Below are 144,179 nucleotides of genomic sequence, written 5' to 3' on the forward strand. Positions count from 1 at the left end.
CTCCCTTCTTGAGCAGTTAGTGCACTGCATTCATAAGAATGTGGACATTTTTCCCACACTTTCTTACTCTCTTGACCCCAAAGTGGTTTAAGGACGTCCCTAGTTATCCTATTCACCAACTTAACTTCTAAGCCTGACTGCAGACGCCTCATCCACAGATGTCTCCTGTTTGCCATAACTCACAACCGTTCACTGATTCATTTCAACAATTACTTATTGAGACACATCAAAATCCTAAATTCATGTTTGAACGGGGACTTAGCAGTTACACTGTCAAAAATTTATTCCAAAGGAATAATCATAGTCGTGCACAAATATCCAACTATAAGAATGTGTATGACAAAGGCCAAAAGCTAGACACAATCTAGATGTCCAGCAATAAGGGATTAGTTACATAAATCCCTGTAAATTCGTGAAGGTAATTCTATATAGTCATTAAAGATAACATATAGAGGGATATAACATATATATAAAAATACTGTTGTAATTTCACACCAATATATTACCAATGATTGTCTCTGGGGTGGCCTCAGAAGTGGTTTATTTTTTCTATTCTGTAAGAAACACGTACTCCTCTTTTACTGAAAAATACTGAAATGTGAAAAATACACATTTTTTGGCCTGTGGAGCTTGGTCTGTGAAACATTATATTAAAAGGAAAAGGCAGAAAATTATAGAAAGAGGCCAATGAAGTGCCATCCCGGTTTTTCTGTAATGTTCTTTAAGATACGAAAGTGATAAGTTCTACCTTTTCTCACCTTTCTCATTTTTATCTTAATAAATGCTCAATAAATAGTAGTAGTATTTCAGTAGAGAAAATACGATGTTGCACAAATATTATGATAGTGGCAGAATGATCACAGTTTTTATCTGAATCGGAAACTTTCTAACATTGAAGAAATGTCAAAGGCCTTATATGACTTTGAAAGCCATGTTCCTTCAGACTAGGCAAAGGTAGACTTGAATGGAAAGCAATTTTCTTCCTTTCTCACTCTTTTTATCTTTCTTTCTGTTGAAAGATCTCACAGCACTTATTATTTTAACAATTAATAAAAATGTTTAAGTAAAATCATGTAAGAACTTAGAATCAAAGGTCATAAAGTAAAAGTTAAAAGATTTCTCTGTTTCCCCTTGCTAGGTCATCCAGAGTTGCTTACCAAAAGTAACTTTATAAAAAGTAAAAAAATAAAAAAAGTAACTTTATCTTTCTTTTTTTAAAAAAAAAAAAAAAAGAGGGTTTTTTTTCAAACACAAATGAGATCACACTATCTATACTGCTCTGCAATTTATGATCTTGGACTATTTCTACATGACCTCCAGAGTTTGCTCACATTTTTTAGTTTCACTTCTAAATAATTTTAATGGGCTTTTTCATATTCAAGAAAGCAATGTTTTATCCAACTAATGAAACTAACATCAACCATGTCTTTACAACTGAAAAATGACCATTTTCAATATCTTAGAATATCATTTCTCAGAATATGATCTTTTAATATAATTTCTGGTTTCTTTCTATGTCTGTACTTACTACTTAGAAACACAACTAACATGTATTAAATACTACATGTGTACTAAGTGCTTCACTGATGCTATTTAACACATCAACCCCAAGATACAAATATTATCATCCCATCTTAGCAACGGGGAAATCAAAGTTCAGAGAGGGGAGAGACTTGTCCAAAGTCATTCAGGTGTTATATGGGAGAGCCTGGTTGCAAGCTCAGATCAGTGTCACTCTGAAGACCATGTTCTCAACCAGGTACACTGACTCACCCCTGAACAAAAACTTATATAAATACTTGCATATATATTTATGTACAAGGGGATTGTATTATGCACGTATTTAGTAACCTATTTTTTTCAGTTGAAAATATATCCTAGACTTGTTTTCATCTCAATAAATGATAATTTCATCATCATGTCTAATGACTCCTATCTTGCCCTTCATTATAGGGAGGGTCATAAAATATTGGAGTCAATTCCCCACTGCTAAATACAGGATTAATTCCACTATATCACTATAATGATAAACCCTGACAGAGATATTTTATTTGCTGCACTTCTAAAGCATTCTTTCACAAAGTAAATACCTGTAGTAGAAGTGCCCTTTTACCTACTGGATGCAATAACATCTGGTAGAGCTTCAAAGAAGTCTGCATTAGAAGGAATGCAAACTTCCCAAGAATTAATACCTGTAACAAGGCAAAAATAATTCCTTTTTGGTCTCATGTTTTATTTAGTTACAACACTTAATTTGCTTATATGGGTGAGAGGGATTGGAAACAATCTAACAATAGATTTTAACATAAAGTATAAATCTGCACTGTCCACTATGGTAACAACCAGCCACATTAAGTCTACTTAATTTTAAATTAAATAACATTTAAAACTCAGCTCTTCGGTTTCACTAGCCATATTTCAAGTGCTCAGTTGCCACATGGGACTAGTGATGACCATATTGGACAGTACAAATGTAGACTACTTCCAAAGATACCAGTTTTTTGTTTGCTTTTCACTTTTTATTTAAGTGCTTATTGACTCAGAAGGCTAAGAGGTTTTTATAATAATTTTATAAGAATATAGTCATGTACTATGAGAATTTGAAAAAATAACTAGATTTAAAAAAAACTTCCTATGAAAATTGAATTTATAGAGTAGTGAAGGGACACAGTAAAGAGTTCACTTCAACTTTATTTGGGGAAACGATTCATGGAGGAGAAACTGTGAACATCTCAAAACATAAGTAAAGGGATGTCAGGCAGAGAGAAGAGGAAACTTATCCACAGGGCCAGATGGAAGGGTAAGGCCACAGATGAGGATTTATTTGTTTACTTGTTTGTTTGTTTGTTTGTTTGTTTGTTTGTTTAAAGTAAGCTCTATGCCCAACACGGGGCTTAAAATCACCACCCTGAGATCAGGAGTCAAATGCTCCATCTACTAAGCTGGCCAGGCCTCCCCCAGATGAGGATTTCAAGCCCAGGTATTTTGACATTTGGGGAGCAGTATGAGAATTAAGTAACATCATATATAATGAAATCGTTTTTGCAAACTATCAAATACTAAGGTGACTGTTGTAGGAAGCAAGGAGAATAAGGTGTATGCTTTAAAAACCTGTGTTCTTTGAAAACAAAATGCATAGAGAAGATAGCATTCTTCTTTATATGAAAATAGTTCTCGGTAAATGCGATTATATAAATAATAAATGCATATAACATTACATATGCATTAAGACTGAATTAATAGGATATTTGCTTGTCTCCTACATCTAAATAATCACTCTTATCAATTATATTCTTATAATTATGTTAAAAAAGAAAACAAAAGCAAAAACATGTAGCTAGAAATATCATTCTACATCATGATGATTTCGTTTTTCTTTTGCATAAGCCTGTGTCTTTCAAATAATCCACAAGCAAATAGCTCCATTCTGTAGATGAGAAATTATAAAAGACCATGTAATCAGCTGACAAAGGAACTGAAAACAAGCCCAGAGGAAATGCATGGCTGTTCTTACAAAGTCACAATGTACTGTTCTGTTTGCCTCCCACTCTCAAAGTGTATATTCCTGACATTTCTTGTCTTATAATTGGACTTTATGAATGAGAGCTGTAGGATGCTGTCTGGTGAATGATCTGAAAAGGATATGCTGAAACCCAGTGGAGGTGCTACAAAAAGTGAACGCTAGGTTTTGTGTGGGCACTTAAATAAGAGGCATGAATTAGAAATTCAGAACCCCAAATTTTATTCTATGTAAAATAAGGGCTATTTTCACAGTCTTTAATGGAAACTTTGAGTAGGTTTAGGTGACACATAATGTGGAAACCAGAGGCACAAGCTTGGATTTCAGAATAGTTTAGGAACTTATGGCTTCCCAGAGTTTACCCTTTACAAGTGTTCTGGCAAGAAAAGAGAAGTTCAGTAGTGCCCATCCTCTTTAATTTAGCTTCTTCATCCTACCTGCTGAGCAGCTATTAAAAACCATCCTTACATTTCTATACCATGTTGTTCTCTCCGACTTGCATTCAATTTCCTATCTCTGGTTTAGCTGATGAATAGCGCCCCATTTGTCAAGACCTAGATCACTGGCTCTCTGGAAATATTCAGTCATGTTTAGTAAACAAACTTTTCCTGTGTGCCTACTATGTGCCACACCAGAACCAGTCACTGGACGGTTTTGTGCACGTTCAGATGGGGCCACCACAAGGCTTCCCTTTTGTTGGTACAAATGCTTCGCAAAGAGAAAAGGAAAACAGCATTTCTGAAGCAGGGCAGGCAGGAATCAAAAAGTAAGCTTGAAAACATTCTCCAAGGAAACAGGCCATTATGTTAATAGTGTCTGTATGTCTCTGGGTGGTAACATTGTGGGCTTTTTCCCTTCGTTATGCTTTTTTTTTTTATACTTTCTAATTTTTTTTCTACAATAGGCATATATAATGCATAAAAGAAAATAATAAAGTAAAAATCTTAAAAGAGAAAAAGTCTCCAAAATTCTATACAAAAGAAAGAAGAGATTCAAATGTAAATAAGCCCATTGATTGGTATAGCTGACTGACAATCATATTGATGGACAGCATGACTCCAGCTACTTAATTGATTGTTTTTTTTAAATCAAGCATTGGGCCTCGGCCTTGGTAAGAAAGAAATATACCATTCACCTTATAAAGGCATTAACTCTTCCTGGACCCTAGGATTTTGCCCCTGCTGAAAGAAGAATTCACGCAACGTCTCTCTCCCAAAGCCCTAAAATAACTTGAACTTTTAATCTGTCTTTGTCAAAGGTAAGCAAGAGATCCTGAGAAGAATAATATTGTATCACGGCTGGATATGTGGCAATTATGAGTGAAAAAAATAACCACCATATCGACAACACCAGCCAAAAGAACGTAGAAAATTTATCCATTGCCTTTTGTTTTTACATTTGTGCGAACCTTTCTGCTGGTACGCCCAACTTAGTTCTAGAGAGCTCGAAAATCAGAGGGAGCCCCCAGTGTATGAAAGGGTCATTCATTGAGGGCTGAGCACGAAGGTCCTCGGTCCACAGTGAGTTCTCCTGTGCACATACCCTCCAAGTACAGATGGCTCCTCAGGGCAGGAATTAAAGATGAAGAGAGAAATGACTCTCAAACAGAATACAGTACGTTAATTCACTTAGAAGGCACCAGGGTGTGACTGCTTTCCTGACTTTTCCAAAGGCACGGAATTTGGCTCCATTTCCAGTCATAGTAAATGTGTTTACTCCTTAAAATGTGCCTCTAAATTTCCCCAAATGCAGACCATGGCTTATCACCAAATTTTAAATGAGCTGCTTGCTGGTTTGAAAACACTTGAGGTTATTTGGGTCTGAGAGACACTGGAGGCCCAGACATCACCTTTGTCTTCACCCTCCCCCAGAAGCTCCCAAGAGCAGGCAAGGCCTTTCACTCATGAGTTCTGGCAGTTGGCTGAGGCCTCCCTGAGGAGAAAAGAAAGGGGGGAAACTGTGCTGGGTGAGGTTGGCCTCTCCTAACTCTTATTAATAGAGAACATGTGGGCCGCGGCGAAGGCGGGGGCTGGGGTTGCTGAGTAAACAGGATGGGATGAGAAAGAGAATGATGCTTTTATATTCTTGTCTATTATAGATCCAGGGAGGCTCTTTAATGCAGATGAAAGGGAGAGACAGATTTAAAGGAAGTAGCTTCCAAAGCTAAATTTACAGACCACTGACGTCTACACACTTATTTGCCATGGAAGGAAGCTGTGTGGTCAACTGGCATTGCTAACCAACTGCCAAACAGATTCCTCTAAGATTTTCCTAGGCTATGGTTCTGTTACACCTCTATCTGAGCATTCTCCCTTAGCACCATCATTTATTTATTCAGTCTACTACTATTGGTTGAGGGCTATTATTTGCCAGGCACCATTTTGGGTGCTGTGAATACAGCAGTGAACAGGACAGCCTTCATGGACAGTCTAAAGAAAGGGGAGTAGTAAAAAATGACAACAGGTGGTCACAGACTGTGATGCCAACTGGATGCAGGGGACATGGGAGCCTGGAGAGGGAGCAGTGAGCCAGATGCCACCCAGAGAGGGGCAGTTAGGGAGGGCTCCCCTGAGGAGTCCACGACACCTCAAATGAGCCTGGGGTTAGCCCACTGGGGAAGGAGCTGGACATGACATGACATAACAAAATGGGGGTAACAGGATCATGGCTTAGAAAATGCATGTTCCTCTCAGGGATGAGAGAGAAGACAGACATATCCCCAAAGACCTTAAGGAAGGATGCTGTGGAAACTACACAGAAAGTATGCTGTTGAACATCGAGGTGTGATGCCGCATCTAGAGGAGAAACGAGAAAGAAGCTCTTTGCATATGGAACGTTCTTCTGCTGACCTACTTTTCATGCAAGCCTATCACGGCCATTTTATGGAAAGGAAATTGAAGACTATAAGGCAGGCAGATGTATGAGGGAGTTTCCCCTTTCCTCATCAAAGAATGCTGTTGTTTTTACCAATATAAGTGTTTACAATGTTTTCTTGTTTGCCCCCCATAGTCTTAGAAATAGCAGTGCTAAGATAAACACTCACATTTTAAGTTTTGTGTTAAAACCTGAATATCAGAAAATTTTCTTATCTTTAAAATTGAATTTTAATACTATATGTACCTGTAAATGCTCAGGATTTGGAAGACTGAATATTCCCAAAAATATAAAAAAAAATACATATGAATATAACTGATAAAGTTTTAACCACACACACACACACACACACACACACACAAATAGCGTAATGGAGAACTGAACTGTTACAGATTTTTTTTCATTTATCGATTTTTTTTCAGACAATATAAAAGAAATGAGAACTTTGTCAGTATAAAAAAAATACCACTTTATTTCATGCCATTATTTCTTTTCAATCTGCTAGCTAAAAACATGTCCATATCAAGCTTTTGTTTCTTGATCCTTATTATAGTCTCCATAAAAATCATTAGAAATATACTGTCTCAAAAAGAGAAGTTGATTCCTCTCCTGTCCAAATTATTAGTTTTCTGATTGACTTTGAAAACCAAAACTTTACTCTCTTTGAGGGAAAATAATCTATTTTTCTAGAGAATCTCACTCTGTCAGTCACTCTGATAGACGCATAGCTTCTACTGTATTATTTTTTTGCTTCAGCTAGCATATGTTAAAACAAAATCATTTTTAAAGCTGAAGACAACTCAAGCAATTCTGCTTAGCTCCAAAAGTTCTTCCGTCGGTGACTGCCAGCGTCCTCAATGTAAGACATTATCTTGACTCATTTTCCTCAAGTATGGAACAAGTATGCGATCTGCCCAAGAAATAAGAGTTTCATCCAAATATTGTCTTAGCAGAGAAGTTAGAGCTGCTAAATTTGTAACTCATGTATTTTCAGTTTTAAATCTCCCAGAAAGGGGGTATCTGGGTGGCTCAGTGGTTGAGCATCTGCCTTCAGCTGAGGTCATGATCCTAGGGTCTTGGGATCGAGTCCCACATCCGGATCCTGCAGGGAGCCTGCTTCTCCCTCTGCCTTTGTCTCTGCCTCTGTGTGTCTCTAATTGATAAATAAAATATTTTTAAAAAACTAAAAAAATAAATCTCCCAGAAAGATATTTCAGCTCCAATACACAAAATGATTAAGAGGGAAAGAAAAGCTTAGGAAGTCTTCACTTTTCATCATTTTTAGTCAATGATCCATTTGTATGTTGGCCAAAAAGTATTGTTCCAATGGTTTACTCTATGAAGGCAGAGGCTACAATTGCCTCTAATATTTCCTCTTGAGGACTACACAAATCAGTGCTTTGGTCAAAACTATAGGCTGAGTGTTGATAATAGGGGATATTTTTCAGCAATTCTTTTTTACAGAAACACTTCTCTGAGACATTGTTTTAGTTTATGCTGGAATAATCTTCTGTGCACATTAACCGAGTTTTATACAACTCCAAAAGGACCAAACATCTGGAAATGTGGCCATATTTGCTAAGTTGCTATCCCGAAGGAAGAAATCTGATTAAAATGTTTTAAACAAGTCCGTGGAATAAAATGAGAGAGCTAGCTTCCTTACTTATTTTGTCTGCCTGTCTTCCTTCCTCCTCTCTCTCTCTCTCTCACTCGCTCTCTTTCCAGATAGCTTTAGCCTGAAGCCTATTTCTTACATGTTTTTACAGCTCATCAGCAAAACCACACTTCTGTCAGCCATAAAAGTCATAGCGTACCAATTATTTAAATTCTCAGAACCCTCAGGTAAAAATGCTCTGGGTGCCAAAAAGCAACAATCCTCTTCAACATGCAGAGAAGTTGTCTTTCCCTAGGATTTAGAACTGGGCTTTCCTCTGAATCAGAGCTACAAACAGGTGTGGACTTTCAGCTGAGCTTCTTCCCAGCAGCCTAGAAAATCGACATCCTGAGAGACAGTGTTGCAGTTGACTCGCAAGTCACTGGAGATGAGCCAGGGCTCCAGGACACCGAGAGGAAGAGGCAGGCACTGGACCTCTGGTTTGCACAACCCCTGCTCAACAGGGTCCCCTGGAGAGTTTAAAAAAAAAAAAAAAACTATTTGAATGCTTGAGTTTGATATCACTGGCCTGGGATATGGCCTGGGCCTTGCTACTTTTCAAAGCAACAAAGCTCAAGCATCGTGATTTTAAAGTACACAAAGTTCACGTTTACGCCTTTCGATAAATTAAGGTACCCCTCACCTGAGCTGAAAAATCAACCTAAAAGAAAGGAAATAGTTCTTACTATTGCCATTCCTCCTGTTGTCATTTAATATAATCAACTGGCCATTTATAAATCCATTAAAATTTTTAATCACTTTGCTTGGCCCCTCTTCAGAAGCTCTGTGTCAGAAACTTTAATATCCGAGCAACTACAAACAGCTGCCAGGACAAATCCCATGTTGTTTCCTTTCTTTTCAGGCCCTGTGTTAGAGAGGGATAGGAAAGTTGGTTGCTAGGCACAATGCTACAGAGCTGTCCCTTCAGAGCGTCCCCTCCCCCTGGCCCAGCAATGTAGTCGGGCAGGAAGGTGGGCCCTGGACCTCTAGAGCTTCCAGTTTTTCAAGAGAAGCCAGATATCACCTTATTCATGTGAAAGCTCCCAATTTCTAAATGTTGGCAAGTAGTTGTGAATAATCAAAACACATCTGCTGAGCGACAGGGAGCTGCCAGTTTGCAACCTCTGGCCTGGAAGGCTCTTCATCTCCTGGTCATGTGACTAACTCCTCATCAACTTCTGTACTGACTTGGGGAGACAACTGTGTGGAGACAGCTCCCCGCCACCCCTCTGCACTCCCTTCCCTCCAGCCCAGTGCTCCAACCCTGGGCACGGAAGCAGCCTCCAAAGCTTGTCTCCACACAGTGCAATTGTGTGTTTGTCCCCCTAACAACTGCCTGCTCCCCAAGGGTGGGGATGGCGCCTTAGTCCCCTATTCTAGGAATGTATGCGCATCCCAAACTCCATACTGACTGAGCAAACAAATGCTATTAGATGCTTACTATGCGCATATATAAAAATTGAACAAATTATGGCCCAGAAATTACAAATTAAGAAAATACACCTTCGGAAAAAAAGGCTTTCCTTTCCACATAGGTGTTGTTACCTTTGTGATCTGCATCTCCTCCCAAATTTAATTCACTTGTAAGCATCTTCATGCCATCTCCACATGGCACCTTTATCCCTTAGAGTGTTGCTTAGTAGTTAAGGGAGTCATAGCCTTTATTTTATTTATTTTTTTATTTTAAAGATTTTAATTATTTGAAAGAGAAGGGGGAGAGAGAGAGATCGCATGAGAAAAGGAGAGGGGGTAGGGGGAGTGGGGGCAGGAGGACAGGGAGAAGCAGACTCCTCACTGAGCAAGGAGTCTGATGCGGGATTTGATCCCAGGACCCTGAGATCATGACCTGAGCCTAAGGGAGATGCTTAACCAACTGAGCCACTGAGGCACCAAGTGAGCCACTCAGGCACCTGGAAGTAGGCTTTAAAAAAAATTATTTATATATTCATGAGAGACACAGAGAGAGAGGTAGAGATATAGGTAGAGGGAGAAGCAGGCTCCATGCGGGGAGCCCAATGTGGGACTTGATCTCAGGACCCCGAGATCACGACCTGAGCCAAAGGCAGATGCTCAACTGCTGAGCCACCCAAGTGCCCCATGAGGGTAGCCTTTAAAGACAGCCTGGGTTCAGGGCTAGGCAGGCAGCAGCTGGAATGGAGGTGACCTTGGAACAGCCCTTGGAGGACACAGTGAAGAGTCCATCCATTGTTGGAGTCCTGTGCACAGATTCACAAGGACTTGATCTGGGCTGCTGGCGGACCCTGTCTGCTGAGCACGCTGGGGTGATATCTGTTTTAGCCCAGCAAGCAGCTAAGCTGACCTCAGCCCCCACTGATATTCCTGTGGTGTGTCTAGAATCTGATAATGGGAACATTATGATCCAGAAACATGACGCATCACGGTGGCAGTGCACCAAATGGCCTCTTGACATCTCATATCAGTTCTCCAGCAGCCTGTCAGAGGGGCTCAATCCTACCAACGTTAATTATGTTGTAGAACTATTAAAGTTCCAGTAGTGAGGCCATTTATTTAGTGTGATTTGGGCACTTTTCTATTAATTTTAGAGTAAGCTGCTTTTGACACTCAGTGGCCTGACTTATCAAAATATTAGTTAAAAAAAGATCATGTTTTGAAGCAGCAGGTCCAGGTCACTTTGTATGTAGAATTTTGTTATGTTCAAGAAATCTGGTCAGAGGAAAATAATAAAATAATAAAATAAAATAAGACAGTCTGGATTCATATTTGGCCTCTGCTACTGTATTACCTTGAGCAAGGTATTTGTCCTTATTCTCAGTTTTCTCATACTTATCTATTTTTAAAATTGAAGTATATCTGACACTTTGTTGCATTAGTTTCAAGTATATGACTTAGTAATTGGACAACTATATCATGCTATGGTTACACCAAGTGTAGCTACCTCTAGACATCATACAACATTATTATCTCAGTTTTCTTGTATTTAAACTGTGAGTAGTCATGAAACCTGCCTTAAAGGGTTGTGTGAAAATTAATTATGCAAACACCTATTTACTATCCTGGACCATTACTATTACCCATTATTGAATACAGTGCCCCCCAAGAATGCTACATAGTTAGCATTATTACCACATCTTATAGATGAGGAGACAATGAGGCTCCAGTGTCAACTACGCAAGGTCACTCTGCTGGCACATCACAAAACTGGGCTGCAAACACAGATCTGCCACCAAGTCCATTGCCTTTCCAATTATACTAGAGAAAAATCAGGGGTGCCTGGGTGGCTCAGTTGGCTGAGCATCTGCCTTTGGTTCAGATCATGATCTCAGGGCCCTGGGACTGAGTCCTATGTCAGGCTCCCTGCCTAGTGGGGAGTCTGTTTCTCCCTCTCCCTCTGACCCTCCTCCTCACTTTTGCTCTCTCTCTCAAATAAATAAATAAAATCTCAAAAAAAAAAAAAAAAAGAAAGAAAAATCAATCTGGTCCTCCCAAATTGTTGCCAGTCTACCAATACTTAAAACCCACTCCCATACATGAAGCTAGTACCTAAATACAAGTAAATTCCTTTTATCATTATATTAATAATAATAAAACCTAACAGTGAGCTTTATGTTCTCCACATGGTGCTAAGCATGTGTCTTTCATTGTCATCTTTAACCTCTGCAAGGCACTTACTGTTTTCAGATGAGGAAACTGAAACCCAGAAGGTTAAGTCACTTGCCCAAGGACACAAAGCATTTAAGCCTAAACTCTGACTCCAAAGCCATTAAGAGTTCTCAACCTCTCTACCAGGCATTCCCAGACCAATACAATTTCATTTAAAAAATAATAATAAAATTATGAACCAACTTACCAACTCTTTATTTCATTACCATTTGTTCATAAAAGAAAGAACGTGCCTACACAATAATTGTTGAGAGGTCATCATCTCAAAGTAAAATAATTAAGGACATTTAACTTTATAAAAAGGTCCAGACATTGTTTTTGTTTTTTAACTTTTCTGTGTGAACTGGTAGAAGCATTGTCGCCACCACTGCCTCCTTGCCATCATTATCTCCTCATCCTTCCCAGCCTCATCACCTCTAACTCTTCCACTTGATGATTTCTTTGAATATTCCTCCTACTTATTCCTTCCTTCGAAGCCAGGATAATTGGCTCACAAGTAGCACTGCAATCATTTAAACTAGGGGACAAAGCCTGAATGCCAATGTGAGCAAGGGGCTTAGTCCAACCGAGGCAATGGGGGAACAAGTCAGGGATGTGGGAGGCTGTCCATGCTGATCAAGTGGTTGAAAAGGGAGATCATGGGGCATGATGGAATGCGTCCGAGAGTCCAGGAAAATGGAGGATGAAAGGGCAGGGAAAGGGGCAAAGGGCTTCTCTACTTCTACCTTCTTGACACCCAGACAGAGGGAGAAATGGGCCAATGGTAAGAAGGAGGCAGGGGACAAAGCAAAGAATGTTTGCATTGTGCTGACAACCACCCACAGGTGCCTTCTTCCAAATGAGTCCCTCCCACAGATTTCTTTTGCGTTAACATGGAATTCTGTTCTCCTAAATTCAATCTGAAGAATGGAAGTCACATTCACTTGCACTCATTTACTCCATGTTTATTAGGACCCTACCAAGGCTGGGCCTTCTAATGTGCAGAGGGTAAAGTTTACCTTAATAAGATTGCTTTTAGCCAGCTTTGAAGAACTCACAGATGGGTAGGAGAGACAGAATATGTTTGCTTTATTTTTCATTTCTTTCTTGTGCATGCACATTAAGGAACTCATACACAATTGGAGAAATCCTGTATTTTCTATCTGTGGTAATATTAATAATAGCATGAAGCAGTTTCTCTGTGAGAGTAATGTTAGCTGATGTGCAGTTTTCTATCTGTGGTAATATTAATAATAGCATGAAGCAGTTTCTCTGTGAGAGTAATGTTAGCTGATGTGCAGTGAGCATTCCTAACATGCCAGGCACCGTATTAGCACTTTGTATGAATCATCTCCACGAAGAAAATCAACGCCTGGAACATAGTAGGGGATTAATAACGGATGGGTGGTTAGATGGATGGATGAATCTTCACTACAGCTCTGAGGTAGTTTCTATTATTATCACCATAGTATAGATGAGGAAACTGAGGCACAAAGCAATTAACTAACCTGCTTAAGACCACTTGGGTTCTGACTTCATGACTTAGTGGCATAAAAGTGACAAAGAATAAAACACAATTTCTGGGGCACCTGGCTGACTCAGTCAGTAGAGCATCAACTCTTAATGTCAAGGCCAAGTTTAAGTCCTACGGTGGGCATGGAGCTTACTTAAAACACACAAACAAACAAACACTTCCCAATTAATGAAGGCATCTCAAGGGATTGTGGCACCAAAAGTAATAAAAATCACAAAACAAACAAATCCAAAGCGCACAAGAGACCTGCCCAAAGTAAAAAGGATAAGAAAAGATGAGTCAGAATTAGAACCCAAGCATTCTGTCTCCTAAGTACTCTATGCATCATGCCAGGTTTAATTCTCATAGCTGAGCCAGGTCACACCTCAAAAAGATGCTCAGTTTGGTATCGGCAATTGCTTGAGCTCCTAGAATCCTCCATTGGCTGGTCCAGAGCACCACTGATCAGGAAAGAAAAGGAGAGAGGAAGAAAAATGTGGGAAAGAAGAAAGGTTAGGGTCTTAGCAAATTATCTAAGGTGACTGACAAATCCCAACTGACTGTCCAGACACGACACGGTGCAAAACCACCATCACCGTAGTTTTGGACAATTTGCATGATGAACAGTATGCTTTTGAGACCCTTAGTAAGTATAATTATCCGCTTATTCCTGGTTATTAAAAAAACTATTCGAGATAAACCTTATCCTCAGTGGAGACATACCTGGCAAATCCAATTATCTATAAGCACAAAGTTGCCTACAATTGCTTAGAGAATAAACAACCTGCAAGGCATGAGGGGGAGCAGGTCCCTACAGCCCTGGTTAGAATATATAATTTGCCTGAATCCCCTACGTAGGTCGTTATACTTCACATGACTAATACCCAGAAGGACATTTAATCTGCAATGTCTTAAAGTGAGTTCTTCCACAGGCACATTAGCAAGACAAGGTTTTGTTCTTTGAAGGGGGCACAAAGTTGGTTAGGGGGGAAGGAGCCAACTGTAAGGGGCCAAATTCCCCAAATGAAGAAAGAAGTCAAAACCTGCCTCCTGCAACCCCTGGATCAAGAAACATGTATTTCCTTTATGCCCAATCTATGCTGTCCCCTGTTTGGTTTTCAGGTCAATGGGAGTTGCCCGTGACCTGCCAAAGTGAATTCCACAAAACAATGGAATTGAGCAGCAAGGTCTCATCCTATTGCTTTTGATAACAAATTAATTCCTTTTTTCTCTCTCTCACAGTCAGCTCCTGACATTTTCAACTTTTGGTGTTGCTAGTGAAAAGGAATAAATTAAAAATGCAACCAAATGCACTTCCTAAAACCTTTGGTGGGTCCTACCACCCATTTTACTTCTTTTCACTGAATGTTTCCGTTTCCCTACTAACTAACTTAAAAGGATACAAGGTGCACATGGGGACAGCGGTCGGATTTGACCTCTAAATTCAGGGACTGGCTTACTAATTCAGTCATGTTTTTTATTAGATTCCAAAAGGCATTTACCAACAAAAAGCTGGTAAGAGTCTTTTAAAGCCATTCCTGAAAAATCTCTTATGATTTATGGTAAACAGAAAACAATTAAGAAATAATATTCATTGCATTCCCACAATTCTGCTTGAAGAAATAAAACAAACATATGTAAATGCACACACGGGTCAAAAGATGAAAAGGAAATATACCAAAGGGTTAGCTGTGGTTACCTTTGGACACTGAGATTTGGAATGGTTTTTATTTTCTATTTTTTTGTCTTGGCCTACTTATAATTTTTCTACTTTTAACAACTATTTGCCTTTTATTGAAAAGATACACTTGAGGCTGTTTTTCCACCCTTAGGAGACTCCAGATCCTACCCCCTCCCCCCGCCCCCGACCTTATATAGTTGGGTGAGAACAGTTCCCTCCTCTCTCTCCCTGCAAGACTGAAGATTTATTCTCTGAGAGTAAAACAGAGGGTCTCTGGAGTGGGGAGAGACCAGGAACAGCTGAAGACAGAGTACTGTACAGAGTCAAAGGATGTCTGAGTGCAGATGCTGAAGTCTCCCCACACACACCACACCAGTGTGCACCCTGCCAGTGCTCTCTCTACACTACGCTGCCATGCCTTCACCCTCTAATCAAAAAACAGAAGCACTTCTCTGACAACTCAAAAGGAAAAAAAAAATAAATCTAAAGGTACTGGAGCCCCTGGGTGGTTCAGTGGTTGAGTGTCTGCCTTCAGCTCAGGTCATGATCCTGGGATCAAGTCCTGCATCAGGCTCCCCATAGGGAGCCTGCTTCTCCCTCTGCCTATGTCTCTGCTTCTCTCTCTGTGTGTCTCATGAATAGGAAATTAAATCATTTTTTAAAAAAAAAATCTAAAGATATTAACCTATCCTAGAGTTTCCCCAACTAAAAGTCTAGCCACATGGCCCCCCAGTGCACCTCAACTGATAAACCTCCAATCACTTAGATGTGAGCAGACAGATGAGACTGGTTGCTAGGAAAAACCTCAAACATTAAAACAGTGACCAAAACAAATGGACAGAAAACAGCAATTTGAATGAAACAAAGATAATACAATGAGAAAAAGAAACTACAAAAAACACTATCACGCAAAATATCACAATTATGAAACAAAGATGGAATATTGTGTTTTAATCAACATTTAAAAAACAAAAAAAGAATGATTGGAAATCAAAAATATGAAAAACACCACAGAAGTGTTGGAAGATAAAACTGTGCCAGAAAATTAAGCAAAAAGACCTAAAGATAAGAAAAATTAAATAGAACATAGGAAAGAAAAGATAGAAGATAATCTTGGGGGTGTAATATTCAAAGAATAGGAGTTCCAAAAAGAACAGATAAAATTGAAGATGGAAACTTATCATATAGTGAAATCATATTTAAATTTTCCTAGTATAGAGGCATGAGTTTTTTAATTCAGAAGACTTCCTGAGTATCTAGGAAAAAGAATAAAAACAAACTCACAGTGAAGCATATTCTAGAAAAATGTAATACCATTGGGATGAGACCTTACAAGCTTCGAGAGGGAAAAAAACAGCTTACAACAAGAGATCTTCAGATTGTTTTTATAGAAAAACTGGAAACTAGAAATCAATAAAGACCTCAAAAGTCTAAAGGAAAATAATTATTAATGTTGAATTTTTAAAGATTTTATTTATTTATTCATGAGAGACACAGATAAAGAGGCAGAGACATAGGCAGAGAGAGAAGCAGGCTCCCTGCAGGGAGCCAGATGAGGGACTCGATCCCAGGACACGGGATCACGCCCTGAGCTGAAGGCAGATGCTCAACCACTGAGCCACCCAGATGTGCCTTAATATGGAACTTTATACATAACTAAAACTTCATCATTATGATGATGGGGGGGGGAGACATTTCCAGAATTACACATTTTCAACAGTTATCTCTCCTATACTTTTTCAAGAAGCTATGGAATTTGATCAGTAAACCAGCAAAAGAAAATCACAGATACAGGAAGCAGTATTCCACAGAGGGGAATGAAGGGAATTTGCCGGGTGATGGTGAAAGGAATCTCTGACAGCAACTAGCCCAAACTGGTGCAAACCATAATGTCCCTGGAGAGAACCTCCAGGGGATAAAATTGGTAGGTATGTGATTTATCTGCACATCTCGAGGGAAGATAAATCCCAAAAGGTAGAGGCTGAAACGATTAAAAGAAAATAAAACAAACACACAGAAAACAAGCCAAATGGAAAGGTAAGCAATATCATGGCTTGCAAAATGACTCAGCTGTGAATGGTCATTGTAGTGTCAACCCTAAGGCGAATCAAACAAAAATTATGACATACTTAAACCGGGAAGAAAGAGGGGATGCGGAAGGTGGTTTGTGTAGTAGAGTGTCCTGGGGGCAGGAGGGAAGAAAGCTAACCCTCATCTACAGTGAAAAGTTATTACTTAGCACCTACAACTGAAAAATTAAGAAGTCAGCAATATTAGCATATTAGATAGAAAAGTGGAGGTCAGTATAAAAAGCAACACTGATACATGAAAGTGATTGCCTTGGGGGTAGGGAAAGTGGTGGACAGAGAGGGAGAGAACTATTGCATTTCTTTATAAAATTTGGGGAACCATTTTATTCTTTAAACCATGGGCATATATAATATTGATAGAGGAATAGAAAAAAATGAAAAATTTAAAAACAAAGGCTGGAACTGGCTTTTAGAGCTATACGTACTTGGGTTGGAATCCCACTGTAGCACTTACCTAAATCTGTCCATGCTTAACTTCCTTATCCTCTCCAAGCCTATTCGTTTCCAGTCTGCAAAATCAGGACAATGGCAGTTGTGAAAATTAAATGAAGTTTAATGTGTGAAGTCCTTTGTCTGAATCGGACAATTCATGTCAGCTCCTACATCAAATGTCCAAGGCTCTCACGCTCTCACATGACCATGTAGGACACTAGCAGCCAGAGTTTTTCTGCCCTTAGAGCAGGAATCTACTTATATCAATGTCCAATTGTTTGAGGAAGGAGATTTCAAATCAGTGTTTCTCAATCTTAAACGAGGTACAGATCCCTCTCAAAGGAGAAATAAAACACCGGAGATCCCTGGGTGGCTCAGGGGATCCCTGGGTGGCTCAGCAGTTAAGCATCTGCTTTCGGCCCAGGGCGTGATCCTGGAGTCTCGGGATCGAGTCCCATGTCGGGCTCCTTGCATGGAGCCTGCTTCTCCCTCTGCTTGTGTCTCTGCCTCTCTCTGTGTCTCTTCTGAATAAATAAATAAAATCTTTAAAAAATAAAAATAAAACACCAAACTCTTAGGGATCCGGTGTTGACTCACACGATTTTAATTATAATATTATTCAAATATTATACTATTTATATAGGCATTAACTCCTTGTGTACATAGAACTTAGGCAACAATACAGTAAAAATAATTTTTTTGTTAATTTCAGTTTATTTTTTTAATTTTTATTTAAATGCAATTTGCCAATATATAGTATAACACCCAGTACTCATCTCATTATGTGTCCTCCTTAATACCCATCACGCAGTTACCCTAAGTAAAAATAAATCTAAATGGGGGCACCTGGTGGCTCAGTGGTTGAGCATCTGCGTTAGGCTCAGGTCATGATCCTGGGCTCCTGGGATCGAGTCCTACATCAGGCTCCCTGGGAGGAACCTGCTTCTCCCTCTGCCTATGTCTCTGCCTCTCTCTCTCTGTTTCTCATGAGTAAATACATTAAAAAAAATTTTTTAAATAAATAAATAAATTTAAATGAAAATCAAATCCCAGATTGATGGAATTCAAGTGAACATTATTTTTTTTAGTTTGTTTATTTATTCATTTATTTATTTAAGTAATCTCTACACCCTACATGAGGCTCGAAATCCCAACCCCAAGATCAAGAGTTGCACACTCTTCCAACCGAGTCAGCAAAGGGCCCCCAAGTGAACACTAATTTAATGTGACAATTGGTGACATTTTGCTGAAACCAAATCATTGCTCTTTAAGGCACACGTGTTAGTGGATCTCATTGGTCCCCAAGCCCAGGCCACTCTGGGTGCTAGGTGATGACCCAATTTCTCACTGCTTTTCTATGAATCCTCCTTCCACAGCTGGCTGTGGGACTCCTACACCTTTGCACAGTGCCAGCATGTCTCTTAGGCATCAGGTCTACTAATGCTTTTTTCCTGTTAGCCAGGTGCAATGAAAGTAACACAATTTGTGACCAACTTAATCCTAACAGAAACTCAGACTCCAAAATCAAGAAAAACCCTAAATGTAAAAATCATTATTAAAACTGTAAAAATCCCTGCATGGAACTCCTTGATGGTTAATTAAGGCCTCCTGGGAAGCCTTCACCCAAAGTCGGGGGTAAGGCTTTTCCAGGCAGCAGGACCACCCTCCCTTTTCCCTTGCGTCCCCATCCCCTCCACGGGGTCCAGGCAAAACTGCTGCTTTATTATGCTCTTACCATACCCATGGGACTGCTAATAAGCACTAATGAAGAGTTCCTTCTTTCTATACCCAGCTGTTCCTCATTCCGTTGTACGCCTTGTGATGGGTCCTCGATTTACTTGCTTGCTTTTTTAAATCTGCTTTCTGTTTCAAAATACATATTATGACATTTATCTCACACACGGGACAAAAACCAAAGACATGTTATCTCACTGCTCAGTAGACACAACTTCACCTTATGAGGGAAAATATCTGCCAACTTCTTTGATGCTAAAGAAAAAAAATCCTGTCTATTTTAATGGAATTTAGTATATCTGTCTGTGATGTATTCAAAACAAACGGAGCAAACTGTCCCTTTGTGGAATGACTTCATTTCCAAGGTTTTTGAGCCTTCCGTAGGAAGAGGTGGTACTGTCAGAAGAAAAAATATGTAGTATATCCAAACCTCCCCAGCCCAGCAAGCCAGGCTCTTGGGCAGAACGAGAACCTGAGACCTGGCCGGCTGTGTCCTCTGGCCACAGAGGTCCAGACATATACATTCTGTCCCAAAGGCAGGGGGCAAATGTCCTTCATAGTTCAAGACTTCTTGGGATGGCTGGGTTGAGGGTCTGCCTTGGGTTCAGGTCATGATCCCCGAGTTTGGGAATCCAGTCCCGCATCGGGCTCGCTGGGAGGAGACTGCTTCTCCCTCTGCCTATGTCTCTGCCTCTCTCTGTGTGTCTCTCATGAATAAGTAAATAAAGTCTAAAAAAAAAAATTTCTCTTTCTTGCAATCACAGCTGTCCATAACAGTTACATCCATTTGGGCGATCATGGCCATGTCAGGGGCACCAGGTTCCTGCACTGGATGGAAGGAAGATTAAAAGGAGTTGTCTCTTTTCATATCAAAAAGCCCAGGGCTACCCATTCATTTATTCCATGAATACTTATTAAACAACTATGGTGTGAAGTTCCATACTTCTCTTAGGCAGTATGAGGGATATAAAGATGAAGAAGACATATACCCTGACTTAGAGAAACACACATTCTAGAGGACGGGATTGACATAAAAGCAAGTAACTGCAAAGCCACGTGAGAAGCACTGATTGATAGATCATGTGTTATGGGAGCACAGAGGAAGGAGCAACTCAGCTTACCTGGAGTGACTTTGAGTTGGTCTTTTGGCTAAATTAGAGTCCTCAGCTTGACAAGAAGGGAGGCGGGGGAAGGAGTCCAAGCAGAGGATATAGCACAGAGGCATAACAAAGGTTGGATCATGCAGGGAAGAGTAAGTAGGTCTGGGGTTACGTAATGGATAGTAGGTAAAAATAACCAGAAGAGACGTCCTAGGGTGGATGATTGAGTTTGGATTTTTCCTATTGGTTTCAATTTAATGTGTGTGTGTGTATAATATATATACATATATGTTTATGTAAATAAAACATTGTTCTAGATTTTGAGAATATAGAGAGTTTTTTGCCCTGCTTCTTAAAAGGAAAATACACAAAGCAAATAGTAACTCATAGGAAGCTATCTCCAAGGAATTATAACAGTATCGACTAGGGATTGCTTATGGTTTTTGATGAATAAAATCTAGAATAGCTAGAAAAATAGACAGGCTACCTGTCCTTCAAACAACTCTTCATAAGTAACATTTCTATCAAGCAGGATATTGATAAAAATTGGACAAAAAGTGGTTGCTTAATTTTGTATTCTTTGAAAATTCTTAAGTCTAAAGTTGATTTTGGTGGTAATTGGTAGGCATTAAAGAGTTGTAATCAGGGGGCTCCTGGGTGGCTCAGTCGGTTAAGCATCTGCCTTCGGCTCAGGTTATGATCTCAGGGTCCTGGGGTCGAGCCCTGTGTTGGGCTCTCTGCTCAGGAAAGAGTCTTCTTCTTCTCTCTCTCTCTCTCTGTAAACCACCCCCTCCGCCAACTCATGTGCTCTCTCTCTCTCTCTCTCTCAAATAAATAAATAAAATCTTTTTAAAAAAAAGTTGTAATCAGTGTGCTGATATAATTAATATGTATGAATATTAGGGGGTTATGGAAGGAGGAGCAGAGAGACTCATGAGGAGTTTATTACATTGCCTAAAGTAAAAAAAAAAAAAAAGAGCCAGAATTAAATAATGTAGTGATGGTAGACATGGCAGAGTCTTTAGATATTAAAGTGATAAAATAGGCTACATCTTTGTGATCAATTAGTGCTGAGGGGTGAGAAGTAATATGAATCTAAGAAGCCTTCCAGATTTCTGGCTTAAGTATCTGGGTAAGCTTGCTCGCTCTTTTCTTTCTTTCTTTCTTTCTTTCTTTCTATTTATTTTTTAGTAATCTCTATACCCAACATGAGGCTTAAACTCACGTCCCCAAGATCAAGAGTTGCACACTCCGCCAACTGGAGCCAGCCAGGAACCTCCAAGTGTCTGAGTGAGCGTTAGTTATCTTTACCGGAATAGGAAAGAACAGATGAGGAGAGGTATAATAATGAGTTCTGGTACAGCTTGATGTTAGGACATGATGAAAGATCGGACATAATTCATCTTTTTGATATACTGAGAAGAATAATGTTGAGTCAGTGATGGAACCAAAGGTTACTGCGGCTGCATTAGGAGGCAATTTGGCAGTACCTAGTATAACGTTAAAATGCACATACCACGTGATCCATCAGTTCCATTTCTCATTATCAACCTCAGAAAGATACACATGCATGAGAAAGAAGGCACAAGGATATGCACTGCACCATTATTTGTCACACACAAAAAATCAAACTACCGAAATGCCCTGTGATAGGGAAATAATTAAATCAACCATGAGAGTGTTTCCAAACTTACTGCAAATTAAAATCACCTGGGATATCGGTTGAAAATAATTTCTTCAACCCCCTTCCCAGTCCTACAGAAACAGATTCTCCTGGGGAAGGCTATGAATAGGCCTGGGTGATTTTTGTCATCAGGAATGTTTCTGAAAAACTTATGAAAGGTGTTTCCAAAACTATCTCTAGAAACAAACAAATGCTGGGCAGGATTAAAAAGAATGAGGGTAGATCTCTGTGAAGCAACTGGGAATGAGCTTCGAGGTATAGAGAGTGATAAATGCAGACTGCAGAACGAACACACCGTATGACGCCATTATGTAACCACAGACCCACACACGGAACAATGTATTTCTAGAAGTAAATATGGGCTCGGGGGTGGCAATTTCAAAGGGAACCTCTGTTATGACTAAAATGGTTCAATTCTTTTGAGATCAAAAAGTATTTGTGTATTAGTTCTGTAATTAGAAGCACATATTAATTTACTGCTGGTGTGGCTGAGGTGATGATGAAGGTAGCAGATGCAAAATACAATTTGTGCTAACCACATCTATCTCGAAGCGTCTCCTGGATAAATTTTATTTGCACAATGCTTATTCGTCAAATATTTGAAATTGTCCTCTACACGAAATGAAGCAGATTCCTTGCTTTGGGGGAAAGGGCAAGGGAGGTGGCAAGGATGAAGAAGAACCCAGAAACCCCCTGATACTTCCATGTCTGCCCACCTTTCAAGATCCAATTCAAATATTGTCTCTCTGGTCCAGTTTCCACAACCCAATCTCATCTCTTTGTCTTCTAAACCCCATCCCAGCTCCTTCATCTCCTCACATATGTGTGTGTGGGTCTCATCCTCACCCCACATTATCCTCCCTCCATTCCGCTTTGCATTTCCCCAAAGCCCAGCAGTGCCCTGCATACACAGCTCTCAATCGGAAATGATTATTGAATGAAATGCTTCCAGCTATGCCTCAGAGGTCTGAGAACGGTCTTCTACTCTCCACTGCAATTACTGCTCAGCAGAAGTCACTTAGTCCTATCTACCCTCACATCCTCACCCCATCTCCCCCTCCTCCTCTTCCTCACCACTGTCTAAATTTCTTAGATAGAAATAGAAATAGAAAATGCATGTTTTTATTTCATAATTAAAGCTGAGGCCCAGCATTCAAACCCCTGGGGGGGGGGCACAAAAAGCAAATGGTTCCATCCCATCCTTCCCATGGCACAAGATGGACAGGAGTGGAGGAGAGGGAGCAGGTTGTTCCTTCATACCTGGGGTAAGGTAAAGAGTGGAGGTGGAGAACAGAAGCTCTGTTGGCTCCTTGCAGAGGAAAAGCAGACCTAGAAGAGGGAAGGTTTTCTTCATAATCTGCCACCTTAGTCACCACAACCACTATACCTTTTGTCTGTCTTGGTAGTTATCCTAATAAAAACAATCTTGACATGAGACAGCTTATCTCAAGGTCTTTCTCCTGAAGCCTATCCACCCGTGGAGATGGGGAACAGCATTTCACGGTGTCACCCTTCAATCAGGTCATGAGTCAGTCATGTCCTCGTTCCTGCTTAGAGATAAGGGGACATTTTCCAAAAAGCCATACCATGTCTCCATGTTGTTCTAGACTAGCAGCCACAAAAGAACGGACAAGCCGTTAATCCTTGTGTAAATTATATGCCTGGAATTTCATAGTCTTTTGGTATTAGTGCCACGGTCTCTCTGCCTTAGTCCTCTCCCACTAACACAATGATTTTTTTTATTAAGATTTTATTTATTTATTCCTGAGAGACACAGAGACAGAGGCAGAGACATAGGCAGAGGGAGAAGCAAGTTCCCCGTGGGGAGCCCCATGTGAGACCCAATCCCAGGACCTCAGGATCATGACCTGAGGCAAAAGCAGATGCTCAACCACTGAGCCACCCAGGCGCCCAACACACTGATTTTTATTACTTATTTAAATTATGTATCAGTCAAGGTCCTGGCACAAAACAGTTCATATCTCAGACTTGGTAATTTAGGGAGGGGTAATAAAAGGAGTATTTGTAGACAGCTGTGTGGGAAAGCCAACTGACAGGTGCCATGACTTCCATCAAGGGAATAAATACCCTAATCTCAGTTTTCTTCCTTCTGATTTCTTCCCTGTGTCCCATTGGCCTGTCCTACTGGAAGCCAGGGATCAAGGGAGGTCTACAACATGTCAGCCCCATAGCTCTTGAGCAGATGAAAGTAAGTGAAGGATAAATCTGGAGAAGCAAATGGAGGCTATCTAGCATAGCTGCATTGTCTGTCTCTTGCTCAAGAAGCCAAGACCAGTGGCATTGCACATACAAAGCCATCTCCAGTATGGAAGAGCAGTGCCCTTCCACCTCATCTCCCACCATTCTTAACCAGGGGACCATATTCCACTCAAGACACAGGGCAACGTTCCTGCCCAAGCATCATCCTTTGCACCCTTATGCCCTCTTTGTGCTTCCTCCTCCACCTGGGCCACCCTCTCCCCCTTTTCTCCTGGAGAATTTCTAACCATCTTTCAAGGTGAGGTGCAAATATCTCTTTGAAACCTCCCGATGGTGGGGCACCTGGGTTGCCGAGCCAGTTAAGCATCTGCCTTCAACTCAGGTCATGGTCCCAGGGTCTTGGGCTTCCTACTTAGAAGGAAGCCTACTTCTCCCTCTCCCTCTGCCCCTGCTTGTGTTCTCTCTCTCTCACTATAAATGAAATCTTCATTTATAGATTTTTCGTTTTGAAATCTTCAAAAAAGGAAAGGAAAGAAAAGAAAAGAAACCTCCCCTGATCGTATCCTCTTCACACAGGCTTCATCGTTTCTGCCTTCATGCGTAATACCAAAGCACAGCGAGCACATATGTGTATTCAGGACTTTATCCGTCCTGCCACTATATGAGCATTCCTCACAGATGAAGATGCCATCTCATCATACTAATAACAACCAGTATTATCATTTTCCATGGACCTATCATGTGGCCAACCCAGGCGCTTTAACTCATTTTCTCAATTCATTTTTTTGTCTAGGAAGCACTTTGTTTTCATCCAGTGTGCCAGTATAAAAGATGATTTTCAGAGAGATTGATCAGCTTGCATAATGTTACTCTGCTAGTACGCAGTGGAGCACTGGTCACTTAAGCTGCTAAACTGGGATTCAAACTCACTTCCTTCTACTGCCCAACCTGAAAATTGAAACTGAAAGTAATCACAGTGAGTTTAAGAAACAAAACAAATGATCATGGGAGAAAAAAGAGAAAGGCAAACCAAGAAAGAGACTCTTAACTATAGAGAACAAACTGATGCTTAATAAAGGGTAGGTGGTAGGGGGTGGGGGAGGGGAGGGGTGTTAACAGGTGATGGGGATGACGGAGCACACTTGCTGGGATGAGCACCAGGTGTTGTATGGAGTGTTGAATCACTATATTGTACACCTGAAACTAATATCACACAGTATGTTAATAACCAAAATTTAAATTAAAAAAAGAAAGGAAAGAAAAGAAGTAACCAGAGTGGACACTACCTCTCAACTTTGCATTCCCAGAGCCAAGGCATCTCTGGACATAATGAGTGTCTAAGACATGTTTTTGAATAAACAACCAGAAGCAGAGCATACTGACACATCTCTTGACCATGTGCCTATTTCTCTTGGTACAGGTTGGCAGAGGGCCATGACCTTCTTTAGTCTTATTTCCAGGTTGACAGTTCATAGCAAAGTCCTAATTTGCTGGTAAAACTAAATTTTTTCTGGACTCTGTTTATTGGTTGCCTTTTCTGAATAGAATCATCAGAAAACAGAATCCCTTAGAAGACTAAGGGCCTTGCTCCTCGAGTACTGGTCAGAAAATTTTCCTAAGATTACACACATACACACACACACACAAAAAAAAAAAATTCCCCAAGACTGGAAGGGCAGTGTATCCGGAGCTTCTGAGCAACCATCCTGAATTTTTACATATGAACTGAGAGTAGGGAGCTGAGGGAGAATATTCTAACAATTGATCCCGTTATAACAATAACAGCCACCATAGATAGGTCACTTACTTTGTGACCAATTGGTGTTTTACATACATTTTTCCTAAGTGTTTTTAGCAACTCTGAAAGGTAGGTCTTATTAATCCCATTTTACAGGACAGGAAACTGAGTTTCAGTGAGCTTAACTTGTCCAACGCCTCTCACAATTCATGCCTGAATTTCCATGGCTTTACTCTGACTCCCTGAAAGACAGAAATTAAACACCACTGGTTGTAGCAGAAGCAACATTATCGTGAGGGAAATCCCCTAGAAACGTGAAAATTCTATGGCAAATCAAAGTAATTCTAACCATCAAATATAATTGTAAAACCCAAGGTCTCAGAATCCTAAAATAACATTATTCTTCACATAATTACCTCATTCGAACTTCCGTTTTACATTTTTTGTAAAGTCAATTAGGTAAAAACAGTATTTTGATCTTACTTATAGATGAGATTGAAGCTCAGAGAAACTGAACAGCAGGCAGCAGTGGGATTGGAACCCAGGTCTTTTGCATTGTTATTGTGAGTTTTTTGAACCTAGAAAGCTGAAACTTCTAGCTTTATACAGAAATGCTTGTTTCTAAAGAATTTCATGCCCACTCCCTCACCCTCATCTGCCCCTCTTCCTGTCACCTTTTTTTCTTATGATTTTCATTTGTTACACAAATATTGTCACAAGAATATAGGAAATAATTAGAAGAAACTTCATTCATAATTCCTGTACCCCGACACATCAATTATTTTTAGGTTTCCATTATTGCTACCCCGTCCTTGTCCAAATTAATACCGAAAAAGCAGGCACACACACACACACACACACACAGAGAAATAAAGATTTAAAGTCCCCTACAAAGTTATTTGAAACTTGGTGGTGGCCAAAAGTTGGTAGCCACAAGCACGTGATTCATGGGATCCAGACTGACCCTTGCCTGGTTTGGTCTGTGGAAATAGAGATCTTCAGAGCGGCCCCGCCCACTGGAAAGAAGAGAGCAATGAGGAAAAGGCTGACTCAAAGTTCCTGATCCCTTATCTACAGATGTGCACAAGAGCCTCCACGACCACATCCAAATTCTGCATATGACAATCACTCCTCAACGAGAAGCAGTGCCTAGTTCTCCGAAGTGAAACCTTCCCGGTCCTTTGAATATTATCTTAATCAGAGCGATATTGACCAAAATGTTAACAGTGGTTATCTCTGGATGGTAAGATTACAAGTGATGTTTATTTTCTTCTTGATTCTTGATTCTTTCTTGCATCGTCTGAGTTTTCTGCAATGAACATGCAATACGTTTGCCCTAAGATTAAGATCAATAATAATAATTATGCTCAATAGGATGTGAGGTTGATAAAAAAAAATCTATAAAAATTAGAGTCATGGGGACAAATCATGTAATCCCTACCGCTGGAGGGACAAACAGCCCCTTCCTCAGGTCAGAGAGCCTAGAACTCAGGCAGGAAGTACAATTTCTAGCTCAGTTCCTTTCTAATATAATATCTGCTAACAAGTTTCTGTTTCCTCCCTTTTTTTCCTCTTAGCTTGGAAAGATTGTTCCTAAACATTTGTCAACAGAGAAGATTTGATTCTGAGAATATGTTATGGATTTTTTTGTAGCAAATGGTCCAATATAATTTAGTAGACAATAACACCCATAGAAACGTGTGGGAGCTTTGCTGTCAAGTCCTGTAGTGTTTTAATAAAGGAGCATGTCATTTTTCTTCAGCTAAATTTCAGCTAGAAAAAATATTAGGTGAGTTCTCATTGCCCTTCATTCCATAGCCTTTCTGCAATTTGGACACCTTAATGATTTCATGCAAAATTCACTGTCTAAAGAGTCTTGGTGGCTTCCGTCTGATCTTGGTTTTTGCTTTTGATGCGGATTACTTATGTGCATCCATCATGGTAAAAACAGCAGAGTTTGGGCAAACACTGCTCTCTCAGACCCCCGCTCCCTTTCAGGCCTGGAGATCCTTCATCTAACCCAGTTCCATTCTTGTGCCTCTTCCCGCTGGCTTCCCCAGTGCCATTTTTATTAAAGCCCCAGCTCATCCCACATTCAGCCGCATGACTTCTTACAGGCTTCAGAATAAATCACCACATTGCTCCGATCTTGGCTTCTCTGCCCTCAGCTTTCAATTAAATTTAGAATTGACTTTAAAGGTACAACCTCAATGTACATGGTTGAAAATGACCTTGTTTCCCCTTTCCCACCACCTGCGACTTCCTGCGCAGGGCTCTTATACTCCAGCTCCTGGTTCAAAAAGTAGAAACAGGAATTTGCTACATGCTCCTGTGGCAAACTATAAGTCTCAAGCTGTTTAAAGTCTTTAAAGTCCCATCCAAAAGGTAAAGTACACTCTGCAGAGAGAAATCTGGGGGCCTGAATCTCTGGCTGCCTGTGTTCAGGAAGAGACACAGAAGGAGAGGGAGAAGAAGAAGAAGAGAAGGAAGGAAAAAAAAAAAAAAAACCTTTGAGCTAAACACTTAATTTGTTTAATTTCTACAGTTTGCATTCAAGATGATTCGTCTATTTATAATACGCATCACTATTAAAGTAATTATGTTAAGTTAGTATAAATGATCTATGGCAATATTACAAGGACACCAAAGCAGACTTTAACATCAAAACTGACTTTCATCTTTTGTCTTGTCATTTGGCTTTCCACTCTTAGCAAGGAATAGAGCCTATAAGCAGCAGGTTTGGGCTATTTAGAATCGGGCATGCTCCTGCCAATTTCTCCCTCCCCCCTCTGGAAGACTTTACCAATCAGAAGGACTGAGCCGAAAACCTGTCTTACTCTGCTCAAAACCATTAATATTTTAAGGCACTTACTTGTATCTAAGAGCAATGAGGTCCCTTCCAATCTGCGAAAGAAGAAGGAAAGAATGATTTGATTGCCTTAGAAAAGGATAAAAAAAGATCTGGTTGGGGAAAGGATGTATAAATTGAAAGTGCTCTATAAGCATAACGGGGCAATTTATTAATTCAACCATTAATTAATTATTGAGTGTCTACTATGCATCAGGTTCCAAGGAAGCCGTACGGTGCTTCTGAGCTTGAGCCTTAGTTTTCATGCCTCTAAAACGGGAACAGAGACTCTTTATTTTAGGATATGGGATAACTAAGTGAAAGAATAAATGTAAATCACTTAAAACCAGTTCTTGGCACATAATAAATACTGAGTGAATAGCTTTATATAAAAATATGAAAGGAGTATTCCCCAATGCTAAGGGATTTACAGCCTAATGAATTATTATTCTAAAACCTCTGCCTTTTGCCTCTGACCCTAAAATTTGAAAAGCTTCGAAGACTTAGCTATGCAAATCTCAGATCAAAATACTTTCCTACTGGTTGCCCTTTAGGAAGATTTACTAAGGATATGTGAGTGCTTTACCAAATAAGGAAGCAAAAGAAAAGGAGTTAATACATGTTAACTCACTGAATGTATCTTGGTGATTTTGCATCTTTTTTCCCCATTGTCTTATTAAATCCTAATTAGTAGAAAAACATGTCATGTCCCATGTCATAGATGGGGATACCGAGGCTCAAGGAGAATCAATAATCTTCCCGTGGTCACAGCGCTAGAAGTGGATAGGATGGGATTCAAACCATGGCACGTGGTTCCAGAGCCCAAGCTCTTGTCCAGCATTACCAGCTGCCTCCTCCATCCAGGTCCATCCCATGAAGAGATCTCAAATCCTCATCTGAAAACACAAGAGTTACATGGGATCTTCTTCAAGTAGAGGGGACATTTTCAAGAAAAATGTTGCAATACTTAATTTCTTGCTCAGTCTTCTGAATAGTAGTATAATAGTGGGATTCCTTCCTTTTCACTTAGACTCTTCTAGGTAGAACTTTCTTTTTTCAGTTCTAAAAGATTACTGTGGACAGGGACATTTTTGAGGACTTGGATTCCCCTTTCCTTTCGTTTAATAGCACTTATGCTCTTCTGCAGAAGGAAACACAAACATTTAAAACAGTGAATCATAAGTTAGGAAAGAAGGTTCCACCACACAGATCTTTTTTTGGTGTATGTTTATGGCTGTCCCCTGTATTAACTGATCTTTCTGCACCAGCTCTACATTTTACAGCCTTCCCAAAACTCCACCCTTCCTACACGAACCTTTCCTGCTCCTAGTTCAGCCTCCCTTCCTGGGTTGCAGGAACAATGGTGATAGCCTGTGAAAGTCTAAACCAGGAGTCCTAGTGCCAGCAGAGGCTAAAGACTTCTTTGCTGGGCAACTGTAAATGGAAAGCTCCCTAAGATATTAATGGCTCTAAGGAATTGGGTTCTCATCTACACCTACCCCTGACTATAAGTTAGGTAGGCCATAATTGGTCAAAATCAGCTAATCAAAATTAAGTCATTCTACAGAAGGCCAAGTGGCCCTAGATAGATAGAAATTTTCATTCTCACCTGCCCTCCATTCTATTTTCCATCCCTCTGACTTTTTTTTAGTTTCTAGAAATAATTGTTCTTTTTCTACTGCCTAAAATGAAAGCACCCCACAGTTCATCTCTCTTGACAGTACCCTCAACAGCTCCTTATCCTTTCTGTAGAGCCTATTTTTTTTTTAAGTAGGCTCCATGCCAACGTGGAGGCCAACATGAGACTTGAACCCACAACCTTGAGATCAAGACCTGAGCTGAGATCAAGAGTTGGACACTTAACCAACTAAGCCACTCAGGCACCCCTAGACTTGATTTAAAACAAACAAACAAACTACAAAACATTTAATACTTGCTCTTTGGGGGGGTATTTGACGTATCCCCAGTATATTATAGCTGAGCCATTACTCTGATTGCTTCATCAACATTAACATGACACTGTTGAGGAATCAGCTGTTTCTGCAGAGGTTCAAGGGAAAGGCCTTTTGAGAAATGGGGAAGTTCCCTTTGTATATCTACAAAAGCTTTATTCACTCTGTTAACTTTTTCATCACTCACAATGTTTATCTTCTTAAGATTAGTGGTAACTGGTTTTGCTTTATTTTTAGTCGTAAAGTTTTTTTGGCTGGCTATATGAAACAGATTCCTGGACTTCTGCCCTTTTAGTTTGCTCTTGGCCATTGGCTTCGATAACCCTGGTGGAGAACTCAAGCTCCAGGTGACGTCATCTCCCTTTCCATATAGACTTTATTTTTTTTTTCCATATAGACTTTAGAGTTCAAAGATGAAAAAGAAAAGGGTGAAAATAGCCTGTTTAGCTAAAAGAGAGACACTTAAAAAATAATAATAAATAAAATAAAAAATAAAAGAGAGACACTTGGCAGTGATTTATCACTCCAATGGTTGTTTGTGTTTATGTGTGTTTTAATATCCCAAACCTCAGAAATCGAACCCATCATTCACTAGGGAAAGTTATTTTACTGGCCAAATATATTTACAATGAAACTGTAATTCCTTTTATGTGTAGATCATTTCCTATTTCAAAGTACTTTCACATGTACTTTGAACATGAGCTAGACTTAAATTATAGCACCCATTTTGCAGATCAGGAAAACTCAGATGGACAAAAGGGCACGCCAAGGTTATGGGGCTAATTAGTTACAACACCAGAGTTCAAATTTGGATTTCTCATTTATTACTGGCTTCTTTTGTGGGGGAAACAGGGTATTACTTTCTTTTTTTTTTTTTTTTTTTTTTTAAATTTATTTATTTATGATAGTCACAGAGAGAGAGAGAGAGGCAGAGACACAGGCAGAGAGGGAGAAGCAAGCTCCGTGCACCAAGAGCCGACGTGGGATTCGATCCCGGGTCTCCAGGATTGCGCCCTGGGCCAAAGGCAGGCGCCAAACCACTGCGCCACCCAGGGATCCCAGGGTATTACTTTCTATACAAGGTTTATATACTAGTCTTTGAGATTTCCTCATGGGGGGAAAAAAGTACCATTTTAACTGTGCTTTGGAGCTGCTGTCAGGAGCTGACTTTTAGGTAGAGCATACTAGTGGTATTCCCTATTTCCTACGACTTATGGCTTCACAGAATTGAAAGACATTTTGTGGCAAAAAGATCTGAAATCACCTTTTAATAGAATATAACCATGCAAAAGTTATTTAACCTCGTTGAGTTTGCTTCCTCACCTACAAAATGGTGACAATATTGCTGATCCCCCTGGGCTGGTACAAGGCTTAAATAAATGACATTCATAAAGCACCTTGCCAGTAATCATAGATGCTCAGTGTCAGAATTCTTTTCTTTCTCTTGAAAGAAACAAATGCTGTCAGAATAATAGAGTTCGGAGACTCAGGGTTAGGAAAGCTGAGTTACCGGGGTTCCCTCACACTTCTCAGGCCACCTGCAGGCCACAGCTCCCTCCCAAACTGTAAGAACCAGGGATATGTGGGTAAAGGCCAGAGCATGTGAAGCCTTGTAGGCCAAGGATGGCATGGAGTTTGGAGTGGCCTGATCAGAAAGCAATTTAAGTTTCTGCCCCTCCAACTCACACTTCCTTTCATTCTCAAAAGTGTCCTGATTTGGGGCAGCCCAGGTGGCTCAGTGGTTTAGTGCCGCCTCCAGCCCAGGGTGTAATCCTGTAGACCTGGGATCGAGTCCCATATCGGGCTCCCTGCATGGGGCCTGCTTCTCCCTCTGCCTGTGTCTCTGCCTCTTTCTCTCTCTGTCTCTCGTGAATAAATAAATAAAATCTTTAAAAAAAAAAAAGTGTCCTGATTTGAGTGATAATATATATGGTGCTCCTACCTGTCTTATACTTTTCCACAAGACCTGCCCTCCAACCAGACCCATCTACCAGCAGGTCTCTAAATGAGAGAGGCTCTTTAGTACCTTCCTTTAAGAAATTTCCCCTCAGCCTGGGATACCTTTCCGTTCTTCCCAATTCCAACTCTAGTATCAACTCCTCTAGAAAGGCTCTTCTAGAAATTTTTTCTTCAAGCCTAATTTAGATTAGGTAAACACTTCAGGCTACTTTGGAATTGCCTGAGGAGCTTTTGGAAATACAGGTTTCTGGGCCCTACCACCTAATGTCGGGATTTAGCAAGTCTAGGGTGGGCCCAGGAAATCTGTTTACCCCTCCTAACTATTCCCACAACATCTTCTGTCTACTGGTCCAGGTAACTCTCTGTTAAAACCTCGTTATCTGCTTCCTTCAGGTGACTATACACTCCCTGAGGGCAGGACCCATGATCCCCACCTTTATGGAGTCTCCAGTGACTAGAATCAGCACTCTGTATATGACACATGAACAAATGAATAATAATGGCAAACATTTACAGAACACTTACTGAGGACCAGACATAGTGTTTGGGTTTTTTGTGTGTGAATGTATTAACTCAGTCTATGTATTTCTTTGTGTATTAAGTCAGTATTTCAGAAAATGATTTTAACCCCTTAAGTGCTTAATAGTTAAGTTGAATGACAAAGGATATTAGGAACCTGAAGGTACTAAGAATTAACTCTGGAAAGTGCAAAGTGGGACATCTGAATGTGTTTCTTTACGTAAAGACTTATTTTAAGACAGAATATTTCTCGAAAGTCTTCCATAGTCCCACGCACATTGAATTGTGTTGATCTTTTCCTAGACAAGTACCCAGTGTGCCTTGCGGGAGGGAGAACTTTGTAAGTCTGACTGAGAAAACCTATTCTTTCATTCCTATTTCTGACCCTTTCTGACCGTTTTGTGCTTAGTCATCATACTTTTATTTTCTATCTCAGACCTCCTTAATAAAAAGCCTGGGGAAAAGAACAAGACTGGAACTTCTTCACTATACCCTTTAACTCTAAAATTTAGCACTCTCTGTGGACATCCTATAAAATTAAGGGGATCTTATAAAGGTTTGTGACTCACAAAGAGCCTAATGCATTTAGATATACAATTCTGGTAACGGTGTCAGATTATGGATTTCCAAATGGCAGCCGCAATCATGATTTAGAACAGATGGCCAAACCGCAGGCAACAGAATCAACAGAATTTTCTGCCATCCCAAGAGGCTAACAGAATCCAAGAGAAGTATCTGACATCACCTAAATTGGTAAACAGCTCAAAACAATCTTAATTAACAGTTTGCTGGAGCACTTAATGACAGAGAGCATGCCTCAGTAGAAATTGGTATTCTTAGACAGCTCTCATATATTATTAACCGCATAGGAAGATGGTCGAATGCCCTAGAAAAAACAGTCAAAATTAGAAATTAGGGAATCTTGATTTTGGTCCAAGCTGTGACACTAGGTGACCTTGCAGTAATCTGAACTTTCTGAACCTATTTCCTAGATTATAAAATGACATCTAAGTTACCTTCTTTCAGCTTTAAGTGTGTGCCCAAGGCAATTGGGAGGTGGGGGGAGAACCTAAATGTAAATGAACAAAAACAAGAATCATGCAAACATTTTAGATTATGATGACAATAAAATTCATCCTTTCAATACACAAGAGGCTCAGTAGGTGAAAGGTAACTACTATTATTCATTTCGTTACCAGAGCTACTGTGGCATTTTTTACTATTTTACAAGAAGTATTAATGCCTGCACCATGGCAAACCATAGTGCCCACGGGTAAAAGGAGCCTTTCTTAAACCACCAAAATCATGGAACATTGTCAATTAAAGAAATGTTGAACGATTTTTAATGTGGTCATCTCCAGGTCTCAGTGTTGTCAATCTTCTAGAATAGCCTTGGAAAAGAATAGGTTATTTTTTCAGCATTGCTTGCCATCTGTACAAGAGACCAATAAGGAAAAATTCTGCGATGTCCCTCAGCAAGGAAGCTAAAATACAGTGTCAAAAGTTTCAGCCAGAACTAGTCAGGTCTAGATGCCAACAGGCACTTTTACTCTGTATGTTTTATACCCTCCCCACGTTTCTTTGCCAGAATTTTTTTTTAAGGACTATGTTCAACTTTTCAAGAAAAGTTATGGTATGTGTGCCTTTTGTGGAAGCAATGGAAGAGGAGAGGTCGAAGAGAAGGGCCAGGGTAGTAGAAGAAGGGGACAGAATTAAGCTCCCAGGAAGGAAGCCTACTGCTTCTCAAGTTACCATTTGTAAACCCTTTACCCGGTTCTGTTTGGCCTATTGTCCTGGGTAAATCATCCATTGAAAATCAAGCTCTTCAGCTCATTATATATTCTTCATTTGAGGTGACCAGAACTATTTCCTGAAACCTGGTTTGGGTGCTAATTACCTGCTCAAACACCTTGTGAATACCTCCGTGGATTTGTCATAGGAAAATTTCACTTTTTTTATTTTTCTTAAATTGAGCACACTTATTGCAAGTTCCCCTTTTAACTTCCCAGGCGTGACAATAAAGGCCGTCTAAGTAGAGGAGCCTTCTGCTGCTCTGGTTACCGGGATGTGACGCTCACTCCTCCTCAGCTACCCCAAGGCATAGCTTGCAGCTCTGGCTCATTTGTAGAGAAATATTTACCAAAGTCAGCCACATATTTCTATACAGAGAAGTAAGCTGCCTTTTCTTCCGGGGCCTCTCTCCCTCTGCAGTGAGGCAAGAGCCCCCCCCCCTTTTTTTTTTTACAAATACCCAAAGCAACTTGTACAAAAGAGAATTGCACTCACAGTTTTTTCCCTGCAGATTTTAAAATAACTGTCTCTGTCAGCCTTCCTCCTTTCGTAACTCTCCAATGGAAACAAAACAAAACAAAACCAAAAACCTAAACTTGCAGCATATGCCTGGCCATAGTGACAGGAGGGTATTTCTAGCAATTTTGAAACTGGAAAAAAAAAATTTTTTTTGAACTGGGGAAAAATGTTTATTCACTTATGTATCTGTAATTGACTCCATACAAAATTCGTGTTGCCTTGTCTTTCCTCCCCACATCTACATAAACCTAAGTCCCAGAGCCTAAATGCAGGTGTCATCTTTAAGAAAAATAATCAAATAAAGCCAGAAAAACACGGAACAAAACCGCTCCAATAGAACCAACAGAAGTCAATATTTTAAATACACAGTATTTTCAATCTGTGATCCCTGGAAAAGAACGAGAAGGCTAGAAATGCATCGATTTCAATCTATGTCTGTTGCGTCCTGACTGGGCCAGATTTTTCCCCCCCTTTCCTTAAGAAAACCGAAGGTGAAGACTGTCTCTATGTGGCACTGTGGTATAAGTGACCGCTGTTGTGGAGGAGAAAAGCCCATGAAGCTTAAAAATTTTGCAAAGAGAAAACAATCCTCCTGCAGACCACAATAAATAAAATAACAGCAGTGGGGTGATTTGCAACCATGTAACGGGGCTTTTGTCTGGGTCTATTTCTCTGTGCCTTGAGGGTTTCTGTGTTCCTTCTCGGCAGGATCTCAGTGTTTCGCCCCTCCATTACAAAGGCCCAGGGCTTGAGCCCCTCCTCCAGCTGTTCACCCCCAATCTTGCCCATGCTGAGGCTTACTTACAGCAGACTGAAGAGTTTCAGTGGGGTGCAGGGCACTGCAATTTAGGATTTCTGCAGTACAGGGTGAATTTTCAAGAGTGCATCAGAGAGGGGAGCCAGACTTAAAAATAGCCTTTACTCATCCTATTAACCATTTCGCTGCTGAACGGGTTTCTAAGGCAGGGCCAGCAGGCTCCCCAGCCCGCCCCCCACCCCGCAAACACACGAATTGCTACAGCTGCTTCTGACAGTTTGTATGAAGGCAAAACCTCACTGTGTCTTGGAAAACAGGTGCATGCATCTTGTGACCCATCACAGAAAGGACTGTGAAAATTTTCTGTATTCTCCTATATGCCGAGTTTGAGGGTAGGAAAGAAGGGAAGGGTCTGAAGTCAAGGGAGAGGGGAGTGAAAGTAGGAAAAGAGAAATCCTGGTGAACAGAGGAGTGAGGGAGCCCCCTTGTTCTGGTTTGTATCGATCTTCTTTAAGCATGGGGAGAGCTGATGAGTCTGTGATTATTTTAATGACCATGAAACCTATGCATTCAAAGAAATAAATGAAGCTATGTAATCACCTTCTAAGTAATATCAAAGAACCAGAAAAGGGTTAGGGGGAGGGGCGTCATTGTAGAACAGTATTTACATCATACAAGGCACCACAGGGGAAGGTAAACGACGGGTGAAGTTTCTGGAGAGGGAGAGGAGCCTAAAATGCAATACTTTATGGCCCTGGCCCATCCAAGGCAAGGAAAGATAAGGCGTGGAAGCAATAATTGTGTCTATTTTGGTATTTTTTTGGCAAGGGAAATGCTGATGTTCGAGCTTTGTGAGTAGTTTATAAAGCAAGAAGAACTTTGGAAGTGCAACAATACAGAAGATACAGACGATGGACAAATAGAATCAGAGGTTGTTGACCAAGTGAGGGTTATTGCGACAATATGCTTTAAATTGAGAATAATAATGAAGACACACTAGGTTCAGTCCAAAGACAAACAACTGGAAATAAAATGACATTGGAACATGACATTACAGAATTAGGTGGCTGCCTATGTCTAAGGGCAGGTACTGAGAAAAGCAGGAGACACGGACGCTGTCTTGGAAACCAGCAAGAGAGGACACATACTGACAACGACGCCCAGCAACCTGATGTTGTCGAATATGAGTATGAGTCGTAGGTATCCGATTCCACCGTTATTTGTGATTTTAACAAAGTTCTGCATTTAACAAGTCAGTGCAGACAAAGGCAGAGTCCTAACTCTGGTAGCTGACAGACCTGGTTTCCAATCCTACTTCTTCCACTTGTTAGTTCTCTAACTCTGGAAAGATTATGTCAAGGCTGTGGGCCTCAGTCTTGTTATCCGCAAAATGGGGTTATCATCACCTGCCTCCCCTGGCCGCTGTGAGGATTAATTAAGATAATAAATGGAAAGCACCTGGTTGTACTTGAGCAGGTGCCCAATCATTACAGCTGTTATAATTCATCCCATTACTCTAAACAGGTAACAGAAATTCTCAAGAAAATTATAAACCCCAGGAAAAAGATAACTTTATTAAGAAAAAATGCCCTATGCCCTTCAACCCGGGAGTTTTCTGGTCATGAATTCATCATTAATCAAATGGCTACAAACGAGGTTGCCGGATAAAACAGGACTCACAGTTAAATCTGATTATCAGAGGAACAACAAATATTTTTTAGTATAAGTATGTCCCATGCAATATCATACTGAAAAAATGGGTGTCGTTTATCTAAAATTTAAACAGAAATTTTAAAAATGAAATAACTGATGGGTCCTCAGTTTGGTTTGGCTTTTTTTTGTTGTTGTTGTTGCCAAATTTGGCAACCTATCTGCAAACAGCAAAAAAAACCTGAGTATGTTTAATTCCTGCTTCCTTCAGCCCCGGTTCCTCCAGAGGTAAGAGGAAAGGAATCCTGATTTCAGCGAATGTTGTAAAAAACTTAATAAATGAAATGAATGTTAGTAAAAGGTTTCAAATACCCAGAACATCACTTGGCACTATCTGAGGGAAAGCAACCACCAGTCTGGCACCTCCGGGTTAGGCCTCTGACTTGGGTTTCCCATCATCTGGCACCCAGGCCACCCCCCTGTTACCAGGTCCCCCCCCCCCCCCAGTTCCGACCCAGCCCTTCGCAGGCCTGGAACAGTTTTGTTTTGTTTTGCCTTTCCTCCTTCCCCAGTGCAGGGTTCCATGGAAACTGCAGCACGCTCATGACCTAGGGCGCTGACACTATAGACACCCAAAGGGACCTTCCTTGCCAGAAGGGGTGGCTCTTGGAGGCAAGGGGAGACGCATGTCTGGGACGCGTTTAGGTCCATGGAGTAGATGTAAAGTGGCACTGAGGACGCGGATGTGATATTTTGCACGTGCTTAATGAACACTTGGTACTCCTTTGTTATTGTGGGTCCTCTGTGGTGACACGGGGCAAAGGCCTATCGCAGCGTAATAAAATTCAGAAACTGACATCAGCAGTAAAGTGCATTCTCGAAGTGTGAGCTTTGAACTCTCAATTCGGTGAGCTACTACCTCTGAACGGAGACGGTTAACAAGGATTTCTGATTTAGCATCGTCAACAAAAGACACCATACTAAAGTTTGCTTTCACGCATCTTTACTTGGCTTGGTGGTAACATGATTGATAAGACACATGCTTAAATATAAATTCAGGTAGGTCATTCGCTGATACAAAAAAGGAAAAAAAAAGGTTTCAAAAATAACTTAAAATGGGAATTTTATTTCAGCGTTTAAAAATATTAAAAAGTCGAAAAGTTGCGGTTCTTGCCTCTCTGAAGTTCCCTCATTCCTGACACAGAGGTGTTCTCTCACCTTTTAGACATCGAGATATATATTTAAATGCCACAGATCTCTTTAATAATTTCTGAGTAAATTTCAAGGACTGGTTGATTTTGAAAACTTTTTGTAGATATATACTCTCGACCTATCAAAGTCCCTATTCCATCTAAACTTAGAATTTAAAACAATGTAACCAGAAAAAAATTGTGAAAGCAAACAAAAAGCCAAAAGAACATGAGAACAACACATTTTCCTTTGAAGGGCAGAGAAAAATCACGGGTAATTCAGGGCAGTTGATTTCTAGAGAACTCCAGCTATCAGAATGACTTTGTTGGGAGCAGCCGCCCTGATGGTCCTGGCCATTACATGTCAATCTGTCAAACCAACAAACAAAAACACCACAGGCTTTAGCACAAATGGCATATGACAAATGCAGATGTGCCTCTGAAAAGAATCCTTTGCTTTTTAAACACCTGCAAGAATTCCAAAACAACTGGCAGGCCTTCCACTGGGCTTTAGCCACTCTTCTGACCCTGAATCCCGAGTGGGAAAGAAAAAATGCGTAGAATGTACAGTATTCCGTTCCCATTTGGAAGAGCGGTGGGGGGCTGATGAGGAACAAGTACAGTGTTGATATCACAATGCCATGCACCTGCTTTGGGTGTAAAAAGCAAGAGTTTATTACCGAAACTGCAGCATTTTTTCATCTTCTCATTAAGCAGTGGTGAGCAAATTCAAGTGTGTTTCCCTTTTATTATGTTAACCCATCCTGAATGGAAGGGGTCTATTGAGGTGTTTTCTTTTTTTCCCCCAACAGGTATATTGTCTTCCTTTCACAATTAAATTGCTCCCTACATTTTGGTTCAGGCTGATAAGTAATTTCCTAGAGTGTGGCAAAGTTAGTGTCTCTCAGATACTTAATTAGCCAAAAAATAAAATTCAGTTTACACGTTTACAGACCATTTTTAAATTTTAACGAAACGAGCATCCCCCAAATACCCTCCTACTTCAATGAACATTTTCACATCAAAAAAAGTATTACCAGGGACGCCTGGGTGGCTCAGCGGTTGAGCATCTGCCTTCAGCTCAGGGTGTGATCCCGGAATCCCAGGATCGAGTCCCACATCAGGCTCCCTGCATGGAGCCTGCTTCTCCCTCTGCCTGTGTCTCTGCCTCTCTCTGTGTTTCTCATGAATAAATAAATAAAATCTTAAAAAAAAAAAAAAAGTATTACCAAAGTAACATAATTCATTCTGAGGGACAGTTCCCACCAGATGCATTTTGGCTGGTGATCTTTTGAAGTACCATCTTTATGAAGCCAGTATGATAAAACAACGGCTAACATAAATGTTTGTAAGGTTATCAGTTGGTAGAAGACAATGTCCCTTTAACCCGGCAATTTTGTTTGCCAGAGTCACTTTGATATTATTTTCATGTCTCCCTTGCTAACAATCTGTTATAATATATATACATGGTTACCAAATAGAATCCCCGGGGTTAGTAGTCGCACTATAAATACAGATAGGGCACTGCCGTGTTATCAGAAAGAATGTCAGCGAGAGCAGGCTGCCCAGTAGCAAATTACAAAGTTTTGGCTCCCAAGAATGAGATGCGTTGTTTGCTCTTGCACACTGCAGCTGCCGCCCCCCCCCCCCCTTTTTGGTGGTTTATTACACACAAGCTACTAATGAATGGGAGCCGCTGTTTTACAGTACACCACACTTACAGGACTTATCTCTAGGCCTACCACAGATTTGACTGATCAACAGCAGGGCACCGCCATCATAATTCTTCCTAGAAACAGGAGTATAAAAAGGGGTTTGTTGGAGGTTGGCTGGGGCTGCAGAGAATCCTGCCCGCAGGGCTTGCCGATGCCATCACTAGCTGTTATGGTCTTTGGCCTAATAAGGTACAGAAACAAAGATTGTTCACTTATTCAAGAAGACTAAAGCACCAGAATGATGGAAAGTAGAGGCAGTAGGGCACACATCCAAGTGGGATTAAGGCCACAAGTGCAACTTTATAGGCCTGTCTGGGTGGCAGGAGACAGATCTGCAGCTGAAAATCCCGTTCAAACATAATTTATTATATGTCATTCATAGTTAGAGGTGGTTGTCATTAGGAGTTTAACTGCTGCACTGTGTCCAACTGATTTTGATAAGTATTTTTGTAAGCTTCTCGTATGTTATCATAACTCAGAAACAGAGGCAGAGAAGGTAAACAGACTGATAAACTGACAGCGCTATCTGAGAAATACATCTGGAGAAAGCCACGGTGCCTCCTTTTTTTCCCCATTCTCTGCTTTAATGTTACAGTATGTCCTCATGTTTCTAAATGTTAGCATTTCTCTCCTTGCAGTAAAATATTACAATTTGCATCTCTTAGGCTTCTTCAAACTTTCAGATCAACCTCGACAAAATGAATCTACCTATTTCCTAACAAAACAAACACGTTAACCCTGTTTTATAAAGAGGAAATGTCAAGTTGGGAGAGTCCTTTGCCCCAGGCCTAATGTCATTGAATGACCTAGCAGAGAATAAAAGTCAGAAGTTAAATCTTCTAGTCTTTTCATCATACTTTCCCAGTGTAGAGAGCACAGCAAGACCAGCAACACATATATACACTATACATGAGATTAGAAAAATCTGTCCTCTATTCTTATATGCCAAATCTTACTGGAATTAGAAACATGGGTTTGTTTTTTTCCTTTTAAAGATTTTATTCATTTATTCATGAGAGAGTGAGGCAGAGACACAGGCAGAGGGAGAAGCAGGCTCCACGCAGGAAGCCTGATGTGGGGCTCGATCCCGGGACCCTGGGATCAAGACCTGGGCCGAAGCAGGCACTAAACCACTGAGCCACCCAGGCATCCCAGAAACATGGATTTGTTTGTTTGTTTAAGATCTTATTTTTAAGTAATCTCTACACCCAACATTGGGCTTGAATTTACAATCTTGAGATCAAGAGTCGCAGGCTCCACCTACTGAGCCAGCCAGGTGTTCCAGAAACATGGGTTATTAAGAGTATTCCCACAATGAGCCCTGAACATTTTCAAGTCACTGTACCATAGTATCTTGTTTGAATGAGAGAGGACTATACTTGGCTGAGGCTCCATTATATTATAAATGGACTGCATGTTCTAAGATCACAATATCTTAAAATCAATTTAATTAGGGGCACCTGAGTGGCTTAGTCAGTTCAGCATCGGACTCCTGACTTCAGCTCGGGTCATGATCTCAGGTTTGTGGGATCTTCTCTTTCTCCCTTACCCTTTGCCCTTGTTCCCACCTCCCCCCCCCCCCAAAAAAAAAAGAAAGAAAGAAAAAAAGTGAATTTAATTGGCTTTCATATATATTTGTGTTAATGTTAATGAAGTTGGATTATCTTAATATCATTCACAGAGTGTGATAGGTTATGGAGTTTGGGTATAGGGCGGCACGGGTATCAGTCTGAATAGAATCAGCGTGAATGGAGATGTACCATCTGGGAAGACTAGAAGTCAAATATGGCAGTTTTTCAAATAATATTCTCCCAAATAGTCAGATAGCAAGTCATCCTCTCTACTCTACTCCCACCATAACCTTTTTATTTATCCTGATTTCAAACCATTTAAACATTTAAGATTGGTGTCATAATTTTAATATTCTCTTTAGTACCGAGAAACAAACTAAATGGCCATCAACAGGAGAATGGTTAAAGATATTCTGACTCGGGAATCCCAGGTGGTCTAGTGGTTTAGCACCTGCCTTTGGCCCAGGGCATGATCCTGGAGTCGGGGATGGAGTCCCACATCAGGCTCCCTGAGGGGAATCTGCTTCTCCCTCTGCCTGTGTCTCTGCCTCTCTCTCTGTGTGTGTGTTTCTCATGAATAAATAAATAAAATCTTTAAAAAAAATATTCTGACCCAACCCTACTGTGGGATATTATGCAGCAGTTATGGAGTGAAACAGATATCCATGTTATAAGTCTATTCTCCTTGACATATTATGAAGTGAGAAAATACACATAATAACATTTCATTTCTCAAAAAACTTAGTTTATGTGTATTGATAATAGAAGAGTAGCTAACCCTTATAAAATCTTGCTATGTACCAAGCACTGCTGGAAACCACCCACATAGAACTTCACTTAATCCTTACAGTAACCCAATGAGGTAGGACTGCTGTCATCCCCACTTTTACAATGAGAAAACTGAGATCAGATACGTAGTAAGTTGTAGAGCTGGGATTCAAACCTTGACTGTCTAGATCCAGAATCTATGTTCTTAACCGCTATCATCAATCACTCAGTTGATCAATCCTCTACTTCCCTATCATGTAGCTAACTACCATCTGTCTGCCTATCTCTCCATACATACATTCACATATACATCTTTCTGTCTGAGATCTAGAAGGATACATGCTTCCAGAGAAGTGACAATGGGCACTTTTACTTACTCTACACACCACTTTTACTTCTGCTTCTATAAACTTTTATATTGTTTGCAGTTCCATAGTCAAGTTTAGAATTATGGTGCTGGGGATATCTGATATACAGCTATGGTAAATATAAAGGAAAAGTTTTGCAACAAGTGGTCCTTAAGTGGGTCCTGAAATGTCAATAATTTGCTTTAGGCTTTAGGCGGAGCCTTAAATATGAATATTATTTGTATCTTTGAGGGCAGGAGATATAACACCTTATCCTTTTAATTTTAACACCTTTTTCTTTCAACAGCACCTACGTAGAGCCTTGTTCTTTATGAGCACTCAAAAGCTTTATGTACCGACTGAATGGAGACTGTAAGTGAAAGACTTCTGTTAGGATGGGACTAGAGTTTGAGGCTACATAGTAGAGCAAAGTCAAATTGAAATTAAATATACGGTTCTGGACAATTAACCACTGCTTTATCCAGCTTGATTAATCAGCCACAGATAAGAACAAGTGTTTCTTTTGCCCTTGAAAACCCTTGCATCCATCCATATTATTTGCCTCGTATTTCATTCTAATTTGATATTCTACACTTTTCAACCCATTTCCCCTGTAAAAATATTCCTTGGGCCTGATTTCAAAGCTTTCCGTCCAGGTTTAGTCTCCACTTCACTTGAGATTTCTTATCAGGAAGATTAACCCTTAACAACATTCTACTCCTAGACTCTTGCAGGTTGCATCACCAAAAACATTTGTATTAGTTTGCTATTTTGATTCCTATAGGATTCTGATGTTTCTAGAATGTGTGCAGTGTGCCTTTATTCTCTGCCTCTTTGCCTTTTAGTATTTTTTTATTGAAGATTCTAAGGTTGTTCATACAATTGCTGATACTTCCTGATTGCAAGATATCTCTGCAGGCTTTTAAACATATTTAAATATATTTCTAAACTTTCATTCACTTGCATAAGCATGAATGTACGGCTTCTGAATGCAGAATTTTAAAAATGATTTTTTTTTCTTCTCTTAAACTGAAGAGTCATTCATTTAAAAATACATTTTAAGATACAGTGTTTATTTGTAACTCTATAATGGAACTCTGGGAGTGAGTGGCATGTAAGAAGTGACCCACAAAATATCTTTGAAAAACGATAATTGATTTTTCCACCAGAGTCTTCATTTTAATATTTGATGTTATTTTGCAAATATAAGAAATAGATATCCAGATGAAGATACACCCAGATCCAAGAATAATTCAGTGTGAGAAGCACTAGAATTCTCATACTTATTCTTCTTCACTGAATTTTAACTCTCTTTAAAAGAAGTAGTGTTATAACTGGTACACATTGTCATGGCACTTATGAGAACATTATTTCCTGGGTGAATAAAGCTATACATCAGCCTATTAAAATGGATAATATTCAGCTTCATTGTATTTTTTTAATTTTTATTTTTAAAATTTTTATTTTTAATTTTATTTTTATTTTCCTTAGCAGGGAGCCTGATGTGGGGCTCAATCTCAGGACCCTGGGATCATGTCCTGAGCTGAAGGCAGATGTTTAACTGCCTGAGCCACCCAGGTGCCCTCAGCCTCATTTTATGTTATTCTAGAAACTTTATTTTAAATTCATTAAATAATTTTCTATAGCACCCTGTTACGATCTCACTTCTCTACCTTTCCCCTCTACCTGGAACAAGGCCCCATATCTTTCTACCACAGTCCTACCCATTCTTCAATCCTCATTTTCTTCAAAAAATTTCTCCAGGGTATTCCATATTTTCATAGCTGTTTGTTCATACTTTTACTGTAGCTTATTCTGAAGAGAAATTTGTGCACATGCCACATTCTCTTTCCTAGATAGCTGAGCCCAAGTCTTGAGCTTCCTTTGTACTTTCTGGTTCCAATCCCTACTTCTTTTTTTATTTCCCTAAGAGTTTACTTTTGGGACATCTGGGTGGCTCAGCCAGTTGGGTAGCCAACTCTTAATTTTGGCTCGGGTCATGATCTCAGTGTTCTGGAAATCCGTGCTCAGCAGGGAGTCTGCTTGAGGATTCTCTTTCTGTCTCTTCCCCTGCTGGTGTGCTCTCTCTCTATCTCTTTCTAATCAATAGGTAAATCTTAAAAAAAAAAAAAAAAAAAAAGTTTCTTTTTAAGTACTCCCTACACCCAACATGGAGCTCAAACTTACAACTCAAAGATCAAGAGTCAAATGCTCCACCCACTAAGTCAGTCAGGCAGCCTACCAATCCCTACTTCTTCCCAAGACCAAGCAGAAAATTCTATGATGGCAAGGATTTAGTCTTTTCATCTTTGAATACCTTGGAGGGATACCTCATACCTATCATAGAGGTAGGCAGTTATGCTTATTCAGTGGGTAGTAGGCACCTAACAATACTCAATGCAAGGAGGAAAAGTCTTGGTTCTCTAGTAAATGAAGGCTCATACTTGTGAATTGTAGCACTCAAATAAATAAGATCTATTTATAATACTGAGAGATAGAGACAAATCTGATATTATAGAAACTAATATTCGAACAGTTGACTGAATTATTCACTATACATTTGATTTTTCTACTACACGGATATTTACTTTTGCTTTCCTAAGAATATAGAACTTTTTTATGCCTGGTTGCCTTACTTAAAAATGTCACTAGAAAAAAAATTTTGTACCATTTAAAGTAACATCTTTTTTTGCCAAAATTATATTACTCTGTTCAGACCAATAGCTCCAGGGGAGGGGTAGAGATGGAGAAAGAAAGAAGGAAAGAAAGAGGAAGGGAGGAAGGAAGGAAGGAAACACATCTTTGCTACCAGTCTCTTGGGCAGAGATAACTTAAAAGAAAATTGAGGAATCTCCAATCTTTATTCATGCTTTCCAATGTTTTCCATGGTGCTTCTATGTACTTACATGTAAATATGACAAAATTTCTTTTCAGATTTCTAAAATAAGTCTCCTCCTCTTTCATCTTCTTCTGCCACATAAGAAGTTTACCTGAAAATTACCTGATAGCTTAAATGACTTAGAAAGACTATAAAGACAGCACAAGAGGAAAATTGCCAGAATCTATAAATTAAAAGTTGATCCCTCAGGATTGAATTTTGGTTGTCAGAGAATTGTTGATTTTATACTTTAGGGTTCTCTGACTTCTTATAAGTTGAACTGAAGTAAATGTTTTCCTGTGTATATCAGTTTGGAATCAGATTGCATTAGCTAAGCCCCTTAAGGCCCAAGCTGCTCTACATTTTAAAACAAAACAGGCATTAAGGAAGGCACAAGATGAGATGGGCACTGGGTGTTATACTATATGTTGGCAAATTGAATTTAAGTTAAAAATAAAAAAAAATGAAACAAAACTACCTAAAAACTGAAGAGTAACATAACAAAGGGGAAGAAGGAAAAGAGGGAAGGAGGGAGGAGAGAGAAAAGAAGATAAGACGGAGAGGAGGAAGGGAGGAAGGAAGGAAGGAAGGAAGGAAGGAAGGAGAAGTAAAGGACGGTGGGAGGAGGGAAACCTGTTTTGGACAGTAGTAGATGTTAAAGACACACATGAACAAAATAAATGAAATTGGTAATAAAATAAGAAACTTAAAAATTGCAAAAGGCATCTAAACAAATATATACTAGTGCTAATTAGTGCTAAATAGTCCTTATTTAGTCATTTCTTAACTTGCAAATTAGTAGAGAAGACAGAAGTTTGAATTGGGAAGCTTGAGCATCTACTTCCAAGTCAAAACGAATAATCCTTGGTCTAAAGTCACGTTTCAATTGACAAACCTTAGCACAAGGAAGGTTATCATATATGTCATAATTGATACAAATTCACAAATGCAACATCCAACTAGAACAGTTGCTTTTCCTTTTCTGGACACTTTTTTATTTTATCTAATCCCAAAAAGCTTGACTGGATTTGTCTGGCTGCCAGCTTAATTTAAGGACAAAAACCTTAATTTAAGTATATATAAAATGACTAATTTAAGTGCATACAATTTAAGAAATAAACAAATAATTTCCATGTTAACATCCACACTGCCTTCATTATGTAATTAAAACAATGTAATTAAAAACCTAAGAAGAATTACATGGCAGTATCCTTTTGTATTTCTTGATTTCTGTTTGTTTAGATCGATTACACCAATAGCAAGTTAACTAAACATTTTATTTATTATTCCTAGAGTACTTTGCAAACTTTTTTTTAAAATATGAAACGTAAAAACCAAAGAGAAACAAAAGTAGTCCTATACAACTTTGTTCTTCCAACTTGCTAAAATGTTAAAAGATAGTGGTCTATAAAAACTAGAAGGACAGGGGTTGAAGAATAAAGGAATTAGGAAGAGATTGATAAACGGGTAGAAACTTTCAGCTATCAGATGAATATGGCCTAGGGATCTAATGGTTAAATGGTGACTATAATTGATAACACTGCAATGAATAATTGAGTTTGGTCAAGAGAGTAAAACTTACATGTTCTCACCAAAAAAAAAAGGGGGGGGGCAAACATGTGCAGTGATAGATGTGTTAATTAACCAGACAGGAGGAATACTTACACAATGTTTATGTTTATCAAATATACTTTAAATGTCTTACTACTTTGTCAAATTTATCTCAATGAAACTGAAAAAAAAAGGGGGGGAACCTCACTTATAGGACCCTAGAACTTAATCAGTGCCATGCTCTCAAGTACTTTATAGGCAGATCATGCTTCTAAAGGCTTATTTGTCATTACATTTAATTTTGAAACAATTTATGGTTTTCAAGTACATTTTAAAAATTCCAGGCAGTTATTAACTTATATAGGGATGCCCATTTTGGCTTTTAGAAATTAAGACTTTCATCTCTGAAAGACTATTGAAACACACATACACGCACGCTTGCGCACGCGCACACACACACACAAAGCAAAAGCATAATTCATGACATTTACTTTTCAGGGAATAGAATTTTTCCCAGTCTGGTCTTTTAACTTCTATATTTGTGAAATAGAAAAACTTTGCTCCTTAATACAAAAAAATCTTAATTTTTAGGGAGTAGGACACAAAAAGGATTTAAATGCAATGGCTATAGGTTAATCACTTAAAACAGAAGCTATAAAATCTGAGTTGGTAGCCCAGTTCTTCCAGCGATCAGCTGGATCACAGCATGCAAGTGACTCAGCGTACTCCTTGGCAAAATGAGATTAATGCTATTTGTTTATATCATAACAGTCTTCTAAGGATCAAACACAATTACGAACTAAGAAGTGTTCTGTAAGCCGGAGAGCATTAAACAAACTTAACAAGTTTTTAAATAATTTTGTCTAATTGAGAAATTTTGATTTATGCCAGATATTATTTCTAACAGAGAGTTTGATGTCTCAGCACAGGTACCACTTTGGAAGCATATACTTAATCAACAGTAGAGTGTCTTTCTGCTCACCTCTCTGACAGATTAACAACCTGTAAGAAAAAGGTCTACAGTTAGAGTCATGCTGTCTTAGGTGGACAGTGTAATCACTGGGACAATTCTTAATACAAAGAAAGTGGAAACATGAGTCTGAAGAGGGGAAATATCAAAGGTACTCTTTAGCAAGAGTGAAACTTTGAAATCCATCTATTTAAGATTAATCACTATTCTTTTAGTTAAGCTGTTGTCATCTCTAACTTTCCCTGAGCAGAAAATAATCTACACTTCCAACTAAGTTATTCATGGTCCAATTTGTTCTCAGAATACTATAATAGGCTTTGTGAAGATAAGTTTTATAATAGGGATTTAACATAGTGAGAAGCCAAGACACGGAGGCCTTTGAACACAAAGAGTATATATGTATATAAACTGCTCATCCCCTCCCCCTCTGCTTGGACTCTCCCTTGTCCCCTCTCGCAAAAGGACACTCGTCCCTACTCAAAGAAAATCTAATTTTTACAAAGGACTCAGATGAAATGCCAGCTCAACAACTTCCCGGGGCAATTGGTTTAGCTACCGAGGTGTTGCTTGGGAGCCATTTTCAACAGTGCTGGGGAAAGGGGAAAACAGAGGGAAGCACCCCCCACCCCCGGCAGGAAGAGGGGCGCTGGGAAGGGTTGTAGGAGAGAGAAACATTCAAAATCTTCCCTCTTGGCAGCTCCGTCTTGCTTGATGATCACATTTACAGACTGTGTTCACAGGCTAGGACTCTCAAAGACAACTGTACCTTCCTGGAGAAAATAAAACTTTCAGGGTGGCATCCTGGAAAGAAAAGAAGAAAAAAACAAAAAAAGAAGGAAAAAAAAGAATCACTGATGATTTACATGCATCGTTTTCATTTTTCAAGCTTTTGGTATCTTAAACTGTTGAAAATACATAGTTAATTTAGAGACACTTAGTTTATTGCTTTTTTCCCCTTTTGTGCTTCAAGGGCTAACGTTCCATGTTTACAATTTTCAATCTCATTTGTATCCAAATATGTATATTGGCTATTTGTTTCACAAAGTAGCAAGGTACTTGGCCTGCAGTGCAGGTGCATCTTCATTCCTGATGGTGGTTGTTTTTATAAGGTTCATAAGTTTCCCATTTTAAACATACCAAGATGCACACACACATAATTCAGTATATAAAATCCTAGAAACTCTCTATTAATGTATCTTAATAACTAGCTTCTCTTTCTGTATATGTTACATCTCTGTCGTGCCTATTTTGTTGCACCCCAGGCTATGTTATTTGCATATTTGTAACAAAGTATATAAAAGGATAAAGATGCGTGGTTTATTGAGCGTTTCTATTCAAAACTTTTCATAGGTTAAAAAATCCTACAAATCACATAAAAATTCTGCAACAAGTATATATGTCAAACTTTTCTTTACAAAGAAAGATCTCTTAAGTTGTTTTTTAATGTGCTTTTAATGGTTTCTAGCACTCACACCTCCTTACTTGCTTTCCAAACTGTTTATACTGTCCCCAATAACACTCAGTGGAAAGCTGTCATTCCTGGCTAAATCCTTACTTAGGGTAGATGCTATGCCTCCGCGAGACAGGGTCAGGGGGTCAAAATAGATTTTGGAGGCCACCTGGAGAGTCCAGGCCATGAACTGACTCAAAAAATTTATATCAGAGCCGGAATAGTCCACCTCCCAGGGTCAGATCTGGCCTGACACTCCAACCGCAGGCTGGGGCATGCTAGACCGAGCTCAGAGAGAGGCCAGAGTTGTTGACCCTGCCAGCTGACCTCTTCAAACTTCAGGAGAATTTTTTTGGCAGTTACCACGGTGACTGGGTACTCTAAAAGCTTATCCTTCTTACTGAAAGGAGGAAAAAAAAATTAGGAAAAAATATGTTAAAACCTACCTTGCAGAGATGCCTATCACAGCTAAAGTTTTAAAAAAAAAAATCGAGGGAGTTCTAAATTGTGTATGCCTTTCATATTAATTTCTACTGCTGTCCTAAAGAAATTGGAATTTACAGGGTCTTTCAAGCCGCAAAATTCACATTTGGAACAGATACTGGTTTTTTCTCCTTTCCAATAGCTGACAATTTGAATAATGTATTGAAATACTTTTTAAACAATGTAATTTACTTGGAATATCTAATAACTCTCTGCTTTTCTTTGAGAATAATCAGCTTTGAAGTAAGATCCATCATAAATGCTAATCTATTAGGGAAAAAGTACTGTAACTAAATAATCATTTTTGCATCAAAAATAAACTCACTATTTTTTTTTCCTGAACGAAAAGCATCCATTTTTGCTTAGCTTGAAATAATAAAATTAGAAAAAAGGAAGGGGGCTATTACTATTATTATATATTCTATCTTTTACCAAGTGACTTAATAAAAATAATGTGTACATGAAAAACAACATTGCAAAAACACTCTATGTAGAACAAAAGAACACGCAAAGGAAACATTGCCATGTGTACTTTATTTTAGAGCAACGCACGCTAAAGTTAAAAAAGCCATAGCATATTCCTCCATGTTAATATCAAATGCTAACTTGTCCTAAAGTTCCACAACAATAGAAAGACTTACAAATTAAAATTTAATTCCCTGAGGTAAACCTATACACATTTTAAACCTTTACTAGTTGCTTTTTGGTGACAGATTGTAATACAAAATCATTTTTAAAGGCTCATACATGTGACTTGAAATTAGATGAGAACTGTAATAATTTAGAAATATAATATTCTTTCATCATAATAATACTTGCTTTTAAAAGTACCTATGTACTATACAATGATTTTTTTGTAAAGCTAAATCAGTGACTTAGCGTTGCTACTGATCTGGCCTTCCTTTAATTTTTCCATCTACCTCTTACATGACCCAGGTCCTAGAAGTCTTGAAAGGGCTTTCTCCAGCATCTGGGTGCTATGTATGTGTGTGTGTGTGTGTGTGTGTGTGTGTGTGAGCATGAGCACACACAAATGATGAAGCAAGGGTGAGGGGGAGAGTGGATTTGCATTTTAAAAAGCAGTGGCTATATAACAAAACAATGTATTTGGTCTAAATATTATTTCTCATCTTGACTCTACGCCAAGAAAAAAAATGAATTATAGAAATGTAGTAACTGAACACTGGAAAAGTGAATACTGATTCATGTCAAATTTCAGAGGTCTGCTCTAACCTAATCTTGAATGTTCATTTTGTTGTGACCTATTTTCACCATCTTGTAATCACTACAAAATTCTTAGAACATAAAGCCAAATATCTGTTAATTAATCTTAATTTTTAAGATTAATAAATAAATTTAGGATATAATTTCCTTTCTTGTCTTGTTCTCAAAACGGCCAGTAAAAGGGAAGATCAGAGATTATTCTGAGATGGTTTTGCCATGTGATCCAATTGCACTTTGCTAAAACACAGGTCTTTCAACTAGATGGTGTGGTTCTTGCCGTTGCAAAGTGGGCAACCAGGTTGGTGAGTCATTACAACTGTGGTGCCAGCTCATTCTCTATGATGAACTCAGATTGTCCTTCCCAGTCGGGAACTCTTGGCAAGCTTCCTTAAAGACCCGGAGGCTGGCAAAACATGAGGAACTATCAAACAGGAAATGAGGTCCTCCTCAGGTTTTGAAAAGAGATGATAGAAGTCTTAAAATGAGGCAAGCCAGACCAGAATCTCCTAAACCACAAGCCTTATCTTGAGTGAAACATTATTTCTAAGTTGGATCTGAGAGGCAAAAGAAGTTTAAGTGTAAGACAATGGTTCATTTGTATGCAAGAAAACAATGCCAAGTCTCTTAGCTTGATTTCCTCTAGTCAAATTTAGGATCTTTTAGGAAAAAAAACAGAAATCATTTGTCAATCTTCTGTATAAACTTTTACTGAAAGGACAATGATGAAATAGATATTTTATTCAGTAACTCGTAGACCTGGATCTTTTCTTAGGTTGAAAGTTCACAAACAAGTTAAAGAACTACAGAATTTAGGGGCGGAGAGAGTCCTAAGAGATGACCTATTCCTCGCTTTTTACTTTCACTATGTGAAATCTGAAGCCCAGAAACATGAACTGCCTTACATACAAACTATTAGTTACATGCCTAGACTGGAACCTAGGTCCTGCCTGGCATTTCTAGCCTCGTATGTTCTCTACAAGATGCGGCCCCTTCACAAGGGAAAAGAATATTGGAAGTCCAAGCCAGTAGACATCTTCAAAGCCTTGGAGACACAGTTATCCTGAGACCATGGTATAAAATGATTGTAAGACTCAACGTTGCACTCTCAGGAAATTCTACAAAGTCGGGTAGTAAAGCAAAAAAATTATATGTGCTGTAGGAAGCTTCAAAGGACTTAGGAACTTTGGTCTGATGGTAACAAGGGTGTGTTGTTAGTATTATCTCTACAGTTCATTGTTTTTATTGATCTGTTATGGCTAATAAGCATTGATTGATTTTCTTTGAATTGGTATAGAGCTCCATCCCGCCAGGTTTGTAATTAAAGACCAAGAAGCAGGGCTTTCGATATTAGTCTACCCAGGTTCCCAGTGTATGAAAGAGTCTGTCCCCCAAATCATGGTCTATATAAGATACCGTGGCTGCCAGTCAGGAAAGGACTTAATCTTAGTCTCTTCTTTAACATTTCTCTAAGTTACTTCAGTTTTAACTTGTATCTATTAGGATCAGTGGACCCTGAAAATGAAATAAATAGAAGCCTATAGAAAAATGTGACATACATTGCTGATACCCTAAACGGCCACTCTGCAGCTGCATTTAGTTGTAACATTTACCCCATCATATATTTTCAGCACAGCCCCCAAATTCTCCTGTTAACTTGTCATGGCGATTGTGAGATCGTGCTTTAATTCTGAGAATCTGGCTCAGTGCCCCAGAGGAAAAAAGAGTAAGGGATGAAAATTGAAGGGGAGGAGAACAAGTCCTAGGTATGCTGAGGAGCCAGTGGTTTCATAACAGAGAGAGCTGGTATTTAAGAAGATGGTTGTATGCGATTAAGAGGTGAAGGCAACAGGGGCATCGGGTACCTTAACTCCCACCTAGAATTTCAAAGAAATGCTATATCCTTTCCATTGATTCCAACTGGGGGCATCTTTGGTACTAATCCCATGTTAAATTTTGGGAGGAGAGGACTGAAAAAGTACTCCGGTCGCGTCTGAAGAATGTTTGTTTGTCAAAGCTCCCGATGAAGCTCGGCCACCACACTTCGTGCGTGTGCATCTATTGTTCTCTTTCTCGAAACACTTCAGAAAGCCTCCTCTTGACCCAGAAGCCGACTTCTCCGGCCCCAGGAGAAAGAGCTGCTAGGGGAAGCTTTTCGACAGAAGGGAACTTGCTGATACAGAAATATTTTTCCTTTTGGTATCAAGGCTGACAGGCCAGTGAGCTGAGGGGGGAGAAGAAAGTAAGTGAAGGATTGTAAGATAATGAGAGTGAGAACTTTCCACTTGGTTCTGAGCTCCACCCCCAGGGCCAGACTGGCTGTGCTCCAGGGGCCATGTGGATGACAAAAGAGCTAGTTGCCTTCCCCAGCTTCTTAACCTGCCTTGACGCTGGCCCAGAGCTGTTCCTTTGGTCCCAGTGGGCACAGCACTCCGTTCGGGACACTGCCGCCTGGTCTGCGGGGCCATCGCAGGCAACTTGACCAGGCCCCGCCTGCTCCCAGGACAAGACCACTTGAAAAAAGCCCTTCTCTTTTGGCATCTTTCATAGGCTCCCTGGGAAATTGTTAAAGACAGAAATTTTGAAATTGAATTTTAATGATTATCAGAGAAGAGGGGTGAGGCCCAGCAGCTGCTCCGGAGCAGCTGCCCCAGCTGCTCCATCTGCAGGACAAGCCAGCCCCTTGGCCACCACACCCACCAGGCCAAGAGAGGAAGGGAAAGGGAGGGGCAAGAAGGTGGAGGTTTCAACTTCAGAGTAAGGGCCCAGGCCCCAGGGTTCTAGTCATCTGCATCCACAAATACAAAAGAAATGGCAAACACAACAAGATAAATCCAAAATGTAACTTTGGGTCTCAGTCCCAGGTTGCTCCAGATGAATTGCAGGCCCGGAAACACACACTGCTGGGGAGGTGAGGGGCAGATCTGTGAAGGAACTCTGGGGAGGGGCAGTTTCACTGGAGCTGGAACCAGTTTCTCCCCCTGGATCCCCATGGCCTGTGTGCTGGGAGAGACCATGGTCAGACAAACGTTCCTTTTCCTTCTACCTGCCATTGCTAAATGAGAAGCAGGCCGCAGGATAATGTGCTCCCAGCACTGGTTTCCTAATCCCCAAACTCAAGTGTCTTGAGAGTGAAACTTCCCGAAAAGTTACTGCCAGCGACAAATTCGAGCTGACAAATTGTCAATAATCATGCCTCTTCAACGTGCTGGATGGCTTTCAGGCAATAAAGCAGATGCACCGGGGGCCGGGCAGGGTGCAGGCTGCTGCCCGGTGCATAATCTCCCAGGTTTGCCTCCCCCACCAAGCAGCACTCTGCCCCCCAACAAGGGAATGTGTTGGGTGGGGGACTGCAGGGCCCTACCAGCCAGCTTTAGCCCTAGCTCTCCGTCTTCCTGAGGCTCACACTGATTGCTCCCGGGGAAGCCTCTCTCCCCCTCCTCCAGTTAACCCTTCTGGGTGCGTGTGTCTGCAGTCTCTCAAGTGCCCTTGATTTACAGTCATGTTATCTGAGTTTTCTTTTGCTTGAAATGCCGGGCCTCGCAAGACCTTGGCGTGTGTTGGACCTCTAGTTACTTCTGCATGCCTCTCTGTATCCTGAGACAGAGAAAATTATTAAGAATTGACGCTCAAGGTAAGTAAGAGTGATACTTGTACCTGTGGACACATTGGAAGAATGTGTGCATTTTAAATCATTTCAGGACTTAACGATTTATCTGGAAAAGAGCTTTATACGTTCTCATCTCTGTAAACATGGCCCCCATGCAGCACACACACACACTCACCAAAGTGCCCTTTGATTTTTTCTTTTTTTTTTTTTTTTTACATTTTAGACTCTGTTCTATATGTAGAAGCAACTTCAAACACAGACATTGACCCAAACACACATTTTCTATGTAAGATATGATTTCTTGCAAGGTTTATAAATCCAGTTACCTAATCCTAAAATTTCAGATTATGAGTCACTGCCCTCCTAGGAGGTTGATTTAGCCACAAAAGTTTGAGTTCACAATATAATTCACTATTCTTTCTCCAACTTGAGTTTAAATTTCTTTTTATTAAATACAACACAGCACTTGAATTAAGAATCTTCTTGTTAACTGGGGGCTTTTCTCAATCCCTGAACTCCATAAATGAACTGCATTGTCATATAATCGATAGGAAAAACTCAGCTGTCACAGGTACTAAGCAACCCCTTACCACAGAAATAACACGATCTGGCATTTCTGAGTTTGAAAAATGTGCTGTTTGGATGACATGAGACCAAAACCACTCCACAGACAGCATAAATGTTGCAGTCTCTATGAATGGCTGAGGACTGATTTGCTGAGACTCAGAAGATATTGAGGATAGGCTTCTCTCCTAGTTAAAAATCAAACGCTCCCCTTTTTTCTTCCATCAACAGGAAGTCTGAGTATTGGGATCTAGGATTCAAAGCTATTTTTAAGTTCATCTAAGTTTGTTTGCTCTTCTAGAGATTATAACAGAATTTGAAACTAAGGGGTTTTCTCCCCCAAACCAAAGAGCAATTCAGATTTGGATTTTGAAGGTAGAATCTGAAATTAAATGTCCAACAATTTCAAAATCTATCCTTTGAAGTCCTGGATCCTTCCCATCAATATGATCGGGAGTTCTGCAGCATATAAATCCTTCGGCTCAGAAGTAACTGAATGGCATCCGATTACAAGTAGCAGAAACCCATAAATCTCTGGCAAGATGTTTCTCTGCCTCAGTGTCACTCACTGTCTTTTGCTGCCCTCTCAGCCTTCTCTACAATCTGCCACCTACAAATGCCGCCATGTCATATGAGAGCGTGAAGAAGATATAATCTTTCCTTATCTGTATCCTCTCCTTTAACTATGATCTACTACTCTGGACTTTTAACTCAATGACTTGTTTCACCTTGGGCAATTTTTTTTTTTTTTTTTAAGTGGTACTGGGCAGCTCTACTGCAGAATCTATCCCACTTGGTAGATTAGATTATGTGATAAACATGTTAATTTATCTCAGGAAGAACCTTGCTAGGAAACCTCATGAACTGGGCATTCTACAAATCACTTACACACTAAAGGTGAAAGGTAAGCTGACTCATGAATTTGCTCTGTCAGCAAGCTGATGTAGTAAATATTACGTACCCTTAGCCTATCTGGACCCATCTATATGCAAAGAAAAGTACTTGGGATCAAACAGCAACAAGCTAGGTAAGACAAATTCAGTTTATCGTGTCAAAGCACTGATACGTAAAACTTCTCTTTTCTAAAACTAAAGCTGTTGATGCTTGCATTTCCCACATCTACCATCCCTAAGATCTTTGGGATAAACTAAGAAACACCACTTCTAATTAGTTCATTTGTCATCAGAGAACCACTGCATCAAGCCAGGTATTTTGCTCCTATTCAACTCTAGAAGAAAACGGGACAACATGTGCTGTTATAAAAAGCTCAGCATTCAGTGCCAACATTTCAAATTGGCCTCATTTTACAAGATCTCAGAAAGCCCCCAACTCATTCAGACTATGTCTTGGCAACCTTGCTCTATCCCCAAACAGGACTGTAACACAGTAGAGTTTATCCATTATCATAGTTCACAGGCTTCTCCATAGCTGCAAGTTGACATTTGGAACTTGTGTCACGCAGAAAGGGTGAAAACCCATCTGAGGAACTGAGTCGCTCATTTCCAAGTAAATGTCATGGGTGGGTGCGAGGAGGAGCTATCAGAAGACAGGGAAGGGAAGAAACAGGCACGGGATACCCAGGCTGTGAGTTACTTAGCTGATGTTCATCAAAGCCAGGTAACTGATGCAAAAAGTTCTCTTCTGGGATGCTTGAGTGTGTGAATTTACCTTATTACAATTACAGAAAATAACTGATCCCATCCCAGCCCTATACACCAAGGAGTCTTACTATTATTATTATTTTTTTTTAGAAGAAGGCATATTAATCTATCTTGTCCTTGATTCCCAATACATAAACCACATGATGTCAATATGACATTTGCCTCAATTCTTAATTACACAGTGCAGAGATAAGAAACACTGGATACGGGAACAGTACTGGACAACCCCAGCATATACGGCTCTAACATTCTAAGTTGTTCATTTCTGTCTATACTTGCATACCCCTCTCCCCTGGCTTCAAGACACACACAGGAAATATTTTTTTCCCTTATCCTCTGCAATCTAAAGAGTACACAAACCGTGAGCTGGAGGTAACTGCTTCTTTGCAGCGCTATTTATGAAACACTTATCTTTTTTTTTTTTTCTCCCTAGGCATCCACCCCAAGGGGCTGAGCAGTGCCCTATGCTGCTGCTCAACTAGGTCTGAGAGGAAGGGGGGGTGGGGATTGCAAGAGCATCTTTACCACTGCAGCGCTCTTAGCGCCAGCACCTGCTTTCTCACCAGTTCACCAAGCTCCCTCTCGGCTTCATTTCACAAACATTCTGGGTCTCCATTTATCTGTTAAAATGGCCCAGGGTGTTTGCCAGGAGTATTGTGCCACCATCGCTGGCACATTTTGTCTGTCATTACACAAAGCATTCTAAAAAGCTATTTCCAACCCTGAAAATATACTCTTACTACAGAAGTCATTACATTAGCATAACAAGCACAAAGTTCCAAGATGGTAATTTGGTTATAGATCTGAAACCCTTCCTGTTCCATCAGATAGATGTCGAGGTATGATGTCGCCCTGCTGCAACTACCGTCTGGGTCAGTGGAACCCCACCCCTAAGGAAGTTCTGCTGGGGTGAACAGTTTGTCCTTGGGAACAGAGTAGGGTGAAAGTTTCAAGTTTCACCAGCCCAAGTCGGGGGACATTTCTTAAAGACTCAGGGTGCTTCTCTTTGTTTTTTCCTTCCTCTTTCTGTACCCTTTTTTGATATAGAAAATAAGTCTTAAATGATTCTTCCACAGGTGTCTTGTTGGACACAGACAAGTATCAGGATTTCACTTGTAGGCAGGCAATACAAACACTTTTTGGTTCTTTGGTTGGGGGTGGGGTTTGGGAAATTCGACCTCAGTCGGCCTGGCCGGTCGTGGGGGTACAGATTAGCTGCCACTCTGCTGAGGCCCGGATGGTGGTGGTGGTGGTGGTAGGGGTCAGCAGGGTTGAGATGTATTCAAATGTTAATTTACACCTGAAAAGACTGGCAGTCGCCCACGCGGGGGGTGACTGGAGTTTCTCAGGAATCCTGGCCTTGAGTGCTTCCTTGGGAAAGATGAAAGTTGAAATGGATGGAGCAGAAAAGCAACGGAAAAGTTATGGGAGCAGCAAGAAGGGAGGGAGCAGGGACAGCCTCGATGAGTTAAAAGAAGTTTATGTAGCCACCAGTTGTAAAGCTATTTTCAACGTTCCCTTTCCCGTGTAGTGCTAAGGTACGACAGAGATGTGGTAATTTCCTCTTTCCTACATATTTGGAGATTATCTATCGAATCCAAAAATATTTATGTGGGAGTATGAATGAGGGATTAGCCTTATTTGGGATTAGCCTTATTTTTCTTTTTGTGCCATTGGGATGGGTTTCCTTCTTTTGCATGGTCTTTCTGTTTCGGCAACTGCTACGCACCTTGCTTAGTGGACTCCCAAGGTACCTCAAGGAGTAACTAAGAAAGGAAAACCTTCTACATTCCAACACTGCCTCTAACCTCAAACATAGCAAAGGGTTCATTCAAGACCCCAGGACCACACTGAGGCATTAATTAGGCTGATGAAATCCATCGAAATGTATGAATTCAGCATAATCAAGTTTCTACCGCAGACTATCGTTAAGGAATACGTGAGCAGCTGGGAGAATAGAAAGTACTGTTAGAGTTAAGTCATGCATGTAATTGAGTATATTTAACATAACCATTTTAATGATCAGTGATTAAAAGTGCATCTTACTTAAATGGTATATCCTCTGCAATTTGTTCATATCAACTCGATAATATTCTCAAAAGGAAAAAGTAGGGATACAAATTTCTAAACAAGATCTTTTTTGAGTTTGGGGGGGAAAAGCAGAAAAGTGAACTGAAGGGGGGGGGGAGCAGCTTTTGCGTGCAAACAGCTCCACCAGTGTGATAGAAATTAATCACTGTTTTAGGTATCTCTGTGCTCCGTTCAAAGTATTAGGAATATATAACAAGTGATTTTCTTTCATCCCTCGAAAAGATTGTATTTCACTGAAGATGCTTTCTTAGTCCGACAAGATTATTTTTTAAAATCTCAAATCCTGCTGATTTGAAGAGCTTTTCTTAGGAACCTGGGAAGTTTACACCTTTCCGATTATTCTTCTAACCTGTAGGGTTGGCTTATCTTAGTGGAACTTGCCTTTGTGAAGACAGCATTGGGAAGAGAGATAGCCTCACAAGAAAAGAGATGCCTCCGGACGTGGCAGTCTAGGGCCACAAACAGAAGCCCCCACGGGGAAATTAGCTGTTCGGATCGGCTAGGGGCCTGAACCAAGAGCCCACGCGTTTACAGGCAGACTCGGCTGTGCTCTATTCACTTGGACCTGGCCAGATAAATGAAGTCATTGTGGAGCCCTGCACAAGCCAGCCCAACTCTTTTTGTTGTAGTTTCTCAGCTTTTGTGCTCAAAACACGCAAATCACCGATTATCCAGGAAAGAAGAGGTGGATCTAAATCTACAGGTAGAAGTGTGTAATCCCACAGTATCTTACACATCTATGCAGGCATTATCAAAGTGAGGGTTTAGGAGAAGGATGCAGTTGGCCCAGTTCCCAAAAGTTGCCACACGGGGCTCTTTTTTTTTTTATCTCCTTTCACCCCTGCCCCCATCCTATAGAGAGACCAGTCTATTCTCCCACTCAAAATAGGGTTTGAAGAATGGCACATCTTGAATGTCTGGGAGTTGCACCGTAACTTTTACCAACGTAAGAGGGAGAAAGGAAGGCGCAACCACATCAAAGTGTATTGGAACATACTATCTGCCCGCTGCCAACAAAACAAACATATTTTAAGGGGAAATTCATTTTGAACCCTTCCTTTCACCCAGAAGCATGTCTTCCTTGGCTTGGGGGGACAGCTCTTGGGAAATCAGGTCTCTCAAGGAGCTCTCCCGCACCCAATGTATAGTCTATAAATATAGGGGAATAGCCGTGCCAGAGGTAGTCAGTGCAAGAGAATCTGGACTCTTGAAAGCATCTTTTTCTTCTGGCTATGGTGGCACTTAAATGATAATGCGGGCAATGGAGCTAGGAGATTTATATCTTTTGGAAAGTAGGGCGAGCCAGATGGTAATAGCGTCATTAACACACAAACTTGGGATGTGCAAGTGAAGCTTGAAATTGGGAAAGAGATCGGGAGAACAAAGGGGGCTGCTGTTGAAAGGCTACCCCTCTTCTGCCGGCCAAAGCTAAGAGCTTCTTGGTACTGGGGTCTGCTCCTGCCCAGAGCTGGATAATAAACGACAGCTTTCCCCCTCCCCTGTTGTGACTTAGAAAACACTGAGAAAACTTTTGCAATAGGCAAATGTGGCACTTATTTATATGTAACCCTTTGTAGTCTGAAGTGGCAGGAACGGGTCTTTAATTCAACTGCACTCCCACCCTCCACCCCCTACCCTAGTTTGATAAGCTCTTGCAATTGTTGACATTTATTTTATGAAATCAAAGTGCCGCTTGTTGCACGTTTCAGACAAAAGTTCCTTTTCCTCCCCTTATGTAAGCATTCTAAGTAAACATTAAAGGCTGAACAGCACCACCTTTTTCATTTTGGTGATGGGGGTTTGGTGCGAAGGTGTTACAGGGGGTTAAACTCTGGAGTTTTCCTTTGGAAAGTCTTAATGATTAAGTTAAACTCCCACTTGTCCGAACAAATGCAACTCACAGAGAACAGAGAAGGCATTAAGACAAGATTAACAATGGCATTAATAGTAATAATGTATGTTTATAATAAACACCCACACAAAACATTTATAAACAGGCAGGGCAGTCTGGAACTAAAGAATACAAATTAATATCTTCGTTCTCCTTTTTATTAACCCAATGGACATATGCGTACATAGCATGCGTATATATGGTACACATATGGCTTCTGGGAAGACAGCAAAAAGTAACGGTCATTAAGTATTGAATGGCTTGAGTGATGCCTGCTAGCGACTAAAAGTTGACGATGTATGTCTAAACTAAAATCGAACGTTTTTCTTTTTCTTCTTAAAAAAAAAAAAATACTAGAGCTCTTTAAAAGCCCGAAGGACTTACCCTCAAGGCATTATTCAGAGAAAAACTGAGACTGGCCGTTCGTCACAGGCAATTGTAAAGGGTTTCAAAGGGCCGATCAAACGATCGCCAGAGTAATCTACATTCAAGTCCGGATGGCGGTGTTACGGCACACACCTGCGGGGTGTTTGCTGTCCGTGCCCCTCGCCGAGCTACAAATCATCATTAAAGCGAGCTGCTTAAGCTTCTTCCCAGCTTCTAGACAAGAGTTACTTGGGACAGTTCACTTTGATATTGCTGCAGCTCGCAATTGACAAGCAAGCTATTTTGGAGCTCAAGCCCGAGCCCACACCCCAGTGAGCGCGGCAAAGGCAGGAGGGAGGCGAGGTGGGGATGGGGGAGGTGAGCAATTGTAAAAGTCCGTTTCTCCAATTTCCTGAGCAGATATCACCACAAGAATGTATAGGAATCCAGGTTAGACGCAGCTGAAACCCGCCTCGAGTTTCCTGCTCAGGGCTCGTCCAAAACTTCTTTCCCTGACTTGCCACAACTTTTAGCCGACCCAGGCTCCAGTCCCCATCTCAGGACCTCAGTGTCTCTCCTCTCTTACACACACACACACACACACACACACACACACACGGGGGGGGGGGCAGCACACTCCCATCGAGTGCAGGATCCCGTTTTTCTCGACCAGGACCGGGATCTAGTCTGGAACTTTCACTTTTGGTTCGTTCGTTGGGGATTCTATTCCCCCTTTCAATGCCGACCGGCCCTCACTGCCCTAACTTTGAGGGACACAGAGAGAAAACAACAACAACAGCAAACTGGAGTTGGGTAGAAAGAAAGGGACGTAGGGGTCGGGCAGCTGGAGGCGGGGGGGGGGGTACGGGAGGAAAGTGGGTTTCCGTCTGCTGCCTGCCTGGGTGTCTGCAAGCCCTCGGCACTCCCGGTTGCTCCCCATTCGGGGGGCGGGGACGGGGAATAACCGGCTGCCGGGGATGCCAAGATCAACACTCGGAGTGAATGTATCAATAGACCAATTTTCTGCTCCCACCGCGAGCTTTTTCCTTTCAGCCAGGAGCAGAGGCGTCTGCGTTGCGCAAGACGCAACAGCACCGTAGCGTCCGGAAAAAGAGGGCGCTAGATGCGGGAGGCGCGAATATGGAAATTAACTCATTAGGAAGGGGTGTGGTTACCGCGGAGCCCCCTCCTCCATCCCTTCCTTTCTCCCTTGCTGCCACCGTCCCAGCTTGCTAAATATGAGATTACAAACAAACAAATAAAGCAGAAGCTGACTACGCAGAGCCCCAGATGAAACACGCTCCAGATAATTCGCTTCTCTCCGCGCTGCGGCCAGACCTGCGGCGCCGCGCGGGCCCCTAACGCCCGCCGGTGGCTTCCGCGTCCCCGCGTCGCCAGCCCCGGCGCCCGCGCCCCTGCCAGCCAGGGCCAGCCGCGGCGTTTCGAAGGCGCAGCACGTGGCCCTGACGCCCCGTTTGGTAAACGTTTTTTAAAACATCAGACAAACGCCTCCATCAATTTGGTACCCCTCTGAGGGCCTCTGCTTATCCCAGAGGTCCTCTTCTAGAACGTGCCTGGAGGGGAGGATGGTGGTGTTCTCTCTGGGTGCGAAAGCCCCAAACCAGAAAGTGACGTCCCAGAGTGCCTGGCAGGGAGCTTTGCCCGCGCTGCGCCCGGAGTGCGGGGAAAGAGGGGGCGCTGAGCAGACCGGCGGGAGCCAAGGGGCGAGCACCGGGGTCCATCTGAGCGTTAGGGACCCGGGTTGAGGTATCATTAACCGGACACCAGGTGCCCAGGAGGGAGAGCGAGGGGGTGAGAAGACCTAGGATGCGTAGTTTTGTGTCCGGATAAGATGTTTGGATGGGGGGGGGGGTGGTGCATAAGAAAGGAACAAGATGCAAAACCTTTCACATCCCCCTCCCGGCCACCCTCCTCCAAGTCCTCAAAGCTGGTCCCAGTGGAGGGCTGGAGGGAGGAAAATTGTACTTTATGGTTTTCCTTCCTGCGTGGCCCGCCTCCCCGGCCCCGCTCCCGGCCCAGCGCTCGCTCAGCTGCGGGCTCCTTGGAGGAAGGCCGCCCAGAGCCCTGGTCTCCCGCTGCCTGCAGGCCACCGAGCCTCAAAGCGCGCATTGTCCAGCGGGGGCGGGGAGGCCGGCGGGCCCCTGGAGAAGAATAACACTGCGCCCAACTCCGGTGGGGGAAACTTTCCTAATGCACTCCTGGTGGTAAAATACACTTTTAACGGGGCGGGGGTGGGGGGGGGGAAGAAGTTTTTGAAAATCCACTGCCTTCCCTCAATTCTTCGACTCTAACCCCTTGTCACTTTTTAGGTTCTCAGAAAGGGGGAGAGTGAATCGGGAAGAACTTGGAAGGTGGCCGAAAATGTTGGACATGGCTCTAGAAGCGTCCATGTGACCGTTTTAAAATGCGGGTGGGAAGAGGGAAGGGGGATGTCTCCACCCAGGTCTGGGCCGAGGGACAGCTGCGCGGGGCGCGGGGGCCGAGGGGCGAGGGGCCCCGAGGGCGCGTGTGCAGGCGAAGCATTTCGCACCTCCTGTTTATCTTAGAAGCGAGGCGGGGACCGGGGAGGGGGGGCGAATTGTTCTGCCTCCCGACAGGCAGTGGAAGTTGAATAAAATGGAGAGGCGGGCAAACGCAAAAACAAAACCTGCTGCAGACTCGGAGTCTCTCTCCTTGACCCGAATTCCAAATGGTGGTGGGGGGGGGGGATTCTCCCGTTGCAAAAGACTCCGAAGTCTTAAGACCCCAGAGACAGCGGTCCTCCAGCGACGGCAGAAGCTGTGATAGAGAACCGTTAGAATTGAGGCTTTGGGGGGCAAATGTGATTAATCTTTCATTTGAGCAGCGGGGACCCATTCCTTCCAAGCGTTGCCGGTCTGCGAGTGAGGGGGTCTGTAGGTTTCGTCTGCCCTTCCCTTCCGGGCATTTGCAAAATAATGGCTCGTGTCCCTTTGCAAAAACTCTCCCTGAAACAAGTATATTCCAAGACACTGCATTGGTGAATCCGTTTAAAAAAAAAAAATCGAATCAAAACAAAATAAGACTCTTTTAAAAAATAAATAAATAAATAAGAAAGCCCCAGGCAGGTACTCTATATGTCCAATAACCAAAGTGACCGAAGGGGAGCATTAGTGGTTGTGGCTCTTTGGGAGTTGCGCTAATTTGGTGTGTGGACTCAATGCCTTAATGCTAAATCGGCAATATAAAGGGCTGAAGAGCAAGCCCGATAAAAAGCTCTAATTGCTACTGGAAGATTTAGGTGGTTGCTAGGATCTGAGGACCACCATCACCACAAAAAACCTCCAATAGAGTGTTTGGGCTGTGTGTATGGGGGGTGGGGGGTAGAGTTTCTACGGCGAATAGTGCCTACATCTGCTGGAACTTCCATATCTAAGCTGTTCATTTACGGGAGCCAACTTATGAAATCTCCACAATTAGATCTTCATTGTTCTTCCTCCACAACACTGTCTAGAAAGAAAAGGTCTTCTCGGTCGGGGCCAATCCAACGAAGCGTTTGACGTTATTAAATAATAAAGCGATTGTGATTTACATTGTTGTTCAGAAAAAAAGGCCAATTATCCACTGTTATGTTGCCATAAAGATCATATTAACTCGAATTAGTAATCAAACAATATGCGAGCGTTTAAAAAAGTACAGCCGAACTGGGTGACAGCTACCGCGACGTCTTCACTTTCACCAGCGAACCCACCCGCGCCGGCAGCCGGAGCGAGAGAGGCAGGCGCCGCAGACCCGAAAGGAGGAAGAGAGCAGCAAAGTGGTGATTAACGGTCTCCAGTGTTAATTATTCTCAATTAATCCCGAACAGTGCAAACCTTCCCTGGCTCTCTGGAAGTTCCCTGGGTTGGGATGCTCGGAGAATGCCGCCTTTCTGGGAGGGGTTTAAGAGAGTTCCGGAAGAGGCTCTCTCCGTGCCGGAGTACCTGTGAGCGGGAGGGCAGGGGGTAGGCGTGTGTGCGGGTGTGGCGTGCGGGGTGTGCGCGGGGGGCTCGCCGCCTGCCCCAGAGCCCGGCGTGCCCCCGAGCAGGTGCCTGGGGCGGGCAAGGCCCGCAGCGTCCTTACACCCCTAGCGAATCTTGCGTCTTCTCTACTCCAATCACCCTCTCTCGCCCTCTGTTATTAGGTTTATAACTCTTTGCCCACTTAAATTTGTGCAGCCAACCAAGGAAATCTAAATAGGTTTGAGTCGCCCCTTGGGTACAGAATGGAGGCTTTAATAAGAAAGATTAATTGTGGGTGTGTAACCTGCCAGAAGACGCGGCAGCTATCAAGTAGCGGCGGGCAGTGGGTCGAGGGGAGGGAGATGCCTCTCCTCCTAGGCCCAGACTTTAGTAGGCGCCGTAGGCATACTTAACGCAGGCCACCCGACAGCTCCGTGCTGTCACAAGCGGGGGGCTCCCCAGAGATGGTAAGCGCCATCTCTTCCCGTGTGAGTTGAGGTTTTAAGGAACTTGGCCTTTATTCCCCCTGCACGCCAGATCCCCTTGCCCCGCGCGCCCCGCCGGACCTCGGACTCTCTGCCCCGACGCGCGCGGTGGCAGTGGGGGGGGGGGGTGGTGCCGTGCCTGCTGCCCTGGGGACGTCTGCTATTCCCACCCCCACCTACTGAACAATGCTTGGGCAAATGATGAAAAAGATTTTGCTCCGAGGGCTAGAAAGTTGATTCCGTTGTTGCCACGATGAAAAATCTGCACGGCTACGTGTTTTTTTTTTTTTTTTTTTTTAAATAAGCAAACAGGGATCAATTTTCCCGGGCGCGGGGCTTCGGTCCCCGCACAGAGGGAATCGGGCCGTGGCAGGGCGGCTGGGCTCCCACTCCGCGCGGCCGCGGCGCCGGGGAACCGGCCTCGCCGCGCACCCGGTCCTCGAGCCCCTCCCTCTTTCTGCTAAGTGTTCGGATCCCAGACTGTGAGTTGGCGAAAGGGGTGGGGGCGGAGAGGAATAGGAACCGGGTGGGGGTGGCGGGAAGAAGGGATTGACTGGAACAGTTTCTCTAGGAGCGGTCCCTCCTTGGACAATTCCACTTAAAACTCGAGGCACCAAGGCCTGAGTTTAAACAAGCGCCCAGCCCTTGCAGCGATGGGACAGCCAAAGGGTGGTCGCATCTTTGTCCAGAGTTTTGAAACAGTTGCTGCCTTTCCTACCTCCCTTCTCTATCTCCCACCCCTCTCCCCAGTAAAACCAATTCAAAAGGGGACAGACTCCACTCCACAAGATTAATGTCCGTTCATTTGCAGGATTAACCCTCTCACGCAGCATAATAAAATACTAGAGGTCCTTTTAAATTTAAATAAATACACGAAATCCGTCCCTTCTCTCTTTTCCTGTTTGGTCTCTCTTAGGACATCAGCAAACAGCATCTTGCCACCTAAGTCGGTCTTAGAAGAACTTTTAACTCAGAGTTTTCAGATCCTCTGGGGGCTCTTAAAGGCATTGGCATTGGGAGAGAGTGGAGAGACCAGCTAACTTTAAATATCTATAGCTTTCCATTTTGACTTGGAACTCACGATTAAAAATCTATTTGTTCCTCCCAGGGCTGAGCAGATTGCAATGTTGGTCATAGGAGCCACAAAATGTTCATTAAAGGAACCTAACCGAGGCTACTGTATGGCCACTTTGTGAACTCAGAACTATGGATGGGGGGAAAAGTATGAAAGTGTGAGTTGATGTCACGCTGGCTGTCAGTGTGTGGTCTATTGTGGAGAATGGTGCTTTTTGACTGAACAGAGGGGGCCCCCCTCCCCCCTTCCCCAGCTCTACTGCACCTGCAGTGGATGAGGGAGTCCCTGCCATTCAGCCCATCGCAGATTGTTCAAACAGAAGACATCTCTGACAGCACTCAATTCATTACATTTCTTCCTGCTTTTCAAACCAACACACACACACACAAAATGAGTATTGCCAGCCAGTGACAGCCAAAAAAAAAAAAAAAATCTTAAAATACTTTATATGCAGCTAATTTGGAAGCTCACACAACTAACCATGAAATATTTTGTATCCTTCACTTGTAAAGCTTCTTGAAAAAAAGATTACCTGCTTTTTTCCTATGAAAAACAGACCTCCAGAGTTTATATGGGGATAGTAAGTTTGTAGAAAGACACTGCAGCCTGGCGCAGGAAGTTCCAATCAGAATGAAGGGCAGAAACAAGCAAAAGAGAAAAGCCTTGATTTATCTTATCAAAAGGGCCGGCTTGAAATGCATTCATAATTTATGCCGGTGAAGCAGCTTGCTAATAGAGGTGGGGTACCCAAGAGCCAGGGGCGGGCAGTGAGAGAAGCAAGAGAGGGGAGTATGGGAGGCATCAAGGCTGAAGTGTGAGCTAAACATTTAAATCTATTTCCTAACAACGAAGTCTTCCCCCCATATGCTCAGGTTTATTTTGCCATCTTAGATTCCAAGATGTTTTTGCACCATTTCACAAAGCTGATGAGAGAGTGTTTAGAAAGCTGATGAGAGAGCGTTCGTCTAGTTTAACAGAAGTTGGGGTAAACAAACTCTCACAAGGAAAACTTGATTTTAAGATATTTTCCCTGGAGGTGGGAAGAAGCAGGAAACAAAGAAAGGGAAGAAGACTTTGAGCAGGAGAAGACAGGTTTGCCACTTGGTATTTCAGACTGATTAAACTGTAATGTTATGCAATAACCCAGATTTGAACTGTTAAGTGTGATAGTCAAATCGACCTGGATGTGAGTTGATAGTGAATTGACTGCATGTGAAATACTGGCTAATTCTCAGCAAATCATTAGTCTGTTAGATCCTGGACCAATATCAAAACAAGGTCTAGTTTCCCGGACCCCTCCCATTGGATGGGCATTCAATGAATTACATTGATTTGTAAAGAAAACTTGGAAAGTGCATCTTCTGGAAATGATGAGATGCTTTCAACCAAAGAATAATTCTATCCATTTTACGGAGTCCGCAGACCAAATGTCTTTCCTCTTGTCTACATTTTAAATCACTCTTCCAAAGGAGTTCTCGCAGCAATACTTTGTTGACTCTAAAATGACTATAAAATGCTGTACAGATCATGGGTAATCGTGGGGGACAGAGATAATGGACAGGACACAGCAATGGCAAGCCAGAAGCAACTGTTCTAACCATGGCTCCGTATCAGAACCAGAAAACTCTTGGAAGTCCAGTTCTTAACCCACTGCTGAAACTTATGTAGGACCAAACAGAATAAAGCTATACAGTGTGCTCTGTAAAGGCTTTTGGTGGGATTTGTCTCGTGTCTGGAAACAAAACAAGCATAAAACAAAGCAACAACAACAACAAAACCCCAACTCATTCAGACCTCACAAGAAACTCCAGCTAGCAAATCAAATTACAGGGGCACACACAGAGAAGGCTTTGCCTGTGAGCTCAGGCGGCCTGGTGCTGGGCCTTGCGTGGTGACTGCCTAGGTGCTTAGGACTGGCCATTCGTCTGTCTGCTTCTGCTCCGGGGGACAAGAACCTCCGCAGCCCCCAAAGCTGGGGCTGGGTAGTGGGGATGGTGACCGGCTCCACCGGCCTCGCCCTGCAAAGTGTACGGATTGCCCTTTCTGGAACAGTCAAACGAATCATTTCATCCCTGAGGCCCTGCAGACCCTGACGTCACGAGGTGGGGGTGGGGGCGCAGTCCCGCTTCTGGCCTGGCCGCCAGCGATAAGAACCCTTGGGAAGAATTCACCGCTCCTTTTAATACAGTAATTATTTTTCTGCCTTCTGCGGGTGGGGGCTGCTCCGGCCCAGAATGCCGGTATCCCTCCCTTCAGGAAGATGCCCGGGGATGGCAAGTTTGCAGGATAACTTCCGAGGCGATCCCTAAGCCAGGAAGAGGACTGGCAAAGGAAGCAGGGTGGTCTGTACAAGGCTAATTTCCCCTACTGGGACTAGGAAGGAGACCCGAGTTTCTGTGTGGAGCTCCAGGGTCGAAAACGGGCATCTCTTGCCTTCCCTAGCACCCAATTCCACTGGGCGGCAAGAAAAGGCATAGCTTTCATTCATCCTCTTTTGTGTCAGCAGCTTTGTACTCCTCTTGTGCCAGGTAAAGATGTATGATCCCTATTTTACAAAAGAGAACTGGGTGCAGCCCCCAGCCCTACCTGCTCTGATCCCGGGGAGCCCCGTGTCCCGGGCAGCCCAGTGACTCTCGTGGTTTCCCCACAGCCGCTGCACCTGGCCCTCTGGCTTCGGGAGGCACCAGGAGCCTGATTACCTTGCTGAGCCTTGGCACCAAACGGGGACAAACAACCTTTTAAAAGTAAAGGCCTGGGGTGAGAGGCGAGAGGAAGAAGGCAGGACCCGAGTGGAACAATCTCTTGATTTGGGAGGTTTGGGGCCTGGAAGCATCTTCGGGGTCACGAGGTCAACATGGAGGGGGCGGGGGCTAGGGCTGGGGTGCGGGAGGGAGCCCTGGAGGAGCCGGGGCCCCAGACACCTCGGGAGGCGCCCCCGACCCGCGCGCCGCGGGCCCGTCCAGGCCTCAGAGAGGAGATCCGGCCGGAGAAAACCCGAGCCCCCGGCGGCACCTTCCCGGAGAGCCCCACAGGGGCCCTCAGCAGGGCCACGGTGACGTCAGGGCCCCGGCCGGCGCTGGCCGCCTCGGCCTCCAGCGGCCCCGCGCCCCGGCGGCTGCGCAGGCTGCGGCGGGCTCCCCAGGGCAGGGGCGGGAGGCCCGCGCGCTCTCCCGCCCGCTTCGCGCCCCGCACCGACGCCCGACGCCCGGAGAGGACCGCAAAGGACAGCTCAAGGCGCCGAAACCTTCCCTAACAGTGCGCACTTCATCCTGTGCATGCAGGCAGACGGGGGGCCTGTAACCAACGACTCCTGGAAGCTTGTAAATCACCTGACACTTCTTTGCAAAGGAGAGCAAAGCATCTCAACTCCAAAAGCCCAGAAGCAGCAAATATCTTTGCCTCCCGAAAATGAGAGGGCGTTCTATTTGCTTTTGAAGAGAAACTGAGTACCACCACTCAAGGAATCAGAAATATAGCCATTGCACCGAAATGTAAAATAAAAATCCATCTAGACCTGCATACAGAAAGAGAACTCTCTGCCATGGGAAATCTTGGCCTTGTCTTAGCAATCCATCCTCCCAGAGAAGTCTCATAGTTGAGAAAGTCAAGCCCATTATTTCCTAAAGGTTTCTTCTGTGGCCTTACAAGAATTTTTAAACTGGACAGCATTGTGGGAAGGAGCAGTGGTCACAAGTCTCCCTGGGTGATATCACAAGCAGGTCTCCAGGGAAGTTTTTAATAGAAAATAACTATGAAAGACACCAAACGAATTCTTTGGTTTGGACAATTTCTGTCTTTGGAAAGCTCCTTCCACAGCTGCTTACTCTAGAATTCCAGAGACTGTGTGTGTCCCTTTGGACTTTATCCACATTTTCACAGTAAAGTTCAAGTGTCTCTTCCCCTTCTCCTGTCTTTAAGTGATCCACCTCATAGATGAGGTCCCTAAAGAAATCCACCCAACCATCTTCCAACTTCAGTGTAAAAAAAAAAAAAAAAAAAGAAAGAAAGAAAGAAAGAAAAGGCAAAGAAAAGAAATAAATCAACCCTCGACCTCACTTGTAGCTGTCCAAAGCAGTTTTTGCTCTGAAAGCAAGAAAAGGCAGCATAAAAAGAAAAAAGTGATATGCAAATTATTTTAAGGCAATAATGGGGGTTGGGAGGGAGGTGGAAAGTGTTGGAGAAGTGTTAATTCAAGTCTCTGCTAAAGCTCACGGTGAGGGAAACTCCCCTTCCATAAAGCAAAATATGAGGACCTGTTTTGCAAAATTCTCCAAGAACAAGAAATAAAGGGGGGAGGATATAAAAAGCTCTTTTCATTACAATAAATAAATAAATAAATAAGCAGTGCCAACAAGCAGGCGATCAAACCACAGTCAAACTTCAATCTCAAAGCAGTTAGCTATAAACTGTTAGCAGTTGAAAAGTAAACCTGTGCACACAAAGGCACTGTTTAAATTTCTTCTTGTAAGGGTTCTAAATGAAGACCCAATCACTATGCAGTTAAGCGGTATTTCTTGTCCCCCTGAGGCGCTGATCAGTTCTTTTTAATGTGAGAAAACTGGCGACTCAAAACCCGTCAATGGAGTTCCCACAACAAAAGTTCTGAAAAGCTGAATGAATTGGGTTTGTAATTACTGCATCCCGTCCCCCCCACCCCTTGCAGCTTATCTCTTATTCATTCACCTTATATTATTGTCAAGGAATCTTACTCTCAAAATCATTCCCTTACCATTTTACCCAGGGCCACAGAGGAACTTATGACAGAGCAGAAATGGAACACTTGCCTGCCCCCCCCCCCCCAGTACACCTGGAAATGTTCAAACCAATAGGTGGGGAGGGAAGGAGGGACTATCTTGTACCCCAGTTTACTGTGAGACTACAAGAACTCCAGAGTGCTCAGCCTAGGGAGACTTGCATTTTAAAAACTGAACTTTATTGGCAAACAGCAATGTGTGCCCTTTCTAAATTCAGAACCTGCCTGAGTCTCTGAAATCCTGTGACATCTCCACTTAGAAAAGGCAAAGGTTATAAATAAATCCCCACCCCTCTCTCCCCAAACTGCAAGGCCCTAAAAGACCTTGCCAGACATGATGTAGAATCTAAGATAACTTCTTATGTTCTTGTTTTGTTTTTTTTCCTTTTAAAACAAAACCAGTAAATAAACCAGAAAAAGAAACTATAATCCCCCCCAAGTCTCAGCCCAGGAAAAGGTTTTATGAAAAAGTCAGCTTTAGAATGCCAGGGCCCTGTGTGTATTTCAATCCAAGGCATGGCTGATGGAGGAGATTCTCCTGAGATTTCCTACTGTAAGAATGTGTCGGTTCTAGAAATAAGTACAGCTATTACAACCAAATCTACTAGCAGACTAAATAATTAATTGAAGCGTTGCTCTTTGACCCTGGGAAAGTCCAGTAGGGACACGTTTATAGTAATAATACCTCCGAATGAGCCCTTGTCAAATATTCATTTAGTGGTTAATGTGAGCCATTTCCCCCTGGGACCGTCTGTAATACCAGCTTCCCAGCATTGGCAAGAAACCTTGCTAATCTACTACAGCTCAGCAAAATATTTTAACGCTCTTTATTTAAAGTAGGGGGCGGGGGTGCGGGGAAAGAAAAAATTGCAGAGGGAACAAACTATAATCTCATCCTTCTACATCTTTCCATTCCATGTGAAAGGTTAACAAAATATTAAATTCACCCCCTTTGACTGCAAATTGAATGGTGAACAGAATAATATCCCAAGGAAGGAACTGAACAACTCAACAACTAACTTCAGAACTGAGAGATAACCATCTCTGGGCAAGTTTATGGTTTCCCCCTTCTTGGAAATCATATTATAATTACAATATTGTATATTCAGTATTAATCTATTCATGAAACTAGACATCTTGGGGAATCATTTAGCCCAAGCAAATAAACGATGAACTATATGACATTTTCCTCAAATGCACTTCGTCAAAAGAATTTATATTTGCCAGCAAAATCATTTGGCTTTCACTTAGGAGATAGGGAAGGATCGGAGGGAAAAATGTGAGTTCTCTTGTTTTAGGCAGACAGTGACAATCACTCAAAACTAGTTCAACTTCCTAAAATTGCTCTTTTCCTTCTTGCAAAATATTTGAACCTGAGCATTTTGCCAAAAAGTTGTTGCTTTTTTTAGCCTGATCCTGTGGGCTCTTTTTTTTTTTTTTTTAAGGGAGCCTAGTGCAGTGCAATTACTCTAAACCCAATACATATTTCTAATATATCTATTTTTTTTTCAAATATATACACTCCATATAGTTGATTGGCTCAAATTCCGGGAATATCCTCCCCACCCCCCAGCAAGATCATTTGGATCTTTATTCAAAGTTTCTTTTATTCGTATGTGTGAGCAAGAACTGGCGAATGTGCTCATTACCACGTGAATAATCCGTATATGCATTACAATGGCTGGCCAGGCCGGGGGAAATTCTTTTAGAGTCTCTGCATTAATTAGGGGGGGAAATGCCTCGCTTAGAATTGGGAACTGGCATAATAATTGTCCTTTACCCTAAAATGAGGATTTTTTTTTTAAAAGAAATAAATGAAAACCAATTCACACCAAAAATAAAGCAATCCACATGAAATAAAAATACGGAAAATATGAGGATCTCTCCAGCTGAGCCCAGAGCTAACATTAGCAACACCACGAGAGAGAAAGACTTTCTTGGAAAACGAGAAAGTGCAGACCAACGGGTTGAGCTAACTCGGGGTGGCTGCAGCCGGTGTTTTACTCCTGGGTGGAAGGAGCGGCCGGATCCCAACTTCTCCAAAGTTGCAGCAAGTTGACACAACAAGCCCTTGAAATTGTGGGTAGTAACCCACGCCCTTAAGAATGCCCGACTCGTTGTTCCTGGCCCCCTTTGGAGGGGGGAGATGAGCGAGGGGAGCAGTAAGGAAGGAAGGAAGAGCCCCTGAGTCAGGCTTACAGATCCTCCGGCTGCGCCTAAGCGCGGGGCGCTGTGCTGCAGAAACACCGCGCAGTCAGACCCGGCCGATTCCCCAACTTTTCCGCTCCCACTGAGGACAACTATAGTCTTTCTTTACCTTTCCTAGGGCAAAAGAAAACAACAAATCCGATCTTGGTTCCCCACCGCCTCCCCTCCCCCTACTTCACTACTGTAGTCAAACATGGTTAACAGATCAAAAGCATAATCATCTCCAAATGTGATTAGACCGGACAAAGTAAAATATCTACCTCAGAGTTGACTGTTTTCTTCTTTAATATGGTTGTTGCCTGGCTTCTCTTTTGCTTGTTATCAGCTGCAGAGATATCCGATTTGGGACTACAGGCTTGGACCCGCGCTGCCAATTTAAGAAATGGAATTCGTGGAGGGAGAGAGAGGAAAAAAGAAAATAAATAATAATAATAAAAAATAGCCGTGATAAGTCGGGGGAGGGGGGGGGATGGTTTGTAAGACGCTCTTTTGCTTTCCCTCGGCCCTAAACAGGAAGATGTAGAGGAGAAAGTTTATGAAGTCAAGGAACAAAGAAAGCAAACCACTTGTTTCCTCTCAAACAATAGCAGGGCTGAAGTAATCCAAACACCCACCCAGCAGATGAGCACTTTGCATGTCTAGTTTGCAATTATTCCGATACAAGAAGCATCATTTTCCCCTAGAACCAGGTTTCCAAAGGGCCATTGTGCATTGAGGAAAACGAAAACAAAACCAGCCAACCTGGTTCTGATTTGGCTCAATACCCCATCTGCTGAGCTACATGAAAATTTTCAGAATTGACTCCTTCTTTCTGGCAACAAGTGGCATAAATCAGTTTTAAGTCTAAGTCCCCATCATGCTTATTCATGCAGCTTAGAAAAGGAGAGGGTGGGTTTACAATATGTCTCTAGTTCCTATTTTTAAAATGATATAAGCATTTCAATTTTTTGAGAGTACTTATATTCAATTAATCATTCAGACATTTATTTGTTGCAATTAACATTAGCACACGCTACTGGACTAGAATACCAAGGTTTAGGTATTTTGCTTTCTTGGCTGAGCACAGTATATACCCGGAGGAGTTATGTATAATCAGTGTTATCCAAATAAATGAAAGACTCAAGCATAATTTCAGTGTCCATATTTCAAAAATTTATTTATCTCAAACTGTGCATAATGGAGTAAAAACTTAAGTTGAAAATGTACCTGTTATAAGGATGGTATTAGTTCAAATATATACATGGATTCTCGGCAGACTGATTCAAATAATACAGAGCCGAATCTTTAAAATACAACTACGGAAAATAAAGGGGGGGGGAACCTTAAAATATCACAATAAATTTACAGAAATATTACAAACCATAAGAAAATATTTCAAACACAGTAATTTCATGTTGTTGCTTTTTTTTTTTTATCTGAACAAAATGGAAAGTTGGGAAACAAAAGCTATTATAAATTACCAACGATGTCAACCTGTATGGCCATTTTTGCTTTTAACAGTAAGTTAAAAAAAAAATTTAGTACAATCTAAAACTTTTGCCCCTTTAAAGAAGACCACGGAGATGGTTTTGCCAGTACTTATTCTAATTTTTTTTTCCTTTTGTACAATTTTTAAACAATTAAAATGTCCAAATCTGAATAATTTTCTTCTTTTCCACGTTTGCAACTGTCCTAAATTTTCAGCTGCAGAATCAAAATTCAGCAAGAAGCCTCTCCTTGAAAAATATTGGCAAATTCTCAGCTTATAAACAATGGACATTTTGATTGCCATGTTTATCTCGATAAATACTGTACAAAAGTTGCTTGCAAATATTAAAACATTTTTTTTCGTCGCTTGGAGACTAGCTCTAAATATTATTGGTAAAGACTTTTGCAAACTTTCTGCAAAGCTCCTACCGTATCACTAGAACTTTTAAAAAGTTTTGCGTAGTTTTCTTTCCTCCAGAGATCTATACAAGGTCCATCCCCTCGCCCTCCCCACGCCCCCCCCCCGCCGGTTTTCTCTGTACAAAAATAGTCCCCCAAAAAGAAGTCCAGGATCTCTCATAAAAGTTTTCTCGTCGGCATCGCGGTTTTTGCGTGAGTGTGGATGGGATCGGTGTTCTCTTTCGCAGCTGTCATTTGCTGCGGGTGATGACTTTTTTTTTTTTTTTTTTTTTTTTTTGAGCGTACCGGGTTTCTCTCCATGCTGTTTCTTACTCTCCTCCCATTTCCCTCGTTTTTCTTTGAAAATGTCTCCCCCCCTCCAGTTCGCTGTCCGGCCCTCACATGTGCGAGAGGGGCAGTGTGCCGTTAATGGCCGTGCCGGGCACCGGGCCGCTCTGGTAGTGCTGGGACATGTGCAGTCTGCTGGGGGCGGCGGGCTCCGGCACCTCGGCGCCGGGGAGGTACATGCTGATCATGTCCCGGAGGTCCCCGGCCTGGCAGGGCGCCCTGGAGTGGGAGGAGGAGGTAACCACGGGGGGGCTGGAGCTGGCCTCGGACTTGACCACCGAGCCCATGGAGCCCAGCGCCATGCCGGGGGTGCCCTGCTGCGAGTAGGACATGCTGTAGGTGGGCGAGCCGTTCATGTAGGTCTGCGAGCTGGTCATGGAGTTGTACTGCAGGGCGCTCACGTCGTAGCGGTGCATGGGCTGCATCTGCGCGGCGCCGTGCGCGTTGAGGCCCGGGTGCTGCGGGTAGCCCAGCTGGTCCTGCATCATGCTGTAGCTGCCGTTGCTCCAGCCGTTCATGTGCGCGTAGCTGTCCATGCGCTGGTTCACGCCCGCGCCGAGGCCGGCGCCCACCCCGACCCCGCTGGCCATGCTGTTGCCGCCCGGGGCCAGCAGCCCGCCGGGCAGCGTGTACTTATCCTTCTTCATGAGCGTCTTGGTTTTCCGCCGGGGCCGGTATTTATAATCCGGGTGCTCCTTCATGTGCAGCGCGCGCAGCCGCTTGGCCTCGTCGATGAACGGCCGCTTCTCCGTCTCCGACAAAAGTTTCCACTCGGCGCCCAGGCGCTTGCTGATCTCCGAGTTGTGCATCTTGGGGTTCTCCTGGGCCATCTTGCGCCGCTGCCCGCGGGACCACACCATGAAGGCGTTCATGGGCCGCTTGACGCGGTCCGGGCTGTTCTTCTGGTTGCCGCCCGCCGCCGCCGCGGCCGAGTTGCCGCCGCCGCCGCCGCCGCCGCCGCCCCCCGAAGTTTGCTGCGGGCCCGGCGGCTTCAGCTCCGTCTCCATCATGTTGTACATGCGGGCGCTGTGCGCGGGCCCGGCCCGCCGGCGGCCGCCGACCCTCGGCCCGGCCGGGACTTTGGGGGCCCGGGGCGGGCGGGCGGGGGGAGAGGAGGAGGGGAGGCGGGCGGGGGTGTCGGGAGCGCAGGGCTCCGCGAGCAGAAGCAGGCGAAGAATAATTTGGGGGAAGAAAGGAGAGAGAGAGAGAGAGAGGAGCAAACTGGAATCGAGATCAAAAAAAAGCGCTTCCCTCCTCTTCTGGCCGATCCCGCCGCCGCCGATGATTGTTATTATTATTTTTTGGAAAGGCTTAAGCCTGGGGCTCAAACTTCTCTCCCTTTCTTTCTCTCTCCTCTTCTTTCTCCCAGTCCTGGTCTTAAAGAGGCAGCAAACTACTTTCCCCCTTTTGCAAACACTCTCTTCTCTGCCTTGACAACTCCTGATACTTTTTTGAACAAGTTAATAGACAACCATCCATGTGATGGGGGCTGTCAGGGAATAAATGGGTTTCCGGCGGCCAATCAGCGCGCGGCGGCTCCTCCACTCGAGCCCGGCCTCGCCGCCGGGTTTTGCATGAAAGGGGGCGGGGCCTGCCGCGCCGCGGGCCGCGCGGGGGAGGAGGGGGAGGAGGGGGGGAGGGGGAGGGGGAGGGGGGAGGGGAGGGGGCGGGGGAGGAGGGGAGGCGGCTCCCACAGCCAGCCTGCCAGCCACTGAGAAACCTTTGTATCCCCTCTCGCAGCAACAGGTCACACCACACGCCTTTTCGAAGGAAGTGGGTAAACAGCACTAAGACTACGATCCTTTCTTTCTTCTTCGAACTTCACGTTGATTCACTTTTTTTGGTGCTGGCCGCGGAGTTGAGGAAGGGGCGCGAGGGCCCGCGGAGGTGGAGGGGCGGGGCGGGCGGGGGGGGGGGGCCAGGGCGACGGTCCCACCGGGATCTCAGGAAACAGGCGGCGCGAGACTTGGTGTGTCCGGGTCTTCCCGCCCCGCGCCTCCCGCGCCTCCCGCGCCTCCCCGGGCTCGCGCTCCCGGCCCCGGCCGCGGCCCCTCCCGGCCCCGGCCCCTGCCCCTCCGGGCGCCGGCCGGCTCCCCCCTTCCTCACTGTCCCGACCAGAAGTTAGGAGGCGGGAAGCGCCGTCCCCAGAGCCTCCCGCGGCCCCGCCGGTTGCTCGCCAGCTGGCTGGGTCCTAAGCACCAACGCGGCCGCCCCCGCCCCCGCCCGCCCTTCCCCGCCGGCCGCGCGGGCCCCCTGCCCCAGCCGCGCCCCCCACTCCGTCCGGGCCCCCCTCCTGTCGAGCCTCCCCGGGGCAGGACCTCCGCGGGGCCGCCTTCCAGAGGAGCCTGGGGGCGCGGAGAGGAGACGACCGTCGGCGGGAGCTCCGGGGTGCGGGCGGCCGCGCTCCCCCTCCCCTCCCCTCCCCTCCGGCCCCCGGGCCGCGCTCGCCCCCCCCCCCCCGCGCAGGGTCCCGGGACCCGGGGCAGGGCCGGCCCCGCCGCGCATCCCCGCGGTCCTGCCCGCGCCGCCGGGCCCGGGGCAGCGCTCGGAGGGGGCGCGGGGCCCGGGGGCGGGAGGGCTGCGCTCCCGGCACAGGTGCAGGCTGCGCGGGCGGGAGGGCGACGCCGGGCCTGGTCCCGGGGCGGGGGGGGGGCTGGGAGGGAGGCGGGGGTAGGGGCTCAGGAATCCTGCCCGCCCGGGACCCGGGAGGGTAATTTTAGCCGCTCTCCCATTGTCCCGACGTAAAGATCTCAATAGGTAGGCGCTCAATGCGGCCGCGGAGGCAGCACGTCCGTTACAAATAGGTAGTTTTGTTTCTCTTGTTGTCGCTACACGGAGTCAAACAAAGCCCCGTCTAAGTTTCCTTCCACTCTCTTGTTGGGATCTTTGTGGCTAAAATGCACTTGACTACAAAGGGGGGGGGGTGGGGGGGAAAAAAAAAAGCCTGATGCCATTTCTTTTTTATAAAGGGCTTAAACCATCAGGGTTACTTATTTTCTTTCTTCTGTACCACTCTCTCCGCCCCCTCATCCCTGGTCCATCTACCCTTACTCACCCTAAGAAAATGTACTGAATGGTATCTGTCGGCCACGTTCCATTTATTATCTCCACAAAACTTCGCATTGTTTCGTTCCTTACCAGCCTCCTCCTTCCCATCACCGTCACTACCCCCACTCCAACTTCTCCAGTCCCTGCCCTCCCAGGCTTTTCTGCTCCCTGTCAAACTCAAGACAAGTATGCTCCCTGGAAAGCCAGGGAAGTCGAGAAAAAGAGTCCTGCAGACTTTTCTTTATAAATTATTATTTCCAGTCAAACTCCCCTCCCCCCGCCCCTCCATCAGTTTCTTCTTTCTTCTCTAAGTTACGGTTTGGTTTAGTGCTGGGCAACCCGGGAAGGGGGGAGACTGGGCCTTCTCGAAACGGATGAATACATGGCACTCTTCAAAACAAAATAATGTCTAAGGTTTATTCGAGGTGTAATATTAAGCTACACACGGACATGGAGATTAGGAAAGAGAAAAGGTTAGAGGCGCAGGAGACAGCAAGGCAGCCACCGGCTTTTCAGCGCGTCTGGTTTCAGGGATGTGGCTGGTGCGCCCCCTACTGGCAGATTCGCTTTCCCAGGACTACAGTTTTGCTTTTACCTTTAAAAGAAGGTGTTTGAAAATAATTAAAGGGAAAAAAAAAATTGCGTGCAATGGGAGGAAGATCCAACTAATTACACGTAATCCAAACAAAAGAAAAGTTAACATATCATAGAAGCTTTGGAACCAAATCATAAGAATCAGATTTAATTTGCTTAACCTAGAAATGGACATAGAACCTCCACATAAGTAGGAGGTTAAACCATGAGAAAAAAATAGGTACAAATTATGAGATTCAACATATGAATGAATTATGATTGTCCAGATGCCACGAAGGGCAGGCCAAGCATTCACTTCATGATTGTGTATGCACTGGTCTGCGCTTAGTAGCATTATTCCGAAAACTTTAAAAAAGCTTATGGATAATTAAGTCTGAAGGGAAAAAAAAAAAAAAAAAAACAAACCAAGGGGTTGATGTGGATAATGGTGGTGTACATGTATTAAAATAAATACTAATAACGAGTGGTTACAGTAGCAAATTTTTTAATCTCCCCCTCTCTCAAGAGGCAGTAGGAAGAGGCACAAATTTTTCCTTGGGATAATGTATAAAAGCTTTTATACGTTCTCAGATGCCTGTGTTTGTGCCCGAACTCTATAATAATGCATTTAAGAGGTTAAAGGGGCTGGCTAGGTCTTTTGTTAATTGCTTTTATCATATAAATAAGCTATGGAAATACATTACAATTGTGTTATCATTGGTTGCATTTATTTACAGCTTTATTTTAATTAAGCCTGCTGTACTTATCAAGGCAATAAACTAACTGTGGCTGGCATTTATGCATAATAATGTGCTATGAAAATAAGATTAAAGAAGATGGTGATAGCAGAAACAATTTTCTCATTAGATTTTTTAGAACATATGCATTAAAAAAAAATCAGATCACCGGCCACTCTATTTCAATCCGGCACTATCACTGGCCCCTAAATATAATAATAACTATAATAATCACGATAGATGATACAAGCAGCACTGTTTTAGGTTTATAACAGATGGCTACAGTACTAATAACAATGCACCATTGACTACTAGGGAATCAAAATAAGACTTGGAAGAGGGTGCTTCATCCTTCAAGAATTTAAAAATGTTGCCATTGGCACAATGTATGAAAATTTAAAGTGCTTAATCTAAAGGATGTATAACATTTCCCTTTCATGGGCAGCAAAAAGCTGCATACTTTTAAAGCAAGATTAGAAATTAGGAACAAAAATGCCTAACTCCTAGGATATTCTGATTTAATTTTGCTCCACTGTATAGACCCCAGCCAAAAACCCTTAACTGATTAAGTGTAGCTCAGTTTTATCTTTTGCACTGATATTTCTCTCCTAAACTCCCCCTCATCCCTCCTCAAGTATTATATCTGAAGCCAACTAACAATTTTGTGGAGATAGGGGACTGTAGACTTATTTTTTCTTCTTAGTGGCAAATAGAGGTTTAACTTGCAGTAATTAGGTGAGAACTAGCCAAGCATCTTACTATTATGATGCTTGTTAAAAAACGCTTCTTTTCTGCATCTGCATTTGAGTGTGTTCCCCTCCTCTCTTAATCTTCTTATGGAAATGAAGGCAAACGGCAGGGAACCTGCAGAGTCTTGGAGAATGTCCTTGTTAACTGGAATTTCTCAGCATTGCTAATTAGCAGAGTTTGACGACCACCAGTATTGGGGGGAAAGCTCTGTTTAACCACTCACAAACCATTCCGAGGAAGAGCAGACTAATTTTATTTTGTAATTAAAATCTGAAAAGGGCCCTATTTGACAGTTAGGGCTATGAGAGTTTTATCTCCCCGTGAAATAATTACTGCCTTGATAACTCAATTTTCTGAAAAATGTCAACTGTGGGCTCCGAAAGTTTTAATTTCATTACGTAAGGAAAAAAAGAGAGAAAAAGAGAAGAAAATGTACAGAAAGGCTTTCTAATTCTGGAAGTGGTTAAATATACTAGGAGCCAGATTTGGCCAAATGAAGGTTTTTTTTTTTTTTTTTTTCCTCCCTTTTTGTTATGTTTCCTCTGGATCCTAACCTTCCAGCCTTCTCCACTGAAAGTGCCCATAGCAGTGACCATACTGCAGCAAGAGAGATTATATCAGTGGTGTGGTAAGAGGCACATAAACTAAAAAGAGAAGTACGGCAACCCAAGAAAAGTTTCTGATTTTAAAAGCCAAAAATAAAGGAAGATTTCCATGTGTGGGACAATACTGGTGCAATCTGGTAAGATGAAATTTTATTATATTTAATTCCTTAACATGAGAAAACTGAGAATTACAGAGTAAGGAGACTGGTATAAGCCAATTAAAAAAAAAAAATGTCTCCTTCCCCCTAAATTGCAAAAAACCAAAAAAACAAAAAACAAAAAAAGTTCCTCAATCACTCCAAATTGGAGCATATGCCACAAGACTTCCAGAATGATCCAACACCTGATTCCTCAAGATATATGAAACAAACACAGATAAATGAAGGTAAAGAAAGGCATTAGAGAATGTCTTTTCCTTACAAAAACACCACATATTTTCCAAAAATTATAAGGAGTAAGCTGAAAAAAGTTAGGATGTTGAAAGTAAGAGCAGACATTAGAGTAGAACTATGCTGTTATCAAACTTCACTTGCTTTAGGCTGTGAAGGGATCCCTCACGAGATCCTAGAGGAGATACTGCAATTTTTATAAAGCAATTTTCAAAATGATAGAAAGTCTTTCATCTACATTTCCTCCATTTTCTTCCTATTGCCAAACTTGTCAGATTTTGGAAGTATAAAAGATTACTGGCAGGAACTATAATAAATGTTTCTAGATGACACAAAGAGCAAGCATATATCTCTATCCCTTTTTATTTACTAAGACAGACATAGATATGCATATGGATGCATGGTAGATTGGCAATTTAAAATTGCTTAATTATATTTTTTTCTTCTTGTCTGTCCCTTCAGCACCTTGCCTTTAATTTTCCAGAAGTGGTATTACACATAACAAATGAACAAGGGGATAACAAATGCTATTTCAGTCTAGACCCAATTTCACCAAATAATTTCACTCAAGAGCTGTAAGGACCCTTGAAACCTAAGGAATGCAGAGCTGCTCTGAATCCAGCTCCTTTTTATACTCACTCTCTTTCATCTGATTCCCACTGATGAAATAAATACATTTTAAAAAGAATTCAATGATATAAAGAAAACCAAAAATATTTCGCCCTTCAAATTATAGCAACAAAAGTAATATATAATCACTTGTGTATGTCTTCAGGGCTACATAGAACAATCATCATACTACTTCTAGTATTACACATATATGTACTTCCTTCATGTGTTCCAGCTCAAATATTTCCTGGAAAAAAGGATTCACATTTCACAATTTCATTTCCATTTCTGAATTATCAAGCAGTTTTAGCATAAGATCTGTCTCTGCACTGCAGCTGTTGTCCAGGGAAAAATGCAGTGTGCCCATTAAATGATCTAATTATTTTAAATAGAAATTCCCTTTAAAAAAAAAAAAAGACAAACTGAAAATTTAAAGAGCCTCCTACCAGTGGTTTTCAGTTACACTGAAAGGAAATGAAACTATGATTTTGATTTTAGAAATCAGAAGAGAGGAATGAAAAAAAGAAAACAAAACCAGGCAAACAGAGCACCAGGAACTGCACGTGGCCCAACAAACCCATGGCCCTTTCACACCTCTAAATCACTGCTTGGGAGTCTAAATACATATCTCCCCGACTGACCACACTATCTTGTGCAATTAATCATAGCGAAGGAAAAGGGTTTTCTCAGAACCCTAAATTTCCCAGTGACTGGGACTGTTAGTTTGATTTTAGAAAAAAAACCAATTGTTTTAAATTCTCCAACTGTGATTATTTCATTTAGTTGTGACCACAACTTTTGTAGGAACAACAAACCTAAAGCTTCCTTAAGATTTCTCTAGAGCATATTAAGTGGCTCATGAATGACACCCCAGTGCATGCCAGGCTGCACACTCACTGCACCGCAATTCACCAACAAGGGAGAACAGTCTCTCCCTTAGTCTGGCTCCTTCCAAACTGCTGAAGTGGGATTTCGTCTTCTTTCTTCTAGAGATCTCAGGGTGCACACTGCTCCAAGTTCCCCTTCCAGAAGTGCAACCAGACATAATACAAACCCAAAAAGTGACAACACTCAACTACCTCAGGGGAGGCAGAGGCATTTGGCACCTCAAAAAGCAAGTTGGGGAAAGAATTTAGATCAGCTTTACGTGCCTGTGAGGGACAGGAATACTATCAAAGGAAAAGGAAGAAAGTCTTTCACCTGTTTGTATGAAAAGAAGCTGAAAGCAAAGCATTAAAAAAAAAAAAAAATCACCTACAGTCACCATCAGCCCTAAACAAAACTACTACCCACTTTTTCTCAGAGTTGCAGCTGTGGCTAGCCCTGGAAAGTGCTCTAAATCAAAGTGTACACCCATCCTGGGTGGCCTGGCATCCTCAAGGCCTCCCATTGATAGCTGGAGCCCTCTCCCAAAAGCTCTTGTGGCCTCAAAGGAAATGTCTGAGAAGTCTGCCTTCCCAGGGGCCCACTTCTGCTCACCCTCTTTCCAGCCCTGGCTCAGATGGAGTTGGGCTTCCAAACCCATCCCAATGGAATTCTCAGATGGCTAGCCTGATAATCTTTAAAGGCTCCTTCAGAGCTGGGACTCTGACTTTTATCTCCCCTCCCAACCTTCTTCCCTTTTTGCAGGCTCTCCCCATTGCTTTCCCCTCCCTCCCCACCCCCCCCTTAATTTGAAGATCATTGACACGATAGGCTATAATGAGTCCTTCAGAAACTGTTATGATCTACAGTGACAATCTCTGCACCTAATTCACAGATTATTGACAAGCACCCTGGGCTCAGTGGTGTCAAGTTGTACTTGTGGTTTCCACACCCTTCAGCAACCCACATAGCAGCTGGGCCCTGGATTAGGACCCAGAGTCTGGTGGAGCTGATCTGCCTGTTGAGTGGTAGGGAGATGAGTGTCTGTCTAGAGCTCAGCTCCTTCAAGCCGGGCTGGGCTTTTCTCCCTGGAGACTCGTCTGTCTGTCTCAGGGTTGGCTCAAGGGAACTAAAGGCTCTTCAAAGCTTCAAAATGAGGCAAAAGAGCAAACTTAATAAATGAGGGCTCATCCTTGAATCTTGGTCTTAATAATCAATCAGTCATCTTCTCCACCTCCAAACTCCAAGCCACACACACTGGCTTTCGGAGTGAGGCTTGAGTTCACCAAGAAGGGTCCGAGGGATGGAGGGGAGAGGGGATCGAGAACTTGGCACAGACTTCATTCAGTGGGCCCAAGCTAGGCTGGCCCATCATCTGGGATTGTCCTCGGAATGGGGCAAGATTGACTACTTATTATAAAGCAGGGCGCTCAGCCAAGAGGCGCGGGCTCAGGCCTGGACGCTGGGACAAGAGCCCCCAGATGCCCGCTCCACCCCTGAAGGGTGCTTTGCTGCCGCAGAGAAACGTGGCCCGTGGCCAGCCCTGGTGGTTTTGCCCGCTTCTAAGGAGCAGTCCCTCGCCGCCTGCTCCCCTGTCCCCAAAGTTGGAAGGGCTGCCTTCCTGCTGGCCGCCCTGGGCTGGGGGTTGCCGGCAGGCAGGGGCCGAGGCCGCCTGAAACCACAGAAATGACACTGCGCTGGGAAAGCTGGGTGGCATTCCCAGGCCTAGGCCACCCACCTCCTCAGTTCTCTCTCCTGAACTACGGGTTGCGCTTTCTCCCTGGGCCCTGGGAAGCTGGGGACACACGGCTCGCCTGCAGCCAGGTTCGGCTCCTCCTCCCGGCCTCTCCCTACAGGTTGGGACCCCCCGGGGGCAGAGCGGGCGGGGGTCGAAATCTCTGGGCCACTGGTATTGCAAATTCTACATCACATCCGAACAGCAGGCATCTATCCCCGTTCGCAGGTCGCCTCCAGGATTCTGCTGGCTTTGGCCTCCCCAGGCCACCGGCAGCCTTGGACCGCGGCTGTCACGCACGGTTTGTTACCTTATGGGGTTGGCGCTGGTTCCAAACCTGGCCCGGATTTAGGATTTCTGTAATGGGGACTTGTTTTTTGTTTTTGCTTGTTTTTGGTTTTTTGGTAAAGCAAAGGGTGGGGTTGCCTGTAGCAGGGAATCCCGCTTGACCCTAATTTCGGTAAGATTCCCGGTAAAAACTGATCAAAGCCTTGATTCTTTTCCTGCCACGGCATCCAAAGTCATTTATTGAGAAACACAAGCCGAGATTCGATTCTGGAATCAGATGGAGAAGACATCTCTCATCGCACTGAACAGCAATTCCCCTGAAAATCCAATCTCGGATCCGCTGATTTGGGAAGGTGGGAGGAATAAACGTAAGATCAGCTTAAACTTGCGTAGCCACAGTATTAAATCTTTTAAAAGGTAATTCTGTTATGAAAATTAATCTGGTTTCCTTCAATAGGGAAATTTTTAACAAGCAACCTCAACTTCTTAAGGCTTTTAATCTAAAAGTTAAAATTGTAAGCACATCCCTGAACATCAAAATCCTACAACACCTTGTTGAGATCATGTGTTCATTTAACACTGGAATTGTTTTAGTTTGATTTTAAACACCTAAACAAGCCCATATTTTCCTAACATTTTACATTCAGAGGATGTGTCATTTTAATAGTTTATCTTTCTGGAAGAGTTCAAAGTGTGCTTTTACCTTTACTTGCTCACCAAAGAAAATGTCAAACCTTTCTTATGTAGACAGGTACTTTTGGAAGTGTAAAAATACTCCTCTTCCCTTAGGATAATTTGGATTCCTGGTCATTGAAAATGCTGAATTTCAAAAGAAATACTCTTTACCATTGGCACACCTTCCCTGAAATCCTAAGGTTGAGATGCTGAGATAAAAGAAGAAAGGTGTCAGGCACCTGTTTCTTAAAAAAAAAAAAAAAAAAATCTGGAATTTAACCACCAGCCCAGAAAGGAGAAGTTTGATCAAGATTGGTTTGGGGGATGGGAAACATTCAAAGCAGAGACTGGCCTCTTAATTGCACTCTGAAAATAAACAAATTAAAGAAAAAAAAACGAGCAAGTTATTTCATTTACTCAGGGACTTAGTTACAATTCTTGAAGGACCTCCGAGGGCATCCAAGATGCTGCTGACAACGTCAAAACAGCAGCATCTTCCATTTTATTTTTAAAAATGTGGACAGAATGGGGGAAGTAATTTTCTTGGTTTTCCACTGTTACAGAAGAAAGTTCTCTCTCTCTCTCTCTCTCTCTCTTTTTAATCATGCTTCTCTACCTGTTTTTACTATCTCAGAATCTAAAAAGAGTCCCAAACCCAAAAAGAGGGTAGGGGGTGGCTGTGATGTGAGGAGGAGGAATAGGTTAGTCTTTATTTTTTTTTTATTGAATTAAAATTGTATCATCTCCTTTTTATTTTTTAGTGAATTAAATTATATTATCTTTCAAGGATATAAAAACTTGTTTCCTCGCCCCATCTCCTTTTTGGAGGGTAATAAAGAGTTTTATCTAACCCCAGAGCAAGGTTCTCTCGATTTGCAGGACTGGCGCTGTGCATCTCCTACTGTGTCCAACAGGGGGCGCTGGTCACGAACCTGCGCCGCGGCTCAGCGCCGCTTCACATCTGAGCCCGGTTCCAGCCCCGGAAGGCGAGAGCCGCTCGCGGGGTCGAGTACAGAGCTTTAGTCTTCGTGGATAAAAAGAGATTAAAGGCTAAATTCTTTTTTTGGGTGTGTGTGTGTATGGGGGGGGGTTATCAATTTTAACCAACTACGAAAATGTAGAGCTTTTTATCCTTTGATGTTCTTATAAAGAAACTCCTATTGGTTGAGGAATTACACGGTTTCTGAGCCAACACTGCAGCTACAGTGTGGGGGAAATTATTTAATTAAAAATATATTTTTCCATCTGTTCACATGATCTTTTTAGAAGTACTTAAAAAGCTGACACTGATCCCTTTGGCCTGTTAACCCTGCCCTAAGTTTCAAATACTTTAGCTATTTCGCAGGCCCTTCTATTAATTTGAAGGGGAAAAAGAAAAGAGACCCAAATATTTAAATCCCCCCCCAAAACATTTACTGTTCTGCATCCCCCCCCCTCTTTTTTTCTTTAAACGGGGGCTTTTGTGTGATTGACATATTTCACGACTGCCGATTCTGCAAAGCCAGGTATAAATGACAAGAAGCGGCTCTTAAAAAGAAAAAAATCTGATGTTGGACTACATAACACCCGTGTATAAGATGAAATCTAAGTAATATTGTAATCCGCCCACCCCCACCCTAACTTTAAAAAAAAAAAAAAAACCTTCACCTGTATTTAAATAGCGTGTCTTTAATTACAGCAGTTGGGGATGCATGAGGCTGAAATGAAATTAGCAGTCATTACCAGTCCTTTAACTCTGTGGTGCTTTTGATCAGCACTAAATTAGCTTTCCAGTCCTAACAAAGACTCTACAGCAAGCAGTGGGCTGTAAATAAGACAGCGCGACCTGCCCTCAACACCTTTTCTCTTGTCAATCATAGCTCTATCATTCAGCCCAAGATTAACCTTTATCTACCAAATTTAAAAAAAAAAAAAAAAAGAACGAAAGAAAGAAGAAAAGGAAAAAAAGAAAAAGGAGGCGGGAAGGAAAGCCCCCTGACCACCACATGTCGCAATAACAGAGGTTCCTAAGAGGCCCCTTTAAATTGTATTCTAATGAGCTTGTGTCAGAATCTGCAATTTCCAAATCATCCCCTCCCCCCCCCCCACCTCAGCCCCCAAGACCCCTTCAGTGTATTAGAAGAGTCTGAATGCTGCTCAGGTAGGAAAGGAATCCCTTTCTCCGGATTGCTAATTGGGCATGGGCCACCCTCCGAAAGTCAATCTGCCAGTAGCCTCTCCTCCTCTATTAGTCTAGCAAAATTTTGGGAGAGGAGGAGATGCTTGGGGAGAAAACACTGATAATTTTAAGGCACATACATAAGTTTCTGGGATGAAAACAATCAATTTACTCCACTAATAGTCTCTTAGTTTCTAAGCCTGCGGAGAAAAACCACCAACAGCAACAACAAAAACCCAGCTGCTTTTCCCAGGATTGAATTAAGAAAGTAAAACACTGGCCCCGATGGCCATTAGAGGGCGCCCGGGAGCAAGCCCGTCGGCTCTCGCACCACTTCCCACGGCAGCCCTCCTGGCTTCCAGCTCCGCCATGCTCTCTGATTCCTGCTCTCAGGTAATATTTCCTGCTTCTCCTGTCCTCTTGCAGCTTTAGACCCCTCAATGTCAATCTCCTATAAAGAATGAGGTGTCGCCAGGTCTCTTTCTTTCTTTTTTTTTTTTTTTCACGCCCTCTCCCCAACTGCCACCAAAATAATAAGACGCCAGATGAAATAGTAGCAACCCTTTAATGATAGGAACCTTTGGGCTCAAATCACTCTTCCCATCCTATGTAACCTTGGTCTGGAGAAGGTGGTGGTGGTGGTGGTGGTGGTGGTGGTGGTTGCTGTTTTTCTGTTTTTGTTGTTTTGTTTTGTTTTGTTTTTGTAGGGATGAGATGCTAAAAATTCACATTTTTAAGATGGAAGCCTGAAATGTTCATTTCTGCATTTCTCTCTGGGGGCTCACGGATTTCTTCATTTTCAAAGAAAACACACACACACACACCCTTGCAAGGCAACTGATTATGTTCAGCACTGAAACTGTTCCGAAGAGAATAAAATAATGTCTTCATTTCTGCATTTGTTAAAGAAGTCCAAATTAGCATTTAATTCCAAAAGTTAACGCTTTCAGACTTAAATCTGCCTGTGTTAAATGACTGCCACACAGGGTGTATTTCTAGATCTCTTAAAGGTCAAAAGAAAAAAAAATAGAATGAGAGGGGAAGAAAGTGAGTTGGGGGGGTGGGCGGAGAGGAGTGAGCTAGCAGTGAATGTCAAAGTTGGGTTGCAAGCTACTTACATGTCCATGCCAGATCAGGGTGTTGTCTTGTAGCAGTTTGATTGGCAGGTAAAAAAGCGAAAGAACGTGAGGGCTTCCTGAGCCTCTTGTCAGCCCAAGCTTGATCACTTCTCACCGGACAGAACGAGTTGAAGGAGCTTGCAGTTCCCCTCTCGTCCTCCATCCAAGGCACCGTGAATCCATTTCGGCTTTTCTTCCCCCCAGTCTCTCCATCAGCCTCCTGCCTTCACCCGCTTCGCCTTACACCAGCCTCCAAGACCTAGCCTAGCTTTGCCACTGCAATCCCCTGCAACAAGAAAAATCGTTTATGGCTTAAAACCCCAAATGGCTGATTTTTTAAAAGAGAGAGAGAGAGAGAGAGAGAGGGAGAGGGAGAGAGAGAGGAGTGAGAGGGTGAGGGGGAGAGAGGGGGAGCGAGAAGAATGCACCCAGAGAACAACAAAAAAGTCAGTTATCCTAACACTGCTCTATCCCCCCACCGTACAGAAGAAGAATAAAAAAAAAAAGCTTTATGTTTTTTCAGTGGGTATTCAAAGATAATTTGATGCCATTGTTTCTGCTACAGATGGTTCTTTTAAATACAATAACACGGCTCTTTGTGCAGGCTACCCACAATAAAAATCGAAAGCGTTCCCCTGAATAACCATTTTGTTCTCTCTTGTATGGGGCCAACAAAAGATGCCGTGAGGTAATGGGTTCTGTTTATTGAAGCCATAGAATAGGGGTTTGATAAAGATTTTTTTTTTTTTTTAAAGCAGAAGACCTTGCAAGGTCGGGCTGATCTCTTCATATTTTTTTATTAAAATATTTGTCCAATAGATTATTCCTTGGTGCAGCTGCAGGTTTCCTCCTCAATTTTTAATCAGCCCAAACATCTGTCTCTTTGAGGAGGCTTTAAAAAAAATCTGCAATCGTATCAATGGTGCAGTAACCTTATCCAGTCCTGAGTTTTTAGGCTCAGTGCAGGCAAAGGCAATGGAGTTTCAATTCTCTTTGGGGTGGGGTGAGATAGGGTTGGGGGAGAGGAGACACAACCCGAGACAGAGCGACTGAAGAAAATGAGGCTTCCCTCCCACCTCCTGTCCCCCTGTTGACCATGCACAACTTGCAGGAGTCGGACACACAGATCACTGAGGACTGGAGGTATCTCTCCTAGTCTCTGCAAGCTCCCACCCCTGCGTGCACACTGGACAGGGTGGGGGGGGGGCGGGCGGCGAGGCATGTTTTCTTACCATGCTTGCCTTGTCCTCAGGTTAGATCTCCAACCCTCAAAACCTAGGATGGGAGCCCAGGGGGAGGGGTGGAACAAGCTAAAGGCTAGTCTCTAGCACCCAAAGGGTCCCATTCTTGGCTCTTTCACTCACTGTTAGCTAGCTTTGACTCACTGATTGCTCTCCTGCCAGGGGGCTGGTGGCCACAGCCTGCCTGCTACAGTGCTCCATCCCCTCAGGCTGATTCTTTCGGCCACCCTGCGTCCTCCTCAGTTCCATGCGGAGCATCTGCCTCTTCTAGGCGGGAGAGCCCTGCTACCTAGACCTAGCTGGAGGTCAGTATCAACTTTGAGAGAACCTTGAACTCTTAGGCAATGAGGGCCCTGCAGGGCAAGATGCCTAGGTCTAGCTACCTTTCTATAGGAATTAATGCCAGGGCTCTCCGGGCCTCCAATAGCCCAGAGTGACAGTAATCCGCTTTCAGGACTTGTGCTCTGTGTGTTGTCACTTGGGGGCAAGACAATAGTCTGGGAAAATGGCTTTCATCAAAAACAAAAACAAAAACAAAACAAGTTTGCATTGGGTTCTCTATCTCTGCCCCCCCCACCCCCCGCCCCCGCAACCCATATACTCCTCCTTTTTTTCCCCACAAACTGTTCAAAATAAAAAAAAGATAAACGCTCAAATGAATCCCTGGACAAAACTGGTCGTAGCTTCTACTTCCCCTTTTGGAAACAATAATGTTCTTGGTTTACATCTGGTCTGGAAGTCATCTAATAAGGGATTCTTGGGGACTATGACTCAGACACCTGTTACGGCCTTCCCTATGAATCTTGAAAGACAAATGCAAAAAAAAAAAGAAAAAAAAAAGGCCTGAAAATCAAACAAATTTTCACATGGCTGTTTCTCAATAACATTTTATATTTTGGGGAGAACACCTTAATATGAGTTCAGAAAGAATGAAAGGGCAATACCAAAAGCTATATACACCCCAACATTCTGGATCAAGAAGAGTGTGTTTGTATAAGAAAGTGTCAGTGTGTTGGGGAAAGGAAATGAAGAGTAAATCAAGAACCACCTTTAATAGAACAGGCTAAGGAGAGTGTACCTGTGACTTCTGGCACCGTATGAAAGGTAGGGAGCATTATGCAAAATAGTAGAAACAGTTCTTCCAAGTTAAAGGAGTGGGAGAGGGCAAATATAAAATGTTTAATCCAGTCTTCATAACTTTGCACTAGAAAAGTAATCTACTGAAATAACCTGGAATGATCTCTTCTGGCTTCGCTTGTCATATTTTTTTTGTGAATATCAGAACTTATAAAAGATGCCCCAACCTGATCAACTGTGCTTTTTCTTTTTTGACCGTACTGAAAGAAGAATCTGAATTGCTGTCCTCTTTTCACTGAGGGAGGGGCTCGGGGCTGAATCTAAGTCTGTAAGATAGGAAGGCATCAGTGAGTAGCCTAAGGTGACTGAAGGTGAGTAAACTCCACATTTTATCAATTAAGTCTATTCAATCCCAGCCATAAGGAAGTTTAAAATCTCTCAAATGGCCTCAATTTCTTGTGAAGGATGAGGAAGATTGTTTTGTAGGCATGTCCCCTGAAGTCTCAAATGCTGGAATGCAGTGACATTCCATCTGACGTGGAGGGAAGTCTCAGCCTCCAACTAAAAAACAAAAACAAAAACAAAAACAAAACCCAATGTGCAACGCGTTAAGGTGAAGGGCCAAAGTGCCAAACTGCCTTGGTGGGTGAGGGAATCCGGACCCAGGTCGCCTGCAACTGGAAAACTGCTTTGAAAAATAACCTTTCTGTATCCTGCAGCTGGGCTGACTGGTCAGCTCCCTTTCTCAGAGCGAACACACCCTACCCAACCGATTCCAAGTTGTGGAAACGGCTTTCTGAGGAGGTTGGGGCGGGGGTGGGGAGGTCCGGTGAACCCGGCTATGGGTGTTTATAGGTGGCTCCGAATTGGAGACTTCACTACTGAGACATGCTTTGGGGCCGACGGGGCGCTCTCCAGTTCTGCCAGCCCAGAGCCGTCCTGGGGAGCTGTGGCTTCTACCCCGAGCCTCCTAGGCTGGGGTGCCGGCGAGCGAGTGGCATCGGCACCAGCGACTCCGACGTGGAAGGATGCGAGGGAGGGAGGGGACAGGTGGAGAGGGCAGAAGAAGAAGGATTTCTGCGAGCTGATGGCAGGGGGATTCGCAAGAGGGGCGCGCGGGACCCGGTCTTAACGTGGCGAGCGCCGCTTGCAAGGAAACCCCGTACGCGCGATCAGGGTCTGCGCGTGCGGCGACCCCGGGGCCGCCCAGCACCACGTTCCCGGAGCGCGCGGCGCCCGCCTCCGCCCCAGCTCCCTCCTCCCGGGCCGCCGGCCCGCCCCGACCGGGCCGCTCCAGCCGCGCCGCACGTGCCGGTCAGTGGGGCCGGGCCGGCTCGGTCGGAGGGGCGGCTGCTCCCCTCGCCGCGCCCGGCCCTCGATGCACGCGGCGGACGTGGTCTGGACGCCGACTGCCCGGGCGCGGGGCCCAGCCGGGAGCACGCGCGCCTCGAGGCCCGGGAGGAGCTTCTGGCTGGAGCCTCGCCCTTCGCCCCCGCCCCCCCCGCGCTCTCGGTGGTCGGGGAAGCCCGACGGGACCCGCGGCTCGGGGGCCGCGCGAGCCTTCCCGGACCCCGCGGGCGGCTCAGCCGCGACCCCTCGGCTCGCGGGGCGGGCGGGCGCCTGGGTGCCTCGCGGGGACGAGCCGCGCCCCCTCGCCCGCGGGCCCTCGCGCGCCGCCCGCTTTCCCGCGCTCCGGGCGCCGCTCCCGCGCCGCGCGCCCCGGGCCCGCGAGGCCTGCGGGGCCCCGGGCACGGGCGGCGGCGGCTGGGCGAGCGGAGCCCCGACCCGGGCTCACGCGTCCGAGCGCCGTCGGCCCCGCGGCTCCTCCGCGGGAGCGCACGGCCCGGCCGGTTCGGCTCGCTCTGCGGCGCGTCGGGGAGGGGCGCGGGCGGGGCGGCCCGGGGCGCTGGGGGGCGCGCCCCCTCCGGGAGGCCCGGCCGGTCACCTGGGCGCGGCGGGGAAGGAGCGCGCCGTCGGGGTGGGGTGGGTGCGGGTGGGTGCGGGTGGCCGGAGAGCCGGCGTCGCGGGGCGGGGGCGGGGGCGGGGGCGGGGGCGGGGGCGGGGGCGGCCAGGGCCTCCCAGGGCTCCTTCCTACCTGGCGGGAAACTCGTGAGCTCTCAGGTTCCCGGGGCCTTTGTTTTATGCCAAGCCGGACACCTGGTTCTCGAGACAGGTGCGTTCCTACGCCGAGAGGAGAGCTGGAGGGGCCGGGAGCAAGGCCTAGGGCCGCTTTCATCGACGGCGTCTTTTAAAATTTTCTTGTTATGAGCGTGCTTGGCTCAATCCGAAGAGTGTGCGCCTCTTAATCTCCGGGATCATGGGTTCTAGCCCCATGTTGGGGGTAGCGATTACTGAAAAAAAAAAAAATGAATGGTATTTTTTAAAAGTTTAAATTCTTGTTATGTATGAAATGAAGTTATACAAGCAATCGCACGTTTTGAGTTTATGGGGTAACAATATTAATTTTAAAGTGTAAAGTATCTAAAATACACCACACATTTTGTGACCCCCTCCTTTTTCCCTCTGATTTCTTGCTTTACCAATAATTCAGAGTTTCAATAAACGGAAATGTCTCTAGGCTCTCCTGGAGTAAGGGGAAGGCACCATGGGGTATTTGTCCTGTGTCTCTCCGGCATACACCAGTACCATATACCTGAAATTCCTTCTTGCATCAATCCAAGGTGAATAAACTTGCGTTTTAGAGAAAATATTATCATTTGCTGGACTTCAAGAATAACCTAAGGTGGGGATATCTTCCAAATGTACACCTTATGCAATATTGTAACTACCAGTACACAGTTGGATGTGCTAGGCTTATATTTGAACCAAAATTCACATAGGGCAGCCCCACGAGCGCTATTGCAGACCCAGCGCAAAGGCTGCATGTTCATAAAAGTTTGAAAAAGTATCCCAAAGTGTGGTGATTATTCTTTGTTTCTCTATTTCAGAGGCCCAAGGATAGGCAGTTAGCCTGGGTGGCCTATGACACGTTCTTAGAGTAAATACTGTGATGAATTTCGGAAGAAAAGGAGCATACCATTTAAGGTTTTGACTACAGAAGGGAGTTAATGATTCCAGGAAAATGATTTTAGGCAGACTTTCTATTTACACTTCCCCTTCCAAACCTGTCTCCTATCATTCTCCCTTCACCGTTGAAGAAAGAGCAACATTCTATTTGCTTGAGGGTAAAGAGAGGAAAGGAACTAAACTTTAGTGAGCATCTATTATTTATCAGATATTTTCTCTTATCTAATTCTCATAATAATCCTATAAAATTTGAACTATAATCCTCCCCCCCCCCTTTTTTTAAAATAAAATAAGGGAAGATCCAGCTGGGTTAAATGTCTATGGTTACACAGCTGGGAAATAGTAGATCTGGGTTTCAAATCTAACTCTATAATTCCAAAACCCAGGCCAGTCTTTAGAATCAGGTGGACTGAGTCCAAATGGACTCAGGCAAGCATTATTGGGTTACTGACTGACGTGGGTACAGGAGGAAATTGGTTGTGGACAGTGTGTGGTCTTGTCTTTTCCTTCTTTCCTTTCTCTGGATGGCAGCCTCTTAATTCTGGCTCTCCTTAGGATCTTTTGGCTATGGAGAGGTTGACTTAAGGCAAGGATTATAAAAGTCTGTGTCTTTTTTTTCTGTGCCATACTCAAGTTGGACCTAGAGTGTAAACTCAATTTTCTGAATATACGCCTCAGTTGGCATCAGGTTTAAGGCTACCCACAGGCTGGCTTGATCAAGGTAATGCTTTCATGAGGACAGACTCATATAGGTGAGACTAAGTATCACTCTTAAAACCCCAGCCTCAGCAACCAAAAGGGTGGGAGGGGAATATAGTAATAACAGAACACATGACTACTAATTAACCTTATTAACAACTGCAAACCAGCGAACATTTATATTTTTATTTTCTCAGAAAGGCAATTAAAATTTTTTGCCTTCTATTAACTACCTTTCCCCTCCAGATAATCACCTATATCAAAACCACCCTTTAAAAGGTCAGTAGAAATTATTTTTAAGACATTCAAATATAAAAAAAGTATTGTTATTTTAATAGGCACTGTGGATAGTTTAATTTGTATCTTGTATTAAATTAAACATATGGTGAACAGGGTATAATAGATTTTCTGTAATTTAGCTGCCAATGTGGCAACAGCAGCCAGTTACTCTCACCAGCAGACTTGTCAGTGGTTTGTTTACTAGCTTATTTGAATTAAAATAAAGCTTCGCTTCTGCTGACTGCACATCATTATCTATGAGACCATAATCCTGCTAGCAAATCCTATATCTTCCAGAACTGGCTCTTTTGTTTGGGATTACTGAGAGCTTAGCCTATAACAAAGAGGAATAAGGCATCCCTCTCATCCTCATAATTAAGTGTGGGGACTAATTTAGAAACAAACCCAGAAAGATGTACTATTTGGAGTTATATTTCTATACAGAAGGAGGAGAAACAGGATAGGCCAAACACCCGATTGTTAACAGAATGTTTAAACTATTAAGCAAGTGTACTACAGGAATCCAGCTTGTTAAAATTAAGAGCAATAGCAAATAAGGCATTGATGGCCTTTGCACGGGGCAGTAATTCTGTATGAAGGATCTGAAGGTATGTTTGGGAAGAGGAAGTATTAGGGTGTCAAGTAGGAAAAGATGTGCTGTATTCTATGCGAATGCCATTATTTTGTTCCTCCATCATTCTAATAGGGCCACACCAATTAATAGTTATTATTGTGAGCAGAGTCATTAAAATGCTAAATAAAAATAAATTTAAAAAAACCCACACTTCTTTATGCAAAGAAAAATACAGCTCACTAGAAACTGTTAATATTTACTTCCAAGGTACATAAGATTGAGCATTTAGCAAAAAGAAAAGAATGGATGCTTTTTCTTGGCTCTTTCCATATACACAAAACAAACGCGCCTTCCATATGCTCAAAACAAATCTTCATGAATTCTGGCAACCCAATTCTAACTGTGTTTAAGGAGAGAATTTCACAACTAGGACGTATATAAAAACAGCTTTTACAATGCACAATCCATACATAAACTGATGCCTGTTTGTTAAAGAAGAGGGAAAACACAGGGGTTGATTTATCAATGTCTTTAACATTAATTGTCACAGATGGGAATTCTGAGGACCTCTGTGAAACCAAACCAGACCCTAGTGAATTATAAAGCAGGTCCTTAGACTTTAAAAAACATTTAGGCAAAGTGACAGTTCAGAACATCTGTTAGCCTTCTGTCTGAGTATAAACTAGATGTCATGGAGTGCACAGCTGTAGGCATTTTAGGCTTTTTTGCCAACATCTGTCACAGCAGTACAATAATATAGGTAATTATCAACACCTTATATAAACTGTTTGCTATTTTAATTTTTAGAAAGAGTAAAATTAGTGTTACAGTCCTTGGCAAAAATAATTGAGATGAATAGAATCATTTTTCTCTCAAAGATGAATAAACGATCTGATAATTCTTTGAAAACACACATTTTAAATATTTTCTGCAGCCAATAATGGTATTATACTAAGCAAAAATCCCAAGTGATTTTTTTTTTTAAAGTAAAGGCAAAAGTACAAGTAAAATAAGAGGAAAGGTAGAAACAGGCCAGTAATTTTCTATTCAGAGTAACCAAAGATGATGTTTTGTGACAAAAATATAGAACTTGTTAATACCCCACAATTGTGGCATTAACTGATTCCATATTCATAAAGATAAAAAATTCAATTTATAACGTCAGTACAGCAAAATTTGTAGTAATGAATCATGAAAATTTGTCTTCCTCTTCCCTCCTAGCTCTTCTGAGTCCTAGAAATTTGCAGAGAAATGGCATATGAAACTGTAATTCACATCCTGCCACCTGAGTAACTAAAGTTAATTTGAAAAGGGTCAGAACATCGTATAAATCCAAGGATCCATCATTATTTTAGTGCCACCTGGCTATGGATCATCTACAGTGCTCATCCTAAGATACTGGGCATTATTGTCTCATATCTGATTCCCTTGACCTATACTACAGTTGTTTTTCAGTTTAAAGAACTCCGAAGCAGCAAGACTATATTCCGAAGCACCTGTTCTGAGGAAGATGCCAGTCAATAATGTCTTATTGAAAGACCAGGCCCAGCTAGAGGAAATAAAGGAATTGAGCTGCAGTTGGATTTCATCATCTAAACATGCAATGTAATCTTAACCAATTCATTACACAGTCCTTTTGTTTCCACTACAAAAGGGATGTTACCTTTGTCAGAGGTTGTAATTCCAGTATGTTCAAGCAAAGACAAGGGAGAAATTGAAAAACTGCTATCAATTCTACCTATAGCCAGGAAGAACTGTAGGGTCAGAAGGTCATTATCACTGTCCCGTGTACAGTTTAGACTAGACCACAGAAAACTTAAGTTCCATGTTGCGACAGGAAGGTATAATAAAGGAGACTCACGCAAAAATACTAAATGAGAATAGGAGTAGGGAATCATATTCTTGAACACATTTGATTCAGCACATGAAGAATCCAATGTGGCGAATCTCTATTTGGGCAATCGTAGATGCTTAAGATTATGCTTTCTCGGGACAATCTTGTGGAGAAGGAAAATTTTATTAATGAGAGGCCACCATGGCAAAAAAAAAAAAAAATTGAGTCACAAATGTCAGTGTTCAGAATCTAAAGGTCTAGAAAGGGTTGAATGAGAAAGAGGAGGAGGTAGCAAATACGGATATAAAAGGGAGACAAGTTGGCCCAAAAGGAAGGATTAAAAATGAAAGGAACTAAAGAAAGAGAAAAAGGTGATAGACAGTAACAGAGAATAAGGCTGTGGCAGCTAGGGGGAGGAGCAAAGGAGGATATTGATCACCAAATGGAGTATTAGGGACCAAATAACAATTTAGAACCTGTGCGTGTTAGCACTTCCTAATGAGAGTGATCAGCTGTTAAGAAATGAGTCTTGGAAAGAGAAACACATTTAAAAATAATAGCTCAATAGTATGGTTCTGAGGTCTGGGAAAGTGGGCTCATCTGACATTTCTCAAGGCCATATTTCTTCACCAGCAAGGGGAAAACAGTGTATTTTGACATCTAGAAAAGGAGGGGGGAAAAAAGAGAAAGTAATCCACTTCCCACACACCTTGAAAAATATTTGTAATGATGAATGTGACTCCTTAAGGGCATTACTTTTTCCTTCTGTTTTAAATGTTTGGAACAGAATAATAGTGTCGATCTGCAACATCAGCTTCAAAACTGATTAGACTCAACAGTTTTCACTACAGTGGTGGTTTATAAGGAGACACATACTATTTCAAAGTGCATACTGTGAATATAAAGGTGTATTTGTGTATAAATACTCCTCTTTGATTCCTTGGCACACCTTGATTGATAAGAATAATACTTTGTCAGGGTCCATTTTATATGTTGAAAATCATTTCCTAGAAGGCCGAGCTAGCTCTGATCAACGCCCTGAAAGAGACACGGTTTGCAGTTAGCATGCTCTCATCTTCGTCCTTCTTTTGTGCTCTGGCCTCTCCCTGCTTTGCCCACTGCCCTCATCTCCCTTCATTAAGTATCTTAATCCAGGCTGATGTTCCCTAGGTAGTGTCCCAGGCTTGCTCCATTTTTTTTTTCTTTTTTTGCTTTTCAAAATCTGAAACAAATGGCTAATAAATGGATTCACCGTAATGTACTAATGACTGATAATAATAATGTGTTCTTTCATCAAAGTTACTAGCTCTATGCCAGAAGCTCTTTGAAGGGGGGTGGGGCACAGATCTTGGTCATTTTTGTATCCACTGTATCGCCCAACAAAGTGCCTTTCTCATAATAAATATACATTAACTGGTAAATAAATATTTGTTGAGTTTGATGTTTTTCTTCCTAAATCTAATGTGTACTTACTGAGAGTATTTGTATTTTTTATTTTAAAATGTTATTATTTATTTTTTAAGTTCCTGGCTAGAGAGATACAGTGGTCAAGCTGAATTAGTCTTTAAAACTGATGCTTCATTTTCCTTATTGATATTTATTGTAAGCACATGAGAGGAAAATTTAAAAGAAAAATGCAATTTATAATACAACCCCCTCACACCATAAATAACTTAAATTTTCTACATTCCTTTCTAATCTGTGGCTCATAAATACTTAAAGTTGTATTTGTAGTACACATATTTTTAGATATTTTTGTGTATTTAATTTTACTGAGTTTTGAAAGTGAATTTGTCATTAAGGGACAAAGACTTACCCTAAATATTCACATTTCTAATGGTGGAGTTATAGACAACCCCCCCACCCCCCCACCCCCAAAGTCTGAAAATACGTTTTTGGATTGGGGAAACTTTTGCAGTGCTCCCTTAAGGCCAGTGTTTCTGAGAAGTAGCTAATCTTTTATCTTCTAAATCATAGGATCTTCTGTTTTAGAAGGAGAATTTGGAAGCGTAGGATTTTAGGGAGGTAAAGCATTTTGGATCTTCTTAGAGAAAAAGGAGATCCAAAATGAGGTTTAATAGTAGGCATTAACTTCCATTTTGAGTGTCAATAACTGAAGGCACTTATCTTTTACAGTCTACCTAGAAAAAAGGCTCAGATCTGAGTTTTTCTATACTTATTCCATATATATATATATATATATATATATATATATATATATATATATATATATAGTAAAAGAGTCTGGTCCAAAGGGTTTGGATGTGTAGGCCATAGTCACCAGTGTAAAGAAAAGTCAAATTAATTTTCCTATTATCAATCAACTCAGGCACTATCCCACTTGCAGGTAACCCAAAGCCCTTTAGAGAAGAAACACTGGAATATTTTTTAACCATGAGATCATATTGAACACTTTCAAGTGTTATATAATTAGTAATTTTATCCTTATACATCAAAAGGATTTGGGAGAACTGCCACAATGTGGAGTTTAGTCTTGAATGTCCATTTATCAGCAAATGGAGTGATAGAATAATGTGATAAACAGTTTATTGGAAATATGTACTTTACTGCAGTTCATTTCTCTCCTTTCCCCTACTCTGTTACAACCTTACTATCTGCTGTGGTACTTATATATTCAAGGCAAGTAGTGATCCACTTTTCCTTAGACACACACACATGCACACACGTATGTGGGCTCACCCCTTGACACCCAATTGTAGGAGGCTGATTCATTGTGCTGTGCAGTGTAATCCACATTTCTTATTTAAGTCGGATGGCATCTAGAGTACTTTTCTTTCCTAACATGAAACTAAAATCTTACAAGGCCACCGCCAATATGTAATATTATCAGTCTAAACACAGAAGGAGATTGCTTCCTTTTTAAAGAAGGTTAGAGTTCAGAGGATCATAGAGCAAGACCCTCTGGAATTCTCTCTTATAACTCAGCTTGTCCTGAAGGGACCAGAAAATCAGGCCACAGCCCAGACAGAGAAAATTGTGCTACAGAGAAAATGCAGAGCTGATTCTCATCTTGCACCTGCAGAATCTGCTGTCAGCTGTTCAATTCTAAGTTCTGTGGCTTTTCTTGATTCCTGCCTGTTGGCTGGCTAATTTATTAACTCCTTAATATCTGTAGCAAAGACCACATAGGCAAATATTTATGGGATCAAGAAAAACACAAGAATGAAAGGGTGATTGAGCAGGCTGACTGAATTTTGTGTTTACTTCACTAAATCATTGCTGAGAGTTGTCGCAACAGCTGCACACAGTCCAGAGTGGCATCTCAAAATTCAGCCTTGACTTCCTAGCCTGGCTCCCATTCATTCCACCTTCAACAGCCAGCTAGCCATTCAGTACACCATCCTCATTTTATGTTGCAGGCAAAAAGCCAACAAAAATATGGTCACATTTAAAAGCCTTTTAAGCAGTGAGCACCTCCCTCCTTTCCCAATTGTTCCCTGCTTTTTCACATTCCTAGTTAATAGGTTTTTAAAGCAGTTTCCCCAACTCTTTTCCTGCCACATACTGTCTTGCCTGGCATCTATGCAGCAAAAGGCTGTTCTTCAAGAGGCTTTTAAATCCATTGTACCTCTTCGTGCCTTTCAACTGCTAACTCTTCAGGTATGGACTGTGTTTCTTGCTTAGCATATTTTGCATGTTCCAAGCCATTCACAGCAACTACAGCAAAAATGAGGATAAAAATAAAAATAATAAATACAATTATTTAAATTGAAATTTAGGACCAAGTCTGCAGTTTTCCTTTTGCTCACGGTATTCTACAGATATCCCACAAGAGGGGCATTTTCAGGAAGCGTGTAATTTTGAATTGAAATATATAAAAGTTTCTTTCTTTCTTTCTCTTTCTTTCTTTCTTTCTTTCTTTCTTTCTTTCTTTCTTTCTTTCTTTCTTTCTTTCTTTCTTTCTTTCTTTTTTTTACACTTAAGGGTCCCTAGTAAGTCTTGAGGCTTTGCTTTGTTGAAACACTGACGTGCTACATGAGGCTGTTTGAAAATCCTCTCCCTGCCACCTTGTTTTTATTAGTAGAACGAGGTTAAGATGCAAATGGTGAGCATTAGAAACCTTGAATATTGAGAGCTGGTAAAGTTCTAACAGGCTGTATTTATAGTTTTCACTTAACAAATATTATTGTCTGCTCTGTGCCAGGAATTGTGCTTAGGCAGTGGATGTAAAGATGAAGAGGAAACAGTCTTTGTTGCAGAAGAGGCTCATGATCTAGTGAGGAGAAAGCCAAGTAAATAAACAATCACATACATATTTTGAGAAATGATGCTCTGTGGCTTTGCTTGAAATTAAAATGACTTTTTGGCGCAGAGGTAAGACATCTAAGGTAGGTAACTATGCTGTTAAAAACTGAAATAGGGCAGCCCGGGTGGCTCAGCGGTTTAGTGCCGCCTTCAGCCCAGGTTCTGATCCTGGAGACCCAGGATTGAGTCCCATGTTGGGCTCCCTGCATGGAGCCTGCTTCTCCCTCTGCCTGTGTCTCTGCCTCTCTCTCTCTCTCTTTCTGTGTCTCTCATGAATAAATAAAATCTTAAAAAAAAAAACTGAAGTAAACATGCATTTCCCTCTTGACTATGTAAAATAATAACGACGAGTGCCCACTTTTAAATACTTAACAACTGTATGCTTTTTTCAGGCCCTGAAATGCTGTCTGCTTTTTCTTCAACTTTGAGACCAGTGATCTCATCATGTTGCCAAAATGAATTGAGGTTTTTAAGCAATGCAGCTTATTTATAAATTATTCAAACACTGAAGTCTTATAATATGTTCCTTTTTTCCTGGTTTTGTCCGGTGGGTGATATTTTATAGTAAGCTACAGAAAACTAGATTAGCAAAGGCTCTCAAGGATAAAACTATTTGTAACAATCATTTTTATGCTAGTGCTATGCCTGGCACAAACTTTACATTTAAATTATTTTCCCATGAGTTATTTGTAATTCTGTCTCTCTTTTAAAGAAAGGTTCATGTCGTTATCCTACCTGTTATGTTAGCCCTGGTGCCTACCATAATAATTGACATATAGGAAACATTTAGAAGGAAGGATGAAAGGAAGAAATGAAGGAAGGAAAATGTTCAATCTTTTCTTCACATTGAAGTAGTAAACAGATCTAATCAGCCACCTGCATCACTCCCCTTCTGACACCACAGTTGTTTTTATTTTATACACTGCAATACTCTAGCTTTTAAGATAAGCTGGTCACTCAATACATCCAACTTCTAATAGCCAGATGCACATATTTATTTTTTGTTTGCATGATTTTCTACAAAAATACAATTACGATAATTTCATTAAAATAGATTTGGATAGTAGTGTCACTAAAGAGGAAGTAACTACAAGGAGTATTTCAGTCAAGACTCAATAGAGTGAGAGTTTTTATTTTATTCTTTCTCTAAAGGAAGATTGGCTTGTGCCAAAGTGACACTTACTTTTGATTAGAAATCATATTGCAATGATGCGTCATGTTGTGATCCATCATACCTTGTACTGGACTACATCTCCGGTAGTCCTGTTACAGGACTTATAATCATTTTTATAAGTCTAAAATTAAAAAAAAAACTGTTATAGGATATAGGTGTGCATGCCTTTAAAAAGAAAAAAAAAAACTATAAAATAAACCCCCCCGAAAGCAAATGATTTCTAAATCTTCATTAAGGGAAATAAAACTTGGTTCTTTCTGATTTGCTTTTCATTGATTAATTTATTCAATGCATATTTACTGACTACCAATTGTGTGAAAGAGGTTGCATAGATACTGTGAGGGAAACAAAAATGAGTAAGAAATAGTCCCTGCTTCCCCGAGAACTTTTAATCTGGTAAACAAGATGACACCACACATAAAATAGAATGTAAGGCTAAATATGATTAATGTCTCAAGGGAGGCACAATAGGGAGGTAGAGTTTGAACTGGACCTTGAAGAATTTAAAGTAGCAGAGATGTGAGGAAGATTTTATAAACAGAGAAAATGGCACACGATAAGGCTCCCTGGCTGGAGCATGGTGGAAGTATTGCGATGAAGGCTTGAGTAGGTTAAGGTCATGTAGTAGCAGCATTTGGATACAAACCATGATGTTCAGATGTAAATTCAGGGAATACTGGGAAGTTATTTTTTATTTTATTTTTTAAAGCAGACTCCACACCCAGCATGGAGCCCAACGTGGGGCTTGAACTCACGACCCTGAGATTAATACCTGAGCCAAGATTAAGAGTTGGTTGCTTAACCAACTGAGCCACCCAGGTACCCCCTGGGCAGTTGTTTTTAAATTTAGAAAATAGAAATGGTGTGTTTTCTCCCCAGGATTAATTAGGCTGTTAATCTGCTGGGTGGCTAGGTATGTGGGCAGGAAAAACTAGCAGAGGGGAGCTGAGGGGAAGGTGAGGTGAGATGCCAGGATAGGAGAAGTACTTATGGGATTTTGGCTGTTGGTAACTAAGAGAAGCAGTGTGTACTAGATGAATACTGTAGCTATACGAGCTGCTAAAAATTTGCCTAAGTAGGAGTGATGGAAAGCAATCAAAGGGAATTGAGTATGGGACCAAAATTTTAAGCAAGGAAAATAGGCAGATTGGTGGTTTTAGATTAGAAAGAGGAAAGTCAAATGGAGGAACAGGGTTTGTGGGAAAGATATGAATTTGGTTTTTAACTTTTTGTATTTGAATAGCTGTTAGTATGTTCAGGTTGAGGACAACCATAAGTGAGTCATGAAATGAAGGAACTTGGGAGAAAGGTCAGGGCTAGAGACAGAGATTTTGGAATCATCTGCATTGTAATGATAATTGAACCTTCACAAGGGAATACGTTCTCAAAAAGAGAGAGGGTGATGAGAGAGGGGAACTATGCATAGAACCTGCACAGTTAAATTCAGTGAGATGAGCCTGTAGAGGAGACAGAGGTAGAGTCATCAAAATGATTAGGGGAAGGGGTATGGGGACTGAGAAAGGAAAGAGTCAGAAAAATGAGGCGAGGTCAATAGCAACGAGAAATGTTCACTTTTAAAAAAAATTCTCATTTTAAAAACATTATTTTTTTATCTGCATGTTTTGGTGTTATATACATCACATGTGTGTTCTATGTTTTGAAGGAGGTACACTAAACTATTAGTAATTGTTAATCCAAAGGACTTGGGGGGTGGTGGTAGATTTTCTCTGTATAAGTACATAAAGGTATATCAGTCAGGATCCCAGGAGGAAACAGATGGCACTTTCAAATTAGGATAATCAAGACGTGTTTCATAAAGAGACTATTTATAAACATGTGGAAAAGGTGTTGGGAAAGCACAAAGATTAGTATAGTATCCCAGGACTAGTAAAAGCAGCGGTTGCTCATGTCCCTAGGATATATAGACAAGGAGGGGGAACAATTTCTGTAACTCAGAGAGAAAGAATGGTGAAGGGAGGGCCACCTTGAGAGAAGATGATTTTGGTCAAGGAAGCAATAAGCCTGAGGAAACCTCTAGCAAGGAGACTAGGGAAATGAATACCCCAGTATACAATCTTCTACTCTTGGATTTCTTTTTTCTTTCTTCCTTTCTTTCTTTTTCTTTCTTTCTTTCTTTCTTTTCTTTCTTTCTCTTTTTCTTTCTTTCTTTCTCTTTCTTTCTTTCTTTCTTCTTTCTTTTTCTTTCTTTCTTCCTTCCTTCCTTCCTTCCTTCCTTCCTTCTCTTCTTTCTTTCTTTCTTTCTTTCTTTCTTTCTTTCTTTCTTTCTTTTTCTCTTCTCTTCTCTTCTCTTCTCTTCTCTTCTCTTCTCTTCTCTTCTCTTCTCTTCTCTCTCTTCTCTTCTTCTTCTCTCTCTCTCTTTCTTCTGTTTAAGTAATCTTAGTACCCAACATGGGGCTCGAACTCACAAGCCCAAGATCAAGAGTCACATGCTCCACTGACTGAGCCAGCCAGGGTCCCCTCACTCTTGGATTTCTTGCAGCAGGTTGGCTTAACCCAATTAGATGCTAGGTGTTCAGGGAACATGGCTAGACAGGGCAGCTTCCTGAGGCATAGCAGGGTGGGCAAGGGTCCGAACAGGCGAATGGAAGATATTTGGCACAAACTGTATTGTGTGAATTTAAAGGCATAATTGTGTATTACCTCTCTAGTTTCTTACAAGTGTGTGACTTTCTGCATAGCTTATGCATTCACGTAATAGAGGTATAAAGTAATTCAGTGTATAAATAATGATTAAAGAAAAATAATTGATAACCTGCCTCCCCCAAAGCCCCCAGCTTAGATGGTTTTCTAGTGAGATTTTATGAACTTTCAAGGGATAAACAGTATTTATTTTATATAAATTGCTCCAGAAAGGGCAGCCCAGGTGGCTCAGCGGTTTAGCGCCACCTTCAGCTCAGGGCGTGATCCTGGAAGCCGGGGATCGAGTCCCATATTGGGCTCCCTGCATGGAGCCTGCTTCTCCCTCTGCCTGTGTCTCTGCCTCTTTCTCTGCATCTCTCTGTGTCTCTCATGAATAAATAAATAAAATCTTTAAAAACTTGCTCCAGATAAAAAACCAGAAGAGAAGCTGTCCAGTTGTCCAGCTAATTTTATGAAGCTTGTATAATCTTGATATAAAATTAAGATAAAGGATAAAGAAGACATAAGTAAAGCATAAGCCTATGTCACTTGTGGATATGGGCATAATAATTTTAAATAATATACTAGCTAACCAAATCCAACAGTTTATTAAAAAATCATACATATTGATCAAGTAGTATTTATGCCAAGAATGAAAGGATAGTTCAACATCAAAAAAATTTATCAATGTAGGACGCCTAGGTGGCTCAGTGGTTGAGCGTCTGCCTTCCGCTCAGGTCATGATCCTGGGGTCCTGGGAATGAGTCCCACATTGGGCTCCCGGTGGGGAGCCTGCTTCTCCCTCTGCCTATGTCTCTGCCTCTCTGCATGTCTCTCATGAATAAGTAGGCGAAATCTTAAAAAAAAAAAAATGTATCAATGTATTTCACTTTAACAGCAGACCAAAGAAGAAATATCCTATGATGATTTAATGGGACACAAAAAGCATCTTATTTGTGATAAAAGTTGTAGAATGAAGTATTAATACTTATTTATGATAAAATTTACAGAATATTGGAAGCATCAAAGAACTTCCCAAATTATTTATGAAAAAGTTGCAATAGATTCACTGGAATGAATTATAAGTATTTTTATTGGAACAAAAAAAAAATAAGAAAAGAAGGTCTACAATTTCCACTACCATTTAAACATAATCATTGAAGGTGCTATCTTGTAAAGTAAAATAAAGACATAAGGTATATTAGGATTGGAAGAGATAAAAATCATTTTTAGCAGGTGATATGATTTATCTATATAAAAAATCCAACTGAATAAACATACTATGAGTGCTAACAAAAACTGAGGAAGGGTAATAGAAATAGATAAATCAACTCAAAAAAGCACTTCTTTTAGACAGATTATTCACATAATAAAAATAAGATTTAGAAATATAAAGCTTTATGTTTGGGGTTTGCTTTAACAGAAAAATAGAAAAGGGCATAAATAAGATTTGAGCCAAAGAAGCGAAATACTGTTTTCATGGTTGGTATGAATTAACCTAGTAAAGTTATCAGTCCTCTCCAAGTATACATGCAAAGTAAATGAATTTCTATTCAAAATTCTTACTGATATTTGAGCAATGTAACAAATTTTAAAATTTATATGATGCCTGAAGTCCCCCAAATGTCTAAAAAAGTACATAGAAAGATGATCCAAATATATAGTTGTCACTCTCACTCATCAGATATTAAGCCATACTATATGATGCTGTTGTCCTAGCAATATATAAATAGACCAATGAAGCAGAATTTAGAGCTCAGAAATAGATCTAAGTATAGGGAAGGACTTATTATATGATAAAGCTTTGTGCCACAAGGCAATTTAAAAAGGACAAAATGTTTAGTAGATAATAGGATAACTGTCTCATTATATGGAGAAAAATATAGACCTCTAAGTTACACAAAGGTTAGCTCCAGGCAGATTAAAAACCTAAATGTAAGAAATAAATCTATAAATAGAAGAAAATGTGAAATAAAATCCTTGTGACCAAGGGGTAAGGAGAGGCTTTTTAAACAAAATCTCAAAAGCACTGATGGTAAGTCAAAAAAGAGTGGTTGGATTTGGCTATACCAAAATTACTTTGTTCAATGTAATGTACTGCAGATAAAGTTACCAAACATATGTTAGTTTGGGAAAGGATATTTGCAGTGTTTAAAACCAACCAAGGATAATATCTTTAATATGCAAGAACTCCTTAAGTCAACAAAAAATGGTAGGGAACCAAAGAGAATAATTCATAAAATTCATAAGAGAGTAAACAGTTCACAAAAGAGGTCTAAAGGAATAAAACAAATGTAGAGTTGCTAAAGTTCCTTATGAAGAGGTAAAATTCAAAGTAAAGGAACCATGAAATATCACTTTACAAGTATTTGAATGGCAGCAATCGGAAGCTGGGTAGTCCTGAATATTGGAGAGGATATGGGATAGTGGAGAATTTTACACTGCAGCTTGAGGTATTAAATTGTGCAGTCATCTGGAAAGCGATCATATACATAGCAGTCTCACTCAGGAACATATTTTTTCCAGAGAACTAACAAAACTTTGAGTGGGGTGTATTTCTGGATGTGATAGTATCTATACCTAATGAAGGGAGAGATATGCATCTGAGGTGCCCAATAAGTAAATTTAATCAATAAGTAAAACTATCGTAGATGCGAAGTATGAAATGCTATGCAGCAGTAAGAAGCCAATGAACTAACTGAACATGGAGAAATTTAAAAAACATAATCATGAGAGAAAAAAATAGGAATGAGAATTATAGCAAAAATACTATTTATTTAAATACAATGTATAAATTCTACACGAAACCACCATACCTGTTTTATAGTGCTCCACACATTTAAAGATACATATCAATCTCTTTAAAATAAGTGAGTGTTCAGAGGAGGGACATGGGAGTGAAAATTAAAGAAAGAGTGAAATAAAGTGAAGAAAAAAGATCTTGCATGGACCAATGTTGACAACATTCTGAGAAACTGAGACCACAATTAAATCAACCTGCTGTCTGTGCACGGAAGATTCAAAAACTAACAACGACAACACAACAACACAAAGCAACGTTCAGGTGGTTTTTAATTTTTGCCACAATGGCTATGTTTGTCATATATCACCTTGTAATAAAAAATGCAACATTTTTCTTGTACTATGCATTTCTGGGGTGTCTACTCTACTTCTATTCTTTCCTAAGTGAGACTCAGGATACTGCAGCCTGGGAAGTAAGATTATAGTTATGTGCCTACCCAACATCCAGGGTGTTTACCTGGCCTCATAACTGATCTGAAGTTTTAGTGATCTGAGAGATAAACTCTACTTCACTGGATTTCAAACATTTTGGTCTTAGGAATCCTTTATACTCCTAAAATTATTGAGGATTCCAAAGAACTTTTGTTATTTACCATATTAGAAATAAAAACTTTAAGTATTTAATAATGTAAAAATAATCTTAAAACCATCAAATGTTAACATGATATTTAAAGATGAAAAATAATTATATTTTGCAACACAAACATTTAGTGAGAAGAGTGGCATCATTCTACATGTGTAAAAATCTCTTTAATGTCTGACTTAATAGAAGACAGCTGGATTCTCATATTTGCTTCTGCATTCATCTCTTGTGAAATGTTGTTTTGATTGAAGTATATCTAGAAAATCCAGCTTCACAGAGATATGTAGTTGGAAAAGTGAGGAGTATTATAACAGCCTTTTCAGATAATCGTGGATATTTTTCTTTGATACTGCACCAAAGCTCGACAAGTGGTAGTTTCTTAAAGGTTATTTTCAATGTGAAATCTGAAACTGCTATCAATCAACTTTTTGTAGTTTGTTATATTAAAATCCATTGGTATATCTTGTACTTTGATGAATCTTTTACCCATGTATGATTCTGTAATTTCATGTTCTGGTCATTTGGAAAATGTTGGTTCATTGAGTTATACATACGCAATATTAAAAAATCACACTCATTAATTATAACACTGATGTTCTCAGAAAAGTCTTTAAGCATTTGGAGGCTGTGAAGCTCACTGTGATGGATACAAGTTTTCCAAAATTTTTATTTTCACTTGAAACACAAATCTTATCATTTACAACAATACTATCATTTTCTTCCCCTTGAGGTTATAGATTCACTTTGTTTAATTTTGAGAAAATAACAAATATTCAAGTCTGAAGAAGCCATGGTTTGTTCAGGGCACTAGTAGTTCAGCCGGCAACTCAATGGCAACTCAAAGTATGATGAGATACCCACAGTCCTCTATTTAGTATGCAGTAAAAGTGCTTCATGCATTTTTTGTTAATATGGAATATTAAAAAGACTTGTACTCAAGGGTTAAGATTTAATAAAACTAATAATTTCTACTGATTCATCAAGGACATTCTTAAATGAAACTGGCTTTCTTCCATGCACTGTGGTGAATGACAATGCCAGAGGGGTTTTATGTGGCTGTCTTGATATGTGCAAGGGTGGCAGCTGCTTTGAGAATTCTCGATTTCACACACCCTTTCTCAGATTCCTTCTTTTCCCACTCCTTATATTTGAAGAAGGGTTCCTGAATTAGGATAGTTTGACTTCTCCTAGAGATGCAGAACAGTACTTGGGAGGAGGATCAGGAAGTTGCCTGAGGAAGAGGGGAGGTAGGAATGAGACACACACACACACACACACACACACACAGATTTGGATTATATTCTCTAGTCTGACTGTATTGGTAGTTTTAGAAATCTCCACGTCAGAACTTATTTTTAACCTCTGAGTGTTAGAGAGGGGAAAGTATTTCTAACAATGATTTCAGAAATTACACAAGAAAAAATATTGTCTATTTTTTTAAAACACTTCCGCATGACAAAAAACATTTCATGAGGAGACAAATATTTGTGACTTGTCAAATAAAGGACTAACCTCCTTAATGTATAAAGAAATCCTGGATATAAGAGAATAATGGATGGAACATTTATAAATAGATATTTCATAGAAAAGGAAATATGAATGGCTCTTTAACATGAAAAGATGCTCAACTTTACTTTTTATCAATGCAAATTACAGCTACAATGAAATAACCATTTCACACTTATCAAATTAACAAAATCTTTAAATTTGATAACATATTGGCAAGACCATAGGGCAAAGGATATGCTGCTTATGGGAGTATAAATTGTTATATCCTCTGTGGAGGACAATTTAGAAGTATCTCTCAAGATTGCAAATTACCTTTTGCCCCAGCAATTCTGCTTCTGGAGAATTTTCCTTATAGATGGCCGTGCACATACATTTTTGTGAAATTACATTTAAACAAGTTTTTGTTTTGCTTTTGCTTTTTTTGTATTAGTTTTATTTGTAAAACTGTAGAAACAACTAACATTAGTATGGAACTAACACTAGTGGTTGTGTGTTGAAGGAGTTAAAGGTAATGAGGCATATCAGGGGCAGGAAGAGGGAGGGAGACTTTTCACTGCAGATCCATCTTTACATATTTTATTTTGAAAAAAGTTGAATATATTACCCAGTTTTTAAAGGATTAAAAAAAATTCTCTATACTAAAAAAAAAAAAATTCTCTATACTACCTGGCAAGTACTAAATTTCTCCTCTCTGGTTACTAAGATAGAAAACGGGAGGAAAAGGAATCCCTCTGTTTTTTGTTTTTTGTTTTTTTTGCTGAAGTGAAATTGAAATTACGTACCTAATGGCATCTTATTTTCAGCAGTCACCTAACATACATTGATTGGATGAATGGAGTAAATGGGTAATGACATTGTATTGCTATTTGGTGATTTTCTGGTAATAGTGCACACAAAAGATAAAATTCACTTTTAGTTCTACTGTCTTTCCTCCTTGGGACATTAACCTTCTCTCCTAACCTTCTTTCCATCCTTGTTCTTTTTATTTTCATAAGTGTGAAACTCATATACCACCACGTAGATCTGAATCAAAACATGTTTGAAGGAAGTACTTCTTGTGAATGGACAGATGTCTGTAGGAGATCCTGGTGGTTCTAAATTATGCCTGTTTTCTCTTATAAACAATATAGCAGGGTCTATATTATGCCAAAAAAAAAGACTGGAAATGGAAAATTTTATTTAAAACTTTGTGTACATGTAGACAGAAGCTGGATTGCTGAGTTCTGGGACAAGTTCCAGAATTTGAGATTTTATAACTGATGCACTGATTCATGAATGTGCATACTTTTCCTATGTCTGACTGATTACTTGGTCAGAAAACATCCCATAAGAACTTAGAGTCCAGTACATCAAAATATATATTTACCGTATTGTAAATATAATGTCATGTATTACAAGCCACTATAATATAATGTCATATATTACAATAAGAATATGTCAATAAGAATAAGCCTCTTGTTTTCTCAAACTCTCATGAATTATCATACATAATATAACGTATATTATATTATGTTAAATATATTTATCTATTTATATAGATAAATATAAACCGAGTTTAATCTCAGTTAAACTCTCATGAAGTATCATACGTAATAATATAAATTATTATACGTTCCTTTTGTTACATAAATTTTTACCTACTATGTTTTTGTTTGTTTAAAGATTTTATTTATTTTTAAATTGTATTTATTTATTTGAGAGAGTGCAAGCAGGGGGAGGAGCAGAGGGAAAGGAAGAAGCAGACTCCCCGCTGAGCAGGGTGCCAGATGTAGGCTCCATCACAGGACCTTGGGATCATGACCTGAGCCGAAGGCAGACACTTAACCGGCTGAGCCACCAAGGCGCCCCTAAAGATTTTATTTTATTTTATTTATTTATTTATTTTTAAATTTTTATTTATTTATGATAGTCACACACAGAGAGAGAAGCAGAGACACAGGCAGAGGGAGAAGCAGGCTCCATGCACCGGGAGCCCGACGTGGGATTCGATCCCGGGTCTCCAGGATCGCGCCCTGGGCCAAAGGCAGGTGCTAAACCGCTGTGCCACCCAGGGATCCCAAGATTTTATTTTTAAGTAATCTCTATACCCTAGTGGAGATCAAATCTACAACCGTGAGATCAGGAGTTGCTTACTCTACTACAGAATGAACCAGCCAGCCACTCCTCCCCAACTATTTTTTTGTTTCTTCCCCCTTACTGTAAGCAACAGAAGTTCAGAATACATTTACATAGTGTCAAATTTAAATCAGAAAACAGAGCAAAGATGCAATTCAGTCTGTTTGATGAATCATTTTACACTATTACATATGTCTTTGTGGGCACACATATATGTTGGTACAAAATAATCCATCAAGCACTTTTTAAAAAGCTTGCATTAATGAAAAATGCATATTTATAAATGACATAATTGTAGGCATTCATTTTTGACATAACACCTCCATGATTAAATTATTCCTTATTTTTCTAAGAAAAAATTACTATCCTAAAGACCCTTAACTTTAATAACTAACAAACTTAAGGCCAATATTCTCTTAACTTTATTCCACATGATGAAATCAAATTACTTCATTTTTATTTTAAGTTCAATGTTATTTTTGGAAAAGTTCAGGAGATAAACCTTTATATTTAGAATAAAAATCAGAAATAATTCTAATTGGGGCTTATCCATTTTTATCTTTACTATGATGCATAGAAATTTCTGGGAATGGCACCATTTCAAACTTGGAGGCATCACGAGTCTATTTTCACATATGGTTGGAATGAGAATTCCCTTGCCATGCCCGCCTCCCATTCACACATGGGAGGAGCCAGAACGCAGCTATGGGGTAGTCTGTCAAAGGTTTTTTTCATTATTAACAGAGAAGTTATATTGTCTGCCTTCCCAAAAATGTTTATGGAAACTTGTGATTTCTATGTCTGGAATTCATTTTTGAGAGTGCATGCAAATCAAAATGTTGAAGAGGTAACAGATATTTTGCTCCACTACAGACTTGAGGTCTGAGATACAAAATTGCACCAGATCTTCAACATTCTTTACCACAGTTGAAAAACTCTAAAATATTTTATCCTGAGAAGTGCTGGAATCCCTTAGAAGTTATTTTTTTAAGGATAGGATAGATTCCCTCATTTCTAAAACAGCTTTATTATAAATCTGACCTAGAAGCACATGTAGGATGTTTTCATGTGTTTTAAGAGCTTTTGGCTATTTTGGCCAGCAAGGCCTAATAATTTAGGTAATCTAAAATTTTAAATAAAGCCAGCAAAATTTTCACAAGTATCTTTCAAATGCAATTCCCAAAATAATTGGTATGTCTAAAGTTGGTATTATCAATATGAGTGGTTCCCTAGTAGTGATTCATGATTTATAATATTTCACACATCTGTGGTAAAACAGGAATATTAAGGCAACACAATACATTTTTCATCACTTAATTGGTTCAGTTTAAAATAGGACTATCCTTGGGATGCTTTGGTGGCTCAGTGGTTGAGCACCTGTCTTTGGTTCAGGGCATGATCCCGGGGTCCTGGGGTTGAGTCCCGCATTGGGCTTCCCATGGGGAGCCTGTTTCTTCCTCTGCCTATGTCTCTGCCTTGATCTCTGTGTCTCTCATGAATAAATAAATAAAATCTTAAAAAAAATAAGACTATCCTTTACATTAAGATTATGTCATGTCCTACTTCTAATTGTTAAAAATGTTTATTCTTTTATTACATAACAGTGGTGACAGGTAATTGCTTTTATCATCTGATAATTGCTATTATCATCTGGTGATTTTCTGTAATCTGTCTAAGTTTCTGGAGTTTTTATATACAGAAATATAGAAACTGTATTTCATACAATATTTTTTGTTTTTTTCATACAATATTAAAATATCCACATAATAAGCAAAAATTCAGGAATTAGTACCCCAAAACTTTTAATTTACTAAATATTTAACTTTTCATCAAGACATGGAGTGATTCGCTTTAGATTAACAATTAAATATGATCTACTATGTATACAAAAGTTAATGCATAAATTGATTCAAATGGTCAAAAAATAACATGGAGTGAGTTTGAAAGGGAATTAAAAAGTATTCAAGGTGACCTTGGCCTGGAATGGGTGGGCTATGGAAGAAGCAAACAGATTGAAAGGCCACACTTGCCATGACATTGACATTATTTTATAGGCTTGGCTTTAAGAAATGGGATTTTATGTTGTCAACTAAATCTAGGATTACAGAGAGGAGAATGATCACTTTTGCGAACTTGATGAATTAAGAATGGTGTGAGCAGTGGGTGATGAAAGAAGGCCCGAAGGTAATTAAACCTGTACTATGAACTCTTTGCCCGTCTTATTTGCTGCTCTGGTCCTAGTGCCTAGTACGTGCTCTATAAATATTTGGTGAATGAAGAGCATGGAAGAAGAAAGAGAAGGCAGCTGCTGGGAAAGCAGCAGTAGAGAATTGTGCAGAACACCAAGAAGAGGAATTTTAGAAATAGCTAAAATAAATGCAGAGTTTTTTGAAGGCCTCTTTTAATCCAGGCAATATAATCTTATTTGCTATCAATTGCTCTAGCAACCAGAGTATCGATGGTGATATTCAGAATTATTTATTTAAAAAGATTTTGTATTGGCCAACAGCTACTACTGGAATTTACATGATAACTAGAAGACAAGGAATTTGTGGTTTAAGATGGTCTTAAATCCCTTAGTAATTTTAAAGCTTTAGTGATCTTTTTCTTTATGCAAAGAATTTCACTTGTAGTTACATATTTATGGGCCTAAGATCATTGTTAGCTCCTTAAAATCACCAAGTAATAGAGTTGGAAAATGATTTCAAAGACAATCTGTATCATCTTTCCTGTTTATAAAAATGAATTCTCAAAGACGCTGTTGACACTTTGCACCGTGTTACATCAGGCCTACTTTTGGATTGCTTACACTTATCAAAAACAAGCAGCTTGGTATCGGTTCTTAGAAGTTATTTGGCCAAAGAGCCAAAATTTGGTAAGGAATATATATGACTGAGATTCATGAAAATTTACCATTTTGTCAGATCAGTTTTTTGAAGTATGATTAAATATAAGATCTCAGTTTCATTATTTCTCTTGACTTAATTTCCCCGTAAACCAAAAGAGATACTGTTTCATGGGCTACTACCGTAAGAGAATTGCATTGGCATCTTGATGATTTAATCCTCAAATATACAAAATTTTACAAATATTTGTCTTAAATAACAAATTTTGGTGTCTAATATATATGTGATAAGCAGACAACACAGGACCATTTCTGTGGGATATTAGAATTTTCAACAGTAAGTTTGCCCTCACTAGTTCATCTCATGTTAACATGTTTATGTGGCTCCTCCCCTGTTCCAATGCATGCCGTACAGCACTCACTAATTATTTCTATTGTGTGTGCTAGACATTTGAAAGTGTGTGGTCTTGCAAACTATGAGGCAGACTGGAATTCTTTATAGCATAAAGTTAGTGACATACAGTTGCTTCAAATCATAGCCACTATTCTGGTAGCCAAAAGAAATGCAGTGATATAATAGAGGCTGTTTCCCTTCCTATGTATAATTAAAGATTCTCAAAAAAACACTTTGAAAATGATCTCTCTCATTCAGCAGAGGGACTTGCATTTGCAAACTATACATTATTTTCCCAAAGGCTTACTGCTTGTGAAACGCGTGCATACCTGCCTAGATATGCATGCCCAACAATTGTTTTTAAAAATCACAAAAGCAAAGACAAATCCACTTTATCAAATGATCGATGATGAGACCAATTGAGCTACTCGACACATTCTCGATGTCCTATTTGTGATTTTGCTGTTCCTTAGTCTCTGCAGTCTGGTATCTGCCAGCCGATGGGCCTCACTGAGGTCTCCTTCCTGGGCCTTACTTAGGCTTGGACGAACGTACGCCAATTTGCCTTTCATGCCTTCTGCCTATTTCCTCACTGGGGAACTACTCTTCTTCCCTGATTCTGGTTGTTTCATGGGGCAGAGCATCTTATTTCTTAAGTATAATATCTCCATGGGCTAAGGAGGCACTGGAGAATGAACTTACTGCATTTTCTCTGTTCTCCCTTCGCTGTTTTTTTTTTTTTTTTTTTTTTGAAAGGCCATCCCCTATGTCACCTTTCACTCAAGTATGCTTTGCTAGTTGGGAGAGATTTATGATTGTATGTCTAACCTCAAATATAAGGAGCAAGCATGCTAATGAACCTTAATAGGGACTGTGCAATCTTTTTCTCATGAGTTTTAAGCAACAAGTTCCTAGACTATAAATAGAGCATGTATCACACAAACAGCTTATATCCAGCAAACGATCATTTAATCCAGCCGTAAATTACACAGCCTTGTTAAAAGCACTCTTCCTGGGCCCTCGTCTTTTTGGGCTGAGGAAGAGTTGGCAGGTCCTGGAAGGAGGTGGAAATCTGAGGAAGACGGGGTCTTATACTACTCTGGCCTTACACACTGAGCCTCCTGAACAGGAGTTACTCATGTGTGTGCAGAGAATAAGTAATCTATGAAGATTTTTTTTTTCATGTAAAGTTAAATTGTATCCAGCTGCTCCAGCTGTTTTCATTTCACATTTGAATGTTTACTATTTTACTGAGCTGGGAAAGCAGCTATTGAGTGTTGCATGTATCATTCTAAAAAAGGAACTTTTGCTGTCCTGAATAGCTAAAGGACCAGAGCTGTCCAGGAGGTCAGAGACCATGTCTGTCTTGTTCCACGCTGAATTTCCAGAATCCAATTGGGTGTTTGGTACCTTGAAGGTATTCATAAGATATTTAAGAGAATAAAGAATGATTATTGCTCTCCTAATTGATAAAATCAGTAATGATGCCTACATGGTATAATTGTAACTATGTAAAGACAAAAAATTAAATTGCCTTGCACTGTGTTTGTGAATATACATATAAACTATTTAAGGCATTTTTATTGTTGATTTGCTTATTTATTTTTTCACTATTTAAAAAAAAATCTTGGAGCCTGAGAGTATTTATAAAAGGAATTTTTACAGCAGTTTTTCTGTAGCATGGCAGTTTGAAATATACATAAATTGTAATGTTTTACTTCTTGCAGCCTCGCCCAGATCAATTATTCTGATCTAACTGACCAGATTGGTATCCTATAGTTCAAAATTCAAAACGTATAAAAGTTTCTTCTCCCATGCTTAACTCCTGGCCACTTCATTCCCCTCCTCACAGTTGGTATTATTAATATCTTGTGCAGTTTTCCAAAAATACTCTATGCTTTTACAATTTAACAACTAATTAAAATTTAGCTCTTGTAGTGCTTTCTATATCAATTTATATAGAGCCTCCTTTTTGTATGGTTCTATATTCTGTTGCATGGGTCTACTATATTTTATTTAAATAATTCCTCAATAATGAGCATTTAAGTAATTTCCAGTGTTTTACAATAGATTTTCCAATAAATTACCAACAGTGATGCCACAAATAATGTTGTGTATGTGTCATTCTGTACATATGTATGTGTTTCATCATTAGATGAATTCCTAGCTGTTGAATTGTTACATTAAAGGGATATACATTTATAATTTTGATATTTACTGAACTACCTAAAGGATAGGTCTCAATTATTTTTTCTTAACAATTTGCTAGACTCAGACTATTCTACAAGCAGATTTTAAAAATATTTTATAGTCACCCCCCAAAAAACTGAATCCTACAATCCATAAGTGGGATAAGCAACCATGTTAGTGGAGTGATTTAAAGGAGCATTGAGTGTCCTGCCAGTGCAAATATCTAGAAGTTACCAGCCTGGCATACTGTTATTCAAGGCAATCCATAGAGGCTTTCTGTGTGATAATCATACCTGAGGATTTTTTTTTTTTTTTTTGGTTACAAAGAGTAGTTACTAGTATTCATATTTCGTAGAACTATAAAATGTTTCTTTGATTCTTTCCTTTATCTTGTGTATACCTCCTCTTTCTCTACTGACAGACCGATGTGACATCCCATGGCCTTTGTACTATTACAACCTGTGGAATATTCAAATTACCCAGAACATTACTAACTCTAAAACTTAATTCTTCACAATTTTTTGGTTAAAATGCCCTGGAATATTCTAAATTTTCATTGTGAATCTGCACAGTTATTGTTTGTGAACTTTTTCCTGCTGATGGGGTGAATTTTGTCTGGGCAGATGAACGTCACCCTGAAAAAAAGAGTATTGCACTCTCGAGACACATGCTGAGTCCAAAAGCTGAACGTGACATAGGAGCGGCAACTCTGGCCTCACTGAATAATTTAAAGTTAACTCAAAATTGATCATTTCTGTTTAGGCTAAATAGTATGGTTGTCTATTGTGGTTATCCAGGGAGGAATATTCTGTCCCCTAAACTTTACAGTATTCACAGGCCATTCTTCTCTTTTCCTGAAAGGTTAATAATATCTCAGGAAAACCACATAGCACCTCAGAGAGTGGAATGGGAGTGAGGTGTGCAGGGAAAGTAAGAGCAGGTGAAGCAGAAAGGGACATTTCCCTATGTAAAATGTTAGGAACAGAAAAGTAGGGTGGTAGGAATATACAACTTGTGTAATATTAATATCATCAGAAGTGTAGTGGCTTCCAGTGTTAGTGGATGACTGGACATCCCTGCAGCCCAGCTGTGCTAGTGTCAGGAGAAGTTGATCTCAGCAGCCCCAATACACTAACCCATTCAGAGCTGGCTGGATGAGGGAACCGGGTCCATAAGGCAGCCAGTACCCATTGAGCAGCAGCACTTAACTTTAATAATGCTTAGCAAAGTCCTAGGGGCTCCACACCTGCCTGCACGGATGACTTTCTAACCCTTCTCAAATCAAAGCGCTCTATGAATATGATTTTATGTGCTTCAGAGCCACTGGTTTTTAATTATTCCTGAGCTGCAAATGAGACATTAAGCATCATGGAAAACTCAAGAACACGAGCAAATAAAAAAACAAGGCTCTGGATAGAATGAGATTATGAACACAAGACTCTACTTCCCACTTTGCACTGATAGTGAATTTCTATCACTGAATTCCAGTGACTCTTCCTATGAAAAACATTTTTTTTCCTTTTCTTCTTGATAGTCTGTGTATGTTTGTTGTCAAATATGAAAAAAATAACTGTGATAGAAGAAGGGAGAAAGCTTTTGAGATCTGTGATTTCGGTTTATGTAAAGCTGCTTTACAAGCAGTTTCTTGTTGGGTCAACAAGCCTGTGTGTATTTTGGCATAAAACAGAGAGTGCTAGTGCCTAATCCATTCAGAATAACCCTTTCAGGGATGTTGAGATATCCAGGCGATAAACTGACAGCGATAAGAATAGGATGAAATATTAGGAGAAAATGGTATTGACCAGTAAGAAAAGCTGCAAAAACTGGATTACCTGGTTTGTAGACTTGGTATTTTCTATCTAGAAGTTTACTGGGATTTCTGTTGTAACTTTCAGAGACTTTCTTTCTCTTAGGATATTACTACATACTTATATCAGCCCAGCAGTATGGTGCCATGGAAAGAGCATAGAACTAGGGAAATCAGGTAGACCTATCTGAGTTTGAGTCCCATCTCTGCCACTTTTGTTTTTAAGATTTTATTTTTAAGTAATCTCTACGCCCAATGTGGGGCTTGAATTTACAGTCCCAAGATCAAGTACTCTACTGACTGAGCCAGGCACTCTTCTGCTACTTTTCTTTTTTAAAAGATTTTATTTGTTTGAGAGAGAGAGAGAGAAGGGAGAGGAGAGAGGGAGAGAGAGTCTCAAGCAGACTCTGTGCTGAGTGTGGGCTTGATCCCAGGACCCTGAGATCATGATCTGAGCCAAAACCAAGAGTTGGATGCTTTAACTGACTGATCCAGCCAGGCTCCCTGCTCTGCTACTTTTTAGCTGTGTAAATGTAGATTAAATTACTTCAGGGCTCCCAGACCTTAGTTTCCTTATCTGCATTACAGAGGACGATAGTTAAACTTGTTGTTTTGTAAGAACAAGTGTTAATAAGTATGTACGTATATTCCAGAAAAGATTTAAGGTGGTTATAATTTGCTGACTGGACCCAATGTTTTCCTCAGGAAATGTGAGAGAATGAGGAAGCTATTTTATCTTTCATGAGAGACATTTGAAGAGTTTTAATAAAGTTTACTTTTTCTTTCTTCCATTTTGCATTATATTTGACTATCTTGGGGTAAGTGGCCTGAAAACATATTGGTTAGTTGTACAACATTGTGAATGTACTAAATGTTGGTAATTTTATGTATTGTATCACAAATAACAAAGAAAGCAATAGAAATAGATATTATTTTTCCTTTAAAAAATACACTGGAAAATTCAGTGGTTCCCGAAAAATAGCACCTATTCATCCATTGCTTTATAGATAAAATGAACAGCTGAAACCAAAGAAAAGGGGGGGGGGGGTTGAAGAATTAGAGTATAAATCATATCTTTAAAAACTCATTTACTATAAAGATGTTTATCAAAGAATTATTTATAATAGTGAAATACTGAAAGCAATCTAAATGGCCCATATTAGGAAAATGGGTAGTAACAGCACAGAGGATCATAAGGTAATGGAGGGAAAACGGAATGGGAAGTCACCAGAGAGGGAGAAAAACCATGAGAGACTCTTAACTCTGGGCAACAAACTGAGAGTCCCTGGAGAGGAAGTGGGTGGGGGATGGGGTAAGTGGGGGATGGGCATTAAGGAAGGCACGTGATGTGATGAGCACTGGGTTTTATACGTAACTGATAAATTATTGAACACTACATCTGAAGCTAAGTGTGTACTATATGTTGGCTAATTGAATTTAAATTAAAAAGAAAATTTATTGAATAAATGTTTGATATGTATCAGACATGCTTTTAAGTGTTTCACATGTATTAATTCCTTTAATTTTTATGATAAAGCAATGATAAGTAGTACTACATTTATATACAGTAAATAGTATTCACATTTTTAAAACAAGATTTTATTTATTTATTTATTTATTTATTTATTTATTTATTTATTTGAGGGAGAGTGCAAGAGAGAGAGCATGAACAGGGATGGGGCAGAGGGAGGGCTGAGCAGGGAGCCTGACAAGGAGCTTCATCCCTGAACCAAAGGCAGATGCTTACCTGACTGAGCCACTCAGGTGCCCTGATAGTAATCATATCTTATGGATGAGGAAATGGGCATAGAGGTATTAGTAAATTGCTCAAATTCACACAGCTGGTAAATGGCAAAGCAGGATTCTTACCTAGGTGTATGATTCTGGAGCACAAATTTGATGTATTAAGATAATGTAGTATTTTGCAGCCTTAAAATGCTGCCTAAAACATTTTTTAAAGATTGATTAGTTTATTTTAGAGAAAGAGAAAGAGGCTGAGAGAGATTTGGGGGAGAGAAGGAGCACAGAGAGAGGGAGAGGGGGAATCTCAAGCAGACTCCCCTCTACGGGCAGAGCCCTACACAAGAGTCAGACAGAAATCAAGAGTCGGACACTCAACTAACTGAGCCACCCAGGCAACCCTACCTAAAACATTTTTTGATGACACAGAAATGATTATGATATAACACAGCAAAAAATGTAGGATAAGACTTGTATGTGCAATATGTTCTCAACTTTGTAAAAAAAAAATCTATGGAAGGGATCCCCGGGTGGCGCAGCGGTTTGGCACCTGCCTTTGGCCCAGGGCGCGATCCTGGAGACCAGGGATCGAATCCCACGTCGGGCTCCCGGTGCATGGAGCCTGCTTCTCCCTCTGCCTATGTCTCTGCCTCATTCTCTCTCTCTGTGACTATCATAAATAAATAAAAAAAAATATTAAAAAAAATCTATGGAAGAAAGACTGAAAGAAAATGTTTATGATGGTTATCTCTGGAAGAGTAGATCATGATTATTTATTTTCTCTTGTATATATTTTTTGATACCTTACAGATTTCTTCAATTAACTTACATTCACTTTATATTCAGGAAAAAATAAACTATTTACAATAGCATCTCATTTACTTAGCATTTTTATGAATCTCTAAATTATTCCACATAAGTGAAATATTGTTTTAGTTTTAGAAAGGAACATCATAAGGCGATTTAATTCAGTTTTCCAGCCAATGCTTAAATCTACTCAACAATGCCCATATCAAGAGGCTTTTAAATTATATTTGAATACTCTTTTGTTGATAGAAAACTGACTACTTCTCAAGGCAGTGCAATCCATTTACAAACATTTTTTACACTGAGAACTCTTTTCTTATGAAAAGAACTTTTTGTTTTAAAATATTTTTAAGTAGGTTCCACGCCCAACATGGGGCTCAAACTCACGACCTTGAGATCAAGAGTTGCATGCTCTACCAACTGAGCCAGCCGGGCATCCCTTATTTTAATTTCTTATAAATTTTATGTATGCTGGTTAAATGGCCTGCCACAGAATTCTAAGCCCCAACTCTGGAAAGAGGACCTTGTTATCTGGAGTGATATATTACTGCCTGAACCTAGCCCCTGAGATATCATCCCCTTTCTAGCCCCCAGCTACTTTCTGGCCTGCCAGTCTGTGAGGATCTATTATTCATATTCCTCTTGCTCTATGACAATGCCTAGCTATTTGATTTTAGTACCTAAGTAAGCCACGACATTTGCTGCCCTAAACTGACTCAGGTAATACCCCACTGGCATTCAGGATACTATTCTTCTTAAATAAAACATAGAGAACCTATTGTTATTATTATTATTATTATTTTTAATAGAAGGCTTTTTTTTAAATTTTTTATTTATTTATGATAGTCACAGAGGGAGAGAGAGAGAGGCAGAGACACAGGCAGAGGGAGAAGCAGGCTCCATGCACCGGGAGCCCGATGTGGGACTCGATCCCGGGTCTCCAGGATCGCGCCCTGGGCCAAAGGCAGGCGCCAAACCGCTGCGCCACCCAGGGATCCCCACCTATTGTTATTATTATGAATAACTTCCACTGATTGAGCAGCTCCCACATGGCAGGCACAGTGCTGGATCTTTTAAAAATTTGATCACAATTCATCATTATTATCATTCTTAGGTAAGTACTCTTCCTATTTTGACAATGGTGCCAATGCTAATGATGTTTAGAGGCATGAAATAATTTAGCCAAGATCACAAGGCTAGTGAACAGCAGAATTAGGACGGCAACGTAGGTCTTTCTGACTTCATTGTCAATGTTCTATGTCACTACACTGCTTCTCTACTAGAATTATAACTTTCTTCTTGATGACTCACGATTATAAGGATGAACATCAGTTATTGTGCTGTGCTGCAGAACAGTGGCATCTTCAGGAACTACAGGTTTATAGGCCACAGAGACTAGGCTTTGTGATTCTTCTATCTATCCTGTCTATTGGGTCCCCTGCTGCTTATGAATGTGCTAGGCCCATTTTATGTTCTGATATACAACTTTTTATTTCTATGGACTATGGCTAGCATTAGTTAACTCAATGTGTTAATAAGTTGCATTTCAAGGAAGATTCAGTAAACTTTGCTGGAAGGTTTAAGAGGCTTCTCTTTTGTGTCTTCTTAGGCACATGAATGAGTGTGCCACTCAGAGACTCAGTTCCAGGTTATGTTCCATATAGCTGAGCTTGCCAAATAAGTGATATGAGATATGTTTTTAAGCAGCCGAAATCCTATCAAGCTGTAACCCAGTGAACAGATTTTGTAAATATACTTATCTCATCAAACATTGTCTGCTAAATGCAGAACTTTTCTCCACATCTCCTTATCTATCTCTACCTCCACTCCAAATCTTATCCTTGCTTGTCTTTAGGAAGGATGACTATGCATCCTTATTTCCCAGGACCATCTTGGATTAATAATTATTATAATTGTATATAAATAATACTTATTAAAATGCACCTTTTAATTGATAAAAGGGTTGGAAGTGATAAGATATACTCATGCCTTAACTTCATGCCAATTTTGATTGTATGGAGCTCCCTCTGTGTAGATCTACTGGAGGATGAGACACTTTGTGTTTTAAGACCTTGGTATTCAAGAGTAATTGTCAAGATTTTTTCTTGATCTCTTGCCCTTAAAATCTTTTGGGCTGTGAGACATTTGCTTTATTTTCTTCAGAAGTACAACATCTACTATTTAAAAAATATTGTCATCTTTTCCTTACAGATTATGAGACCTCTTAAGGACTATGAGATAGGCACTAGAATACTACCATTTTGAACCAGTATTTTGACTGCTTTATGATTTCTGTAAGGTGTTAAAGCTGATCTAGTTATTCATTTTCTTAGCAGCACAGGGCTAGAGCAACGTGTTATTCTTAAGCGAAGTGAATGAAAAATTGAATAGCTTTGAGAGAGAGAAAGAAAGGGTGAGAAGAAGAAGGAGGAGGAAGAGGATGAGGAGGAAGAGAGGAGGGGAGAGTAAAGATTTATTCCAAGTTCTATGGCTTGATGGTTTCTGGCATTACCAGACAGGAGATGAACTCAGGTTCAAATTGGTTTAGGTAGGATGAGAGGAATGGAAACCATGTGTACATGATACCAGTCATCCTAATGAAAACTCACTTATTCAGCCCAGATTCAAACTATTTCAAAATAATAGGTCTCTGGGGATGTCTGAGTGGCTCAGCGGTTGAGCACCTCCCTTCGGCCCAGGACGTGATCCTGGAGTCCCGGGATTGAGTCTCACATCGGACTCCCTGCATGGAGCCTGCTTCTTCCTCTGCCTGTGTCTCTGCCTCTCTCCGTGTGTGTGTGTCTCTCATGAATAAATAAATAAAAAATATTAAAAGAAATAATAGGTCTCTGTTATTATATAAGCATGAATTAACTTGATATTATCTTGCTTGTTTTGTGTAGATCAGTAAGTGATTTTTACACATAATTTTCAGGTTTCATGTGCCATTTAGGGCTGAAATATGAAGAAAGTGCTATAGGATGATAATGAAAATCTTGACCTTGTTAGGTCGGATCAAGGCACGGCCAAGTGTAGCCACATTCAAGTAGCTCCTGTCATGTTCCTGAGTCAAGGGAGACAGAGTATAGGTCACAGGGAATCTTAGAAACAAGAACAGCAACAATAATACCATTATTGAGTGCCTACAGTGTGCCAGACATTGCTCTAGGAGCCGTACATGCAGTCCTCTGAAGAACCCTGAAACATAGGTATTATGTTCTTTTTGAAGATGAGGAAGTTAACTTTAGTAACATTCCCAAGATCACCTGGCTGGATTTGAACTCAGGCCTCTCTGTTTTCAAAAAGGGCCTTTCTCCTGTATTCTGCAATGTCTTTAGATGGGAGATTTCAGTAGGACACCAGATGGCCCAGCTGGTTAAGCATCTGACTCGTGATTTCAGTTCGGGTTATGAGCTCAGGTGGCAGGATCAAGCCCTGTATTGGGCTCCCAGATCAGTGGGGAGTCTGCTTGAGTTTCTCTCCCTCTCCATCTTCCTCTGCCCTTCTCCCTGCTCACATGCGCACACTCTCTAAAATAAATCTTTTTCTAAAAAAAAGAAAGGAAGGGACACCTGGGTGGTGGCTCAGCAGTTGAGCGTCTACCTTTGGCTCAGGGCGTGATCCTGGAGTTCCAGGATCGAGTCCCACATCGAGCTTCCTGCATGGAGCCTGCTTTTCCCTCTGCCTATGTCTCTGCCTCTCTCTGTGTCTCTCATGAATAAATAAATAATCTTAAAAAAAAAAAAAAAAGAAGAGGAACCTTAGAAAACTCGACGAACTCTTACCATATCCTGCTTGGTATTGTAGCTATTAAGACTTCCTCAAGGAATGAGACCATGTCTTCATCTTTGTATTCTCACACCACCCATCTTGCACACAGTAGGTGCTTAGGAAACACTTGTAGAATAGATGAGTAAATGAGTATCATAGAGAGTTAAAACAGAAATTTACTTATTACAAAATTCACCTAAACATTATTAAGGGTGACAACTGGCTCCCTAGAATATTGCTTCTCAAATATTAATGTGTAAATGTATCACCTGGGGATCTTGTCAAACTAATGGTAGGCTTGGGGCAGGGCCTGGTATTCTTACATTGCTCACAAGATAATAGTAAATGCCCATGCTGCTGGTCTGCTGCTCTCAGTAGTAAGGTCCTAGATCAAGGAAAGGTAAGAAGAAACTGTGGTCCTTAGTTTTTTTTTGTAGGGACAAAAGGGAATTTCAGGGAAGTAAAAGAAATGTTTGCTTCAAGGGCAAACCTAGGTGGTATCTGTTCAAAATAGTATGGGAAAAGGATTAGAGATTTGGGAGAATTTAGGAGACAGTTCTTTTGGTCAACAAGCATTTATTACGTGCCTACTCTGTGCAAGTAAGTGTGTGAGTCACATGCAGCACCATCAAACATGTTTTCCCTAGGTCTTGCTGAGGATTTGTGATAATTACTAGCTAGGTATGTGTTTCCAGCACTGCCTTTCAAACTTGAATGTGCATAGGAATGATCTGCAGAGCATGTTAAAGTACCCTTTCCCGGACCCTTTTCTCAGAGACTCGTATGTAGCAGTGGGAGTGGGCCTATGATACTGCACTTCTTCTTTTTTTTTTTTTTTAAAAATTTTATCTTTCATGAGAGACATTTGAAGAGTTTTAATAAAGTTTACTTTTTCTTTCTTCCATTTGCATTATATTTGACTATCTTGGGGTAAGTGGCCTAAAACATATTGTTAGTTGTACAACATTGTGAATGTACTAAATGTTGGTAATTTTATGTATTGTATCACAAATAACAAAGAAAGCAATAGAAATAGATATTATTTTTCCTTTAAAAAATACACTGGAAAATTCAGTGTTCCCGAAAAATAGCACCTATTCATCCATTGCTTTATAGATAAAATGAACAGCTGAAACCAAAGAAAAGGGGGGGGGGGGTTGAAGAATTAGAGTATAAATCATATCTTTAAAAACTCATTTACTATAAAGATGTTTATCAAAGAATTATTTATAATAGTGAAATACTGAAAGCAATCTAAATGGCCCATATTAGGAAAATGGGTAGTAACAGCACAGAGGATCATAAGGTAATGGAGGGAAAACGGAATGGGAAGTCACCAGAGAGGGAGAAAAACCATGAGAGACTCTTAACTCTGGGCAACAAACTGAGAGTCCCTGGAGAGGAAGTGGGTGGGGGATGGGGTAAGTGGGGGATGGGCATTAAGGAAGGCACGTGATGTGATGAGCACTGGGTTTTATACGTAACTGATAAATTATTGAACACTACATCTGAAGCTAAGTGTGTACTATATGTTGGCTAATTGAATTTAAATTAAAAAGAAAATTTATTGAATAAATGTTTGATATGTATCAGACATGCTTTTAAGTGTTTCACATGTATTAATTCCTTTAATTTTTATGATAAAGCAATGATAAGTAGTACTACATTTATATACAGTAAATAGTATTCACATTTTTAAAACAAGATTTTATTTATTTATTTATTTATTTATTTATTTATTTATTTATTTGAGGGAGAGTGCAAGAGAGAGAGCATGAACAGGGATGGGGCAGAGGGAGGGCTGAGCAGGGAGCCTGACAAGGAGCTTCATCCCTGAACCAAAGGCAGATGCTTACCTGACTGAGCCACTCAGGTGCCCTGATAGTAATCATATCTTATGGATGAGGAAATGGGCATAGAGGTATTAGTAAATTGCTCAAATTCACACAGCTGGTAAATGGCAAAGCAGGATTCTTACCTAGGTGTATGATTCTGGAGCACAAATTTGATGTATTAAGATAATGTAGTATTTTGCAGCCTTAAAATGCTGCCTAAAACATTTTTTAAAGATTGATTAGTTTATTTTAGAGAAAGAGAAAGAGGCTGAGAGAGATTTGGGGGAGAGAAGGAGCACAGAGAGAGGGAGAGGGGGAATCTCAAGCAGACTCCCCTCTACGGGCAGAGCCCTACACAAGAGTCAGACAGAAATCAAGAGTCGGACACTCAACTAACTGAGCCACCCAGGCAACCCTACCTAAAACATTTTTTGATGACACAGAAATGATTATGATATAACACAGCAAAAAATGTAGGATAAGACTTGTATGTGCAATATGTTCTCAACTTTGTAAAAAAAAAATCTATGGAAGGGATCCCCGGGTGGCGCAGCGGTTTGGCACCTGCCTTTGGCCCAGGGCGCGATCCTGGAGACCAGGGATCGAATCCCACGTCGGGCTCCCGGTGCATGGAGCCTGCTTCTCCCTCTGCCTATGTCTCTGCCTCATTCTCTCTCTCTGTGACTATCATAAATAAATAAAAAAAAATATTAAAAAAAATCTATGGAAGAAAGACTGAAAGAAAATGTTTATGATGGTTATCTCTGGAAGAGTAGATCATGATTATTTATTTTCTCTTGTATATATTTTTTGATACCTTACAGATTTCTTCAATTAACTTACATTCACTTTATATTCAGGAAAAAATAAACTATTTACAATAGCATCTCATTTACTTAGCATTTTTATGAATCTCTAAATTATTCCACATAAGTGAAATATTGTTTTAGTTTTAGAAAGGAACATCATAAGGCGATTTAATTCAGTTTTCCAGCCAATGCTTAAATCTACTCAACAATGCCCATATCAAGAGGCTTTTAAATTATATTTGAATACTCTTTTGTTGATAGAAAACTGACTACTTCTCAAGGCAGTGCAATCCATTTACAAACATTTTTTACACTGAGAACTCTTTTCTTATGAAAAGAACTTTTTGTTTTAAAATATTTTTAAGTAGGTTCCACGCCCAACATGGGGCTCAAACTCACGACCTTGAGATCAAGAGTTGCATGCTCTACCAACTGAGCCAGCCGGGCATCCCTTATTTTAATTTCTTATAAATTTTATGTATGCTGGTTAAATGGCCTGCCACAGAATTCTAAGCCCCAACTCTGGAAAGAGGACCTTGTTATCTGGAGTGATATATTACTGCCTGAACCTAGCCCCTGAGATATCATCCCCTTTCTAGCCCCCAGCTACTTTCTGGCCTGCCAGTCTGTGAGGATCTATTATTCATATTCCTCTTGCTCTATGACAATGCCTAGCTATTTGATTTTAGTACCTAAGTAAGCCACGACATTTGCTGCCCTAAACTGACTCAGGTAATACCCCACTGGCATTCAGGATACTATTCTTCTTAAATAAAACATAGAGAACCTATTGTTATTATTATTATTATTATTTTTAATAGAAGGCTTTTTTTAAAATTTTTATTTATTTATGATAGTCACAGAGGGAGAGAGAGAGAGAGGCAGAGACACAGGCAGAGGGAGAAGCAGGCTCCATGCACCGGGAGCCCGATGTGGGACTCGATCCCGGGTCTCCAGGATCGCGCCCTGGGCCAAAGGCAGGCGCCAAACCGCTGCGCCACCCAGGGATCCCCACCTATTGTTATTATTATGAATAACTTCCACTGATTGAGCAGCTCCCACATGGCAGGCACAGTGCTGGATCTTTTAAAAATTTGATCACAATTCATCATTATTATCATTCTTAGGTAAGTACTCTTCCTATTTTGACAATGGTGCCAATGCTAATGATGTTTAGAGGCATGAAATAATTTAGCCAAGATCACAAGGCTAGTGAACAGCAGAATTAGGACGGCAACGTAGGTCTTTCTGACTTCATTGTCAATGTTCTATGTCACTACACTGCTTCTCTACTAGAATTATAACTTTCTTCTTGATGACTCACGATTATAAGGATGAACATCAGTTATTGTGCTGTGCTGCAGAACAGTGGCATCTTCAGGAACTACAGGTTTATAGGCCACAGAGACTAGGCTTTGTGATTCTTCTATCTATCCTGTCTATTGGGTCCCCTGCTGCTTATGAATGTGCTAGGCCCATTTTATGTTCTGATATACAACTTTTTATTTCTATGGACTATGGCTAGCATTAGTTAACTCAATGTGTTAATAAGTTGCATTTCAAGGAAGATTCAGTAAACTTTGCTGGAAGGTTTAAGAGGCTTCTCTTTTGTGTCTTCTTAGGCACATGAATGAGTGTGCCACTCAGAGACTCAGTTCCAGGTTATGTTCCATATAGCTGAGCTTGCCAAATAAGTGATATGAGATATGTTTTTAAGCAGCCGAAATCCTATCAAGCTGTAACCCAGTGAACAGATTTTGTAAATATACTTATCTCATCAAACATTGTCTGCTAAATGCAGAACTTTTCTCCACATCTCCTTATCTATCTCTACCTCCACTCCAAATCTTATCCTTGCTTGTCTTTAGGAAGGATGACTATGCATCCTTATTTCCCAGGACCATCTTGGATTAATAATTATTATAATTGTATATAAATAATACTTATTAAAATGCACCTTTTAATTGATAAAAGGGTTGGAAGTGATAAGATATACTCATGCCTTAACTTCATGCCAATTTTGATTGTATGGAGCTCCCTCTGTGTAGATCTACTGGAGGATGAGACACTTTGTGTTTTAAGACCTTGGTATTCAAGAGTAATTGTCAAGATTTTTTCTTGATCTCTTGCCCTTAAAATCTTTTGGGCTGTGAGACATTTGCTTTATTTTCTTCAGAAGTACAACATCTACTATTTAAAAAATATTGTCATCTTTTCCTTACAGATTATGAGACCTCTTAAGGACTATGAGATAGGCACTAGAATACTACCATTTTGAACCAGTATTTTGACTGCTTTATGATTTCTGTAAGGTGTTAAAGCTGATCTAGTTATTCATTTTCTTAGCAGCACAGGGCTAGAGCAACGTGTTATTCTTAAGCGAAGTGAATGAAAAATTGAATAGCTTTGAGAGAGAGAAAGAAAGGGTGAGAAGAAGAAGGAGGAGGAAGAGGATGAGGAGGAAGAGAGGAGGGGAGAGTAAAGATTTATTCCAAGTTCTATGGCTTGATGGTTTCTGGCATTACCAGACAGGAGATGAACTCAGGTTCAAATTGGTTTAGGTAGGATGAGAGGAATGGAAACCATGTGTACATGATACCAGTCATCCTAATGAAAACTCACTTATTCAGCCCAGATTCAAACTATTTCAAAATAATAGGTCTCTGGGGATGTCTGAGTGGCTCAGCGGTTGAGCACCTCCCTTCGGCCCAGGACGTGATCCTGGAGTCCCGGGATTGAGTCTCACATCGGACTCCCTGCATGGAGCCTGCTTCTTCCTCTGCCTGTGTCTCTGCCTCTCTCCGTGTGTGTGTGTCTCTCATGAATAAATAAATAAAAAATATTAAAAGAAATAATAGGTCTCTGTTATTATATAAGCATGAATTAACTTGATATTATCTTGCTTGTTTTGTGTAGATCAGTAAGTGATTTTTACACATAATTTTCAGGTTTCATGTGCCATTTAGGGCTGAAATATGAAGAAAGTGCTATAGGATGATAATGAAAATCTTGACCTTGTTAGGTCGGATCAAGGCACGGCCAAGTGTAGCCACATTCAAGTAGCTCCTGTCATGTTCCTGAGTCAAGGGAGACAGAGTATAGGTCACAGGGAATCTTAGAAACAAGAACAGCAACAATAATACCATTATTGAGTGCCTACAGTGTGCCAGACATTGCTCTAGGAGCCGTACATGCAGTCCTCTGAAGAACCCTGAAACATAGGTATTATGTTCTTTTTGAAGATGAGGAAGTTAACTTTAGTAACATTCCCAAGATCACCTGGCTGGATTTGAACTCAGGCCTCTCTGTTTTCAAAAAGGGCCTTTCTCCTGTATTCTGCAATGTCTTTAGATGGGAGATTTCAGTAGGACACCAGATGGCCCAGCTGGTTAAGCATCTGACTCGTGATTTCAGTTCGGGTTATGAGCTCAGGTGGCAGGATCAAGCCCTGTATTGGGCTCCCAGATCAGTGGGGAGTCTGCTTGAGTTTCTCTCCCTCTCCATCTTCCTCTGCCCTTCTCCCTGCTCACATGCGCACACTCTCTAAAATAAATCTTTTTCTAAAAAAAAGAAAGGAAGGGACACCTGGGTGGTGGCTCAGCAGTTGAGCGTCTACCTTTGGCTCAGGGCGTGATCCTGGAGTTCCAGGATCGAGTCCCACATCGAGCTTCCTGCATGGAGCCTGCTTTTCCCTCTGCCTATGTCTCTGCCTCTCTCTGTGTCTCTCATGAATAAATAAATAATCTTAAAAAAAAAAAAAAGAAGAGGAACCTTAGAAAACTCGACGAACTCTTACCATATCCTGCTTGGTATTGTAGCTATTAAGACTTCCTCAAGGAATGAGACCATGTCTTCATCTTTGTATTCTCACACCACCCATCTTGCACACAGTAGGTGCTTAGGAAACACTTGTAGAATAGATGAGTAAATGAGTATCATAGAGAGTTAAAACAGAAATTTACTTATTACAAAATTCACCTAAACATTATTAAGGGTGACAACTGGCTCCCTAGAATATTGCTTCTCAAATATTAATGTGTAAATGTATCACCTGGGGATCTTGTCAAACTAATGGTAGGCTTGGGGCAGGGCCTGGTATTCTTACATTGCTCACAAGATAATAGTAAATGCCCATGCTGCTGGTCTGCTGCTCTCAGTAGTAAGGTCCTAGATCAAGGAAAGGTAAGAAGAAACTGTGGTCCTTAGTTTTTTTTTGTAGGGACAAAAGGGAATTTCAGGGAAGTAAAAGAAATGTTTGCTTCAAGGGCAAACCTAGGTGGTATCTGTTCAAAATAGTATGGGAAAAGGATTAGAGATTTGGGAGAATTTAGGAGACAGTTCTTTTGGTCAACAAGCATTTATTACGTGCCTACTCTGTGCAAGTAAGTGTGTGAGTCACATGCAGCACCATCAAACATGTTTTCCCTAGGTCTTGCTGAGGATTTGTGATAATTACTAGCTAGGTATGTGTTTCCAGCACTGCCTTTCAAACTTGAATGTGCATAGGAATGATCTGCAGAGCATGTTAAAGTACCCTTTCCCGGGCCCTTTTCTCAGAGACTCGTATGTAGCAGTGGGAGTGGGCCTATGATACTGCACTTCTTCTTTTTTTTTTTTTTTTAAAGATTTTATTTATTTATTTATTCATGAAAGACACACACACACACACAGAGAGGCAGAGATACAGGAGGAGGGAGAAGCAGGCTCTATGCCGGGAGCCCGACATGGGACTAGATCCCGGGACTCCAGGATCACGCCATGGGCCAAAGGCAGGCGCTAAACCTCTGAGTCACCCAGGGATCCCCCTGATATTGCACTTCTAACCAGCTCATAGGTGAAGCCACAGCTGCTGGCCCTGTTCTTTAAGAATCCATGTTCTAGGGCAGTGATGTTAATCCCTAAGATTCCTTGCAGCTCAAAACCTGAAATCTATATTACTCTGAACATAAATTCAAAACCGAATATTAGCAGGCCAGAAAACTGGGTTAGTTAAATTAGTCGCTCGTGCTTTGTGGTTCGAGTCAGCACCTGAAGGTATCTACTAATAAATAGCACGCTTAGCTTTAAGGAGAGAATCGCTTAAAATATGTACAATTAAAAGGGATTATATTAAATGTTAACTGTAGTCAACTGTGGATGATTTTTTTCCTCATATTTTTTGGTGCATTTAATATAATGGATAGATAATGGTTTTCCAAGTAAAAAGCAAACATTTTTTGTTGTTTTTAAGTCAAGGTCCAGGATGCCTGCTAAGACCTATCCTCCAACTAAATGATATATAAACCAAAGGCCTCTTTTTTCAAGCTTTTTTGTTCACACTAAAGGAGGGCGCTCATTTTGGATGTTTTTAGGTTTTTTGCAATAAAGTTTTGGAAAGGCAGCTCTGATTAAAATACAGATACAGTGTAATTAAGTATTCTATAGCAGATCTTTCATCTAAGAGCACCTGCATCTTCTCCTAGGGTATACTGCAGTCAGTAGGCATTAAATCTGTGTGTGTGTGTGTGTGTGTGTGTGTGTGCGCTTGATCGGATCGTAAGATACACTGTGAAATGATCAAGTTTGCCTTGAGAGTTCTCATTGGTCTTTATCCACCTATCTCTGCAAGAACTCACACGTTGTATGTCCCTCCCCCAATACACACACACACACACACACACAGACACACACAGCCCCCTTCTCTAATCCCCCTTTCAGCAAAGCTTCTATTCTAACCAGGCCAATATCTTTTCTTTTTCCACTACAGAACTGAACTGAAGGCCCTTGAGGACGGGCCATTTACCTATTCATCCTACAGCCATCTCACTCGGGGCTTGGTGAATGTTTCTTGAATGAATGTGACTAGCTTTTGTTGATTATGAGCGCAAATTCCATCCCCACCCCCGCCCCAGATACTCGTTCTCCCTCTCTCCCCAACAAGTCTTTTGTTTTCCCTTCAGAAGGCCTCATGAGGCAGTTTCAGTGTCCTCTAGAGCATGTGTACCCCGGAACCACTACTGTATGGAAATCCCCACCCTACAGGTTAATACATGGACTCTGTATTTTTGTGTGAAAAGATTTTGACTTCCTAATTAGATTACAAATTTTGGTAGGATTTTAAAACTCTGGCTTCCTGCAGTTTTAGAGCAAGAATATGATTCTGAGGTTCATTCTTGAATTCTGCTCCAACACACACTTGTCTTCTAGAATAAATTCTTCATATATGTTAATGACTGTTAATGACCTGATGCATTCTTCTCTTTATTATGCTATATAAACATAAATATAATCCATTCTATATCACCTTCTCCCCACCCTCGCTGTGCCCACCCTTCCTGCCAATGACTCTCCTCCTCCTCAGGATGAAGATGGCCTCTCACACCCAGCTTGTGCTTACTCTCTGTCTTCTTCATCTCTTACCATTTCTCTCCAGCTCTGGGGCCCATGATAGCGCTCTGTCTGCTGCTTGATTGTCTCACTTTCCTTTTTTCATTTCCTGCTTTGCCTTCCATTTGCCTTCAGGTGTCCTGAAAGCTTGACAAACATGCTAAACATGTGCTAACACATCATTTTTAATCTAAGTTATCTTGTTTTTTGTCTGATTCCCACCTAGATTTTAAGAGCCTTAAGCATTGAGACTTTTTATTATTCATTCATCACCTTTTGTTGGGGGGAAGCAAGCACTAAGTATTGTTGGGCACATAAGTTCTCAATAGATATTCCTCAATATTGAATATATTAATAATTCTTTATCCCAAAGGAATGACTCTGTAATGTGGGTATATCACACACTTCAGCAAGTCAGTAGAGGACATATTTTGCTCTCAAACCATACTAAATGCCTACCTATGGCTCCATCCAGTCTTAGATATATCTTTCAATCAAATTGTAAAGGAGAGGAAGAGAGAAAACATCTATTGCTCTTTTTATCCCAGTCCTTGCCTTTTCACTAGTAGACATAAGCCTTCCTTAGGGTATGGCATTTTGAATCTACAACATGGGGACTGTTGGCTTCTCATCCTCAGGAAAATGCAGTTAAGGGAAAAGAAAGGGGCTTTGACTACTCACTGTTAAAGGTTACATGTCTAAAATCAACCCACATCCCTGTCTCTTCATCTTACCTCATCTCTACCCAACTCTACCCCTAAGGCAAAACCTGCACATTGTACACCAGCACCCTCAGATCAAATGTTAATTGGTGTTGTCCAAGAAAAAAAGTGTCAGGAGGAGTCTGGAGGCCTAAGTTGCAGTTGTAGCTTTGATTCTGGCTATAGGAATTACAGGAGTCAGTAGATACTTTAGGTCCCTTTTAATGTATCTGCCAATTGAGAGTGTGGAACTGCATTATATGGCTGCAGTGCCTTCAAATTTTCCTCCTGATACTCATTTTAACCAGATTTCACTAAAAAGAAAGGAAGGAAGAAGGAAAGAAAGAAAAGAAAAGAAAGCAAAGCAAAGCAATAGTGGCAGGGGTGTTTACTAGGATCATGGTTGGGTTGAGGGTTCATGTTTGGTGGTGATGTTGTCTCAGGAACTACATCCCAAGAAGTGTCAAGTGCAGATCTGGCTGGCTCAGCCCATTGGAAGTACTAGGGATCCCCTGGACCAATACATTGCCTAGAAAAAAAAGTGTGATCTCAGAGGACAGTTTTAGAAAAAATGGAGACAGTAGGTTTAAAGTAACTTGCTCTGTTTATCCTCTGTGTCAAGAAACCCACAATTCTTGTTAGCCTGGCCAAGAACTGTTATTCCAATGTTCCTTAGAATAGTACCTGAGCTTCAAGGTAATTACACAAAAGAAAAAGATAATATTCATTTCTCTACTAATATATCAATTTTTTTTAACCACTGAAAAAGCTTAGCTGCCTTTTCATATTCTGACTTACACAGTATCTACCAATGTGAATGTGCTCTCCAGGCTAAATCATAGAAGTTTCAAAACTGCATTTTCAATAATTATCTTTGCTAGAATAATAATCTTTTTAAAAAAGATCTTATTTATTTATTTAGGGCAGAGGAAGAAAGACTCTCAAGCATACTCTGCACTGAGCACAGAGCCAGACCCAGGGCTGGATCTTACCACCCTGAGATCACAACCTGGGCCAAAACCAACCACAGTCAGTTCTGAACTGACTGTGCCACCCAGGGGCTCCTCCGCCCTATCATCTTTAAAATAAGAATTCTAATCATACTTACCTCAAAGCACTGCTGGAAAGATTGAATGAGATAATGCCTTTACCTCACAAGTCTTGCCATTGGAACTCAATAAAGGCTAATGCCAAAATCCAACTTAACAGCTGTACGGTATTCCATCAGATGGAGGCACATAATCTACTGAATCATTTACTTAGTGATGGATATTCACTGCCTCCCCCTTTTATGTGCCATTATGAACACAAAATACTGCACATCCTTTTACACACATAGCTGACAGTAGGTACAATTACATCCTTGGCATAAACTTATAAGCAGAATTGCTGGGGTATTCAGAGTATGTGCCTTTTAAATGTACATATTGATATGGATTTCTCACTAAGAGATACTGCAGCCACTTAAACGGCCCTTGACAATTTTTTCTTTTAATTTTTGTTGTTGATATTTGCTATACAGAAGTTTGTTGCTGCTTTTTTGTCATAAAGTTACAGCTGTCAAAAAATTTCCTTTATAATTTCTGGCCTTTATTTACCTTTAATAAAGTTAAATAAATATCTTTATATCATTCTTTTTAGTAATTTTATAGTCCTAAAACAAGTCACATCTAAATTGTTAATCCATGAAAAATATATTTTGTGTGTATGATTTGAGATAAAAATTAATGTAAATTTGTGTGATTTTTTTCATGGTGGTTAGTGTATCTATGAAGTATATATAACTCAGCACACAATACTTTGTGTAGTAATATTCTAAAAGTTGCTCCTGTTTTTTCACTTAATGTCTGTTTTAGAGATCTTTTTCTTTCCGTACAGAGAGATCTATCTCATCCTTTCCTACTAAAGCATCATACAGATAGAATGATTCTTGAATAGTTTATTTAGCCAGTCCTCTGTTGATGGTCATGTATAATTTTCAATTTTGTACTATCCAACTAGTGCTACATTCTTGTACCTGTCTTGTTATGCACATGTGCCAGTGTTTCTCAGGGAGATATGGAGAAGTGGAATTGTTGGGTCAGGGGCTCCGCATGTCTTTCATTTAAACAGACACTGCAAAATTGATTGCTAAGTTGGCTTACCAATTTTACATTCAGTAGTATATGAGAGCAACATTATTTACTTAAAACCTCAGTTTTATCAATACCAAATTCCCAGTATCTGGCGTCCAGGCTCTATTTTTATTCTACTGCTTTGTTTGTCTTCCTAACATCTCACTGTTTTTGGTAGAATTTGGAAAACCTGTGAACCAGGTAATGTGACAGTTTCTGCTTTTTCAAATCATACAAGACCACTCTTTTTTTCTAAAATCAGCTCTGAAAAAGCTTGAGTGAGATTTGGTGTAGGGTTCTCTTCTTTTCTACAAAGGTGTTAGCTTTAAAATAAGGATTTGGGGAGGATCTTAAATTATTTAAAGGCACAGCTACTATAACTTTGGCTGTATGATACAATGAAGATAGGGGTTGGGGATATTATAAAATATTTCCCCATCTGCCTTTTGAAATGAATTCTACCCCTCTGTCAGATGGAAGAATAGATTTTTCAGTTATGTGCTCCTATGATAACTGTCACTCCCCCCTTGGTCCTTTGCCAGGAGTCAAATCTGAGAAAGACTGGTAGGAAGCAAAGGTCTGCTTTTATTCTCTCTCCCTTGAGATCTGGAGAATGCTTTAGGCAATAGGACACTACAATTTAAATGCGAACATCATCAGAACTAGGGACCCAGGGAATACAAATTCCCAGAACACATACTGTTTAATTACAGAAGCTTTAAAATACACTTTGTCACCTCGGGGGCGGGGGGGGGGGCGGGGAGTCCTTTCTTGAACTTTTTTCTCTACTTTTTCAGGCTATGATAACACATTTATTTTTCCAAATAAACTTGAGAATTAATCTATAAGGTTAAAAATGGTATTAGTGTTTTTATTTTGTTTGTATTACATTTACTTGGAAAGAATCAATCTGTTTATCATACTGGGTCTTCTCAATCAGAAAAATGGTATTTTTTCAAGTCTTGTCTGTATTCTTTAATTCAGTTTTAGAATAGTCTTATAGATGTCTATTTCCTTAATTTTATTCTGTTCTCATTTGAAAAAAGGTCTGATTCCAAAAAAAGGCTTGACTGAAAATATTTATGATAATAAATGTTCCCAAGGTCAAATGTTTTTACACACACGCACACACAGAGAGAGAGAGAGAGAGAGAGAGAGAGAGAGAGAAGGAGAGAGTTGTGCTTAAGTAGTGCTAATAAAACTTTATTTCATAGTCATTGGGAAAGAGTTATTTCTAGACCTTTTCACCACTGGGAAAGTAGAGTTCAAAGCTCTCTGTCTCATGGGAAAAGAGATTACTTATCTTGGATAACTTTATATTCATTTATGGGGAAAAAAGTTCCAAGTCACTTCTAAATAGTAGATCTTTTCTTAACGATTTTTTTTTAAATCAGAGGTTTGGAGTTGGGTTATTAATATGGAATTAGCCACATGAAAAACATTCCCATGAGATCAATAATCTGTTTCTCAATATTTCACTATATTATATATCCTATATTCTAGAAAAGCAACAAATGTCACTTGTGGGTGATGGCATTATGAATGATTTCCTTTTCTTATCTATAATATTCTATGTTTTCCAAAATACTTCAAAAATAGTTTTGAAATGCCACCAGAACATGAATCTCTTTTATCCCACATTTCATCCTTCTCCCCAAGGCATTTCTGGATGAGAGGAGTCCCTAATACTGCCACATCTCAATATGGTTCCCTGTATTTTTGATGTTGCTGTAGTTTCTTATCCTAAGTAAAATTACAAAGTCCATATTCTTTCTGGAGACTCACTCTGGAAGTAAGCCCACTCCAGATTCAATAAATCCTTATTCTAGGGATGTGTAGAGAGTGGCTGGAGCCCAAAACCTGGATACCCAGAGTTGTCTGGAACAACCTTGTAGTACTTCCCTGAGTAGAGACTGAATGCTTCTCTCTTCACTGGGATAGTGTGGAGCCTCCTAGGTAGTGTCTGAGGCTTCCTTTAGGATAACCACAGACTCCCTGAACTCTTGCTCAAACCCTTATTTAAATGGCATCAGAATTCATATCAGCCTAAAATCACTGCAAAGTGAGGCCAAACTAAAGCAAGTTGGAAACCCAAAAGAAGTCAATGGACAGGTCTCTGGAGCTTCCAGCAACTTTTAAAAGTTCACAGTTGGTTCCCACTGCAGACTCATAGGCCCTCCTGGGAACTTTCTAAGAATTAACATGTTTTTAAAGATGTAAGGAAGTTAAGATAAGATGTAAATAAGGAGAGCAAAACAGAAGGGGAGGAGAATTAGGAATCAAATGATTTTTTGTCTCCACCCATGAATTCAGATTTGGGTGGTACTATTTGGTTAATTTCAAGAGTAAGGGAGGTAGTGGGGATTTGAAGGAGATACAGTTTCTTTTCTTGCTTTATTATGGAATTCTGTTAAATCTATAAAAATCAATATAAAGTATATGTATTATGTGACAGCTCCATCTAAAGTATCTTGTATAGAATATAGGGCAGATACAATGGAGCGGCCAAGCACATGTAATTTACCCCACAAATCTAAAGCACTCCCACATTGATTTTTTGCAGTAGTCTAGCCCCCAGTCACTGAACAGAGAAAAAAAAATGACTTACTTTCATAGTGTGGTGATACTTAAGGCTACAAAACATTCATCTTAGTGTCCTTTAATTCAGGACTGTCTATTTGTTACCTTTCTTGATTGGCTTTTTTTAGGTCATTTAAAAAAATCTTGTCTTCTCTAAAATGTTATGACAAGAAAATAAAATGGTTTTTAAAATGTTCTGATTTGTTGATTAATTTTGCCCCTAAAATTATATTATACTGGTGTTGTTTTTAATGTTTTAACTATTTCCAAATGCAATTATCTTGAAATAACTATGAATAGAAAATTGTATATAACTGAAAAGACAGGCTTTCATAATGTATTAAAGAACCTAATTTAGTAACTAGAATAAAAGGGACACACAGAAACCATTTTTGAGACTGTAATTATAAGTTAAGTCACTATTAAAATGACATGCATATATATTTCCAGTTTAAAATAATTAAAGCCTTCCCCCCACCCCAAATGCTTTCACTCATAAGAGGAGACAGTTGTGAACTTATAAGTTCATACAGAAATAAAAATATTCCATGGGATTTACCTACCATACATAACAAAAAGGGATCTGTCTGTATTGTTCGGAGCAGTGTAAACAAGTGCTGGTTGAGTCCCTGCACCCTGCCACCTTCACCAATTGCACATTCGCTTGCATTTTAACCAGGGTAGTCGACTGTGAAATATGGTCAGATTAATATTTGAAAATCTGAATAGTAGTAGAGCGGCGATACTTAAACACAACCAAGCCTCCGGGATGTTGTGTGTGTTTCCAGCTACAGCTTCCCCCTCCCATTTTATTTACTCCTAAGTATCATTAATACCGAAGATATATAACCTTTGGTGCCAATATGTCACTTTCTCTCTTCAGGTCTTTAGTAGTTGCATGCTTATCTATTTCAGTCAAATGTATTTCTTATCAAAAAAAGAGTGAGAGACCTGACAATACAGTGTTATCGAATTTTTTCAGCTGAGACCCACATGTCATTCAGCATTCAGACATGCTTGCGCTTGATTGATGGATGGGTTTGTGACAAATAAAACTAGGATCAACAGCTTTGCACCTTTTCCCCCATCAGAGACCAGAGTAAAGCATAACTCTATAACAATAGTGGGATTAGGGATGCATTAGCTCTCCATCGACCAAAACCATCTATTCCCATCAATACTTTGCACGTAATAACCTGAAGCTATGATAAGGAAACAAAAGAAGGAGAAAAGGGACAGGAGAAAACAAATCAATAAAAGAAGGGAATGTCTGAAAGATGCACTGTCCAAATGAAGTTTTTTTTTTTTTTTTTCTTGCATTGCTGGGCTAATGTCCCTGAATGTGGAAACAACACCTCACCCAGAGTTTGGACAAGGGAAGCAGATTGGCACATTGTTTAAACACAGGTTTGGCATCTGCAGATTGATATTTAGACTACGTTTATTTTTTAAAGGTCAAACGAAGCATTATAGTATTTACTGTTAACCTGCGTCCCCAAAATTGCTCTTGAAGAAAAGGGTGTTTTCACCTGAATGACTCAGACTCTGTGGGGCTGATTCTGAGATAATTAGAACATTCTCCTGTGCAGACACGGTTTTAGTGTCCAAATGCTTAGCACAGTCACAAACATTCCCTTAAATATGGGCCAGTATAAAGAATCTTAATTGCCCAATGTACTAAAATTCACACAAAGCCTATTTTTATGTCTTATCAGACCCAGACTAATGCCCCTTTTATAAAAACTAATACCTGTCCTGCAAGAGTCTTACTTTTCCAGGTAGATTTTTTTTTCAACATAAAAATTTATCGTCATTCTCAATTCATAGAATATTTTGATGATAATTTCATCATTTTTCCCACAAACAATGGACCGTTAAGCTTATTTATTCAGGTTTTTTGTTCCTTTTCTTTAGAGAGCTTTTGATTTTTGTATTACCTATCATATTTGTCCT

The 144,179-nt window shown here is 41.0% G+C and overlaps 2 protein-coding genes, 1 long non-coding RNA gene and 1 pseudogene across 4 annotated transcripts; 1 reads left to right on the plus strand and 3 right to left on the minus strand.

Moving 5' to 3' along the window:
• Positions 1–10,201: 10,201 nt before the first annotated feature.
• LOC121477247 lies at positions 10,202–10,476 on the plus strand (annotated as a pseudogene).
• Positions 10,477–30,680: 20,204 nt separating this feature from the next.
• LOC121477304 (ribosomal biogenesis factor-like) lies at positions 30,681–30,971 on the minus strand. Its single transcript, XM_041731494.1, has one exon. It carries the CDS (start codon positions 30,969–30,971, stop codon positions 30,681–30,683), a length of 291 nt encoding a protein of 96 aa, XP_041587428.1.
• Positions 30,972–46,891: 15,920 nt separating this feature from the next.
• Positions 46,892–95,110, minus strand: LOC121477241. Of its 2 annotated transcripts, XR_005984159.1 has the most exons (4): positions 94,861–95,110; positions 90,448–90,733; positions 74,945–75,051; positions 46,892–49,647 (listed from the first exon to the last, which is right to left on the minus strand). It is a non-coding gene; the product is annotated as an uncharacterized LOC121477241 (long non-coding RNA). The 2 variants fall into 2 exon arrangements; XR_005984158.1 differs by lacking the exon at positions 94,861–95,110 and having other exon boundaries at positions 90,448–90,751.
• On the minus strand, positions 75,814–78,353 carry SOX2 (SRY-box transcription factor 2). Its single transcript, XM_041731414.1, has one exon. It carries the CDS (start codon positions 77,915–77,917, stop codon positions 76,949–76,951), a length of 969 nt encoding a protein of 322 aa, XP_041587348.1. The 5' UTR covers positions 77,918–78,353; the 3' UTR covers positions 75,814–76,948.
• Positions 95,111–144,179: the final 49,069 nt, after the last annotated feature.

Source organism: Vulpes lagopus, chromosome 17, assembly GCF_018345385.1.
Source record: "Vulpes lagopus strain Blue_001 chromosome 17, ASM1834538v1, whole genome shotgun sequence".
Lineage (NCBI taxonomy): Eukaryota > Metazoa > Chordata > Mammalia > Carnivora > Canidae > Vulpes > Vulpes lagopus.

Coding starts and splice junctions, on each gene's coding strand:
- LOC121477304 (XM_041731494.1), bottom strand. CDS start 30,971: ATGGCCAAGAGCAAACTAAAAGGGCAGAAGTCCAGGAATCTGTTTCAT.
- SOX2 (XM_041731414.1), bottom strand. CDS start 77,917: ATGTACAACATGATGGAGACGGAGCTGAAGCCGCCGGGCCCGCAGCAA.